The 132,085-nt window shown below is 32.0% G+C and overlaps 9 protein-coding genes and 2 long non-coding RNA genes across 18 annotated transcripts; 3 read left to right on the plus strand and 8 right to left on the minus strand.

Annotated features, from left to right (window-relative positions):
* Positions 1-48,446: 48,446 nt before the first annotated feature.
* Positions 48,447-51,693, minus strand: LOC132804300 (uncharacterized). Of its 2 annotated transcripts, XR_009639433.1 has the most exons (5): positions 51,333-51,693; positions 50,829-50,867; positions 50,669-50,745; positions 48,765-48,854; positions 48,447-48,667 (listed from the first exon to the last, which is right to left on the minus strand). It is a non-coding gene; the product is annotated as an uncharacterized LOC132804300 (long non-coding RNA). The 2 variants fall into 2 exon arrangements; XR_009639432.1 differs by having other exon boundaries at positions 48,765-50,745.
* An 8,806-nt stretch (positions 51,694-60,499) lies between these two features.
* On the plus strand, positions 60,500-64,796 carry LOC107431223 (protein SCARECROW 2). The gene is made up of 2 exons (XM_016042110.4): positions 60,500-63,384; positions 64,040-64,796. The coding sequence occupies exons 1-2, from the start codon at positions 61,298-61,300 to the stop codon at positions 64,524-64,526; spliced, it is 2,574 nt and encodes an 857-aa protein (XP_015897596.3). The 5' UTR covers positions 60,500-61,297; the 3' UTR covers positions 64,527-64,796.
* An 873-nt stretch (positions 64,797-65,669) lies between these two features.
* On the minus strand, positions 65,670-72,737 carry LOC107431220 (probable galacturonosyltransferase 7). The gene is made up of 11 exons (XM_016042107.4): positions 72,438-72,737; positions 72,088-72,316; positions 71,905-71,936; positions 71,752-71,808; positions 71,478-71,540; positions 69,325-69,406; positions 69,187-69,236; positions 68,822-69,090; positions 67,488-67,845; positions 66,859-67,392; positions 65,670-66,569 (listed from the first exon to the last, which is right to left on the minus strand). Exons 2-11 carry the CDS (start codon positions 72,251-72,253, stop codon positions 66,291-66,293), a joined length of 1,890 nt encoding a protein of 629 aa, XP_015897593.3. The 5' UTR covers positions 72,254-72,316; positions 72,438-72,737; the 3' UTR covers positions 65,670-66,290.
* Positions 72,738-74,836: 2,099 nt separating this feature from the next.
* On the minus strand, positions 74,837-81,994 carry LOC107431222 (leucine-rich repeat receptor protein kinase HPCA1). Of its 4 annotated transcripts, XM_016042109.4 has the most exons (21): positions 81,899-81,917; positions 81,593-81,768; positions 81,134-81,459; positions 79,949-80,072; positions 79,759-79,830; positions 79,530-79,604; positions 79,377-79,448; positions 79,102-79,263; positions 78,903-78,977; positions 78,755-78,826; positions 78,555-78,626; positions 78,384-78,452; positions 78,224-78,298; positions 78,021-78,092; positions 77,800-77,934; positions 77,231-77,703; positions 76,989-77,138; positions 76,704-76,843; positions 76,397-76,616; positions 75,738-75,973; positions 74,837-75,562 (listed from the first exon to the last, which is right to left on the minus strand). In XM_016042109.4, exons 3-21 carry the CDS (start codon positions 81,216-81,218, stop codon positions 75,038-75,040), a joined length of 2,904 nt encoding a protein of 967 aa, XP_015897595.1. In that variant the 5' UTR covers positions 81,219-81,459; positions 81,593-81,768; positions 81,899-81,917; the 3' UTR covers positions 74,837-75,037. The 4 variants fall into 4 exon arrangements, with proteins under 4 accessions (XP_015897595.1, XP_060674374.1, XP_048319930.2 ...); XM_060818391.1 differs by lacking the exon at positions 81,134-81,459 and having other exon boundaries at positions 78,555-78,614; positions 81,593-81,668; positions 81,899-81,994; XM_048463973.2 differs by lacking the exon at positions 81,134-81,459 and having other exon boundaries at positions 81,593-81,668; positions 81,899-81,994.
* A 2,755-nt stretch (positions 81,995-84,749) lies between these two features.
* LOC107431224 (UTP--glucose-1-phosphate uridylyltransferase) lies at positions 84,750-93,293 on the minus strand. Of its 4 annotated transcripts, none has more exons than XM_048463978.2 (20): positions 92,472-93,290; positions 92,280-92,380; positions 92,097-92,187; positions 91,895-91,955; positions 91,708-91,785; positions 91,579-91,626; positions 91,328-91,380; positions 90,616-90,685; positions 90,403-90,460; positions 90,235-90,281; positions 90,080-90,145; positions 89,407-89,439; positions 88,382-88,419; positions 88,228-88,300; positions 88,101-88,154; positions 87,934-88,017; positions 87,730-87,828; positions 87,537-87,641; positions 85,616-85,687; positions 84,750-85,490 (listed from the first exon to the last, which is right to left on the minus strand). In XM_048463978.2, the coding sequence occupies exons 1-20, from the start codon at positions 93,122-93,124 to the stop codon at positions 85,461-85,463; spliced, it is 1,914 nt and encodes a 637-aa protein (XP_048319935.1). In that variant the 5' UTR covers positions 93,125-93,290; the 3' UTR covers positions 84,750-85,460. The 4 variants fall into 4 exon arrangements, with proteins under 4 accessions (XP_048319935.1, XP_048319936.1, XP_015897597.1 ...); XM_048463979.2 differs by having other exon boundaries at positions 88,258-88,300; positions 92,280-92,383; XM_016042111.4 differs by having other exon boundaries at positions 92,280-92,383; positions 92,472-93,289.
* Positions 93,294-93,480: 187 nt separating this feature from the next.
* On the plus strand, positions 93,481-96,314 carry LOC107431212 (bifunctional protein FolD 1, mitochondrial). The gene is made up of 5 exons (XM_016042096.4): positions 93,481-93,869; positions 93,987-94,303; positions 94,820-95,056; positions 95,156-95,323; positions 95,532-96,314. Exons 1-5 carry the CDS (start codon positions 93,659-93,661, stop codon positions 95,700-95,702), a joined length of 1,104 nt encoding a protein of 367 aa, XP_015897582.2. The 5' UTR covers positions 93,481-93,658; the 3' UTR covers positions 95,703-96,314.
* An 842-nt stretch (positions 96,315-97,156) lies between these two features.
* On the minus strand, positions 97,157-105,359 carry LOC107431221 (uncharacterized). Its single transcript, XM_016042108.3, has 15 exons — positions 104,948-105,359; positions 104,432-104,559; positions 104,144-104,276; positions 103,203-103,359; positions 103,042-103,120; positions 102,620-102,660; positions 102,357-102,473; positions 102,105-102,185; positions 101,284-101,346; positions 101,157-101,208; positions 99,075-99,149; positions 98,053-98,100; positions 97,849-97,884; positions 97,679-97,753; positions 97,157-97,496 (listed from the first exon to the last, which is right to left on the minus strand). Exons 1-15 carry the CDS (start codon positions 105,105-105,107, stop codon positions 97,422-97,424), a joined length of 1,320 nt encoding a protein of 439 aa, XP_015897594.1. The 5' UTR covers positions 105,108-105,359; the 3' UTR covers positions 97,157-97,421.
* An 853-nt stretch (positions 105,360-106,212) lies between these two features.
* On the minus strand, positions 106,213-107,011 carry LOC125419035 (uncharacterized). Its single transcript, XR_007237991.2, has 3 exons — positions 106,705-107,011; positions 106,513-106,570; positions 106,213-106,382 (listed from the first exon to the last, which is right to left on the minus strand). It is a non-coding gene; the product is annotated as an uncharacterized LOC125419035 (long non-coding RNA).
* Positions 107,012-111,345: 4,334 nt separating this feature from the next.
* LOC107431427 (ethanolamine-phosphate cytidylyltransferase) lies at positions 111,346-117,384 on the plus strand. Its single transcript, XM_016042332.4, has 9 exons — positions 111,346-111,925; positions 112,058-112,293; positions 113,147-113,328; positions 114,598-114,669; positions 115,068-115,135; positions 115,566-115,686; positions 116,376-116,441; positions 116,541-116,663; positions 117,031-117,384. Exons 1-9 carry the CDS (start codon positions 111,597-111,599, stop codon positions 117,100-117,102), a joined length of 1,269 nt encoding a protein of 422 aa, XP_015897818.1. The 5' UTR covers positions 111,346-111,596; the 3' UTR covers positions 117,103-117,384.
* A 1,804-nt stretch (positions 117,385-119,188) lies between these two features.
* Positions 119,189-120,934, minus strand: LOC107431214 (protein LURP-one-related 5). Its single transcript, XM_016042098.4, has 3 exons — positions 120,670-120,934; positions 119,902-120,220; positions 119,189-119,747 (listed from the first exon to the last, which is right to left on the minus strand). Exons 1-3 carry the CDS (start codon positions 120,807-120,809, stop codon positions 119,241-119,243), a joined length of 966 nt encoding a protein of 321 aa, XP_015897584.4. The 5' UTR covers positions 120,810-120,934; the 3' UTR covers positions 119,189-119,240.
* Positions 120,935-126,649: 5,715 nt separating this feature from the next.
* Positions 126,650-127,465, minus strand: LOC107431411 (uncharacterized). Its single transcript, XM_016042310.4, has 2 exons — positions 127,225-127,465; positions 126,650-127,151 (listed from the first exon to the last, which is right to left on the minus strand). The coding sequence occupies exons 1-2, from the start codon at positions 127,328-127,330 to the stop codon at positions 126,853-126,855; spliced, it is 405 nt and encodes a 134-aa protein (XP_015897796.3). The 5' UTR covers positions 127,331-127,465; the 3' UTR covers positions 126,650-126,852.
* Positions 127,466-132,085: the final 4,620 nt, after the last annotated feature.

Raw genomic sequence — 132,085 nt, forward strand, 5'->3', positions numbered from 1 at the left:
TGTCTGAAACTCTTTACCTTTGCTGTCACCAAACTAGGAAATTAATGTTTGACCCAACCATATGTGACCCAACTTGCAAGAGTGTGGAACCCTCAAGGCCCATCTTTGCTGGAGTGTTTATCAATAAAATATAAAAATTAAAAAAAAAAGAAATAAAAGAAAAAGAGTTTTCTTTAAGAACAAGTTGAGCAAGCCATTTTCATCCGGTGTAGTGCATATTTACTCATTATGCTATTTTTTTTTAAGGTAAATTATGGTCGAAGCTAGTGGTTCGATAGGAAATATCAATCCACCTTCAATTGGAAGCAATCCACATGACAAGGATCAAGCACAATCAACACCTGTTAAAAACAGTTCGACTCCAATTAATACTCCTCAAGAAATATCTAGTCAAGAAAAGTAAACTCCAATAGAGGTATGTGATGAGGATAATAGTCAAGTAATTGGAAAAAGAAAATTGATTTTGGTTGTGGGAATCATTTTAAAAAGGTAAAGATAGATGGGGTGGAAAAGGCCTATGTAATTATTGTAGTAAGAAACTAGGAGTAGAGAGTAAAAATGCAACAAAACATTTACTTGATCATTTTAAAAGGTGTCCTCTTCGAACACAAAAGGATATTAGGCAATCAATATTGAATCCTACTAAAGATGTCAGTGGGAAAGTTAATGTTGGCACATACACTTTTGACCAAGAGAGTTCTAGAAAGGAACTTGCAAACATGATAGTTTTGCATGAGTATCCTCTTTCAATAGTTGAGCATTATGGATTTAGGAGGTTTATGAATACGGGTCAACCATTATTTAAAGTGGTTTCTCGTAACACAATTAGGAGTGATATCTTTAAACTATATAATTACGAAAAATCCAAAACAATGGATTTGTTAGAGAAGAATTATGGTAGAGTTGCAATTACTGCGGATATGTGGACATCCAACCAAAATAGAGGCTTCATGGCTATTACGGCACATTTCATTTATGATAATTGGACACTTCAAAGTCGAATTATTAGGTATTTTAAAAGTTTATATATTTATTAGATTATTTTATATATATAGAAGTCAAATTAGTTTAGTTTATTATAACTATCTATTATTATTTTTTGTAGGTTTGTATATGTGCCTTGTCCATATACTTCCAAGGTTCTTTGTGATGTTTTCATGGATTTCATATTGGATTGGAATATAGATGGTAGGCTTTCCACTTTGACCTTAGACAATTGTAGCACAAATGATGCTTTGGTCAATCTTATTTTGGATAAGCTTCCTAATTCTTCGCTTTTGTTAAATGGTCATTTTTTTCATATGCGGTGTGGTGCACATATATTGAATTTAATTGTTAAAGATGGTTTGGAAATAATTTGTGGAAGTATTGAAAAAATTCATGAAAGTGTTTATTTTTGGACAGCAACACAAAAAAGAGAGAAAAATTTCTTAGAACATGTTCGTCAATTGAAAATTTCTTGTGATAGAAAGTTGGTACTTGATTGTAAAAGATGGAATTCTACATATTTGATGCTTGCCACTACTTTGAAATATATGACTGTTTTTCCTCATTTGAAACAATGAGAGTCACCATATAAATGTTTGCCTAGTGATCAAGATTGGGATTTAGCCAAGGAGATTTGTGAAAGGCTAGAATTGTTTTATGAATGATTGAAATATTTTCAAAAATAAAGTATCCTACAACTAATCTTTTTTTTCCACATATTTGTGAGATTAGGATGTCAATTTGTGATTGGCTAACATCTTCTTATAAGGAAATTAGATTGATGGCCTCGGGTATGATATCTAAATTTGAAAAATATTGGAGTGAAACACATGGAATAATGGTTGTAGAAACTCTTTTAGATCAAAGGTATAAAATGAAAGTGATAGAATATTATTTTCCTTTGATCTATGGGGATGAAAGTGTGCATAAGATATCTATTGTACGTCAAATTTGCTGTGATTTGGTGAAAGAATATCAATTAAAGAGCAATTTGAGTGCAAATGTTCCAAATGTTTCATCTTCCCAACCCAATGTGCTTCCATCTAGAAAAAAAAGATCGTTTGGGAAAAATTGATTTATTTGTTTCAAGTACCACTAATATTGATCATGTTAAATCTGAAATTGACCATTACTGGGAGGAGTTGGTTTTGCCTAGATCTCATAACTTTGATATACTTGCATGGTAGAAAATAAATGCAATGAAGTATCCTACTTTGCATAATATTGAGAGAGATATTTTAGCTATTCTAGTATCTACTATTGCATCTGAGTCTGCACTCAGTATCGATGGAAGATTTGTGAGTCCGCATCAAAGTAGACTTCATCTTAAACCTTTAGAAGCTTTGATGTGTGCACAATATTGGTTATGGGCTGAAATTAATGTTATGAAAAATTAAATTTTACATTTTTTCATCTTAAATAGTTTTTGTATTTATTGTTAACTAATTTGTCTAATTTTTGTTAGCTTCATCTTCTTCATCATATGGTGGAGCTTGTTCTTCTACTATGAGTGATATAGAAATTGATGAGGAGGTAAATTGAATTTATTTATTACAAAAAATGTGAACATTTAATTGTTAAAAAAATTACGGACATTATTAATACTTTTGTTTATTTTTGTAGCAATCAACTCTTACGTAACATTCTTCCATGGAGACTTTAGGAAATAAAAAGTAAAATTTTATTTTGTGTGTGTATTTTTATAAACTTTATGTTTATATATTGCATTGTATTTTTTTAAGAATGTATTTTATTATAATTTTAAATTTAGACTTTGATGTATTTTATTGTATATTTATTTTGGACCTTGAGGCATTTTAGTCACTTTATTTATATTTTATTTACAAGAAAATTCTTTTATATAAATATTTCAAAAAATATATATCAATTATAAAACAACGAGGAAAAACCGCCCTGTCCTGTTCCCGATAGGGGAATCCCCATCCCCACCCCACGTCTAAAGAAACGGAAAAAACTGCAAGATGGGATGGAAAGTTCCCCTCGAGGACAAGGATGGAATTTTAAAAACAGGCCCCACCCCACCCCGTTGGCATTCCTAAGCCCATACAGAGATCATTTCAAAAGATAAGCATGATTTGGAAGAGTTGGAGAGATAAAACTGGGTGGTTGTTCCATGTAGACCATTTTCTTGAGTTGGCCATGTAAGAAGGCATTTTAAATGTCCAATTATCTAATTGACCATTTACAAGTGACAGCAATTGAAATAATGAGTCTTACTGTGGTATGGTTGATCATAGGACTATAGGTTTCTTCAAAGTCTTGGCCCTCGATTTGAGTAAACCCTCTGGCCACCAATCATGCCTTAAAATGTTCTATGGAACCATCTTCCTTAAACTTCATTTTCTACACTCATTTGGACCCAATTACATTATTTTGGTGTGGCCGTGGGACAAGTATCCAGGTGTCATTCTTATGTAAGGGAGTAATCTCCTCCTGCATAGCTGCAAGCCATTGTGGATGTTTGAGAGCTATTTTAAGAGAGCATGGTTCAATGGTTGTAATGAGTAAAGCCATTTGAAAGGCTAGAGTAGGATTGTCCTAACGTTTTCATCTTGCTATCATATGGTGAGTGTTGTCCGCTGGTTCCGTATCTGCTGGTACAGCAGCTGGGATCTGTAAGTCAACAAAAAGATTATTATGAATACCTTCAGGATTGTTAATGGTGACTTGATGTGCTACTGCATTGTCATTACTTGAGATGGTTTCTGAACCCCCAACAGCTGGTTGGTGATGCTCGATGGTGGAACTGTGAAACTCTACTATGGAATCATTGGTAGAAACGGTTGAAACCATGTCCTAATGCGCAATTGGTTCTGCACAAACTCGGTCACCAAATTGTAAACATTCTGGTGTTATGTGGAGTTGTGTTTCCTAATTTTCAACTGGTTATGATACCTGATTTCCAGCTGATTCTTCACAGACACATTCATCAGATTGTAAATAATTGGATGGTTGTTCAGATTGTGTAGGATCCCGAGTGTCTTGATGCGACAACTTATTTTCCAACTCTCGAAAATTAACTAATTCAATCTATAGATGCTGGTTTCTATCAGAAAATTTACAGTGTAAATGTGTTTCATCAAACACTACATATCTAGAAATATAAATTCTGTTTGTAGAAGAATGTAAGCACCTAAACCCTTTATGTTGAAAGTTATAACCAACAAATACACATGGTAATGTTTTTTGTGAAAATTTATTCTTAGCATAGTCTTGCAGATAGGGATAACACCTACAACCAAATACTCGCAAATATACATAGTTAGGATGCTTTTTAAATAATTGATAGTATGGTGTGTCATGTCTTAAAGTAATTGTAGGCAACCAATTTAGAAGATATATGACAGTTATAAAAGCTTCAACCCAAAGTTTTAAAGGAACATGAGCATGGAACATCATAGTGAGTCACATTTCAATAATGCTCCTATGTTTTCTTTCTGCAACTCCATTCTGTTCTTTTGTACTTGGGCAAGACATTTAATGCAAGATTCCGCTTTTATGTAAATGTTGTTGAAAACTAGCTGATTTAAACTCACCACCTCCATCGCTTTGGAAAATTTTTATTTTATGATCAAACTGATTTTCGATAAGTTTTTGGAACTTAAGAAAGCGCTCAAAGAAATCTGATTTCTTCTTTAATAGATATAGCCATGTATACTTGGAAAAATCATCAACAAGCACAGCATAGAACCGAATCTTTTGAGAAGAAATTGTTAGGGCAGTTCTCCATAAATCACAGTGGACTTTTTTGTAAATGAAACTCAGATATTTTATTCAATAAACTAAAAGAAAGTTTGCAATTCTTTCCTAGTTGACAACTCTTACAAATTCTAAAGCTTTTTGCCCAACTAGAAACATTAGTATTATTCTTTGACTGTAAACTTTTTAAAAAATGGTAATTTGGATGTCCCATTCTTTAATGCCAAGTCTCTGAGGATACCTTTATTGTATTCTAAGCTTGAATTTCTTCTCCATCAAGGACATAAAGCTTCCCTTTTTTATGGCCCATTGCTAGGACTTTGTTGCTGCAATCTTTTAGGAAAAAACCATCAGAAGAAAATTCAAAGATACAGTCATTATCTTTGGTTAGTTGGCTGATAGAAAAAAGATTTTTCTTTAATTTACGGACCACCAAAACATTTTTAAGATTTAAATTACCGTTGCTAGTTTTGATAGTTGAGTTACCAATATGTGTTATTAGGAGTCCACTTCCATCTCCTATAAATATATTATCAATACCTTTATATGGGAGTAAGTTGTGAACCTTCCCAGCATCATTGGTCATGTGAGTTGTGGCACTGAGTTTGCATAGATTTTTCATCATTCTTGGTGAGTTTTAGAGCTGCCAGTGCTTCTGGTATGTCCTTTTCAGTGTAGAGATGATCAAATCTGTGTCAGCAATCGAGAGCAATGTGATTTGGTTTATCACATATTTGATAGAAAACCTTACCTTCAAGTTTCTGGTGCATGTCATGGCTGTTGGATGTTTGCTAGTCTGGTTTTCTTCTATCTGCAACTCCAACATACCTTTCTACTGGTGTACATCCTTTTCCCTTTGAATTGAATCTGTCACCATAATTTCAATGTCCTTTCCCTCTACCACGCTGACCAAAGAAAGCATGATTTTGGTCTAACTCTTGTTTTCTAGCTTCATTTTCATTTTCAATCATTTGTTCATGACTTTGTAACACCATAACCAATTGATTGAAAGAGGGATAAGGTGGTTTTGTTAGCATAGCTATCTTGAAGTCCTCATAGCTTGGTCCAAGACCTCTAGCAAAGGAGAATACTTTGTCCACATCCGAAACAAGAGCATTAATAGCACTAAGGTTATCACAAACTTGTTTAAACTTACATTGGTATTCATCAATTAAGGAAGAACCCTTTTTCATGGAAGCAAGCCGATCCTTGAGAAGATGCTCTTGTTCCTTTGTTGTAGGAAGCAACTGATCTTCTATTGATTTCCACAGGGAGTGGGCATTATCTATTCCCACATTCAAGCTCAAAATGTCATTTGACATTGCACTAAGCAACCAGGTTGTCAATAGCCCATCGTTGTTAATCCAGTTGCTGTGATTTGGATTAAACACCAATATTTCTTTTTCATCCAACAAGAACTTACACAGTGGTTCAGAACTAGTAAGATGATGTGAAATACCAAGATTCTGAACTAAAAGGAGGATCTGTGACCGCCAAAGAAGAAAATTTGAGTTGTTTAGTTTCACTAAAACTAAACTTGTACACTGATGAAAGGCTTGAATTGTGAGAATAGGTTCAGTTTGGACATATGTTGTTGAGGAAATTTCGGAATGTGGTGTCGTTTTATACACTGATGTGCAGCATACTTATACAAAACAAAGAACACCAAAAAGGAAAAGTTAATGAAGGTATTTTACAAAATTTCCTTATACAAATAAGATTTCCTTGTTCAGCAAGTCAACCAACGGCTCTTTGCAATTATATCATATTCTTGTCTTTGTTCGAAAGATTTCTTTCCTTGGTTGTGGATATGAATCCTTGGATGTTTCTTCCCTTATCTGTTGGCCGTTGATGATGTGATTGACAACTCATCTACATCCTTATGAATTCCAAGTTTAGGGGGAAATTTGATAAAATTTTGATAAGGATAATTTTGAAGTCTAAATTCATATACTTGATCATAAAACCATTTTGAAAACTTTATTGTAAACTTTAGAGTTCAAACTCTTGAAAGAAATAAATAAATATAACTAAAAAAAAAAGTGTGGGGGAATTCCAATTTGAGGGGGAAATTTGATAAAAATTCTGAAAAGTTAATTTCAAAAATGTTTATTCCTATATTTGTTCGACAAAACCATTTTAAATACATTGTTGTAAACTTTGAAATTCAATGGCTTTAACGAATTTAATAAAATTAACTTTGAAAAAGAGTCGGTGGAAATTTCTAGTTTAGGAGGAAATTGTATAAAAATTTATTAAAGTTAATTTCAGAAGTATAAATTGATATATTTGTTCAAAAAGCAATGTTGAATAGTTTATTGTAAAATTTAAAAAAATTCTCGAAAGAAATTAATAAATATAATTAAAGAAAATTAGTAGGGGAAATTCCGAGTTTAAGGGGAAATTTGGTAAAAAAATTAATAAAAGTTAATTTTAAATGTCTAATAATTCATATATTTGTTCACGAAAACCATTTTGAATACATGATTGTAAATTTTGAAATTCAAAGCCTCTAAAGAATTGAATAAAATTAATTTTGAAAAAAGAGTCGGTGGAATTTTCTAGTTTCGGGAGCAATTTGATAAAAATTTATTAAAGCAAATTTCAAAAGTATAAATTGATATATTTGTTGAAGAATACATTGTTGAATACTTCATTGTAAACTTTATTGTTAAAAATCTCTAAAGAAGTGAATAAATATAATTAAAGAAAAATAGTAGGGGGAAATTTTATAAAAATTTGATAAGGTTAATTTCATATGTCTAAATTCATATATCTGTTCAAGAAAACCATTTTGAATACATTGTCGTAAACTTTGAAATTCAAAGCCTCTAAGGAATTGAATAAAATTAGTTTTGAAAAAGAGTCGGTGGAAGTTTCTAGTTTATGAGGAAATTTGATAAAAATTTATTAAAGTTAGTTTCAGAAGTCTAAACTGATATATTTGTTCCGGAATACTTTATTGTAAACTTTATAGGTAAAATTCTTGAAAGAAGTGAATAAATATAATTAAAGAAAAATAGTAGGGGAAATTCAAGTTCAGGGGGAAATTTAAAAAAATGTTAATTTTAAAGGTAACATTTTTAAAATCTGAAAATCTATTTTAAGATTAAAATCTATGTGTTTATATATATATATATATATATATGCATGGTGTTTATTGAATCTTCCACATATTATTAGATTAATCATCTCTCTCGATGCTAATTTTCAGTTTTCTTTCGTTGATGATTGTAGACAAGGTGTTTGTTGTATTTTCTACCTGTAATTTTCCTAAGACCATGCTGAACAAATTTTTTTTTTTCTTTTTTGGCTTTTTACCCCTCTTTTCTGTCATGTATATCTCACATACTTTCCTTCTTTTGGTTGGCAGGAATTTCATGCTCTTTCAAACCAACGAAATAAAAAATAATCCCAAATGATCTCTCACAAGGAAGCATCCAAGGTCCCATTCTCATCACTTGATTTTTTATGATATTAAGCGATTGAAACTTACATTCTTTGCACCATTACTTTTCTTTAATGAATGTCCAAAAACATGACTACCACTTTACTATATTATTGAAATTTAAATAAGTACTGCTTTAGATTGTATATGTATTTAGTATGAAATGAATATACTAAACTTTAGGTACTCTAATTCATGCCTTGTAAATAACAACATACATGTATTATATACATACATGCATAATGTAAACATCTAAAGAACAATGTATCTACCTATTGACACATGATATAGGCAAAGTTGGTGAATTTTGGTAATTTCTAGAAGGGTATATAGAGCATAAATTAAAATTAGATAACAAAAATCAGTGAAGTAAATTCAAGAGATGTTATTTGCCTCTTAACCTTTTGACAATCAAATGCATTTTCAATAGATATAACAGTTTCTTAACTCCAGGAGTACGCTTAATCATTAACTCTCATATTTTTTATTGTGCAGTGCATCATTTGCTTTGGTTATGAATCTTAGTATATTGAAAAGCTTCTTCAAGGGCTTGAATTACTTGTACAACAAGGGATTCATGGTGTGGTTTGTGTTAATTCACTACGCGAATCGCGCTGATTAGTGACGTAATTAAACGTGTTAAATGAAATAAACAGAGATACAGTTCACCACATCGCCTAACGTTGTGTCGCTAAAAACATTATACCAACGGCGACACAGTGCAAAACAAAGTCGCTAAATGTAAAGAGACTTGCGATGCTAAACATAGAGGAATCCGCAACTCTAAATCTCTACGTCACTACTTTTTAGCATTTTCAGCGACACGTCTAAACTTCGTCGCTGTTTTATGTAAAGTCATACATCACTAATATGGAAGAAACAGCGACGCTACATTTATGCCACTTGTTACACTTCGTCGCTGTTTTATGTAAACATGTGCATCGCTAATTTGTGAATTTCTAGCGACTTGTGTAGTTATACGTCACCATTTACTTACAACTACATGTCGCTAATTTCATATATGTTTAACCTTTAGCGACTCTTTTTTTTGCGTCGCTATATATTTAAATAAAAGCGTCACTAAAAACAGGAACGTAAGTCTAGAGCGTCGCTAAAGGTCGAACATGGCGATCATGTTGTTATTATGTGTCGCTACAAGTCTTTTTAGCATCAATTTTCTTCTTGTACGTCGCCGTTTCTTTTTTTTTAATTTGCTTGTTGTAATTTTGTTAACATTTAGTAAATAATGATAATTATAAAAAAAATTAAAATTAGCTTTATTCAAAATAATTAGAATACAAAAATTTAAAGTAAACATTCTCATAACAAAATAATTATCAAATAAATTAAATAGTATCTCATGAAAAATTTTTACAATTTGGTAAACTATTGTATATGCAAAAGCAAAAGCAATATTAATTAAACTTCCATGAATGCATAGTCATTGAGATGGAAGTTGGCATCCTCTTGTTGACGATATTATACCCTCATATTACATATGAAAAAATTAAAAAAAATTATAAACACTTATGCAAAATAAATAAATTAATATTAATTATTAAAAATTAATTTAGTAAATGAAAATTTAAGAACTATTACCATTGGTATTAAGATTTGGTGAGGCATATTACGAACATAGTTACCCTCACATTCATCCTCATTATTATTTTCATCGATACTTGGCAATTGCATGACAAATGGATTGTGAGCCATCATAGTATCGTCAAGAATATCTTCTTCAACCAACTCTTCTTCAACAAAAGTATGATGTTGTGGTGGAGTTGAAACAACAGACCATCTCGAAGATCTTCAACATAAAATACTTGTTGAACTTAACAAAATAATGTCAAGCAATATCATAAACAAAATATCTACAAAAGCAAGATTAAGAAAACCCAACAAACCTAACCTGCGGTTAAAATGAAGAAAAAAAAAAATCCAACCCACCACATGTCACCACCAACCACAAAGAAAAAAGAAACTCACCTAAATGATGGAGATGAAGAAACAAGAAACCCAGCTAACCATGAGGGCGAAATAGAGAAACCCAGCTTCCCGAAAGCAACGTAGGCAAATGAAAAATAAAACCCGAAATATCCCACTTTTCAAGTCTCTCTTAGATTGCTTCCAAATATAACATCTATTTGGTAGTGTACTTAATGTAGTTTTATAAAAGAAAAGGGATTCAAAGGCGCACATAAAAATTTTAAAATGCGCCAAAAATTTTTAGAACAGGCAAGTAAAATTTTAAAATCCTTTTTAAGATTCTTTTTTTTCTTTTTAAAATTAAGAGAACCGGTGACGCATTTACATCTTAAAGCGTCACTTGCTCCATCAACGTCATTATTATTATTTTTTTTTAATTAGTTTTCATTCTTCATCTAAAAATAAATACTGAAAATATTTCTTATATATATGAAACAAAATTACCAAAGTGGTAGTTTAATTATTTTGTTTGCCAAGTACAGTTTATTTACTTTAAAATCCTGTTCTAAGTTTTATTTTTTGTTCCTTAATTTGATGGAACAGTCGATGCATAAAAAGCAAAAAAGAGTCGCCAGATACTTTTTATTTTTTTCCTTTTTTAATAGTTATTAATTTGCTTTTGAAGTATAGTTTATTTCCTTTTCAAAGTTGCAATTATAAAAATATATTTTTTTTAAATTAAGAGAATAGGAGATGCATTTACAATTAAAAACGACGTCTTTCTCTCAATTTCATTTTTTTCTTTGGTTATTTTTTTATTTTTCATCTACAAATAAACAATGAAAATAGTTAAAGAATAAAAATATAAAAAAAATAGTTAAAGAATAAAAGTCAAAAAAAAAAAGAGAGAAACAGGCGATGCATTCGTAAAACATTGCGTCGCCTGTTCTCTTTTTCAAGTAACAAAAATACTATTTAAAATACTTGGAAATTTAATAAGAAAATAATTGATATATTTAATTAATATTTTATTATATTTGATTCATATTTTTATTAAGTCTCTATTAAAATTTTCAAAATAATTCAATTTATCAAAATATTTTTATTTCCTATCTATTAAATATATATAAACTATTTATTATATTATTAATTTTCAAATAATAAAATTATTATATGAGTTAATATTTCATTTATTTGAAATATTATATTCTTATGCCAATATTTATTTGAATTTTATTATCTATCAATTATTTTTTATGAATTTATCTATCAAATAATATTAATTTGACAAAACTAAAAAGTAACTTTCAAGTTGGAAAAAAAAAACGTCGCTAAAGTTTGGAATAGACGACGTTTTTCTGAGGTTATAATTTCCAGATTTGTAGCTAAATGTAGGAATAAGCGACACATTTTTAAAAAAGAGTCGCTAAATGCAATAAAAAACGACGCATCGTTAAAAAAAAAAGTCTTTTCTCAGTTTTTAAACATAAAAAAGTTTTTTAAATAATTTTTTATTACCTCTTTAACATAAAAAAGCTTTTTAAATAATTTTTCAAGTCTTTAATGACACAATTATTGAGAAGAAATCTCTTAAAAGTAATTTTTATTTATAAAATTATTTTTATAAGCATAAACAATTGATATATTATTAGTTTACACATTATGTCATAGAAGTATAACAAGTAACTTGTCATAGAAGAACAAATAAATTAAAGGAATTGCTTAATAATTTTTCCTCATATTTCTATCTAGTAAAATTTTCAAAATAATTAAATTTATCACATTTTTATTTCCTATCAATTAAATATACATTAACTATTTATTAAATTATTATTATTAAAAAAATAAAATTATTATATGAGGAAAGAGGGGATGCAATCAAGGGGAATTGCGTTGCCTGTTCCAATTTTTGTTTGTAATTTGTTCCCCTTTTGTTTTAAAAAAAATTTAAAAACTTATAAATTTAAACAGAAAATAAACTGTACTTGAGAAACAAAATAATTAGAGAGCAATAATAAAAATAATTATAAAAGGCAGCAGACAAAGCAATCAGGGGGAATTGCGTCTCCCGTTCCAATTTTTTTTTTAATTTGTTCCCCTTTTTTTTAAAGACAAAAATACAATTTAAACACATACAAATTAAAATAGAAAATAAATTGCACTTGAGAAACAAAATAATTAGAGAACATCAATAAAAATAATCATATCAGGCAACAGGTGACGCAATCAAGGGGAATTGTGTCGCCTGCTCCAATTTTTTTTTTTAATTTGTTCCCCTTTTTTTCAAAAAAACTATAATTTAAAAACTAGAAAATTTAAACAGAAAATAAACCGTGCTTGAAAAACAAAATAATTAGAGAGCAACAATAAAAATAATTATAAAAGGCAACAGACGACGCAATCAGGGGGAATTGCATCGCCTGTTCCATTTTTTTTTTTTAATTTGTTCCCCTTTTTTTAAAGACAAAAATACAATTTAAAGACTTACAAATTTAAATGCAAAATAAATTGTACTTGACAAACAAAATAATTAAAGAACAACAATAAAAATAATCATATCAAGCAACAGGCGAAGCAATCAAGAGGAATTACGTCGCCTATTCCAATTTTTTTTTTAATTTGTTTCCCTTTTTTTAAAAGAACATAAAAATTAAAAACCTGTAAATTTAAACAGAAAATAAACTGTACTTAAAAAAAAATAATTAGAGAGCAACAATAAAAATAATTATAAATGGCAACAGACGACGCAGTAAGGAGGTCGTGTGTTCTCTTTTCTTTTTTTAATTTGTTCCCCTTTTTTCTAAACACAAAAATACAATTAAAAGACTTGCCAAATTACACAGAAAATAAACTATGCTTGAGAAGCAAAATAATTAGAGAAAAAAAACAAAACTAATCATATTACGCAATAGGCGACGCAATCAAGGGCAATTGCGGCGCCTGTTCCAATTTTTTTTTTTTTTGGGTAATTTTTTTCCTTTTCTTTCAAGAAAATAACATTTAAAAACTTGCAAATTTAAACAGAATCTAAACTATATTGAGAAACAAAATATTTAGAGAGTAACAATAAAAATAATTGTAAAAGCCAACAGATGATGCAATCAGGGGGAATTGCATCCCCTGTTCCATTTTTTTTTCCAATCTATTCCTTTTTTTTTTAAATACAAAAATACAATTTAAAGACTTACAAATTTAAACAAAAAATAAAGTGCACTTGAAAAACAAAATAATTAGAGAACAATAAAAATAATCATATCAAGCAACAGGCGACGCAATCAAGGGGAATTGGGTAGCCTGTTCCAATTTTATTTTTTTTCAATTTGTTCCCTTTTTTTTTAAATAAAATAAAATTTAAAAACTTGTAAATTTAAATAGATAATAAACTGTACTTGAGAAACAAAATAATTAGAAAGCAACAATAAAATTAATTATAGAGGGCAATAGACGACATAATCAGAAGGAATTGCATCGCCTGTTCCATCTTTTTTTTAATTCGTTCACCTTTTTTTTAAAAACAAAAATACAATTTAAAGACTTACAAATTTAAACAGAAAATAAACAGCATCTGAGAAACAAAATAATCTGAGAACAACGATAAAAATAATCATATCAGTAATAGACGACGCAATCAGAGGGAATTGCATCGCTTGTTCCAATTTTTTTTTCAATTTGTTCCCCTTTTTTTAAACAAAATAAAATTTAAAACTGTTAAATTTAAACAGAAAATAAACTATACTTGAGAAACAAAATAATTAGAGAGCAACAATAAAAATAATTGTCAAAGACAACAGATGATGCAATCAGGGGGAATTGCGTCCCCTGTTCCATTTTTTTTTCCAATCTATTCCTCTTTTTTTTAAAGACAAAAATATAATTTAAAGACTTACAAATTTAAACAAAAAATAAAGTGCACTTGAGAAACAAAATAATTAGAGAACAATAAAAATAATCATATCAAGCAACAAGCGACGCAATCAAGGGAAATTGGGTCGCCTCTTCCAATTTTATTTTTTTTCAATTTGTTCCCTTTTTTTTAAAAGAAAATAAAATTAAAAAACTTATAAATTTAAACAGACAATAAACTATACTTGAGAAACAAAATAATTAGAGAGCAACAAGAAAAAAAATGATAAAAGGCAACAGACGATGTAAGCAGGGGGAATTGCATCCCCTGTTCAAATTTTTTTCTTTTTAATTTGTTCCCCCTTTTTTTTAAAGAAAATAAAATTTGAAACTTCTAAATTTAAACAAAAAAAAACTGTACTTGGAAAACAAAAAAATTAGGAAGCAATAATAAAATAATTATAAAAGGCATTAGACGACCTAATCAGGGGGAATTTCATCGCCTGTTCCATTCTTTTTTAATTTATTCCCCTTCTTTTCAAAGAAAAGAAAATTTCAAAACTTGTAAATTTCAACAGAAAATAAACTGTACTTGAGAAACAAACTAATTATAGAGCAACACTAAAAATAATTATAAAAGGCAACACACAACGCAATCAGGGGGAATTGCGTCGCCTAGTCCATTTTTTTAAAGGCAAAAATACAATTTAAAGACTTACAAATTTAAACAGAAAATAAACAGCACTTGAGAAACAAAATGACAAAACGACAATAAAAATAATTATATCAAGCAACAAGCGACGCAATCAGGGGGAATTGCATCGGCTGTTCCAATTTTTTTTTTTTTTCAATTTGTTTCCCTTTTTTCTAAGGAAAATAAAATTTAAAAACCTTTAAATTTACACAAAAACTAAACTGTACTTTAGAAACAACATAATTATAGAGCAACAATAAAAATAATTATAAAAGGCAACAGGCGATGCAATTAAGGGGAATTGCGTCACCTGTTCCAATTTATTTTTTTTTATTTTTTCTCTTTTTATTTTAAGAAAATAAAATTCAAAAACTTTTCAATTTAAATAGAAACTAAGCTATTCTTGAAAAACAAAACAATAATTATAAAAGGCAATAGACGACGCAATTAGGGGAAATTGCATCCCCTGTTCCAATTTTTTTTTCTTTCAATTTTTTCCCCTTTTTTTGAAGAAAATAAAATTTAAAAACAGTTAAATTTACATAGAAGATAAACTAGACCATGAGAAACAAAATAATTAGAGAGCAACAATAAAAAAATGATAAAAGGCAATAGACAACGTAATCATGGGGCATTGCGTTGCCTGTTCCACTTTTTTTCTAATTCGTTCCCCATTTTTTTAAAGACAAAAGCAAAGTTTTAAAACTTATAAATTTAAATAGATAATAAATTGCACTTGAGAAATAAAATAATAAGAGAACAACAACAAAAATAATAATCATATCAGGCAACAGGCAACGTAATCAGGGGGGATTGCGTCCGCTGTTCTAAATTTTTTTTTCAATTTGTTTCCCTTTTTTTAAAAAAAAACATAAAATTTAAACACCATTAAATTTAAACAGAAAATAAACTGTACTTCAGAAATAAAATAATTAGAGAGCAACAATAAAAAAAAAAATGATACAAGGCAACAAACGATTCAATCAGGGGAAATTGCGTTGCCTGTTCCATTTTTTTTTTTAATTTGTTCCCCTTTTTTTTAAGACAAAAATACAATTTCAAGACTTATAAATTTAAACAGAAAATAAACTGCACATGAAAACAAAATAATTCGAGAACAACAACGAAAATAATCATATCAGGCAACAGCCAACGCAATTAGGGGGAATTTGCGTTGGCTGTTCCAATTTTTTTTTTAAATTTGTTCCCCTAATAGAGAACAACAATGAAAATAATCATATCAGGCAACATCCAACGCAATCAGGGGGAATTACATCGGCTGTTCCAATTTTCTTTTTTTAATTTGTTCCCCTTTTTCTTAAAGAAAATAAAATCTAAAAATTTATAAACTTAAACAAAAAATAAATTGTACTTGAGAAAAAAAAAATAATTGGGGAGCAACATAAAAATAATTATCAAAGGCAACAAGCGACGCAATCAGGAGGAATTCCATCGGCTGTTCCAATTTTTGTTTTTTAATTTGTTCCCCTTATTTTAAAGAAAATAAAATTCAAAAACTTTTAATTTAAAACATAAAATAAACTATGGTTGAGAAACAAAATAATTAGAGAGCAACAATAAAAATAGTAATAAAAGGCAACAGACGATGCAATCAGGGGGAATTGCGTCCTCTGTTCTAAGTTTTTTTTCAATTTGTGCCCCTTTTTTTTTTAAATAAAACTACAATTTAAGTACTTACAAATTTAAACAAAAAATAAACTACACTTAAGAAACAAATTAATTAGAAAACAACAATAAAAATAATCATATCAGGCAACATGTGATGCAATCAAGGGGAATTGCGTCCCCTGTTCCAATTTTTTTCTTTTTAATTTGTTCCCCCTTTTTTTTAAAGAAAATAAAATTTGAAACTTCTAAATTTAAACAAAAAAAACTGTACTTGGAAAACAAAAAAAATTAGGAAGCAATAATAAAATAATTATAAAAGGCATTAGACGACCTAATCAGGGGGAATTTCATCGCCTGTTCCATTCTTTTTTAATTTATTCCCCTTCTTTTCAAAGAAGAGAAAATTTGAAACACTAAAAAAAAAACTAATTATAGAGCAACACTAAAAATAATTATAAAAGGCAACACACAACGCAATCAGGGGGAATTGCGTCGCCTAGTCCATTTTGTTTTAATTTGTTCCCCATTTTTTTAGAGGCAAAAATACAATTTAAAGATTTACAAATTTAAACAGAAAATAAATAGCACTTGAGAAACAAAATGACAAAACGACAACAAAAATAATTATATCAAGCAACAAGCGACGCAATCAGGGGAAATTGCATCCCTGTTCCATTTTTTTTTTCTTTCAATTTGTTTCCCTTTTTTTGAAGAAAATAAAATTTAAAAACCGTTAAATTTAAACAAAAGATAAACTGTACCTTGAGAAACAAACTAATTAGAGAACAACAACAAAAATAATCATATCAGGCAACAAGCTACACAATCAAGTGGAATTGTGTCACCTGTTCCAATTTTTATTTTTTTTAATTTGTTCCCACCTTTTTTTTAAAGAAAATAAAGTTTAAAAACTTGTAAATTTGAGCATAAAATAAACTACACTTGAGAAACAATTTAATTAGAAAGCAACAATAAAAATAATTACAAAGGGCAATAGACGTGGTAATGAAGGGGAATTGCATCGCATGTTCCATTTTTTTTAAATTTGTTCCCCTTTTATTTAAAGACAAAAATACAATTTCAAGACTTACAAATTTAAACAGAAAATAAATAGAACTTGAGAAACAAACTAATTAAAGAACAACAAGAAAAATAACCATATCAGGCAACAAGCGACGGAATCAAGTCGAATGGCAAATAACCTATAAATTGTGTCACCTGTTCCAATTTTTATTTTTTTTAAAAGAAAATAAAATTTAAAAACCTATAAATTTAAATGGCAAATAAACCGTACTTGTTAAACAAAATAATTAAAGAGAAACAATAAAAATAGTTATAAAAGGAAACAGACAACGTAATCAAACAGAATTGGAACGCTTGTTCCCATTTTTTTTAATTCTTTCACCTTTTTTTTAATGACAAAAATACAATTTAAAGAGAAAAGAAACACCACTTGAGGAACAAAATTATTTGAGAACAAAGATAAAAATAATCATATCAGGCAACAAGCAACTCAATCAAGGGGAAATGCTTCACCTGTTCCAATTTTTTTTGTAATTTTTTCCCTTTTTTTTGAAGACAAAAATACAATTTAAACACTTACAAATTTAAACAGAAAATAAACATAACTTGAGAAATACACTAATTAGAGAACAACAACAAAAATAATCACATCAGGCAACAAGAGATGCAATCAAGTGGAATTGTGCCACCTGTTCCAATTTTTTTTTTTAATTTGTTCCCCATTTTTTGAACAAAAATATAATTTAAAAACTTGTAAATTTAAATAGAAAATAAACCAAACTTGTTAAACAAAACAATTAAAGAGCAACAATAAAATAATTATAAAAGGCAACAGACGACGTAATCAGTGGGAATTCGATCGCCTGTTCCATTTTTTTTTTTTAATTCGTTCACCTTTTTTTTAAAGACAAAAATACAATTTAAAGACTTACAAATTTAAACAGAAAATAAACAGTACTTGAGAAGCAAAATAATTTGAGAACAACGTTAAAAATAATCATATCAGGCAACAGGCAAAACAATCAGGGGGGATTGCGTCGCCTGTTCCAATATTTTTTTTTTATTTCTTCCCCTCGTTTTTTAAAGACAAAAATACATTTTAAAGACTTACAAATTTAAACAGAAAATGAATAGAACTTGAAAAACAAACTAATTAGAGAACAACAACAAAAATAATCATATTAGGCAACAAGCAACACAATCAAGTGGAATTGTGTCACCTGTTCCATTTGTTTTTTTTTTAATTTGTTCCCCTTTTTTTTAACGAAAATATAATTTAAAAACTTATAAATTTAAACAGAAAATAAACCGTACTTGTTAAACAAAATAATTAAAGAGCAACAATAAAAATAACTATAAAAGGCAACAGACGACGTAATGAACGGTAATTGGATTGCCTGTTCCACTTTTTTTTTATTTGTTCACCTTTTTTTTAAAGACAAAATTACAATTTAAAGACTTACAAAATTAAACAGAATATAAACAGCACTTGAGAAACAAAAGAATTGGAGAACAACGATAAAAATAGTCAGATCAAGCAACAGGGGATGCAATCATGGGGAATTGCATCGCCTGTGCCAACTTTTTTTTTAATTTGTTCCCCTTTTTATTTTTCAAGAAAATAAATTTTAAAACATGTAAATTTAAGCAGAAAATAAACTGTACTTGAGAAACAATTTAATTAGAAAGCAACAATAAAAATAATTACAAAGGGCAACAGACGAGGTAATCATGGGGAATTCCATTGCCTGTCCCCTTTTTTTCTAAATTTGTTCCCCCTTTTTTTAAGGACAAAAATACAAATTCAAGACTTAAAAATTTAAACAGAAAATACACAGAACTTAAGAAACAAACTAATTGGAGAAAAACAACAAAAATAATCATATCAGGCAACAAGCAACACAATCAAGTGGAATTGTGTCGCCTGTTCCAATTTTCTTTTTTAATTTGTTCCCCTTTTTTTTTAACGACAATATAATTTAAAAACTTGTAAATTTAAACAACAAATAAATCGTACTTGTTAAAAAAAATAATTAAAGAGCAACAATTAAAATACTTATAAAAGGCAACAGATAACGTAATCAGGGGGAATTCGATCGCCTGTTCCCTTTTTTTTTTTAATCCATTCACCTTTTTTCTAAAGACAAAAATATAATTTAAAGACTTAAAAGATTAAACAGAAAATAAAGAGTACTTGAGAAATAAAATAATTCGAAAACAACGATAAAAATAATCATATGAGGTAACAGGCAACGCAATCACTGGGAATTGCGTCGCCTGTTCCGAATTTTTTTTTAATTTGTACCCCTTTTCTTTTTAAGAGAAGAAAATTTAAAATCGGTAAATTTAAGCAGAAAATAACCCATACTTGAGAAAGAAAATAATTTGAGAGCAACAATAAAAAAAAAATGATAAAAGGCAACAGAAGACGCAATCAGGGGGAATTGCATCGGCCATTCCAATTTTGTTTTTTAATTTGTTCCCCTTTTTTTAAAAGAAAATAAAATTCAAAAACTTTTAATTTTAAACATAAAATAAACTATGGTTGAGAAACAAAATAATTAGAGAGCAACAATAAAAATAGCAATAAAACGCAACAGACAATGCAATCCGGGGGGAATTGCGTCCCCTGTTCCAATTTTTTTTCAATTTGTTCCCCTTTTTCTTTAAAATAAAACAACAATTTAAATACTTAAAAATTTAAACAAAAAATAAACTACACTTGAGAAACAAATTAATTAGAGAACAACAATAAAAATAATCATATCAGGCAACAGGTGATGCAATCAAAGGCAATTATGCCGCCTGCTCCAATTTTTTTTTTTAATTTGTTCCCACTTTTTTTTAAAGAAAATAAAGTTTAAAAACTTGTAAATTTAAGCAGAAAATAAACTGCACTTGAGAAACAATTTAATTAGAAAGCAACAATAAAAATAATTACAAAGGGCAACAGATGCGGTAATCAAGGGGAATTGCATCGCATGTTCCATTTTTTTTTTTTAATTTGTTCCCTTTTTATTTAAAGACAAAAATACAATTTCAAGACTTACAAATTTAAACAGAAAATACATAGAACTTGAGAAACAAACTAATTACAGAACAACAAGAAAAATAATCATATCAGGCAACAAGCGACGGAATCAAGTCGAATTGTGTCACCTGTTCCAATTTTTTATCTTAATTTGTTCCCTTTTTTTAAAGAAAATAAAATTTAAAAACCTATAAATTTAAATGGCAACAAGAGCGAAATAAAAATAATTATAAAAGTAAACAGATGACGTAATCAAGCGGAATTGGATCGCTTGTTCCTGTTTTTTTTAATTCTTTCACCATTTTTTTAATGACAAAAATAAAATTTAAAGACTTACAAATTTGAAGAGAAAAGAAAAACCACTTGAGGAACAAAATTATTTGAGAACAAAGATAAAAAAAAAATAATCATATCAGGCAACAGGCAACTCAATCAAGGGGAAATGCGTCGCCTGTTCCAATTTTTTTTGTAATTTTGCCCCTTTTTTTTAAAGACAAAAGTACAATTTAAAGACTTACAAATTTAAACAGAAAATAAAAATAACTTGAGAAATAAACTAATTAGAGAACAACAACAAAAATAATCATATCAAGCAACAAGCGATGCAATCGAGTGGAATTATGCCGCCTGTTCCAATTTTTTTTTTTTAATTTGTTCCCCATTTTTTTAACGAAAATATAATTTAAAAACTTGTAAATTTAAATAGAAAATAAACCATACTTGTTAAACAAAATAATTAAAGAGCAACAATAAAAATAATTATAAAAGGCAACAAACGAAGTAATCAGGGGGAATTCGATCGCCTGTTCCATTTTTTTTTTTTTAATTTGTTCACCTTTTCTTTAAAGACAAAAATACAATTTAAAGGCTTACAAAGTTAAATAGAAAATAAACAGCACTTGAGAAGCAAAATAATTTGAGAACAACGTTAAAAATAATCATGTCAGGCAACAGGCAACCCAATCAGGGGGGATTGCATCGCCTGTTCCAATTTTTTTTTTTTAATTTGTTCCCCTCATTTTTTAAAGACAAAAATACAATTTAAAGACTTACAAATTTAAACCGAAAATGAACAGAACTTGAGAAACAAACTAATTAGAGAACAACGACAAAAATAATCATATCAGACAATAGGCGAAGCAATCAAGTGCAATTGGGTCGCTTTTTCCAATTCTTTTCTTTTATTTTGTTCCCCCTTTTTTTGAAGAAAATATAATTTACAAACTTGTGAATTTAAACAAAAAATAAACTGAACTTGAAAAAAAAAATAATTAGAGAGCAACAGTAAAAATAATTTTAAAAGGCAACGGACACGTGATCAGCGGGAATTGCGTCGCTTGTGCCATTTTTTTCTTAAATTGTTCCCCTTTTTTTTAAAGACAAAAATACAATTTAAAGACTTAGAAATTTGAACAGAAAATAAACAGAACTTGAGAAACACACTAATTAGAGAACAACAACAAAAATAATCATATCAGGCAACAGGCAACAATAAAAATAATCATACCAGGCTACAAGTGATGCAACCAAAGGCAATTGTGTCGCCTATTCCAATTTATTTTTTTTTAATTTGTTCCCCTTTTTTTTTAAAGAAAATATAATTTAAAAACTTGTAAATTTAAGCAGAAAAAAAAAACTTTACTTGAGAAACAATTTAATTAGAAATAAAAATAATTATAAAAGGAAACAAACGAGGTAATCAGGGGGAATTGTATCGCCTGTTCCATTTTATTTTTTTAATTTGTTGCCCCTTTTTTTTAAAGATAAAACTGTAATTTAGAGACTTACAAATTTAAACAGAAAATAAACTGCACTTGGGAAACAAAACAATTAAAAAATAATAATAACAATAATCATATCAGGCAAGAGGTGATGCAATCATAGGGAATTATGTCACCCGTACCATTTTTTTTTTAAATTTATTTCCCCTTTTTTTAAAGAAAATAAAATTTAAAAACTTGTAAATTTAAGCAGAAAATAAACTGTACTTGAGAAACAATATAATTTGAAAGCAACAAAAAAAAATAATTATAAAAGGCAACAGACGAAGGTAATCAGGTGGAATTGCATCGCCGATTCCATTTTTTTTTAATTTGTTCCCCTGTTTTTTTTAAAGACAAAAATACAAGACATACAAATTTGAATAGAAAATAAAAAGAACTTGAAAAACAAAATAATTAGAGAACAACAACAAAAATAATCATATCAGGCAACAGGCCACGCAATCAAGTGGAATTGTGTCGCATGTTCCAATTTTATTTTTTTTAAATTTGTTCCCCTTTTTTTTAAGAAAAATATAATGTAAAAACTTGTTAATTTAAAGAAAAAATAAACCGTACTTGAAAAACAAAATGATTTGAGAGCAACAATAAAATTATTTATAAAAGGCAACAGACGATGCAATCAGGGGGAATTGCATTGCCTGTTCCATTTTTTTTCTTAATTTGTTCCCCTTTTTTTTAAAGATAAAAACAAAATTTAAAGGCTTACAAATTTAAACAGAAAATAAACTATGCTTGAGAAATAAAATAATTAAAGAATAACAATAAAAACAATCATATCAGGCAACAGACGATGCAATAAAGGGGAATTGTGTCCCCTGTTCCAATTTTTTTTTTTAATTTGTTCTCCTTTTTTTTTTAAAAGAAAGTAAAATTTCACAACCTATAAATTTAAATAGAAAATAAATTGTAATTGAGAAACAAAATAATTAGAGAGCAACAGTAAAAGTAATTATAAAAGGCAACAGAAGACGCAATCAGGGGGATTTGCATCCATTGTTCCAATTATTCTTTAATTTGTTCCCCTTTTTTTTAGGGATAAAAATAAATTTTAAAGATTTACAAATTTAAACAGAAAATAAACTGCACTTGAGAAGCAACATAATTAGAGAACAGCAATAAAAATAACCGTATTAGGCAATAGGTGATGCAATCAAGGGGAATTGTGTCACCTGTTCCAATTTTTTTTTTTTAATTTGTTCCTTTTTTGTTTAAAGAAAATAAAACTTAAAAACTTGTCTATTTAAGCAATAAATAAACTGTACTTTAGAAACAATATAATTAGAATGCAACAATAAAAATAATGATAAAAGGCAATAGACGAGGTAATCAGGTGGAATTGCATTGCCTGTTCCTTTTTTTTTTTTTATTTGTTACCCTCTTTTTTAAAGATGAAAATACAATTTAAAAGATTACAAATTTAAACAGAAAATTAACTACACTTGAGAAACAAAATAATTAGGGAACAACAATAAAAGTAATCATATCAGGCAACAGGTGAAGTGGGCAATTGTGTCGGCTGCTCAAATTTATTTTTTTTTTAATTTGTTCCCCTTTTTTTAAAGAAAATAAAATTTAAAAACTTGTAAATTTAAACAGAAAATAAACTGCATTAGAAAACAAAATAATTAGAGAACAACAACAAAAATAATTATAAAAGGCAACAGACGACGCAATATGGGGAAATTGCATCGCCTGTTCCATTTTTTTTTAAATTTCTTCCCCTTTTTTTAAAGAAAATAAAATCTAAAAACTTGTAAATTTAAAGAAAAGATAAACTGTACTTAAGAAATAAAATAATTAGAGAGCAACAATAAAAATAACTATAAAAGGGAACAAACGACTCAATCTAGGGAAATTGCATCGCTTGTTCCATTTTTTTTATAATTTTGTTCCCTTTTTTTCTTAAAGAAAATAAAATTTGAAAACTTGTAAATTTAAACAGAAAATAAACTACACTTCAGAAACAAAATAATTAGAGGACAAAAATAAAAATAATTACAAAAGGAAACAGGCAAAGCAATCTAAGGAAATTGCGTCGCCTGTTCCATTTTTTTTTATTTGTTCCCCTTTTTTTAAAAGACAAAAATACAATTTTAAGACTTACAAATTTACACGAAAAATAAATTGTACTTGGGAAACAAAATAATCAATGAACGACAATAAAAATAATCATATCAGGCAACAGGCGACGCAATTAGGGGGAATTACGTCGGCTGTTCCAATTTTTTTTTTTTCAGTTGTTTCCCTTTTTTAAAAGAAAATAATATTTAAAAACTTCTCAATTTAAACAAAAAATTAATTGTACTTAAGAAATAAAATAATTAGAGAGCAAGAATAAAAATAATTGTAAAAGGCAACAGACGACTCAATAAGAGGAAATTTCTCGCCTCTTCCATTTTTTTTTATTTTGTTCCCCATTTTTTAAAGAAATTAAAATTTAAAAACTTGTCAATTTAAACAGAAAATAAACTGCACTTAGGAAATAAAATAATTAGAGAACAACAATAAAAATAATTATAAAAGGCAACAGACGATGCAATCAAGGGGAATTGCGCCGCGTGTTCCTTTTTTTTTTTTTTTAGTTGTTCCACTTTTTATTAGAGAAAATAAAATGTAAAAATCGTTAAATTTAAACAGAAAATAAACTACACTTGAGAAACAAAACAATTAGAGAACAACGATAAAAATATTCACAGCACGCAAAAGGTGACAAAATCAGGGGGAATTGCGTTGCCTGTTGTAATTATTTTATTTAATTTGTTCCCCTTTTTTTTAAAGAAAATAAAATTTAAAAACTTGTAAACTTAAATAGAAAATCAACTACACTTAGAGAACAACGATAAAAATATTCACATCAGGCAACAGGCGATGAAATCTGGGGGAATTGCGTAGCCTGTTCCAATTTTTTGTTTTTTAATTTGTTCCCCTTTTTTTTGAAGAAAATAAAATTTAAAAACTTGTAAACTTCAATAGAAAATAAACTGCACTTGAGAAACCAAACAATTAGAAAACAACGATAAAAATATTCACATCAGGCAACAGGCGACGCAATCAGGGGGAATTGCGTAGCCTGTACCAATTTTTTGTTTTTTAATTTGTTCCCCTTTTTTTTGAAGACAATAAAATTTAAAAACTTGCAAATTCAAACACAACATAAACTGGACCTGAGAAACAAAATAATTAGAGAGCAATAATAGAAATAATTATAAAAGGCAACAGGCGACACTATCAAGGGAAATTCCATCATCTGTTCAATCTTTTTTTTTTAATTTGGTTCCCTTTTTTTTCAAGACAAAAATACAATTTAAGGACTTACAAATTTAAACAGAAAATAAACTGCACTTGTAAAACAAAATAATTAGAGAACAACAATAAAAATAATTATATCAGGCAACATGCAGCGAATCAAGGGGAATTGCGTCGCCTGTTCCAATTTTTATTTTTTTTAATTTGTTCCCCATTTTTTTTAAAGAAAATAAGATTTAAACATATGTAAATTTAAATGGAAAATAAACTATACTTTAGAAATAGAATAATTAGAAAGCAGCAGTAAAAATAATTATAAAAGGTAATGGACGATGCAATCTGGGGGAATTGCACCGTCTATTCCATTTTTTTTTTACTTTGTTCCCCCTTTTTTTTAAAGATAAAAATACAATTTCAAGACTTAAAAATTTAAACAGAAAATAAATTGCACTTGAAAAAAAATTAATTGCAGAACAAAAATAAAAATAATCATATCAGGCAATAAACGATGCAATCAAAAAGAGTTGCGTTGCCTGTTCCAATTATTTTTTTTAATTTCTTCCCCTTTTATTTAAAGAAAATAAAATTTAAAAACTTGTAAATTTAAGCAGATAATAATATGGACTTGAGAAACAAAATAAGTTGAGAGCAACAATAGAAATAATTGTGAAAGGCAACAGATGAAGCAATCAGGGGACATTGTATCGTCTTTTCCATTTTTTTTTTTTATATTTGTTCCCCTTTTTTTTTCAAGACAAAAATACAATTTAAAGACTAACGAAGTTAAGCAGAAAATAAACTGCATTTACGAAACAAAATAATTAGAGAACAACGATAAAAATAATCATATCAGGCAACAGGCGACGCAATCAGAGGGAATTGCATCGCCTGTTTCAATTTTTTTTTTTTTAATTTGTTCTCCTCTTTTTAAAAAAAATAAAACTTAAAAACTTGTAAATTTCAATAGAAAATAAACTGTACTTGAGAAACAAAATAATTAGAGAGCAACAATAAAAATAATTATAAAAGGCAACAGACAATGCAATCAAAGGGCATTGCGTTGCCTATTCCATTTTTTTTTTTTTAATTTGTTCACCTTTTTATTAAAGACAAAAGTACAGTTTAAAAACTTACAAATTTAAACAGAAAATAAACTGCACATGAAAAACAAAATAATTAGAGACCCGCAGTAAATATAATCATATCAGGAAACAACCTAAGCGATCAGGGGGAATTGCGTCGTCTGTTCCAAATTTGTTTCTAATTTGTTCCCCCTTTTTTCCAAGAAAATAAATTTAAAAATTGTAAATTTAAGCAGAAAAGAAACTACACTTGAGAAACAAAATAATTAGAAAAGAACAACAAAAATAATTGTAAAACGCAACAGACGACGCAATCAGAAGGAATTGCTTCGCCTGTTTAATTTTTTTTTAATTTGTTCCCCTATTTTTTAATGAAAAAAATACAATTTAAAGAATTACAAATTTAAACAGAAAATAAACTGCACTTGAGAAACAAAATAATTAGAGAACAACAATAAAAATAACCATATCAGGCAACAGGCCACGCAATCAGGGGCAATTGCATCGCATGTTCCAATTTTTTTTTTCAATTTGTTTCCCTGTTTTTTTGGAGAAAATAAAATTTAAAAACTTGTAAATTTTAGCAGAAAATAAACTGTACTTAAAAAACAAAATAATTAGAGGGCAACAAAAAAAATAATTATAAAAGGCAGAAGACGGCACAATAAGGGGGAATTGCCTCGTCTGTTCCTTTTTTTTTAATCTATTTGCCTTTTTTTTAATGACAAAAATTAAATTTAAAGACATACAAATTTAAACAAAAAATAAACTGTACTTGCCAAACAAAAAAATTAGAGAGAAAAAATAAAAATAATTATAAAAGGCAACAGACGACGCAATCAGGGGGAATTGCGTCACCTGTTCCATTTTTTTTTAATCTATTCTCCATTTTTTTAAAGACAAAAATACAATTTAAAGACATACCAATTCAAACATAAAATAAGCCGCATTTGAAAAACAAAATAATTAGACAACAACAATAAAAATAAACATATCAGGCAACAAGCAAAGCAATCAGGGGCGATTGCATCACCTGTTCCCTTTTTTTTTTATTCCCCCTTTTTTTTTAAGAAAAGAAAATTTAAAAACTTGTAAATTTAAACAGAAAATAAACAGTACTTGAGAAACAAAATAATTAGAGAACAACAATAAAAGTAATCATATCAGGCCGCAGGCAACGCAATCATGAGGAATTGCGTCGCATGTTCCATTTTTTTTTTTGTTTGTTCCCCTTTTCTTTTAAGAGAAAAATACAATTTAAAGACATATAAATTTAAAAAGAAAATAAACTGTACTTGAAAAACAAAATAGTTAGACAACAACAGTAAAAATAATCATACGAGGCAACAGGCTCTATAATTATAAGGGATTTCGTCACCTATTCCATTTTTTTTTTATTTGTTCCCCATTTTTTTAAAGAAATAAAATTTAAAAACTTGTTAATTTAAACATAAAATAAACTGTACTTGAGAAACAAAATAATTAGAAAGCAACAATAAAAACAATAATAAAAGGCAACAGAAGACGCAATCATGCGGAATTGCGTCGCCTGTTCCATTTTTTTAATTTATTCCCCTTTTATTTAGAGACAAAAGTACAACTTAAAGACTTACAAATTTAAACAGAAAATAAACTACACTTGAGAAACAAAATAATTAGAGAACAACTATAAAAATAATCATATCAGGTAACAAGCAATGCAATCTGGAGGAATTGCGTCGCTTGTTCCAATTTTTTTTTTTTTCATTTGTTTCCCATTTTTTCAAAGCGAATAACATTTAAAAACTTGTAACTTTAAACATAAAATAAATTGCACTTGAGAAACAAAATAATTAGAAAGCAACTATAAAAATATTTATGAAAGGCAATAGGCGACGCAATCAAACAGAATTGCGTCGCCTGTTCCATTTTTTTTTTAACTTGTTCCCCTTCTTTTTAAAATCAAAAATCCAATTTAAAGACTCACAAATTTAAACAAAAAATAAACTACATTTGAGAAACAAAATAGTTAGAGAACAACAACACAAATAATCATATCAGGCAACAGGCGACGCAATCAGGGGGAATTGCATCGCCTATTGCATTTTTTTTCTTTTTTGATTTGATCCCCATTTTTTTCAGGAAAATAAAATTTAAAAACTTAAAAATTTAAACAAAAAATAAACTGTACTTGAAAAACAAAATAATTAGAAAGCAACAATAAAAATAATTATGAAAGGTAACAGATGAAACAATCAGGAAGAATTGCATCGCCTGTTCCAATTTTTTTTTAATCTATTCCCCTTTTTTTTAAAGACAAAATTACAATTTAAGGACATACAAATTTAAACAGAAAGTAAACCGCACATGAGAAACAAAATAATTAGGGAACAACAATAAAAGTAATCATATTAGGCAACAGGCAACGCAATCAAGGGGGATTGCGTCGCATGTTCCTTTTTTTTTCCCTTTTTTTTTAAGACAAAAATGCAATTTAAAGATATACAAATTTAAACAGAAAATAAATTGTACTTGAGAAACAAAATAGTTAGACAGCAACAATAAAAATAACCATATCAAGCAACAGGCGACGCAATCAAGGGGACTGCCATCGCCTATTCCAATTTTTTTCTTTTTAATTTGTTCCCCCTTTTTTTGAAAAAAAATAAAATTTAAAAAGAAAATAAACTACACATGAGAAAAAAAAAATAATTAGAGGACAACAGTAAAAATAATCATATCAGGCAACAGGCGACGCAATCAAAGGGAATTGCGTCGCCTGTTCCATTTTTTTTTAATTTGTTCCCCTTTTTTTTAGAGACAAAAATATAACCTAAAGACTTACAAATTTAGACAGAAAATAAACTGCACTTGAGAAACAAAATAATTAGAGAACAACTATAAACACAAATCATATTAGGCGACAAGCGATGCAATCAGGGGGAATTACGTCCCTGTTCCAATTTTTTTTTTCATTTGTTCCCCTTTTTTTTAAAGAAAATAAAATTTAAAAACTTGTAAATTTAAATAGAAAATAAACTGTACTTGAGAAACAAAATAACTAGAGAGAAAAATAAAAATAATTATAAAAGGCAACAGACAACACAATCAGGGGGAATGACTTCGCCTGTTCCATTTTTTTATTTAATTTGTTCTCCTTTTTTTTAAAGACAAAAATACAATTTAAAGACTTAGAAATTTAAAGAGAAAATAAACTGCACTTGAAAAACAAAACAATTAGAGAGCAGCAATAAAAATTATCATATCAGGCAACACGGGAAGCAATCAGGGGGAATTGCATTGCCTGTTCCAATTTTTTTCTTAATTTGTTCCCCTTTTTAAAGAAAATAAAATTTAAAAGCTGATAAATTTAAACAAAAAATAAATTGCACTTGAGAAATAAAATAATTAGAGAACAACAATAAAAATAATCATATCAAGCAACAGGCGACGCAATCAAGAGGACTTTCGTCGCCTATTCAATTTTTATTTTTTTTTATTTGTTTCCCATTTTTTTAAAGAAAATAAAATTTAAAACTTGTTAATTTAAACATAAATAAATTGTGCTCGTGAGACAAAATAATTAGAAAGCAATAATAAAAACAATTATAAAAGGCAACAGAAGATGCAATCAGGCGGAATTGCATCGCCTGTGCCATTTTTTTTAGTTTGTTCCCCATTTATTTAGAGACAAAAGTACAACTTAAAGACCTACAAATTTAAACAGAAAATAAACTGCACTTGAGAAACAAAATAATTTATGAACAACTATAAAAAGAATCATATCAGGCAACAAGCGACGCAATCTGGGGGAATTGCGTCGCTTGTTCCAATTTTTAATTTTTTCATTTGTTCCCCCTTTTTTTGAAAAAAAATAAAATTTAAAAACTTGTAAATTTAAAAAGAAAATAAACTACACATGAGAAAAAAAAATAATTAGAGGATAACAGTAAAAATAATCATACCAGCCAACAGGCGACGCAATCAGAGGGAATTGCGTCACCTGTTCCATTTTTTTTTAATTTGTTCCCCTTTTTTTTAGAGACAAAAATATAACTTAAAGACTTACAAATTTAGACAGAAAATAAACTACACTTGAGAAAAAAAATAATTAGAGAACAACTATAAAAAAAAAAATCATATTAGGCGACAAGCGATGCAATCAGGGGGAATTACGTCCCTGTTCCATTTTTTTATTTAATTTGTTCTCCTTTTTTTTTAAAGACAAAAATACAATTTAAAGACTTAGAAATTTAAACAGAAAATAAGCTGCACTTGAAAAACAAAACAATTAGAGAGCAGCAACAAAAATTATCATATCAGGCAACACGGGAAGCAATCAGGGGGAATTGCATCGCATGTTCCAATTTTTTTCTTAATTTGTTCCCCTTTTTAAAGAAAATAAAATTTAAAAGTTGGTAAATTTAAACAAAAAATAAACTGCACTTGAGAAACAAAATAATTAGAGAACAACCATAAAAATAATCATATCAAGCAACAGGCGACGCAATCAAGAGGACTTTCGTCGCCTATTCCATTTTTTTTTATTTTTTTTATTTGTTCGCCATTTTTTTAAAGAAAATAAAATTTAAAACTTGTTAATTTAAACATAAAATAAATTGTGCTCGAGAGACAAAATAATTAGAAAGCAATAATACAAACAATTATAAAAGGCTACAGAAGATACAATCAGGCGGAATTGCATCGCCCGTTCCATTTTTTTTAGTTTGGTCCCCTTTTATTTAGAGACAAAAGTACAACTTAAAGACCTACAAATTTAAACAGAAAATAAACTACACTTGAGAAACAAAATAATTTAAGAACAACTATAAAAAGAATCATATCAGGTAACAAGCGACGCAATCTGGGGGAATTGAGTCGCTTGTTTCAATTTTTTTTTTTCATTTGTTCCCCTTTTTTTTAAAGAAAATAACATTTAAAAATTCATAAATTTAAGCATAAAATAAATTGTACCTAAGAAATAAAATAATTAGAAAGCAACAATAAAAATATTTATAAAAGGTAACAGATGACGCAATCAAAGGGAATTGCGTCGACTGTTCCATTTTTTTTTAATTTTTTGTCCTTTTTTTTAAAGACAAAAATACAATTTAAATACTTACAAATTTAAATAGAAAATAAGTCATACTTGAGACACAAAGTAATTAGAGAACAACAATAAAATAATCATATCAGGCATCAGGCGAGGCAATCAGGGGATATTGCATCGCATGTTCTAATTTTTCTTTTTTTCAATTTGTTCCCCTTTTTTTTTAACAAAATAAAATTTAAAAACTTTTAAATTTAAATAGAAAATCAACTGTACTTTAGCAATAAAATAATTAGAGTGCAAGTATAAAAATAATTATAAAAGACAACAGATGACCCAATCTGGAAGAATTGCAACGCCTATTGCATTTTTTTTATTTTTTTTTATTTGTTCCCCATTTTTTTAAGGAAAATAAAATTTAAAAACTTAAAAATTTAAACAGACAATAAAGGGCACTTCAGAAACAAAATAATTAGATAACAACATTAAAAATAATCATATATGCAACGGACGATGCAATCCGAGGGAATTGGGTCGCCTGTTCCAATTTTTTTTTCTGAATTTGTTACCCTTTTTTTTTAAGAAAAGAAAATTTAAACACTTGTAAATTTATACTGAAAATAAACTGTACATGAAAAACAGAATAATTAGAGAGCAACAATAAAAATAATGATAAAAGGCACCAAACGAGGCAATCAGGGGGAATTATGTCGCCTGTTCCACTTTTTTTTAATCTATTCCCATTTTTTTTTAAGACAAAAATGCAATTTAAAGACATACAAATTTAAACAGAAAATAAACCGCGCTTGAGAAACAAAATAATTAGGCAACAACAATAAAAATAATCATATCAGGCAACAGGAGAAGCAATTTCCCCTGATTGCATCGCTTGTTCCAATTTTTTTTAAGAAAATAAAATTTAAAAACTTGTAAATTTCAACAAAAAATAAACTGCACTTGAGAAACAAAATAATTAGAGAGCAACAATAAAAATAATTATAAAAGGCAGTAGACGACGCAATCAGGGGGAATTGCGTCCCCTGTTCCATTTTTTTTTTAATCTGTTCTCCTTTTTTCTAAAGAAAAAAATACAATTTAAACATAAAATAATGCGCACTTGAGAAACAAAATAGTTAGACAACAACAATAAAAATAAACATATCAGACAAAAGGCGACGCAATCAAGGGTAATTGCATCGCCTGTTCCATTTATTTCTTAATTTGTTCCCCTTTTTTTTTAAAGACAAAAATACAATTTAAAGACATATAAATTTAAACAGAAAATAAGCCGCACTTGAAAAACAAAATAATTAGAAAAAAAAATAAAAATAATCATATCAAGCAACAGGTGACGCAAGCCGAGGGAAATGCGTTGCCTATTGCAATTTTTTTTTATTAATTTGTTACCCTTTTTTTGAAAGAAAATAAAATTTAAAAACTTGTAAATTTAAAGTAAAATAAATTGTACTTAAGAAACAAAATAATTAGAAAGCAACAATAAAAATAATTATAAAAGGTAGCAGACGATGCAATCAAGGGGAATTGCGTCGCCTGTACCTTCTTCTTTTTTTTACTCTATTCCCCTTTTTTTTTAAGGACAAAAATACAATTTAAAGACATACAAATTTAAACAGAGAATAAACTGCACTTGAGAAACAAAATAATTAGATAATAACAATAAAAACAAACATATCGGGCAACAGACGACGCAATCAGGGGCAATTGCATCATCTATTCCAATTTTTTTTTTTATTTGTTCCCCTTTTTTTGAAGAAAATAAAATTTAAAAACTTGTAAATTTAAACAAAAAATAAACTGTACTTGAGAAATAAAATAATTAGAAAGCAAGAATAAAAATAATTATAAAAGGCAACAGACGACGCAATCAGGGGGAATTGCATCGCCTATTCTTTCTTTTTTCTAATTTGTTCCCCTTTTTTTTAAAGAAAAAAATACAATTTAAAGACATCAAAATTTAAACAAAAATAAGATGTGCTTGAGAGACATAATAATTAGACAACAACAATAAAAACAAACATACCAGGCAACAGACGACTCAATCAGGGGCAATTGCGTCGCCTATTCCATTTTTTTTTTTATTTGTTCCCCTTTTTTTGTTGAAGAAAATAAAATTTCAAAACCTGTAAATTTAAACAAAAAATAAACTGTACTTGAAAAATAAAATAATTAGAGAACAACAACAAAAGTAATTATAAAAGGCAGCAAATGACACAATCAGAGGGAATTGCGTCGCCTATTCCAATTTTTTTTTTTTTAATCTATTCCCCTTTTTTTTAAGGAAAAAAATACAATTTAAAGACATATAAAATTAAACAGAAAATAAACCGCACTTGAGAAACAAAATAATTAGACAACAACAATAAAAATAATCATATCAGGCATCAGGCGACGCAATCACAGGCAATTTGCGTCGCCTATTCTAATTTTTTATTTTAAATTTGTTCCCCTTTTTTTTAAAGAAAATAAAATATAAAAACTTATAAATTTAAACATAAAATAAACTGTACTTGAGAAATAAAATAATTAGAAAGCAAGAATAAAAATAATTATAAAAGGCAACAGACGACGCAATCAGGGGGAATTGCATCGCCTATTCTTTTTTTTTTTAATTTGTTCCCCTTTTTTTTAAAGACAAAAATACAATTTAAAGATATCAAAATTTAAACAAAAAATAAGCCGTGCTTGAGAAATATAATAATTAGACAACAACAATAAAAACAAACATACTAGGCAATTGATGACGCAATCAGGGGCAATTGTGTCGCCTATTCCAATTTTTTTTTTATTTGTTCCCCTTTTTTTGTTGAAGAAAATAAAATTTCAAAACTTGTAAATTTAAACCGAAAAAAAACTGTACCTGAAAAACAAAATAATTAGAGAACAACAACAAAAAGTAATTATATAAGGCAGCAGATGACACAATCAGAGGGAATTGCGTCGCCTATTCCACTTTTTTTTTTTAATCTATTCCCCTTTTTTTAAAGAAAAAAAATACAATTTAAAGACATATAAAATTAAATAGACAACAGGCGAAGTAATTAGAGGCAACAGGCAACAGGCGACGCAATCAGGGGGAATTGTGTTGAAATGTGGTGATCTTGCCACAATGTGCAAGGTAGTTCGGTTACACTTGCACTCTTTGTTTTGCAACATCAAAGACCAAACATTATTTATGCTTATGCATTTTATTTTATCTTGTAATGTTTAAGAACAATATCCTTTTTGTAATGCCCTAAGCTCATTATCTAGCTTAAGGCCTTTTTTGTCTAGTTGCTGGAATTATATTTCCAGCAACATAAGTCCACTTCCTTGGATGCCGTTTGAAGTAGGTTTGGGATTTGGACTTGAATTTTGGATATGATAAACTAGATATGCAGAGGAAGCAGCAGCAAAAATAATGGCCCAATTTGGAGCTGGAAAGGCTGAGTTAAGCCCAAAACAATCTGACCCTTGTGCAGTTTTGTTGCCCAGAAAACTGGGCAAAACTACCTCGGGTTTGATTACTTTTGAATGGGTAAATGGACTTTGTTTTATATGGTTTTTGGCTAGAACATAGTTTTAATATTCAAAAAGGCTTCCCTCCAATTTTCAAGTCAAATGGAACTGTTTTTCAAATTCAAATGCCTTAGACAAGCTGAACTGCCCATTAAAGAAGGTTTCTTGCATGCCCAGCACATTGATTAGAGTTAGTTGAGGTAGTTTGGCTTGATTGGTTACTTTTAATGCTTTTGTATTTATTGCTCAATATGGCAGCATGCCTTATTGTCTTTTTGATGTATTTAAAAGTATGAAAATTGTAATGAAAAACGTTGAGAAAGAAAATATTCAAAAAAATAGATTTTGAAAAACAACATTTTTGGCTCTCTCTCTCTCAACTACTACATTTTGGTTTCTTCTTCTTCCCAAAAGCTAACAACCTTCTCAAGAACCCTAAACCTCCATTAAAACCAGAAACAAAACCTTAACAAACCCAAAAAAAAAAAAACAAAATCAAGAACCAAGAACCAACAACAATCATTCTTGACTAACACCTTGAATGATTGTGCTCTGGGGTACAACAACATAAACCTACACCAAATTCCATCATGATATCAAACTCCTCCAAACCGTGTACTAACACCCCTCCTCTTGAATTGGTTCTCAAGCTTAATTGCTACATGCAACATCTCCTCCAATTCCAAGTATTGTTGTAATTCAAGTTGGTTGGCAATGTCTCGGTTTAACCCTCCAAGAAATCTTGCCATGGTTGCCTCCCTATCCTCATTCATATTCAGCCTCATCATTAACATCTCCATCTCTTTGTAATAATCCTCCACGGACTTACTTCCTTGAGACAAAGATTGAAGCCTTTGATGCAGCAACCTATGGTAATGGGATGGCACAAACCGCTTCCTCATGGCTCCTTTCATTTGAAGCCATGTTGTAATTAAGTCATCACCAACTCTCCTTCGGGTGCTTTGCTCATTTGTCCACCATTGGAGTGCATAATGGCCAAACTCCATTACTGCCAACTTCACCTTCTTACCTTCCGAATAGTTGTGGCAGTCAAAGATCATCTCCATTTTTTCTTCCCACTCCAAATAAGCTTCGGGATCACTTTTACCCATAAAAGATGGGATATTAACCTTGATATTTACCAAATCATCATCTGTATCTTCCCTCCTATATCTCCCATGGCCAGCTCTATCTTGGACAGCAAAGGTTTCGTCCATACCTTCCTCAAAGTTGCCGTCGAATGGCTCCTCATCAAATTCCTCTCTCGGCCTCTCGCGACCTCCTCGTCCTCGGCCTCGTCCTCCATGGAATTCTTGCCTATTTCTTGTATTCGGCCTTCCTTGTGAGGCTTCTAGTCTTCCCACTCTTTGATTCACATGCTCAACTTGAGCACTAACCCGCTGTATTGATTCCAAGACAGCTCTCATATCCACTTGGTCTCCACTCCCGGTAGCTCGGCCATCGCCATGGAATGCTACGGACTCTTCCTCATTGATCCTCAAGGGTGGATCCCCTCTTCTTATTCTAGAATCTGACATGTTAGTAAAATACTGCAAAAATAAAATAAATCCTCACAATATTCACTCCCTCACGTGTTTCACTCAAACAAGGTCTCGACACTCGTGTTTGTACACTAGTTTCGGCTTTTACCCTCTTTTAAGCTCTCACACTCTTGCCTTTTTCCACTCAATGAATTATCTCAAAGTTCTAATTAAAACACCCACAAAACAGCAATTAGATCACTAGTATGTTTTAATTAAACTTATCAATAAAGCAGTAGCAAAGAGTAGGCAATACCGAAAGAATCCAACAAATCCTAATTTTTCGGCTTTCTAGACAAGAAAACACAAAATAATGGGAAAACGTTGGAATTTTTGAAAACTGCACCAGATGGTAGTAGATTATGAGTTCAAGAATAAAATTCCAGAAAAAGAAATTCAAATACGAACAAGAATCAAAGAGAATAAAATTATAGAAAAGTGTTGGTTGTTGTTCTTGTAATTCAAGTTTTGTATCAATTCCTTTATCTAATTTTAATCCAAATAATTTAAGCACCCAATATCCAAATATCCAGCAGCAAAAATAATTCTCCAGCAACTCAAATATTGAATAAATAATAAAAAAAACCAGCAGCTCCAACAAGATTCCAGCAAACAAATCAAACTCCAACAAACCGAAGTATTTTTCTCTTTTTTTTTTATTTATTTTTTTATTCGGCTTTACCTCTTCTTCCTTTTTTTTTTTTTTTCACTCACAGAACATAAACAACTTCAGTAGCAAGAATAATTACCAAAATTGCAATTCCAACTCCAAAACAAACACCAAACCCGTGACCTCCAAATAATCACAAATGTGCAGTTTTTTTTTTTTTTTTTTTAAATGTTGCTACAAACTCTTTTTTTTTTTTTTTTTGATTATATGAATGCAAATTCTAGGACTAAAACAGCAAAGGAAAATCAACAAAAACCAAAATTATCAAGAACAATGATAAAAGACAACCAACAAATTAGGAAACAAAAATACGATAAAACTAGGAAACCTAATTCAACTAGGAATGAATTTTTTTTTTTTTTATAAGATGCAGAACGTGTATGGGATGGATGCAACCTTAACCTAATGCTAAAATTGCAGAATAACACAAAAACAAATAAAGCAAATAAAGATAGATCAAACCTGAACAAAACTTAGCTCTGATACCAAATGATACGAACCTAGGACGACCTGCTCCTAAACCCGTATTATATTAGCCCGGATCTTTAATTAAGTTCAAGTTCTAATGGAATGGACCTCAACCCCTAACCAACTTGTGGTTAGAAACCTTGGTATAATGAAAACGCCACAATAGGGGATGGAAAACCTATTGATAAGTCAAGCTAAAACAACCAATTCTCTAATGGTGTTTTAGGTGTTCTCAAAGAACAAAGAGATAATTAATCTCACAAGTATTTTCTTAATCAAATCAAAGTTTTATTCATATTGAAAAATAAGCCTTTAAATAGGCTTTGAAAGAAACAAAGTAAACCCTAAAAACCCTAGGTAAAACAGGCCACACAATAAAGAGTTCTATGGTGGCTGAAATTCTCACTCCTTTCCTAATCTAATTTGGATTAATTAATTCCTTTATTTTGAATTAGGAATTAATTAATTTACAATGAAAATAATAAAATAATAACTTTCCTAAACTTATTTTTCCAGAAAATAAATAAATAAAAACTAAAAAGTAATGGTAATTTCCTAAAACAAAAAGTAGAATCAAATTAGGAAACTATAATACTAGCTTTTTTGACTAAGTTGACTTTGACCAAATTGAGCTCCAAATCAGCTTCTAGATGCTTTGTAGGATACCAAATAAACTGAATATGAAGGCCCACACGTTGCCCATGCTTGGAAAAATAAGAAAAGGCTAATACAGTAAAATACAGTAAAGCCAGCAAGCAATACAGCAAATTCGGCCAAATTGTTGAAGCTGTCCGTACAAGCCCTTTTTGATTGCATTTGAGGCTGATTTAACTTGATTCCATGACCTCTTAGGCATATGTATTGAACCCATAAAGCATTGGAACCATTTCAGGCTTCTCGGACTCCAAAAATGTACCAAAACCGTCACCCGGGTCCGTATCGGCTTCCACCACTTGGATGCTTCGAATAGGCTTTGTATCTTCAAGTATGGACAAGCTCTGTTGAGATTGATTACCCTCTGTATAAATACTCCCAGGTTGCCCTTAAATCTCTTAATTTGAGCTCTTGTGATTGGCCTAGTCTTCATCCGTGTCAAGTCAGCACCCCAGGGGGTTATCGGTGGAGCGGGCTCGGGCGGAATCACATCACCTTGTGAGCTTTCAACCTAGACCATTTTATTTGTGAGAGGATCCCCCACCTAAATCCTTCCAACTGAAACCAAAACCTCCCAAAAAACTAGTTGAAACTCACTAAAACACCACCACCCGAGAGCTTGTTCTTGTGTCCATTTTTTAAAACTTTTCAAAAACCATTTTTTCAAATGGCCTCACAATCCTTTGCAACCCCAACACCACCTAAGTTTGAAGGCCAAAACTATTCCATTTGGAGTATAAAAATGAAAGCCTACCTTCAAGCCTTTGGTTTATGGGAAGTCATAGAAGAAGGTTATGTAGTGGAAGAGTTGAGAGCTAATGCAACCCAAGCACAAAGAAATGCACATGAGGCCGAAGTTGCCAAGGGGTTCAAGGCCCTCACTGCCTTGCACTCCTCCATGAGTGATTCCATTTTTACAAGGATAATGTCATGCACAAATGCTAAAGAGGTTTGGATAAAGCTTCAAGAGGAGTTCCATGGAAATACTAGAACTCGGCAAATGCAAGTTTTAAACCTAAGAAGAGAGTTTGAGACCTTGAAGATGAAGGAGAATGAGCTTGTCAAGAATTTCACGGAAAGGATGCTCAAAGTGGTAAATCAAATTCGGGTCCTTGGTAAGCAATTGACCGATCAAAGGGTAGTAAAGAAAGTATTGGTAAGCTTACCCGAAAGGTTTGAAGCTAAGATTTCCTCCCTTGAAGAATCTAGAAATCTTAGTGAAATAACCTTGAGTGAGCTCATCAATGCTCTTCAAACAACCGAACAAAGGAGAGCCATTAGAAAGGAGGAAACTATAGAGAGTGCATTCTATGGTGGCCACGGCAACAAAAAGAAGAATAAAGGAAGGAAGAGCAACAACACCAACCAAACCGATTTTACAACCAACAACAACACAAACAACAACAAAAGTGGATGGAATCAACAACAACAACAACAAAGCCATCAAAACCGAGGAGGGCATCCACCTTGCCTTCATTGCAAGAAGCTTGGACATCCACCATCCAAGTGTTTTTGGAAGCCGGATGCATCTTGTGAAAGATGTGGAGGAAAAGACCACATTGCCAAAGTATGCAAGCAAAGGAGACAACAAGCCAATGTGGTTAATGAAGAAGCCGAGAACCTATTTGTGGCCACATGCCTTAAGGCCACAAGTAGTGGTCTCGGTTGGCTTGTGGATAGTGGTTGCTCACACCACATGAGTTTTCAAAAGGATGGCTTTATGGAGCTTGAACGAAACTACAAAACTAAAGTGAAGATTGGTGATGGCCAGTTCATGAAAGTAGAAGGCAAAGGAGATGTATGCTTGAACACCAAGGAAGGTACCAAAATTATAAAAGATGTGCTATATGTTCCTAGTTTGTGTGAAAACTTGCTTAGTGTAGCACAATTGGTAGAAAGAGGCTTTGCTTTAAATTTTGCAAAAGATGGATGTATCATATATGATGCTTGTGGTAATGAGCTGTTTAAGGTACCATTGAAGGACAAAAGCTATAGATTAGACCTAGTTAAGAATGAACAAGCCTTAAAAACCAAAGTGGAGTCCATTTCTCAACTTTGGCATAAAAGGCTTGGGCATTCTAGCTATGGTGCCATGAAAAACACCAATGCCATTGTGAAGGACATGCCAAAGATTGAGGAGATGAAAAGCCTATGTGATGTATGCCAACTAGGGAAATCCACACGGCTTCCATTCCCTAAATCCGGTTCATGGAGAGCTAAGGAGAAGCTTGAGCTAGTCCATTCGAATGTGTGTGGACCGATGAGTTTGTCATCAATTCGAGGACGTAAGTACTTCCTAACCTTCATTGATGACTACTCAAGGATGTGTTGGGTATATTTTCTAACAACCAAGTCACAAGTGCTTGAGAAGTTCATGGAATTCAAGAAGATGGTGGAAACCCAAAGCAATGCAAAGCTTGGCTATGGAGGATTTTTGCAAAGAAAATGGAATGGTGCATCAATTCACAACACCATATACACCATAACAAAATGGTGTTTGTGAGAGGAAAAATAGGACCTTGATGGAGATGGCAAGGTGCATGATACATGAGAAGAACATGCCAAAGAAGTTTTGGACCGAAGCCATATACACAACTAGCTACATCCAAAACCGAGCATACACCAAAGCCAATGAGTCCAAGACACCCTATGAGATATTGTATGGAGAAAAACCATCTTTGGACAACATAAAAATCTTTGGAAGTGTTTATTTTCTCCATGTTCATCCACACATGAGAGACAAGTTTGACAAAAAGGCAAATGTAGGCATCTTGGTCGGCTTTAGTGAGGTTACCAAAGGTTTTAGGGTTTTCAACTTGGAAACCAAGAAACTTGTGGTAACAAGGGATGTGAGGATTGATGAAGTTGCTGTTTAGGATTGGACAAAGGAGGAGCTTCTTGTCCATGAAGATAATGCTCGGTTGGATGATGAAGAAGAAGAAACCAATGACAATGACAATGAAGAAAATGAAGATGATGAGGAGGATGCACTTGAGACCATTGGAGCCAAATTGGAGATTGAAGATGGTGTTAAAGGAGAAAGGCCATCGTCCGAAATATATGAAAGGTGCAATGTTGCCTTGAGTGATCCTACCAATGCTCAAGAAGCTATGCAAAAGAAAGAGTGGATGGAGGCCATGCAAACCAAAATGGATATGATAGAAAAGAATGAAACTTGGTCTTTGGTTTCTAAACCTAAAAACAAGAAACCAATTGGTGTAAAGTGGATCTTTAGGACCAAGTTCAACCTGGATGGAACAATATGCAAGCACAAGGCAAGGCTTGTGGCAAAAGACTATGCACAACAAGCGGGTGTAGATTATGGAGAGACATTTGCACCAGTTGCAAGAATGGAGACCATAAGGCTCATCCTATCCATCTCGGCCTTAATGTCATGGAAGGTGTACCACCTTGATGTAAAGTCGGCTTTCTTGAATGGTGTGCTTCAAGAGGAGGTTTATGTCAAGCAACCCGAGGGCTTCATTGTTCAAGGACATGAGGACAAAGTCTCCCATCTACATAAGGCATTTTACGAGTTAAAGCAAGCACCTAGGGCTTGGTATGGCAAGATTGATGGTTACTTGACCTACCAAGGCTTTAAGAGGAGTCCAAATGAGCCAACACTATACATAAGGAATGAAGAAGGCATGATTGTTATCTCACTCTATGTGGATGATTTGTTGGTCACAGGTGAAAATGAAAAGAATGTAGAAGTTTTAAAAAATGAACTTGAAAAGGAGTTTGACATGTCAAGCCTTGGTGAAATGAATTACTTCCTTGGAGTGGAAGTGATGCAATGCTCTAGGGGTATTTTCATATCTTAGGAGAAATACTTCAAAGATCTTTTGAAAAAGTTCAACCTTGATGAATGCAAGGCAATGTCAACACCAATGAGCCAAGGAGACAAATACAAAAAGGGGGATGGCACACCAAAGGTAAACCCGACCCTATATAGAAGCATGATAGGAAGTTTGCTCTATGTATGTTCATCAAGACCGGATATTATGCATGCTACATGTCTTTTGTCTAGATATATGCAAGCACCATCCCAAAACCATTTTGTAGGTGCTAAAAGAATTCTTAGATACTTAAAAGGAACACAAGACTTTGGAGTTTGGTATGATAGGCAAGATGTGATGAGATTAATGGCCTACTCGGATAGTGATTGGGCTGGATGCTTGGATGATATGAAGAGCACTTCGGGGTATCTTTTCTCACTTGGTAGTGGACCATTCTCATGGAATGCAAAGAAGCAAGCAACAACCGCTCAAAGCACTGCCAAAGCCGAGTACATTGCTTGCTCTTCATGTGCAAATCAATGCATTTGGCTTAGGAAATTATTGGAGGACCTTGGTTATCCTCAAGAGGGTTCAACCATCATCAAATGTGACAACACTTCAGCCATATCAATAGCCAAGAACCCCGTTCAACATGGAAGGACAAAACACATACCGGTGAAGTATCACTTTTTGAGGGAGTTTGAAGAAAATGGAGAAGTAAGCTTGGAATATATCAAGACCGAAGATAACTTTGCAGATTTCTTCACCAAGCCACTTCCAAAAGCAAGATTTGAGACCTTGAGGAAGCTTCTAAATATTTCAAGCAAGAACACCAAGGAGGAGTGTTGAAATGTGGTGATCTTGCCACAATGTGCAAGGTAGTTCGGTTACACTTGCACTCTTTGTTTTGCAACATCAAAGACCAAACATTATTTATGTTTATACATTTTATTTTATTTTGTAATGTTTAAGAACAATATCCTTTTTGTAATGCCCTAAGCTCATTATCTAGCTTAAGGCCTTTTTTGTCTAGTTGCTGAAATTGTATCTCCAGCAACATAAGTCCACTTCCTTGGATGCCGTTTGAAGTAGGTTTGGGATTTGGACTTGAATTTTGGATATGATAAACTAGATATGTAGATGAAGCAGTAACAAAAATAATGGCCCAATTTGGATCTGGGAAGGTTGAGTTAAGCCCAAAACAATCTGACCCTTATGCAGTTTTGTTGCCCAGAAAACTGGGCAAAACTGCCTCGGGTTTGATTACTTTTGAATGGGTAAATGGACTTTTTTTTATCTGGGTTTAGGCTAGAACATAGTTTAATATTGAAAAAGGCTTCCCTTCAATTTTCAAGTCAAATGGAGCTGGTTTTCAAATTCAAATGCCTTAGACAAGCTGAACTGCCTATTAAAGAAGGTTTCTTGCATGCCCAGCACATTGATTAGAGTTAGTTGAGGTAGTTTGGCTTGATTGGTTACTTTTAATGCTTTTGTATTTATTGCTCAATATGGCAGCATGCCTTATTGTCTTTTTGATGTATTTAAAAGTATGAAAATTGTAATGAAAAACGTTGAGAAAGAAAATATTCAAAAAAATAGATTTTGAAAAACAACATTTTTGGCTCTCTCTCTCTCAACTACTACATTTTGGTTTCTTCTTCTTCCCAAAAGCTAACAACCTTCTCAAGAACCCTAAACCTCCATTAAAACCAGAAACAAAACCTTAACAAACCCAAAAAGAAAAAAAAACAAAATCAAGAACCAAGAACCAACAACAATCATTCTTAACTAACACCTTGAATGATTGTGCTCTAGGGTACAACAACATAAACCTACACCAAATTCCATCAAATTACATTGCTGTTCCATTTTTTTTTTTATTTGTTTCCCTTTTTTTAAGGACGAAAATACAATTTAAAGATATACAAATTTAAACAGAAAATAAGCCGCACTTGAGAAATAAAATAATTGGACAACAATAATAAAAATAAATATATCAGGCAACCAGCGACGCAATCAGGGGCAATTGCATCGCCTGTTCCAATTTTTTTTTTATTTGTTCCCCTTTTTTTTGAAGAAAATAACATTTAAAAACTTGTAAATTCAAACAAAAAATAAATTGTACTTGAAAAACAAAATAATTAGAGAGCAACAATAAAAATAATTAGAAAATGCAGCAGATGACGCAATCAGAGGGAATTGCGTCGCCTGTTCCAATTTTTTTTTTTTTTAATCTATTCCCCTTTTTTTTAAAGACAAAAATACAACTCAAAGACGTATAAATTTAAACAGAAAATAAACCATACTTGAAAAACTAAATAATTAGACAACAACAATAAAAATAATCATATCAGGCAACAAGCGAGGCAATCAGAGGCAATTGCGTGGCTTGTTCCAATTTTTTTTAAAAATTTGTTCCAATTTGTTTTTAAAATTTGTTCCCCTTTTTTTTAAAGAAAATAAAAATTAAAAACTTGTAAATTTAAACATAAAATAAATTGTACTTGAGAAGTAAAATAATTAGAAAGCAAGAATAAAAATAATTATAAAAGGCAATAGACAATGCAATCCGGAGGAATTGCGTCGCCTGTTCCATTTTTTTTTTTAATTTGTTCCCCTTTTTTTCAAAGACAAAAATACAATTTAAAGACTTAAAAATTTAAACAAAAAGTAAACTGCATTTGAGAAACAAAATAATTAGACAACAACAATAAAAATAATCATATCAGGCAACAGGCGATGCAATCAGGGGCAATTACGTCGCCTGTTCCAATTTTATTTTTTTTTAATTTACTCCCTTTTTTTAAAGAAAATAAAATTTAAGAACTTTTAAATTTAAACAGAAAATAAACTGTACTTGAGAAATAAAATAATTATAGAGAAACAATAAAAATAATTATAAAAGGCAACAGACGATGCAATGAGGGGAAATTGTGTCACCTGTTCCATTTTTTTTTTAATTTGTTCCCTTTTTTTTGTAGACAAAAATACAATTTAAAGACTTACAAAATTAAACAGAAAATAAATTGTACTTAGGAAACAAAATAATTAGACAACAACAATAAAATCATGTCAAACGACAGGCGACGCAATCATGGGCAATTGCGTCGCCTGTTTAGAATTTTTTTTTTTTTAATTTACTCCCCTTTTTTTTAAAGAAAATAAAATTTAAAAACTTTTAAATTTAAACAGAAAATAAACTGTACTTGAAAAATAAAATAATTATAGAGCACCAGTAAATAAAATTATAAAAGGCAACAACCGATGCAATCAGGGGGAATTATGTCGCCTGTTCCATTTTTTTTTTTTAGTTTGTTCCCCTTTTTTTTTATAGATAAAAATACAATTTAAAGACATACAAATTTAAGCAAAAAATAAACCACACTTCAGAAACAAAATAATTCGACAACAACAATAAAAATAATTATATCAGGCAACAGGCGACGCAATCAGAGGCAATTGTGCCGCTTATTCCCTTTTTTTTTTAATTTGTTCCCTTTTTTTTGAAGAAAATAAAATTTAAAAACTTGTAAATTTAAACAGAAAATAAACTGTACTTGAGAAACAAAACAATTAGAGAGTAATAGTAAAAATAATTATTAAAGGCAATAGACGACGCAATCTGGGGGAGTTGCATCTCCTGTTCCATTTTTTTTTTAATTTGTTCACCTTTTTTTAAAGAAAAAAATAAAATTTAAATACTTACAAATTTAAACAGAAAATAAACTGCACTTGTGAAACAAAATAATTAAAGAACAACAATAAAATAAATCATATCAGGCAACAGGCGATGTAATCAGGGGAATTGCGTCTCCTGTTCAAATTTTTTTTTTAAAGAAAATAAAATTTAAAAACTTGCAAATTTAAGTAGAAAATAAATTGTACTTGAGAAACAAAATAATTAGAGAACAACAATAAAAATAATCCTAAAAGGCAATAAGTGACGCAATCAATGGCAATTGCATCGCCTGTTCCAATTTTATTTTTTTTTAATTTGGTTCTGTTTTTTAAAAAAACCAAAATATAATTTAAAGACTTATCAATTTACGCAGAAAATAAACTATACTTGAGAAACAAAAAAATTAGAGAGCAACAATAAAAATAATTATAAAAGGCAATAGGCAACGCAATCAGGGGGAATTGCGTCGCCTGTTCCAATTTTTTTTAGTTTGTTCTCCTTTTTTTTAAAGACAAAAATACAATTTAAAGACTTACAAATTTAAACAGAAAATAAATTGTACCTGAAAAACAAAATAATTAGAGAACATCAATAAAAATAATCATAAAAATAACAGGCGACGCAATCATAGAGAATTGCTTCGCTTTTTCCCTTTTTTTTTTAATTTGTTCCTTTTTTTTTTTGAAAAAATAAAAATACAATTTAAAGACTTGCAAATTATTTAAGAAAAAATAATATTCCTTCACGTATTAAGAAATATTTTCAGTATTTATTTGTAGATAAATTAAATATGTAAAATAATTAAAGGACAAAAGGAAAAGAAATAACAGGCGACACTGTTTTGATTAAATGCGTCATCGTTATTAAAAATGTTTATGAGTATTGGCAATGTAAAGTACGAATATAGAAACTCTTTTTCAATGAATGAGTCACTTGAAATGTCTGGTGACTTTTTATGCTATTGATGTGTCGCCTATTCCTTCAAAATATAGGGAAAAAAGTAATTTATTAGGATTGCAACTTGTAATATCAATTAAACTATCATTGAAATACAATCAAATAACTAATAAAAAAAACAATGAATAAAACAACCAAAGCCGAAGCTGTTGAGTCATATATTCAGCGACGCCGAAAATCAGTGTCGCTTATTTTTGTTTTTATTTGCCTTCAGCCAGATCTCAATTTTCTTGTATTTAGCAACACCATGGAAAGTGCATTGTTTATTGTCTTATTAAACGACGTTTTTTTGCGTATTTTTTTATTACATTGAAATCTTGGTATCGCTATGTTCGCATAGTGATTAATGTAAATTATTTGTATATAAGAGCATCGTTTGTACAAGTTGTTGTTAGGGAGAAGAGACTGCTCGAGATCGAATTGGCCCAAGGCATTTCTTCCTATGTGTGTGTATGAGCGGTGTGTTGCTTTCTTTCTCTCATTTCTTTTCCTCTCAACATTCCCTCTTCAATGTTTCTCTTAATTTCCCATTTCCACGTTTCCTATCTATTTTCTGCATTTCTTTTTTGTCTCTAATTTCTTTTTATTTTGCGTTGTTTTCTCTATTTAATTTATATTTCTTCCTTGTCTTTTAATTTCTCTCTTTGTTTTATTTTTTTACTTTCTATTTGTTCCATCTCTTTAATTTCTCTCCTTAGTTTCTCACTTTACTCCCCCCCCCCCCTTCACTTTTTCTTTCTCCCTGATTTATGCTCTATTTTCTCATTGTATGTTTTTATCTGTTGATTTTCTCTTTTTACTTTCTCTTCAGATTTTCTCTCTATTTTCTTTCAAATTTCTCTTCACCCTCTGGTTTCTTTCTTATTATTGCCTATGGGTATGCCTAATTTTATAAAATTCCATTAATGTCCTTGATAGCTTAAAAATAAACACATTTATATAAATAAAACAATGCAATTGGAATTGATAATTACTCATTAATTAAAATGAAAATAAAAAACAAAGGAACAAAATTTAAAAAATAAAAAAAAAAACGTGAAAAAAAATAAAATAAAAAAAAAGCAGATGACTTTCTTCATTCATAAAGCACAGATGCACTACTAAAAAATCATTTTCAGCGACCACCCTTTTGGTTGTTAAACATTGATTTTTTGGTTCCTAAAGTAAATTAGCAACCAAAAAACAATGGTCACTAGGTGGTCGCATAAACGTTGTAACGGATTGTTTTTAGTATCTAAAAATTTTGGTCATTAAAACTCTGAATTTTGACGACCAACTTTTGAATTTTTAGAGACCAAATTTTAGTCCCTAAAACTCAGAAAAAAATCACCAATTTCATCAAAATTTGATATCCTAAAGTCATATTAGTGACCAACATCATAATTATTAGCGACTATTAATATGGTCACTGACAAGTAAGATTTTGGAACCAAATGCTTTCGTCGCTAAAACCTATTGACAGTGACCAAGATCTTGATCACTTATGGTCTTTACATATTTTGAAATATTTTTAATCACCAAATATTGGTCACTGTGCTACATACTCAGCAACCAGTCTATTGTCACTGAACACTCCTATATTTAGCAACCAATATGTAGACTTTTAGCAACTAAAAGTTGATCACTAAAAGCCAATTAATTTAGTTGTTTATATTTTTTAAAATAAATTTATTAATTACTATTGGTGCAAAAGTACATAATATATAAAAGCAAATTAAAAAAAAATTTATAATAGCCAAATTGTAAATATTATTTATAAAATAACAATGTCATTACATACATATAATAGTCATGGCAAAATTAAAAAAATGATTCAAATGTGTACAATATAAGAAAATAAAAATATATAAACAAGTGCAACTAAAAATAACAACGGTGCCGGTGAGCAACGGTGTAAGTGGGAGACGAATGTTGCATTGAACTTGTTGCATCAAACATGGTCTTGCTCTTTAGAAACTTGACTGAAAAAATGGAATACCTAATATCAAATAAAAACCAACCTACTATAACAATTTGCTAAAATAACTTCAAGATAAAATTCTAGGTGCAACTTTTAACCTGTATGGAATTTTAAACCACCAAATGCCAAAAATGAATAGTCACTACCAACTTAACATAACGTATGCCTTAGGAACAATGAAAACCAATCTGCAACAGGAAGGAACAGAGGAAAAGTTGTCATCTCTCCTATCCCTTCACAGCATCTTCCTATATTGCTCAAGTTAGAGACATAGTTTACAATATTTTGGCAATGTAAGGAGTGGCTTTGGGAAGGCTATGCAGCTTTCCTCTTTTGGCTGATAATAGAGATGATTATGGCAAGAAAAGCAAGGATTAATATGCAGAGAAACAAACACTATGACAGCAAGAAAAAACTGCATTACAGATAATTTCCTGATTATGCTTCGTTAACAATTTCTACTTATACAATCGTGTCATTCATGAGAAACTACACTTCATTGGGTTTGGTTTTTTAAGCTCTTTAATAAAAGAGTTCAAACTCATTTAGAAGGTTCATTTAAGCCTCAAAAGCCAAAACCAATGTATCAAAATTTGAGACAAACAGGGCATTGAAATGCAAAGATAAATTGTCCGTTTCATGGATGACATTTTGTTCCATATTCTGGTAGTGGTGAAGTTTTTAAATTGATAAAGCTGGATTTATATTTTTTTTTTAAATGTTTTTTTTCAGATAATTTCTTATAAGATTTAGTTTCAAATTACCCCTAAATTGTTTAATATGCAGCATGCAGATATGGTGATCATGGGCGTGAATGCTAATGCCCACTACATATATAAAATTTCAATGCTAATGTTTTAAACCAAGTGACGAATGCTAAGGTGTCATAATGTAATATACCACCTAAAAATATCTAAAACAAATAGATGGTAAAAAAAAGTATATATCTAAAAGTTGGAGTTTAGATCAAATGTATAACCAATTACATAATGACTTATATGTGGATGAAAATAAAAAAAAAAACTGTCAAATAAATCATGTAGAGAATCATAATCCTTTCACCTACAAAACTGAGATTGAATACAAAAAAAGTAAAAAAAAACAGCTTGACCATATGTATCTGTTTGTATGCTGAAACAAAAATATAATACCATTTCAATCATTGCAACACTTAAACAACATAATGCAGAATCCAGATTATATATTTTCTAATTAAAATAAACAAGTGGAAGAGGAGAATTATCAGATGTTAACATCACTTTAACAAAATTTCATTTTCTTGCCTCACAAAACTGTAACAAATAAACATCTGTAAACATTATTTGCAAAAATTCAGATAGAGCCAATGACATATCACATTCAAGTGTTCCATTACGCGGTTCATCATGTTTAATTCATCTGAGGAAATAGCAACTGACGCTATCCAAATTTCCTAGTTTAAGCTTGATTCCAACCTCTCCAAGCCCTTATTCCATCCAAAGCTCTTTTCAAACTCACTGTCATTAAATCCTTACAGTCATCCAAAGCTCTTTTTGGCATATTATGATATGCCTAGGAACTAATTATTTAAAAAATAATAATAATAATAATAATATCTAAACAATAGATGTAGCAGAAGAAAAAGGGAGGAAGAATAAACAAAGGGTGGGTAAAGGCAAGGTAGAAGGGGAAGACAAGAGCAAGTGGAGAGATAAGAAGCAGAAGTAGAAGAGTAAAAGGGAAAGAACAAGAGCAGAGGGGGTCCAACTAAAGATGGTTCAACTCTTAACTTTCTCGACAAAAACAAGTTTCATCACTAAACCATTTGAACAATTTGTGATATAAAATCATTATAAATACAAAAACATATTCAGCAGTGTTTGAAGCAGCTGTGGTGCTCTAGGGGGGCCTACACGATAATACATATCTCCGATATAATATTAGCTAATCCAAAGACCAGATACAAATTGGAAAAAAGAAAAAGAAAAACACAATTGAAAAGGTGGTTTTCAAGTAAACTCACGGTGCTTCAACACATGTGTCAGGTGCAGCAGTATAATTTGAATTGGGCGGAGTTGTAGGTGTATTTGTAGGAGCAGGCTGTCAAATATAGGTACAATATAGTTAACACACATATAACATAAGAAGTAGAAGATGATGCAATGGATATGTAAGAACGGTACCTGTGCGGATGAGGCCCCTACTGAGCCTACTGTTTTACTCTGTAAAAATTGCAAAGAGGAAGTAATAAAATTTTCAAGCAAAAGTTAAGAATAATGATTTTAGGAAAGGGCTTATGAAATGCAGTCCACAGAAAAAAGTGAGGATTTCTCAAAAAACTTGTAAAAATATGGTTAATGTTTACAGTTAAGTTGTTCTCCAGGAGATTTAATTACACAATTGCACAAACAAATCATTTCATCATGGGGGAAAAAAATGCAATTGTCGGTAAATTTTATCAAGAAATATTACTCCAAAGTATTCTGTAAAGAATGCAGCAACATCAGAAACATATGCAGAATGCTCAAAGCAACATCAGAAACATACGCAGAATTCTCAAAGCAGCATCTGAAACAGACACAAGCAACTCAAAAAATGGTTTCTATTAAGCTAGCCAACACAAGTATTTCGTCCAACACATAAGCAACACATCAACGATAGGTAGACGAAAAAAATAGAAAATTTACCTTCCAAACTCGATGCTGTAGATCTAGTTTAAGCCTCTGAAATTAAGACTTCTTCCTTGTGAATCAAAGCCCTAATTTTGTAGATTAAAGCCCTAATTTTGCAGATAAAGAAATCACATAAAAACAAATCAAAGCCCTAATTTTGTAGGTAAAGAAATCACATGAAAAACGAAGAAGAAGAAGAAGAAGAAGAAGATGCTAGAAGATCGAAGAAAACAAAGAAGAAAAATGCTAAAGAAGAAGAAGAAGCTGGAAGATCGAAGAAAAAGAAGAAGAAAAACGCAGAAGAAGAAGAAGAATAAGAAGCTGGAAGATCGAGGGAAAAGAAGAAGAAAAACGCAGAAGATGAAAAATCAAAGAAGAAAAACGCAAAAGAAGAAGAAGAACGCGGAAAACGAAGATGGAAGATCGAAGGCCAAATATTTTCATTAATTAATGGGCCAAAAATCATAGGCGGCAATCTTCCCGCCAAAGGTCAAAATAAAATTTTGGTTTAAAAAAAAATCAAAATAAATCTAAAAATAAAAGTTTTATTATGTATAAAGTGAAAACATTTATAGTTAATATTACAAATATCAAATTTTTTTTTTTTTATCTATGATATCTATAGTTACATATAGATACTATGGATTTTATTTCTAAATAAATTTTAAGAGTTAAAACTACTACAGAAGTAGATTGGATGAAAAATATAATTAGTCAACTGAAAATTAATCATTTTTATAAAACAAAAGGTAAAATTAATCAATACATGTAAAATTGCCAATGTATCAAGTTATGTTGGCTTTATAAGTTAGTTACTCACTAAAGAGAGATTATTGTAAATATAAAATTATCCATATATGTCAACAAAATAATTAAGTATTATTTGATAATATTAAGAGCATCTTAAATTACTCAATATATTTCTAGATTATTTTTAATATATCAAACTAATCAAGCTGATGTGCCAAGAAAAAATAGATACTGCTAAGTTGATCCCTACTTTTGGAGGATTTGTTAATCATTATAAAGTCAATATTTTTCAAAAAACAAAAAACTTAATAAAATATATATAATTACTTAATAGCCATTAATATCATTATACATATTGCTGTTGAAAAATAATTTTAAAATTAACTTTATATTTATGCTATCTAGCTTTAGAAGATGTCAATTTTTATGCCACATTAGTAGCATTTCACATTTCCCATTGAAGATGCTTTAAATATAAATATATATATATATATATATATATCTTAAAAAAAAAAAGAAAAAAAGGGAACACTACATATATATATATATATACGGAAATTCTATGGTGAGGACAGTCCGCATGAGGACCGCAGTATTAGTGACGGTTTTTCATAGTATTAATGACGATTTCTTAGAAAATTGTCACCAATACTATGAAAAACCGTCACCAATACTGTGGTCCACACCATAGACAGACTGTATATATATATATAAATATACGTTTATAATTTTATCAGTATTGCTACATATATCAAAATGTTAACCAAATATATTTAGCGAATGACACGTTTTAATATAATAATATTGTTGACATATTCATATAACCTAAATATAAGTAGTGATCCTTAAATATATAAGTTAATTTAAAAAGTAAACTAATTAAATATTGTCATATGCCAAATCATGTGGTAAACACTTTATAGTCAAGTTAGGTATTTTTTTAAAATTCTTAGATTTTATATTCAAAAAAGAAAACTCATAGATCCTTTCAAAATTTAATTTTTAAAAATAATAAATAGACTAATATAAATTTAGTAACATATTAAAATAAAATTATTTTTTTTTTTAAAAAATACTGTAAAAATTCAATGAACTATATGTTTTTAAATATCAATAAACAATGGTTATGGATAAATGAAGTTTTGATATAAGTCTACTTTTATAAAAATATTTTAACTGCTATAAATACATATTGTAAAAAAAATATATTATAAAACACATATATACACATATATATATTTTTTGTTTTTTCCCATAGACCATTAATTGTATAAAATGAGAATTTGAAGTCAAACATTATTATTAATTCTATAAAATGAGAATTTGAAGTCAGACATTATTTTGAAAGAGTCAATTTTGTTCCAGAATAAATACTCTATCATACAACAAGCTTATATAGTGAATTTGTCTGCTTTGATACAAAATTGACCATTTCAAAATGATATTTGATATTAGATTCTCACCACATGAAGTGAAATTGATCCTATTCATAGCAAAATCAAATATATATATATATATATATATATATATATATATATATATATATATATATATATATTAATTTATGTACATTTTAATAATAATCATAATAAAATAATAAGTATGTTAAATCGTTTTTTACTTATAAAATTTTAGTTTTTACTTTTTAACTAGTTGAACCATTCTAATTATTTATTTCAATTTTTTTGTTATAAAAAAAGATATATTATCAATAAATAAGAATTTTTTGTACATATAATTTTTTATTATATGATTATTTTTCTATGTTGTAACCTTGATAAGATTTCTCTTAAGATTGTAATTTGAAGTTAAAGTTAAATTCTTCCCTTCCTTTAGTTTATATAATACTATTATATAATTCCAACAAAAAAAAAAAATCAATAGCTGACCCACATGGATTCAATTTTTGTTTAATCTATTTATTATTTTACTCGTAAAAGATTAATTGTGCTCCTCAATTTCTCTCTCTCCCATTGGCTTGTTCAATTTTCTTTTTTTCTCCTAGTTTTAAATACTTTTCATTTATCTACTTTATTTCATCCACAACTTTTCTCCGATTACAATCATTTAAAAGAACCAAAACTATTTATTTATAAATATTTACTATTATAATACCTTATTTGATTATGATTTATATTTAATTACAATTATAATTTTAAATACAATTAGTTAAAAACTAAAAGTTACCGAATATTATAATATCTGCTTATATATATATTTTTTTCTAATTTATCTACATTTTAAATTTTTTACCTATTTATTATTTTAGTAGTTGGAAGGTTCAACCATCAATATTTGGTCACCGATTTGTCAATGACCAAATTTAAATAGTCATTAAAGGTTTTTACCTGTATGTTTTCTTTTTCAATTTTTCTATTATTTAAAATATTAAAAACCATCCGATTGGTTACTGATATGTAGTCAAATATTGATATTGTTTTAGACTATCATTGACCAAATCATTGGTCATTGATGACAGCTATCAGCGACCAAATATTTTAGTCAATGAAAGATCTTCTCTGCGAAAAACAAAAAAAAAAAAAAAAGCGGGAACAAATTCCTGCCCTCACCTTTAGTGACCAAATATTTATTGGTCATAAAATATGATCATCAGTAACCAATTATTTGGTCGCTAAAAGTGGTTAACCAACATTTTCTCTACATCAGCTACCAAATATTTAGAAACCAAAATTTGGTTGCTCATGGACTCTTTTAGTGACTGAAAAATTTTGGACACTAAAAAATTAGTCGCTAATTCCCTTTTTTTTGTAGTGATGAATTTTAAACATACAAAAATTAATACTAAAACTTAATAGGGAAACACAACACTACGAAGAAAAATATACCCTAAAAAAAGATAATTTTTAAAATATACTTACGTTTTTTTCTAGAAGTCGAGAAAAAACTATTTATATTTTTTTAAGAAAAAATACAAAATAAAGAAACAGACTTAAAATACAAATCGAGGATTAAAAAAAAAAATAGTATTACATTAATTAAAATTATTCATGTAAGTACAATTAAAAGGAAGAACAAAAGAAAAATTAAAGAGAGCATACATGGAGAGTATAGAAGGGTGAAGTGAAAAATGCTAATAGAGGGGGGAGGTTTTGATTTTTTGTGTATAATGCAATATTTTGACGAATGGTGAATTTATATACTTCTTATTTTATAAAGCAATTCGTGAAGCTTTTTTATTATGAAGTTATTATCATCAGTTCATCACCATCCTATCTAGTTCTTTGAATACGAAGTTATCAATTTCCTTCAAACGATACACTTCGGTTGTTTATGAGCACTGATAATAATGTAATTATCAATTTTTAGTTATTTAACACAAAGGTTTCATCTAATGAGATCGTGTCCCACCTTATTATATTACACTACTTTTGATGTAATTGGAATTGTCTCTAACATTGACACTTCAGAGCATGTTTTACAAATCCTAATTTCACGTTCTAAACTTTTTGTAAAAGTAAGCCATAAAATGTTGCAATAGTTCTTATAGGTCAATATCATTATTAATCTATCCCTTGAAATTTTATTTTATTACCGTATATATCAATATTTGGAAAGTGTTTCTAATGAAAATCAAATTATCATACTTTTAAATTCATTGCCAGGAGGAAATGAACACTTTGTGGACACTTTGAAGTATGGTAGGCAGACTTCAGAACTGAAGAAAGTGTTAGCTGCCATGATAGCCAAGGATATTGAAAAAAGGACAAGTGACAAGTCCCAAAATGAAGGTGAGGGCTGAGTGTGAGAGGCAGATGTAGAACTAAATTTGGTTACGAGAAAAGGGATGGTCAAAGTAAAGGTAGATCTAAATCTAGAAGAAAGATTCGATGTTATCACCGTAAGAAGGAAGGACACACTCCAAGGGAATGTAATAATAAAGTTGCGAAGAAAAATAAAAAAGAATCAGATAATGTTGATGCATGAGTTATTTTCTGAATGTTGATAGCTTTCAAGCATAAACTTGAAATTGAGAAGTTGAAGAGTTTGATGAAATCTGAATTTGAAATGAAGGATCCTGGTGAGGCCAAGAAATTTTTAAGGACCAATATACAAAGAAACAGAAAGAGATCGGAAATCTTTATTTCACAAGAAAAGAATATTGAAAAGGTCCTTGAGAAGTTCAGAATGAGTGGTGCTAAAGATAGGAAATCTTTATTTCCCAAGAAAAGAATATTGAAAAGGTCCTTGAGAAGTTCAGAATGAGTGGTGTTAGATCAATTCTTACACCTTTAGCACCTTATTTCAAATGTCAGTAGCTCAATGTCCTAAGGACCAACAAGGGATGGAAGATATGGCAAATGTTCTATATGCAAGTGCAGTAGGCTGTATAGTGTATATGAAGGTTTGTACAAGCCTGGATATAGCTCATGTAGTGAGTGTAGCAAGTACATACATGAGTAAGTCTGGAAAAATTCATTGGAAAGCACGCTGAAATGGATTCTCAGGTACTTGAAGGGTACTAAGAATGTTTGATTTTTGTATACAGAAGTAAACACAACTCTGAAAATATATTGGGTTACGTGGATGTTGATTATGGTGGTGATGGAGACAAGAAAAATTCTCTAACAGGTTATAACTTCATGGACTGGAAAAATGCTATTATTTGGAAGCTAAGCTGCAGTCAGTCTTTGCACTCTCTGAATAGAGGCAGGGCATATTGCAGCAAAAGAAGCTATCGTGGAAGCATTATGGTCGAAGGAACTGTCAATGAACTTGATAATGGTCAACATCGTGTCATTGTGAATTGTGATAATTAGAGTTCAGTCATTTTGGCTAATAATGAAGCTTACTTAGAAAACTTAAAGCATACTGGGATGAGGATTCATTTCATCAGAGGTATAAATTGAGTAAGGTGAAGCTGATTTGGAAAAGATTGTTGGTGTAGAAAATCCAGCTGACATGTTGACCAAGTCCATTTTAACAGGAAAGCTTAGGCTCTGCATGAGCCTAACTAAAGTGTTGAAAAACTGATGAATTGGCAGCATGGCAAGGAAGTAAGATGAGGTGAAGAATTGTGATGATGTGACACTTCTTTCATTGTATTCAGTACTGAAGTCTTTTCATTAGTATTGCTGACTTCGAGACAAATTTGGTGCTTAAATGTAATAACTGAAGTGGCATGTGGCTAGCGTATAGGTTTATATCTATATATATATATATATATATGCACTATGCAGGGAGGTGTGTGCGTGAGAGCTGGGATTAGCTATGCATTCTTTTTTGTGAGAGTTGTCTTAAAAGAATGATCCTCCATTTAGCTTTTGCAATGAAATGCCATTGATAAGTTGTTTTAAGCTTGAATCTATATTTCCTCTTAAAGATTAATAAATCTGAACTTTCTTACTGCCTGGTGGATGCAAGCTTTTACCTTGACAATTGAATCACGTTAAAAAGTTGTATTTTATTCTTCTTCTTGCTCTTTCATCTTATTTTTCTTCTGTGAATCTTTTTTTTTTTTTTTTTTTTTACTGGTTAAATTATTTGAATGGTTATTTTAGTTGTTAAATTTTTCACAGAAATTTGTTTAGGAATTGAGGTGCTTTCGAAAAATTATCTTATTATTTTCAGAATCAGCTTTTGAATTTTAAAAGCCAAAAATATATGATGAGATTAATGAAATGTTAATCTTACAAGTTACATCCAAATAGAAAAAGAGCTACGGGGAGAGAGAGAGAGAGAGAGAGAGAGAGAGAGAGAGAGAGAGAGAGAGAGAGAATTTTTTTTATAAACAAAGGGCAAATAGATGTGCAAATTGATGGTTTATTTGCATGGAGTATAATGGGCAGCATACGTGCGGCAACATCAATCAATCAGAAAAAGAGAAATTGTCGAAATTTTGAAATAAAGAGATAGGAAGAGAAGAGATAGTGGATGGATTTGAGGACAGAGACTGAAATCTTGGAAGTTGGAATGGATGGCAAATGGAAAATGGCATGCATGATTTGGTTATTATATGTATAAGAAGTGTTTTAGAGGAGGAGGAATTTGGCCCATGCTGTTAGCCGTTTCCCAATTTCTCTATGTGTAAAGTTTATATGGATATCGTTGTTTTGTTGCATAAAGCTCGAATGTTTGGTACAATCTCCTGCGTCTTTTTCCTATCAAATACAAATTATCGCTTCTCCATCAATATTTTTTAACTTTAACTTCAAGTGCGTGGGTTTCTCTTTCACGTGACCTGCCCTGCCTCCGTTTTCAAACTCTAACATGACACTCATCCAACAATCTTGTCCATAGTTACAAATTGGAAAATTGATGTACATATTACTATTGAATATCGATCTTAAATAATTAATTATATATTTCATAAATATATATATATATATATATATATATATTATTTTATTATATTTTCATAAAAATTAACCCCTATGGTTTATATATATATATATAAAAGATATCTTTATAACAAATTAAAATATTAATATAACAATAAATAATAGGTACCAATCATTTTACGACAACTCTTAACATTTTATCCTTTATTTTTGTTCCGGGTTTAGTTTTTCGGCAACTGTAATGGTTTCTTTTATCTTTTCATGTTAAAAAGCAGATAATTTTAAATATGATGAAGTAAAATTTTATCTTTTTTTTTTAACTTAAATAAAATATAACACGGATATCTATTTAATATATATTTACAGATTTATCTCTTCCTCAAGCAGAATACAATAAAAAGAAAAAAAATAAATAAATAAACAATCTAAAGAAAAATAAAATAAAGAAAGGGGAGTAGTAAAAATCAATAATTTAATTTAATGTGAAAGAAGTATTGTGGTTGAGACGTTGGCATCTGATGTTAATGAGGTTCTCAATTGTCTCTCTCTCACGTGTTGGAGTTAGTGAGTTTGTCAGAACCGATGGAGAGAAAAAGTTCGATGATCTGAAACAAAAAGACGTCCAACTTTTTACACGCCATATTTAACCACTGTACATGTATCTGCATCATCTTCATATTGTTTTTGTATCGTATCTTGGAAGATTAAAAATAAAGAACGAAAGTTTAAAATTGAAAAAGAAAGGAAGAAAGAAACGAGGAGGCTGGGCTAGGCAGAGGCAGAGAGGCAGAGGGCTACTTTATATTTATGTCCTCGTGGAATGTGCTTCTTTTGGTTCGCTGCCAGTTCTCTGTCTTGTGTCCATCCCCACACACAGATATAGAACAATATATATGAGACAACACCGGGTGTGGATGTGGGGGAGGATAGGAGTCAAACAAGGCCAAATACTTAATACCATAAACGTAAAAAGACAAAGAGAAAAATAAAAACTTATTAATATTACCTATATTATTAAATAATCACATCACGCAGAAAAAAGTAGAATGCAGTTGAAAGCAAAATGTCAAACACTAGGTTTCATTTTTCGGGAACTGAAATTTGACAGCTCTCTTTCTCCTCCTCGGTCCCAACGCTGGCTAGCTAGCTGCGGCTTCCTCTTGTTTTTCATTTTTCATTTTTTTTCATTTTTCATTTTTTTTTTTCCCATTTTCAATTTTCCATTTTCCATTTTCCTAACCCCACCCCCAGCAACAACGTGCTCTATATATGTCTATGTTATCGTCTTATTCTTAAATTATTAATCGAACATGACAAATATTTCAACCAAAGTCGACAGTACGTTTTAGATTCGTAACTAATTAATGGGACGACGAGTGATCGATTTGCTATACTTTTTAACGCCACCATCTATATATTTCTTTGCCCTTAACGGTACATTTAATAATAACAAACCCTATATTGAAAAATAATGTAATATGTAGTTGGCAGAATATTAATTTACCTTTACCATGTCAATCTTATGTAAAATGCAACGGAATCGCTCGTCCTTTTTCTTCTTCCGAAGAAAAAGCACTGTTGTTATTGTATTAATTACCAGTTTTTCTGTTTTCTAATATAATTCTTTAATCATCAAATCAATATCTGTAATATGACTTAATTTTAAATGCTTAGTCTAAAAAAAAAGAAAGAAAAAAAATTTTTTTAAAAACCATAAATTTGGATTTGATGAGATATTGTGCTAAAATCCTCATTTCCAATTTATTTAAAAAAAAGTTCTGCAAATTATATGTTTATCCCTGTTAAATTTGAAATAGGTTAGATTGACAATATTAAAAGTGTTTGGACGCAAAAAGTTCAGATTTTTTTTTTTTTTGACAAATAAATAAATAAATAAAAGTAGAGATAATGCTAGAACAATAAATCTTATTTGTAGTTTTTGGTAATATAAAGCTTGTATAGGAATCAGATGGATGCATGAAGAGATGATAATTGTTCTATATATATATATATATATATAATTATTCGTAAAAAAAAAAAAACATTTTTCTGTTTGGAGAATACTAATAATAATAATAATAATGATAATAAAAAGAGGGTCATTAAATTATCAATCCACATTATTAAATTTAATTAGATGTTAAAAGGGGAGAGGGGGGTTTATTTCCCTGGTGGGAGGCGGAGTTTGCATAGTAATGACCGTTAACAAGTGGGAAAGAGAGTGAAAACGTCAAACACGCAACGACGAGATGGAGAGAGCCACAGACCAACACGCCCCATCACTCCCAATCCGCCCGCTGTTCCCCTTCCTCTTCCCCAGCCCCTTGCTTTATTAATAATTATAGGGTAATATTTGATGAGCTTCAATCCTAGCTAATCAGCAACACCCTCTCTCTATCTCTCTCATTCCCACTTTTTGAGCTCGAAAAGTAGCACTCTGTAGTAGCAGCTTCTCGATCGGATGTGAAAAAGGCCAGATGCATCCAAATTAAAAAAGGCATTAGCAATAGCTTAGGCCTAGTTATATTATATTTACTATATTGTAATACAATATTCATCTAAAGACATGGGGCATGGGAGGTCGTGTTTTTTAATTGAAACTCTCGAGCGAGCAAGAGACTTATAGGAATCCTCAAGCCACTGTCCCCATTCTCATACCGTTTTCTGCTTGGAACCCCTCCCTTCCAGTCCCAGCCCCATTCCCTGCTCATCCATCACATAAACCTTCAACTTGATTCGTTTTATTCTTCTTCCAAATGCAAATGCAAATGCAAAATGCTATCCACCCTACTAATTAACTAGCGAGCCAGAGCAGTCAGCAAAGCAGAGCAGTGATTTTTTTTTTTTTTTAATTTTTATTTTGAATTACAACTACTCCATCCATATATATCGGCCCAGCTGGTAGCTTCTGGGTAAATTTGGAAATTGAAGATGGTGAGGAAGAGGATGGCCTCGGAGATGGAAGTCCAGGTCCCCACTGCAGCCACAGCCACAGCCACAGCGTCGCCAATTACTGATTATGTGAGGTTTTCGCGGCGCACTGGCACTGTTGCCACTCCCAACACCAATAGCAGTAGCAGCACCACCATGTCAATGATGGGTTTCTGTTTTCCAACAGCAACAGCAGCAGCCGCCACTAACATAAACATAAACATGTCAATGCCTAATAATTCTAATTATACAAACAACAACAACAACCCGACCACCACCAGGGTGCCGACGCAGCTAATTTCCAACTACTCCACTATGCCAATGCTACCATCTTCCGCCAATTTGACCGTGCTGACGTCAGGTGCGGGGTCTGGGGTTTTATCTTCTTCTCCTTGTCCTGCTGCCAACTCCACTAGTCCAAGTCCTCCTCCTCATATCATCGACCCCTCCCACCCACTTCATTATCACCTCCATCAAGTTCATCAGGGATCTCAACCTCAGCCTCAGGCCCCTGCCGTTTGTGGGTTCTCGGGTCTTCCTTTGTTCCCACCTGAAACCACCACCAACAGCAGCGATCTTCCTATTGCAATTTCTGCTTCTTCAGGTGGTTGCGGCACTAGGGTTTCGCCCATGGAGGACACTTGTTCCTCTTCTTCGTCTTCAGCCACCGCTTGGATCGACGGCATCATTAAGGACCTCATTCACAGCTCTACCGACGTCTCTATTCCCCAGCTCATCCACAACGTGAGGGAGATTATTTATCCTTGTAATCCTAACCTCGCCGCCCTCCTCGAGTACAGGCTCCGTTCCATATCGGAAACGACGTTCACCTCCCCCTCCTCCGACATCAGGAAAAGAAAGGAAGCTCCTGCTCCTCCTCTCTCAGTGCAGCAGCAGCAGTATCAGCATCAGCATCTACAGCAACAGGTACAACAAGGGCCTAACGGGCTCAATAAGGTTATTAATCTAGATTCCACGGTAAACAACTTCGCTATTTTCCCTCCGCCGCCGGATTCTTGTTGTGCTGCCTCCGCTTCCCATGCCGCCACGCATGCCATCATGAACAACAACAACAACAACAGCAACAATAATAATAATAATAATCAAGACTTATACTTGCACTGGGGACTAACAGTTCCAGTGCTGCCCCCACCTCCATCATCCTTAACTCCTAGCAACGAACAACACCATCATCATCATCATCACCATCAGTCTTTAGATCTGGTACAGCAGCAGCAGCAGCCCCAAGATCCGCAACAAGAAAACTCTTCCCCACCTGAAGAGGCAGAAGCAGAAGCAGAAGCAACAGCTACTGCAACTGTAGCACCACCGCCTTCTCCAGCAAATGCAAATGCAGCAATATTGAGAGAAAGCAGGAAGGAAGAGATGCGTCAGCAAAAGAGAGACGAACAAGGCTTACATCTGCTGACCCTTCTTCTGCAGTGCGCGGAAGCAGTCTCCGCCGATAATTTTGAGGAAGCCAACAAGATGCTTCTGGAGATTGCGGAACTGTCCACCCCATTCGGGACATCCGCCCAACGAGTGGCTGCATATTTCTCCGAGGCAATGTCCGCCAGGCTCGTCAGCTCCTGCCTGGGGATTTACGCGGCTCTCTCACCTTCCTCCGTTCCCATTACCCACATCCAGAAGATGGCTTCCGCCTTCCAGGTGTTCAACGGAATCAGCCCCTTCGTCAAGTTCTCCCACTTCACTGCCAACCAGGCCATCCAGGAGGCCTTCGAGAGGGAGGAGAGAGTCCATATCATCGATCTGGATATCATGCAAGGCCTCCAATGGCCCGGTCTCTTTCACATCCTCGCTTCCAGGCCAGGGGGCCCTCCGTTCGTCCGCCTCACCGGCCTCGGCACCTCCGTCGACGCCCTTGAGGCCACTGGCAAGCGTCTCTCCGATTTCGCCGACAAGTTGGGCCTCCCCTTCGAGTTCCTCCCCGTCGCCGACAAGGTTGGCAATTTGGATCCCGACAGGCTCAACGTCAGCAAGAGGGAGGCTGTTGCCGTCCATTGGCTGCAGCATTCTCTTTACGATGTCACTGGCTCCGATACCAATACGCTGTGGCTTTTGCAGAGGTACTAATTCATTTTTATTAAACTTCTTTCTCGCTCTCGCTGTCTCTCTCTCTCTCTCTCTCTCTATATATATATATATATATATATATATGCACTATTTATACCAATGCTTAGTTATAAACTTTTAAAAGCTGCCTATTGCCTCCGAATAATTAATCAAACTCGGTCGCCCACCCCACCTCATCTCTTGATAATTATATGACCTTCACTTCAGTTGATAAAACTCCTCTTATTTTCATGCAATTAATTACTAGCTAGCGCAGGAGCGAGGGATTGAATTATATATATATATATATATATTATATAAGTTTCGCTATAACATATATAAAGAGCATATATGCATGCCAGTTATGATCAGTTCTTATGTTATTTTATATATTAATATATATACGAATTCATGAAGCAAAATGCTATAATTCTCTTTCTTTTTGTTCATCAGCAAATGACAAAACATGTTAACATAGATATATATATATATATATATATAGACGGAGGACAATAGGAGTTGTACGACTATCGAATTATGTATAGATCATTTTTTTTTAATAAATAAACTAAAAATATACACTGAAACTGGAAGTGTTAGAAAAGTAGTATTTAGTTTATAATATTGGAAGTTATTAAGTTATGAGTTATATGGATGATGGAGGATCAGATTGGCACCCAAGGTGGTGACGGTAGTGGAGCAGGACTTGAGCCACGCGGGGTCATTCTTGGGAAGGTTCGTGGAGGCCATACACTACTACTCAGCACTGTTCGACTCTCTTGGGGCGAGCTACGGAGAGGAGAGCGAGGAGAGGCATGTGGTGGAGCAGCAGCTTCTGTCGAGGGAGATACGGAATGTGCTGGCAGTAGGAGGTCCTTCGAGAAGTGGAGATGTCAAGTTCCACAACTGGAGGGAAAAGTTCCAGCAGTGCGGCTTCAGGGGCATCTCTTTAGCTGGTAATGCCGCCACTCAGGCCACGCTGCTTCTCGGGATGTTCCCTTCCGAGGGTTACACCTTGGTGGAGGACAGTGGCACCCTCAAGCTTGGTTGGAAAGATCTTTGCTTGCTCACTGCTTCTGCTTGGAGACCACCACCATCACCCTTTCATACTACTACTGCAATCACTACTCCCACTCCTACTGCTACTCTTTATTAACTCTCTCTCTCTCTCTCTCTCTCTCATCATTTACTCCCCTTATATCGTTTTTCCTTTATAATTTTATTTATTCATTTTGTGGCCGGGAACAAACACTATGCATCTCCTCATTCAAGCTTATTTCGGCTTTTTCAGCCTCGTGCAAAACTACGACACTTCCTCTGTATTTTTATTTTCAGTATATCAAACTAAATTAAGGGATTTATATGTGTTAAATTTAAACACATGTTTCTGAGACTTGGCATATAATATACATCAACTACAAGATAACTATTGTCTATTAATTTGCTATATATAATCATAATACTAGTCTATCCAACATTTTGAAAATATAAAAATGAATAATATTATGGAAATTAAAATGATTCGTGGAATTAATATATGTAAATTTTTACTAAAATAGTTCTTCTATTATATTAATCAATTGATGTGAGATTAAAAACTTATAAAAACAATTAATCTAAATTTTCATAATATATATTTTATAGAAAAAGAAAAAACAGATATGGGAATTCTATTTGTAAGGATAGTATAGTTATTTTGAATTACGCTTTTCCATATATAACAGTAACTTGGTACAGGCTCTGCTAAACAGTAAAAAGCTCTACTGCATGTAGCAGAAGATGATCTGAAACTATAAAAAAGAGATTCCAGGACAGCATAGATCCAGACATGGCCCTCATGGGCCTTTTGGTCGCTTGGCGTTGGGACACTGACGGACTTGTCCTTTCTAGTGAGTCTGTGATGTCTAAACGTGAACATACTTTGTTTTCTGCTACGATACAATGCATTTCCCCAAGTGTCTGATCCATCAATTATATTGGAGTTTCAACCGAAATAGTCACAAGTTCATAACTTTAATCCAAATATCGTATTTTAATATCTATCACTAGTTACTCTTAACCCAACGCTTGAATCTTGAAATGAATTAAAGAATACGCAAAAGAAAAACAATATAACATGCTGAAGTTCCAAATCTGTATGTATTTCTTCATTTTCATTTCATAATACTGCCTTCCTTTTCTCCACAAGCGTTCTTTCTTTTTTTTCTTTTTTTTTTTCTTTTTCTCCTTTTTTTTTTTGTGTGTGTCTATAGATTCCGAACTCCGAACATAAAACACCAGTGCCATGAAAACCCAGGAATCCGATAAGCCACAGCCTAATCCAATGCCAATTCAATTGACTCATTAAGAAAAACTACAATTAAATTGATACAAATGTGAAGTATAAAATCAAATAAAAATACAACCCAAAAAGACAATAGCTTCTTTGAAGGGCATACAGGACCATTAGCTTTCTCAGCAGTCATTATATCATGAATGGCAATTGAATCTCTTCAAGTAAAAACAAAAACAAAAAAACTCTCACCTTCCTGTGCACAGAATTATTTTGCATGCTTCTTCTGCAACCAAACTAAGAGGCCAAAAAGCTCCTCATACCACTTTCAGGATTTTGTTTCATCAATTCGCATTTAATCCTCTAATACTCATGACTGGAACTTTAGCAGCCATCAGGGAACTCAATCCCTTGAGCTCTTCCAGAAAGTGGATAAATTTTTTGTAGTCCTTATATTTACCAAAAAATTAGAATTTACTGTGTCAAATTCGGCATGGTTATCAATTCCCCAAAACTCACTCAATATCCTTTGGAAGCTCTGACGAGCAATTCTCATCAACTTGAAAGTGAATATCCACATTAACACTAACCGAGCTCCCCATTCTTCCAAGAATAGCTAGCAGGTTTCTAAGCAGGGGCATCAGCTTATCATGAATTTATGTTACAGTCACTTAAGAACTGATCTTCTCGTCCCATAAACTTCTTCCAGTAATTCCTGTATTTCGCAATTCCCAACTCAAGCCAAGGTTTCATATTTCCATTATAGTGCAAAACTGCAGCATTTGTAATTGCTTGTAAATCAAGCCCATAGTCATGACCTAGACCACACAGACTCCAAGCCTCATCAAGTGAGAAAATCAAATCCTGAAAGGTAAGCAAGCTTGCACGCAATACAACAGCTTCACTTACATCCTCTTGCATGCTCAGCTATTCATGTTTATCAAGGAAAATAGGTCAGAAAATTCAAAGAGCATCATATACATATGGTAGATTTAGCAATCACGGTTAAATGGAAAATTAAGGATCTATTTTAAATGAAACTATTCTTGTGCCAACATAGGCATTGAAAAATTTCGTAAATCCTTGTCTGTTTTAAAAGAAAGGGTAGAACAATCCTTGTCTGTTTTAAAAGTTAATTCAAAAGAATTGTCAAACTGCTTACTTTAAAGCATAGCTGCACTAATTAGATATTTAAGGATTCTTCAATATTACTCACCTCATTTACCAGCCTTTGGTAAGTTTTAGTCAGATCAAGCTCTCTCCACCTGTCCAGATCGAGTACATTCAATCCAGACATCCAAGCACAAGAATTAACATTGAAACTACTCTCACCCAGATATCTTTTCAGCAGACTCAACTTCACCGAACACTGTTGCACAGCACCATTAACTTTCCCTTCCATGTTAAGGCTCCAAAGTTCTGACAAATCCTGCTGGACAACAACATCATCATCCAGAACCACAACTTTCTTCAACTTCTGAAAAATTTTAGGCAGAAGGTAGTGTGTATGAGAAAAAATAGATAAATATTCTGTTCTAATGTGGGTTGTAGGTGGACCATCATTGCTATGGAAGGAAACACGAAATTCTACAGGCAATGATAGATATAAGTCGTGGTTCTCTAGATTTAGATCTTCGATGTTTAACACTTGAACTGTTGCTTCTTTGTAAGTATTTCTGAAGAACCATAGTTTCATCGCAAAGTAATTCTGTCCATTAGTTAGCACATGGAAAACCAGATTTGCACTTTCCTGAAACATTGTCATAATGAAAATCAGTGACAAAGGGATTAAAAGTACAGAAGCAAAATTAAAAGCCCAAAACACATTGAAAAATGTGAACGTACTCTGGCATGCATTACAGTAGAGTTAATAACCACTGATGATGCAAGCACATTATTGGAGAATATGACATAGTGGTACAATGTCGGATCCATGTATTTCTCAGTGAGAGAGATCTCCACATCAGGGACAGGAGATTTAAAATATTCCACTGTCAGTCTCATAGACAGGCAATGGAGACTCTTTGGCATGGTCTGGACAGCAAGTTGGTATAAGAAGGCACTTTGTTTCATGTGGAAGTTAGCTTCATCCTCAGTCATATCAAAAATTTGTCTCAGCTTCTTGTCAACATTATTACAATCCACAGAGAATGATTTAGCTCGGGCTATTGCAGCTTCAATCCTCTGTAGTTTCTTCCCAGTCCTGATTAAACAATTAACCATGCTTAGCTACTTGAGCAGAATTATATGAGGTTTATTATAGCATATAACGTAGTGCAGCAATAAATGACTACCATAGTGAAAGTTTTCATACTCTCTGTCAACAGTCATAATTAGTACCGACACTGACTGCAGAAGTGTATTGCTATGCTTAGAATAGATTAGTTGCCATGCTCATTCATCCAACTCACCTAGATAAGGATTCAAGTAATTTTTTCTAAATTAAATATTGTTTGCCATGTGTTACTAATGTAAATTAGATGAATAAGTACCCCAAAAAAAAAGAGAGTGGGGTGTATAAGAGAGTTATTAAAATTTGTGACCGAGCACAGAAAAAAAAACAATTTGACTTAGAGTAATGAAGTTAATTAGAGTGAGGTAAGGCCAAAATACTAGCACAATAAGCAGAAATAGAAAGGCTCTGGTGATGACTAAAATTGTGGAAAATTTTATTAACATAAACTCTTTCATAAGCCAACCTATTTTAATCAAATATAAGCTAGTTGAATTCATTTGAGACTATAATACAACTCCACAAGGGGATGCAAGAAGGAAAAGTAACTATCTTTTAAAGGTGTTGCAGCAGCATTACAAAAGCTTCAGATCTCAAATGCCAGTAATAGAGGCAGGAAAGAAAAGAAAAGCAAAGAAATTTAAAAATAAATAAATAAATAAACAGAATTGCCTATCCCGCTTACAGTCACGTGACCAACAAAAACTCTTTGGTGTTATAAATCTTAAATGAATGTAATAAAAAACCAAGTAAAACATTAAAGAAAGACAGCAGCATGATGTACCTAATAATAATCATGCATAGAAGTACAATTCACCACTCACCAGCTACATTACATAAATCTGATAATGAACTCACCCAACAAATGTAAAAGTCAATTTTTAGTATGCTGGATGCCACAGCAAATTAGTAATAGGAAAATCATATCAAAGTTTACATGACTTACCGTGGTGGCAGATCAGCATCTGTGGTACTTTCACTAAAAATACGCTCCAATTCCTGAATATTTTGCTTCAACTCTCGAGACAACTTTTCCTGTGCTGGAAGTTTTGCAATACTAGGATAATATGCTCTTGCTACAAATAGTTGGTCCTTCAGCTTTTTTACCATAGAATCCTTAATATCTTCTCTATGTACATGACGCCAGAGGCAGTAGCTCCCATATTTCAGCTCACATTCTTTTCCAGCTTCATCAACAGTGCTAAGTATAGTATTCTGTCACAAAACTTCAGATTAGTCAAAGAATCCACATGAACACCAACAAACAGTTAGCGTTACAAATTTTTCAGCCAAAGCCTGATTTATGCATACAATTGTAACAGAGGACGACTGTTGAACTTCCTGATGTGGCACCGAAAATCCTGTATTTAAAGAAGAAAATTCAAGCTGGTATCTTTTATGTTTAAGAGGAATTCTAAGAAGCTCAGAAAAATTGAGTATAAACCAAACCTCTCTTTGATTCATTATTGTGCACAGAATCCACACTGATTGTCCCATTTTTAGGTTCACGAGAAGAATTCTTAAACACATCCTGGCACATAGATTTAAGACAATGTAAACAGAAGGTCAATTGTGGTTTCAAATGGCTGTACTAAATTTTAAATCATTAATCTTATATGCCAGCCCTCATTGAAAAGATAATCCCTATGATTAAAATGACGATTCATCTCTTGTCACTGCCAGATGATCATCAAAGTTAGGGAATGTGCATTTTATTACCAAATAAATAGGAAAAAATGAACAAATGCTGTGATTACACCCATGGACTGTTGGTGCCAATCAACAAAACAAAGTGCCACAAGAATCATTCGTATCCTACACATCTAGTTTGTACATATAATGAAAAGTAAACATTTGCACCATGCTACAATGCCTCTTAATTATTTCCATTTCTTTTCTTTTTTTTTTTTCCTCAATTAATAAAGGACAAGAATAATGAAACAACCACACACACACACACACACACACACAAGGAAAAAAAGTAAAAAATAAAAACAAACAAAAAAGCAAACAAAACAATTAAAAAAAAAAAAAAGGACAATACACTATTTTTATAGTCCAGAGCATTAAAATGAAGCACAAAATATAAATACGAACTGAATCTTCTTTTCATTATAAAAATCTTAAAACACATTATCATCTTCTTACCTTTCTTGTAACAAGAAACACAAGTAACACAAGAATAATCGACAGCAAACGAGACAAAATGACAAAAGCTGGGAATATTTGGAACCTACAAGTTCCACAAACATCATATTCAACAAAATTATCACAAGACTCTAAGTTTGCGATACAATGAGGAAAATAGAACTGATACTGTTTCCCAAACACATTTGTCTCACTGCAAGCAATGACATAACTTAGAAGATAGACCAAAGACACAAGTTGATGGCAGGACAAAAGACCTAATCAGAAATACCATCAAAACAAGGAGACCAAAGAGAATAAAGCAACAACTGTTTAATTGGAAGATGTTAGATGCTAATGTCCAAGATGGTGGAGCAGGGGAGAACTAGAAATTTTCCTCTCTTTTGAATGGGTAAATAAATTTTTTTCATATTTGTTGACTGTAGCATCCATTGATCCCCTCATTGAACAACAGGAAAACTACACAAAAGAATATACTAGCACCATTCACACAAAACTACCAAAATTTGTGAGTCCTTCTTAAGATGAAACATTCGGTGGAGCAACTTGGAATCAAATCCATTTTTATTTTGAAGTTCCATGTGCCATGGACAATCTTTCAACAATGGCCGTATCATCTTAATTTGAGTTTAAGAAGCAAAGTTTATCAAATTACTAGACAAGTAGTAATTTTTTTTCGTTTCACTAGGTTAACTGGTTTTATCGTTGTATAAATACCAGCCATTAAATAAAAAGTATGATTAAAAAAATGCTTTTAAAGAAATTAAGATAAGTCAGGGCTCAAATTGGAAGAAAAATTATTAGAAAGTGGGTAGCAGACGAGAAAAAAAGAGCAACCAAATTATCAACATACAGGAAATGCTACGCCACCCAATTCATCATCATCTAAGCAGCATGTTTTTCTGGTAAACTAATATTTGGAACTGTCAAAAATCTACAGACTTCATATGAGACCTGTCCCTAACTGTTATGGATTGCAAATTATATCTGTATGGCTACCAACATTTATCATCTTGGTCCATATTGACCAAAGATCTTCATGTCTAAACAATTTTCCCCAATCCAGCCAATATTTTTTCAAACATCTTGGAATGGATATGTATTTCCAAATAAAAGATGCTACTTAAAAAAATACAGTTTGGCACCTAATGAAGGAGGCAATGCAGAAGCATCAAAAAGTTTAGTTTTCACATTGTATCATCACCGACTACAAGATGCCAATACTTTTGATTGGGCTCCATGATGGCATCAACCAACTTTTGTGTTCGTAATTATTTTGAACTCGGTTCTCAATGTGTAGCTATATAGCAGATATGGGAATGGACAAATTAATCAATATTAACGTTAACTAGATAAAGCATCAAGCAAATAAATAGGAACGTGCACTAGAATGTTTTGACAGGAAAAAAAGAAGTTAAAAAAGTAGTTAGGCATCAGAGCGTTATGCAATGAACCTTTGAAAGAGTCGGCCCCAATCTTCTTATAAGGGCATTAACATGGCCTGATTGATCCCCCCCCTGCATATTTATAATAGAAAAAAGCATCAGTTTTTTGTTTTTTTTAGCGCTAGTGTTTCTGAAGGACAGAAAAAAAAAAAAAAAAAAAAAAAAAAAGGGCAAAGGGATTTCTTTCGCTTTGTGGGACGAATTAAGAAGTTGCAAAATTCATAAACTTAATGAGATCTAGCAGTGAAATTCGCAAACAAATTGCAGTGCATTGCATTAATACCTCAGAGTTATTGGAAGAATCATTGATGCCGAGTTTATCATATCCTCGAAACGCATTCTGGAACACATAAAAAAACAGAAGGTAAAAAGAGGGAAGAAGATGAAGGTAGGAAAGCAGAAAAGTAAAATATAGTTGAGAGAAATCATGGCTTACCGAGGAGGAAGCTTGTTGTTCGGAAGCATATCCTGCAGAACAAGAGAAGGGAAGCGGAGAGAGAGAGAGAGAGAGAGATCTGATGTGAGTGATGGAAGAGAAGAGAGAGAAGTAGAGAAAATTGAATGTGTGGGATCTGAGAAGGTAATAGAAGAAGACAGAGACAGATCTGAATGAGAGTACCAGGAGAGTGAAAGCCGTTGTGAAGACCTCCGAGCAAGAAGACGAGTGGAACCAACATTGAAAGTATGACCAGCCCCAGGACTCCAATTACCAGCCCTCTCCATCTCTTCTTCGATGAATAACCACCACCACCACCACCTCCACCACCACCACCACCGCTCTTCATCAATGCCAAATTTCTCCTTTCTCTCTCCCTCTCTTTGAATTAATTGAATTAATAATTTTTTTCCTTTAAACAAAAAAAAAAAAAAAAAAAAAAAAAAAAAAAACCTTATTATTTAGTTGTCATTGTAATTGGATTAACGACAACCAACCCATAAACGATGGTGAAATGAAAATAGATTTTGTACTTCTTTGTGAATTAGGAATTAGTAGCAGTCGAATCTAAAGTGGGAATGAACGAATCACAATCAGCCTATTATGAATCTTCTATCCGACCAACTGCAATTGCGTTCCATCACACGGCACGAGCAGTTGTAATTCTTACGCACAAACTCAATAACCACACCAACAACATCAAGATGAAAAAAAGAAACAGAGATTGAACGCGGTACGTTACCATTACCACCGGTTTCACAGCTCTTTGGCTGAGATCCACTACATCTACCTCACATGTGTACTTACACGCCTTCTATTCCCTATATCATTACACAATTCACAATTTCCCTTTTTTTGTTCTTTATCTAAAATAACCAAAAATAATTATTTCTTATTTGTAAAAGGCTTTTTAGTTCATTTTCTTTTACGGGACTTTTTCCTTTTTTTTTTTTTTTTTAAACGAATATTTTTCTATGTCATTTTACCCTTTCTTTTTTCCTTTTTTTTTTTTTCTTACTTACATTTCATTTTATTTGTGCCAAATAATCTTTATTTATATGCAATGCTTTTTTTATTACTATATTATTCTATACTTTTGATTTTTTTCCACGGAAAATGATAATTACTTTATTGAATAGGAGGATAAAGTATTCAATATATACTTTATTCTTTATTCTGTGGGAAATATATTGCTTAAAAAAATTAGTGATAAATCCAAATACATGTAAAAAAAAGGTTCGGAATTTTATAATTTTCTCTTTTTGAATTATATATATATATATATATATATATATTTTTTTTTTCTCTTTTTCAGTTAATATATGGATGCTTATTAATATTGTACGGCAAGGGACGCAATAATATGTTATATATATTAATAATGAACGGTAAACTAAGCATTCCCGTGGACAACAAATTTGTTATTAGCGATAAATAAAAAGAATTTTAAAATTAATGAAACTTAATAAAGTTTAACAATATATATACCTTTCGTTTGGCAAATTTAGCCATATTGTATTTCATGGGTGTATATATATTATACATACAAATTTTGCTATAAAACCATGTATCCCCTGCTATGACATGGGCATCTAAAATTAAGCAACTTGTCGAAAAAAATCTCCAACAACATATATTAGACAGATATATTTAAAGGTTTAAATGAGTTTAAATCATGTTCACTTATGATTATTTTTTGGTAAAAGCTTCCATTGATATGACCACTTATGGTAGCTCCTAACTTCGAACTTAAAACGTTATTGAAAAACTCATTTAGCTTTTCTAATATTTCATCAAACTTATATAGTTAATTAAAAAAATATTTTTAAATCTCTTCTCATAGAATAACGATAATCTATAGTTTTGTTCACCTAATAAATGTATATGATAATTTCAAAAAAAAAAAAAAAGGAGGATACATATGATATTTTAATTTATAAATGCATATGATAATTTATTTCAAAAAAAAAAAAAAAAAAGAACATATGCTAATTAATGAGCAAACTTTTATATATAAATTTTTTTTTAAAAGATACATATGATAATTTATTTCAAAAAAAAAAAAGAACATATGCTAATTAATGAGCAAGCTTTTATATATAATTTTTTGTTTATTGTCTTCTAAATTATCTTACAATTTTATAATGAACGGGACAACCCAAACTGTAAGATGACAATTGAATTTAAAACTAATACTTAGGTCATATTTGGTTGGATTAATGGTTATTCTTAAAGAACAAAAATTAATAATTTATAGAAACAAAAAAGATGGAATAGGATAATTATTCCTATTCTTTAGTTTGGCAACGATAATGGAAAAAGGTGCAAAAAAATATGACGGAAAAAAGGTCAAAACAATTTGAAAGCGAGAAAAAATAAAAATTAAATAACATGTTAGGGAATACAGAGATTTCTAAAAAGAATAATAATTTATTATTTTAATAAATTAGGATTCTATAGGAATACAATTTCAAAATTTTAACCAAATTAAAGAATATTAAAAATTTTAAAAATATATATTATATTCAATATTTAATCCATAAATTAAACATATGGACGCGACAATCTTAGATACTCATATTGGTCATTATAAATTGGTTATAGTTTTATTGTTTATATATACTATTTTTTTTCTTTTCTTTTTTTTTTTTTTCTTTTTTTGGCTTATATGTCCGATTCTGGTTTCTCTTTGTTTCATTAATTCATATAATTGTTATTGTTTCGATTGATTAGCTATTCGTTGCAGAACTATTAATTAATTGGTAGAAAATTATAATATGCAGTCACAATATATCTATAAAACATATATAAGGTCTAAATATAAAAGGTAAAGTATGTATATAGAGGATATATGCATGTTAGCTGGGGTATGCGAACTTTCTATCTGGGTTCTGGTAACATTAATTTCTTATATATAATGACAACAAACAGATAGAAAAGTGCATGCATGCATGCATATATCTATATATATGCACTTAGAAGGTAACAATAATATTTTTTTTTTCTGTTTGAAGAAAAGAAAAATGGTAATTAGAAAGGAATAAAAAAAAAAAAAAAAAGGAAAAAGAAAAAGAAAAAGAAAAAGGAAAAAAGAAATAAACATGGGGAAATAAAATTCCTACTAGAATTGCTACTACTTGGGTTCAACTTTTGCCGAAAGGGTGTATCCACCGCTGTAATCGAAGGCATTATTAGTACTGTCATTGACATCCTTTTTTGGTAAAGCATCATTATTATATGGATGTCTAAGAGCCCCTTTTGAAGATCCAAAGTCTGTTGCAGAAGATGAGGCTGATGTTGAGTTTGTATTCATTCCATCGTTCTGTAAAATGATTTCAATTGCTTTTACAACGTCGCTCATAGTTGGTCGATCAGCAGCTGATTCTTCAACACACTGCATGGCCAACTCCAAGAACCTTCCAAACCCAATAAGATGAAGTGCTGTGGTGTTTCTAATGGCTGGATCCATTAGTTCTCTCATTCCATAGTGCTCTTCATCATTCTTATCCATTGCCATTCGAACCTCCCGGACAATATACTTTCCTTTCTCAATCGGTTGCTTTGCCGTTATCAGTTCCAGCATAACTACTCCAAAGCTGTACACATCGCTTTTCTCAGTCAGCTGTTGAGTCATATAGTACTCAGGATCCAAATAACCCTGCATATGTATAATAATAAATATACATTACTTTCTTCTCCAATATTCCATCGATCTTTGCATGAGAAAAACAAGGGGAAGGGAAAAAAGTTTTTATACATATATATATATATATATATATAGCATCCTAATTAGTTAAGACAGATATGCTGCACTAGCAGCTAGTTCTACTTACCAATGTACCCTTAACCTGAGTTGAAACGTGGCCTTTCGAACTGTCAGAGACAAGCTTAGACAAGCCAAAATCTGCAACCTTTGCTGCTAAATTCTCATCTAATAGAATATTGGTCGACTTGACATCCCTGTGAATTATAGGTGGATTTGCAAGCTCATGTAAATAAGCCAGTCCTCTTGCTGAGCCAAGAGCAATACGAAGTCTCCTCTTCCAATCAAGATGAATCCCAGATTTCCCTATTTACAGCACAAATAATTTCTCACTGATTGTAAAAATAAGAGGTCTATATATATATATATACATATATAAATATATGCTACTAGACATATCAGTATGACATAGTCAGCTCTAGGATGTGATGTATTGAAAATATGTATGCTTGATGTATATATATGTATATGCATAGTTGCTGAAGCTTTTGGGATAAAATAATTGGTAACTTAATTACATGATGTACAAGATGAATATTTGAACTGCATACAATTGAAACTGAAAATAATAATAATAAGCAAGAGAGATATATAATACTTAAAACTATTAAGTTTCAAAAAAGTGCTTCTAACCAGCTAATTAAGCACTAGTTGCCCCTAAAAAAGTTGTAAACAAGTGTTGCCAGAAATCTGCCACTTGACTAGATGGAATAAACAGAAATTAATTACCTGACAGGCTTTCCCTAAGCGTTCCATTAGGCATAAATTCATAAACCAGCATCTGTTCTCCTTGCTCAAAACAAAATCCCACAAGGCCGACAAGATTTTTGTGATGAACACGGGAAAGCAACTCAATTTCAGTCTTGAACTCTAGCCCACCCTGCATTGATCCTTGCTGAGCTCTTTTGATTGCGATTACTTGTCCATCAGAGAGGATACCCCTGTAAACCTAGAGAATGCGAAGTAATCACAAAGGAGAAACTTGCAGCAACTTGCCAGACATATATAAAAGTAGACAACAGGCTTGAAATTTTACCTTGCCATAGCCACCAGATCCAATTTCATTACTTTCAGAGAAATTATTGGTGCACTTTCTGAGTTCATCATATGAGAACCATCTTGCTCCCTTTAGTTGTGGTGCACCTCCACTATCTTTTCCACTTTGTGCCCAGGAAGCTGGAAAACATAGAAGCTTATATATCAAGCTATCTCAGCTAGTTCCTAATAATTTAATCATGCACCTCCTTGACATGGGGATGTTGAAACATTAAAGTAAATCTTTAGCAATAAAAATGATTATAAGAATTACATATATTATTACCAAACGGTTTGCTCATTCCAATGGCCTTTTCTGCACGTTTCTTTTGCCGAATGGCATATACAACTACTACCACAAGGCCCAAAACCAGAAAGGTACAGCCAATTGCAATCCCAGCAACTACACCAGAGCTTATTGAAACCCCTTTATGTTCTGTTAAAACAATTTTTCGTCGCTGTTTCTTGTCAGTTCAATCATTTAAAGCTCATTGATTCTACTTATAACTAAGATTTTGATTTAATTACCTTGGAAAACATAAGGAGATGCAATGAAATAATATGGTCCAAACTCTTCTGGTGGCTTGTAAGTTTGATTACTCAATTCAAACCCAATCCTCAGAATCTCTGACCTATTAAAATACTTTCCTGTAGACGGAAAGAGAGCTAGATGCACCTGAAGATAGTCATCTTCATTGAACAAGGGGTCTTGAAGAGACACTGAACCAGGAGTAAGGTCTAGTTTCGTCCACAGGCTCATTTCCAGGGAATGGAAAATATTAACATTGGTCAGTTCCCTGAACGAGGGTGCTCTAAAATACAAAGTCCCTTCATAAGGATACGCGCAATCACAACTCTGAGGGCTGAGCTTCTGTTCCGCGGGGCATGATTTACTTCCACAATTAGCCAAGCTGGTAGAATATGGCTTTTTAGATTGTTGCTGAAGTTGGCAGAAATTAGTATTTGAGATACCGGTGGTGCACACAGGATTTCCTACAAGTCTAGAAATGAAACTGATGAATAAGAATGTGATCAGAAGAAATAACAAACTCATTTTCTTTTTTTTCTTTTTTCTTTTTTTTCTCATGAACTCTCACATTAATGTATTTTTGTATTCTGAACCAACTGTTACTGAGGAAATCTGGTTGTTTTGCAAATCAACAAGCTGCAGCTGTGGCCCAACGCTGGTACCCATGCTCAATGTTTCGTTGAAAGCATTATTTCTCAGTTTCCTGTCAAGCATTAAAGGTACATAGATTGATGTTTCCTTAATTTGCATTGAACTTAATGCAGACTTCAGTGCTAATATCAAACTTACACTTGCTCTATCTGTGGAAAGCTGAAAAGCTTTTCTGGTACAGGCCCTTGTAGTGATCCAAACTCCATAACCCTGGGTGCCAAAGTGGTGCAAAGAACTTGAGTATATGGTTATAAAATTGTTGGAAAAGTTTCAGCAATTCCCTTTTAGGACTCAGATAGAAATTACAGGTGAAATAATTATGTAACCTCCAAATGACTTACAAAGTGGTGAGTGATGGTAAGGTTGAGAACCAAAGCGGAGCTTCAGATGGTGTAAATGAGTTATTACTCAGGTCCCTGAAGACATAGTCCGGATTAATGAGTACAAGAAAAGTATGTTACACATGAAACTGCAAATAGAAACTGCATGGAATCTACTTACACATAATCAAGGTTAACCATTCCACGCAAGTCCGGTATAGGGCCCGACAATTTATTGTAGGCCAAGTTTCTGAGACAGCAGAAAAGTATGCAAAAATTAGTAAGGAACAAGACTTTCTAATAGAAAGAAATAGGAAATAGAAGTGTGCATGCTTGGTAAATTAATACCCACAATTCATTGATATTTGTAAGGTTGTTGAGATTTGATGGGACTCTTCCTTCCAGAGAATTTCTATCAAGTCGACTGTTTCCAATCAGAACAGTTTAACTCCCATGAATTCCAAGAAGTACATCATTCTTTGAAAAAAAGTGTAATCTCAAAAGACAAATTACAAGAAAACCAAAGATGAAATGAAGGTATTTTTTACTCACAGAACTTCAAGTGTCCGAACAAGTCCTATTGTTGATGGAATAGTCCCAGTAAATTGATTTCCATCAAATAATCTGCCAGTGAAGAATGATAATTCAGTTATATGAACAAACAAATAGAAACTATACTGACGGAGGTGTATCAACTTACATATGTATTAATACCATCTCAGGGCTAAAAAGTTCAGGTGGAATGGGACCTGAAAGCTTGTTCTTGTTGAAATGGCTGCAATTTCACAAAGTTTAAATAATATTGTGAAACATTAATTGGTCTTATTCCCTACTAAAATGGGAAGTTTCAAACACATCTTTCACTTTATAGATGGGATAGGAAACTGTAAAATACTCACAAATGTTTGGCCTTGAGAAGTTGGTTCAATCCAGAGCTGTTAGGGCTTGAAATAGGGAGAGGTCCAGTAAGCTGATTGTCTGCCAGGTCCAGCCAGTAGAGATTGGAGAGATTTCCCAAAGAAGGGGGTATTCTACCGGTGAAGTTATTTGAGTTCAAAGCTCTGAGGACAGAGAGTGTAAATAAATTCAGAAAGAGAGAAGGAAAAAAAAAAGAAATCTCATTCTTTGAACTAATGCTGTAAATTAGCCTTATTTTTATCAAGGAAATTCTTACAAGAAGGACAGTTCCTTAAGATTTCCCAGCTGCTCTGGAATACTACCACTGAAGCTACAGCCGGCTAGGATTCTAGATGGAAAATGAACACTCAGCACATATTCAAGAGTAATAGATAGAAACTGTCCAAATTACTTGATTATTAGTTCTTACAAAATATTCAACTTTTGCAGATCCCCTAAACGTGGAGAGAGAGAACCTGTAAGATCTTGGTTAAATGACAAGTCCCTGCAGTAACTTCAAAACTTTAATGAACAGAACAGGTAATGCTATCTAAGATCAAACTGTATCAAACACTGCAACCAAAATCTTTTTCTCTAATTTGTAATTTGCCGCAATAAATAAGTGGTAATTTCACTCAAAAAATAAGAATTCAACTCACAAGGATCTCAATTCAGTAAGCCCCCCAATGTCACCCTCTAGTTTCCCTTTTAGACTCATGGTGGACAATCCCCTGCAAGTAAATGTGTATATACGATCATGATGAGATCCCAGTCAAATTTTAATTAGAAACCAATAACCATCAAAGATTTATATAATGTCAATCACATAAATTAATAATGCATGCTCACAATGCAGTCACTCTAGAATTGTTGCACGTGACTCCCTCCCAGTGTGTTCCACAGGGATCGTCTGATTTTTTCCAGCTTGGTGGTACATTTTCCCAATTTTCTTTCAAAGATCGGAGCACTGCAGCTGCACCAAGACATTTTGGACCAAAAAAATTGTTTTTTTTTTTAAAAAAAAAAAAAAAAAAAAGAACACTTTTAATTAGGTTGAAATAAAGCTTGTAAAGAGACATATGTTGGATTCATCATATATCTCATATGCTAGTCCTCAGAATGTTCTAATGTTCTTCACGAGTAAAGCGGGTAAAAAAAATATAAGTAATGATTTCACGCCTGACCTGTGACAAGAGGATGAATGTTTAACTTCCTAAATTCCTGAATAAGAAAGAGAGTCGTTTGATAGAGAGAAGTTTTTTAATAAGGTCTATTTGTAATGCTGTAAACCAAAGTAGCTAGTCATTTTCCTTTACTATGATGTTGTCACTCCTTTCCCTTACATTATAAAACCTCACAAATTAATTAGTCTCTTCAATAACTTTTGCAACCACAAACAAAGTTAATTGTCTTCGGAAAATACATTTTTCTTGGCCGGCACAACATAATCCAATAAAATATCTATAATAAAGAGAATTCAAGAAATCTCGACCTTTCTAAAACAAATTTAAAAAAAAAAAAAAAAAAAAAAAGGCCAAAATCTCGACAATAACGGAAGAAGGAAGTTGAGTAGCGGAAACATAAATTTGTATAGTCGAGAATTTTGGAATGAATTTTGCAATTATATCACAGATTCAGAAGGAGGTTTGAGAATGGAACTGGAGTCGCGAAAGGACATTCAAGTACAATAAATTGAAGCTGAGCAGCTAAGCAGAACAGTAAGTGACGAATTGAATTACATCCATCATCATTAGTTAACAAGCAGAAATGTGAAGAATATAAATGTAAGTCATCGATGACATAAACAATGTATTAATCTAGAAGTAGTAATTTTGTTAATGGAACTAAACTAGTAGCAGCTTGGCAGTCAGCAAAAGCAGTAGCCCCTAGCCTTATAACAAATTATATATTTGTCTAATCAAAGTTATACAATTAATCTAACCTCGATCTCTGATCATGTTGTATATCAAAGGAGAAATATTGAATGAAGATCAAATGAACTATATATATATATATATATATATATAGAATTACCGTCGTTGAAGTCAGTGAAAGAGGAGATGACACGAAATCCTGCTAAGAAGAAAGCCAGAAAGAAGAGCGGCCGGACAGAAGCCATAGCCGCCGCAGTTTCCCAGTTGAGCTAATATATGAAGAAGAGGTTATAGTTTTTACTTTCTGGTGGAACTAGTATTAATTAAGGAATGCATGCATGGGGTTGGGCATGGAAATGGAAATGAGCTTGGGTACCATGGCTGAGGAAGAACATGCTATGTTAATGAATATCTGAGTTCTGAATTTCAGAGGGTCAAAGGCCAGGGTTTGAGAACTGAGACCGAGTCCAGATTCGCCCACTCTTTCTTTCAAACATAAGAATGGTAATAACAATAATAATAATATTAAAAAAACAAAAAACAAAAAAAAAAAAGGGCAAAGGGTATAAAGCCAAAGGACAAAAAAAAAAAAACAAAAAAAAAAGGGGCTTGGTAAGACCTTTTCGTGTAGATTTAAATGATTTTTGCTTGTCTTGGAAGCCAATTAAGCATTCCCACTTCCACCACCGAAGCCACTACCAACAGAAAGCCATCATAGTCAGAGTTTGGTTGTAATTTCCTCTTCAAGACTAATAATACCATACTGCCTGTGCTTTCTTCTTTCATGTTCTCCCACTGCCATGTCTCCATCATTATTATTAATTGTAAATTAAAAATAGTTTTATTTTTTTAAAAAAATAATATATAAATATATAAATATATATATATATATATATATATATATATATATATAAAGACGTTTTACCGTTTCCTCCGCCCGCCTGCCCTCGGAAAATACATGATGACGAATTATAATTAGGAGGTATGACCCAAAAGTACCCTCCATATTCTTTGGCTTTGGCTTGGCATTATATATCATAATATTTAATTTTGGATGCTACAATGCCAATGCCATGCCATTTCTCTTCCATATGTTTTATAAGTAGTAAATATTTTCAATGGGTACAGTTGGATGTTAGGTGGAAAACGGTCCCACGCACTCACATGATCATTGATTGATGGATGATGATCACCATCCATATTTTACATACATACATACATACATACATATGTGATATTGATTTGGTATTACTATTAATCAATGCTTTACGTTGACCAAGGAAGTGTTAAAATTGTAAACAGTTAGATACCTAATAGAGCATCTAACGAACCACAGTTGCTGTCCATACATGGCCACTTGTAAGTATAAATATATATATCTATATATAGATTTATGGGTATATCATGATAACGTGATGATTTTAATATTAATTTTTTATTAATATTTAAATCATATTAAAAATTAAAATTTTAGATTTTAAAATAATAAAATATAAGTTTAATTATATATTAAAATTATATTTATAAAAATTTTTTTTATCAAAATATAATAATTAATAAATATAATTTTCAATCTCAACTCTAATATAATTTAAAATTTTTAAAAAATATTATAATGTTATTATGATATTAAAAATATAATTTAAATTTGACCGTGTGCGTGTATGTGTATATATATATATATAAATTTGCTAAAAAAACATGTAGGATTCTAATAATAAAAAGTACACTTTACACCGCAATATATTGTGAAATAAAATATTAGACAACATGTTATATGAAATGAGATATTTTATCTATTATGGGATTTGACATATTTTTTAACAAAATTATATCTACTAAATGGAGTTAGTTTAGAACCTTAATTAATTTTTAGCAAAATTATTTTAATTTGAAATTTGATATTATTCAATACTAATTATATAACGAAACTAAAAATACCAAAGTGCAAAATATAAACATAGTTTTAATAATCTGCACTTGAATATTTTCTAATTTGAATTTGAATTTAATATTGTAAAACAACAATTAAACTTTATAATTAGAAATTAAACAAAATCCTAATTGCAATAAATTTAAAAATCAAAAATTTAAATAGTTGAATCAAAATATTAAAAGTTTAAAATTTTACCGAAAGTTAAAAGTTCACAGCATAAAAAGCATAATTAACTCGAAATAATTGTCAATGGAATTCCAAGGGTTGAGGGAGAGGACGCTAACGTGTTAACATTATGTATGCGGCAGCTCATCCCATCACTACTTTTTGCTCGTTGATGTTTACATAAATAAATAAAAATAATTGAGATAGCCAAAGCCCAGGAAGAAAATGATCCGCCCCCCTTTCTCAGTTTACTGGTGCACTCCATTTTCTACGCTTTGTCTGATACGCATTAAGCCTTTGGGTAGACATTAGCCGTTTGCCCTGTTTCTTATTTCTCCCCTATCCAATCAAACCAAAACAAAAACAGAACAAATCTAAAGCCATATAATTCATTCTTTTTAACGTTCCTTCTTTTTTTTTTTTTTTTTTCTCCACTAAGAAATATTATATATCATTCAATGATCTACATTGCTTGTGTGGATTTGCTAGCTATTTTGAAAATTTCAGCAAAAATTTATATTATCTTTTCCAAACGAGTAAATTTTTTTTTTTTCTGGTATAATCCAATGATTTTTAAATAATATTGAATGCACGTTTTGTTGAAGACGTCGTTATATTGTTCAGCATTTTTTTTTTTTTAAATGTTTTACCAATGACTTGATCCTTTCTGACACAGTTTATATATAATAAAGTAAGTAAATAATCTCTGGACGTCTCGGAATATTTGAAGAGAATCATCCTTTGAACCAGGAACGGAGCCAGAAAACAAAACTAATTTAGGGGGGGCATCTTGTAAATAGATTCAAAATATAGGTTTCAACCATATATAATTAGGCTTTAAAAAATAATATTTACTAGCGTACATTATTATTATTAATAATTTAAGTGTTAGTAACATAAAAGAATTATTGATTGAACTTTACAATAATTTTTTTCAATATCTTTTAAAAAAATATTTAGATGTGTATTTTTGTTTTTAGACATCATCCAAGTTTTATTTTTTTTGATTATAAAAATACAAATAATAAAATTATTTATTAGCAACATCAAAGCAGCTCTAAAACAGTATATTCAAATTAGAAAAGTACATTAATTAATCAGTAATAGAAAAAAAAAAGCCATTAAATAAATAAACTAGAAAAAAAGTACAAGTGAGATACCAAAATTTTAAACTATAATATTAGAATATTAAATTCTTGCATAAAATAGTAATGTATATGGATAAGATAATACCTTTTTTAGATAAAATAATAACTTAATTAGGGGGACCATATACCTATTTATAAATAATTTTCTTACTTTTTTTGACAAATACCATATGCAATTGAAAAAATAAAAAATAAAAAAGCTTGAGGGTGGCGCCGCTCCTCTGAACAATTTATAGCGTGGTGAAGACTGAATGAATAACGCATTAATAATTACAAACTGCCAACAACGGGGACAAAGGGTGTTCCCACGTCTCTCTCAATCCGCAAGCAGCTGCCACAGCCTCGACAACCATAAAACTATATATAGATGCGTCTATCATATATTTTGCTTCTTTTTTTTTTTTTTGGGCCTATTAATAAATGGTATAACTACTCCTTATGCACGGATATTGATGTCAAAATATGTTTTCTCTATTTTCAAACTAATCACAATGTAATGCTCCCTTAATTGTGAAAAATAAAAATAAAAACGAGAAAAATAAAAATAAAATGTTGTTACTTTGCAAGTGAAGCTTCATGAAAGCTCATGAAATTGCTGCTTGTAATGAACTAGTTACCTGGAAACTATAATATTTAAACTCACAAGGCTAATCAAGCATACAGGCACATTGATCTTACAGATCTTCCAAACAGCTACCAGTTGAACTCTTTCGAATTGAGTTCAGGCTCCGATTGCTGAACCATCACCAAATCAACCACATCCAAGGGTTTAACAGTAATAGAGCCCCGGAAAATGATCCTACCACCACCATTTTACGTAAAAGGATTAAATAATGGAACTACCGTTACCGTTTAAATCAAATGTCTAAAAACAAAGCTTATTTGGTATTCCTGCCGTTGATGATGTACCATTTATTAGCTGGCTCATGTAATGGATCAAATTTCTAAAACGAAGATTAATTATTTTGTATTCCCGCCTGTTAGTCCTATAAATAAAGCTTTATACGGCTCATAGATCTCCTGCTACCTTCAACAAAATCCTACACTATATTTCTCCCGTTACGCTATCCTCATACAACAAATAACGCACTTGAATGGGAGCACCGACTCCGTAAATACCTCGCACGCACCAGCACAGACACTGCAGTTAGCATTTTACCATGACACTGAATGCAGGGCTCTAAAATATATATTTGCCAGCTACTTTTTTACTCTTCACCTTGTTTATTCCATTCACTTTACAAAATGTCTGCAGGATTGCAGACCTCCTGGAAAACAAAGCAAAACAATTATAAATTTGGAGTGTAAACTCCCATAGATTACAAGTTTCAGCCTCCCCCAAGAGAAAGAAAGAATAACTCTGTAGAAATAATTTTTATTTTTAAAAATCTACCTTATTCTCTAGCACTATGCCATCCGGGATTTCCAACCTCATACCAGGTTTTGCAGTGATTGTTACTTTCCCCTTCAAAAATAAACCCACATTAGAAAGGTAAAAAATGTTTTGAGGAAGCAATTTAATGAATTAATGTAAAGAAAGAACTATTGGAGTTAATTATTTAAAAATATGATATATTACATTGCACATCTTCGAGGTTTCTCTTAATTACAACCAGATACTTTCATGCAGTTATAAAATAAAAATATAAACACAAGAATATCTTGTTGTAATAAAAAAAAACTTCAAAGGATGTGTAGTATAATATATCCTTTAAAAATATTACTGTCAATTATAAAATATATTATCTATTCTCGAAAAAAAAAAAAAAATTAGAGGATAGTGGCACCATTGGACCCGAATATATATATATATATGTATGTATATATTTTGAAATTTTGCAACCCAAACTTCCAGGACTATATAACCGAAACCTTTGATCTTTTTCACAAATTCCGTCCAATCCATTAACAAATTGAACACGTGCTCAGCACATGATTTTAAAGTAAGGGAATTTTATGTCTTTTTTTCCCCAACTCTGTTGATTTACGAAATTAGGGCTCCTATTTCAAAGTTGACAAACAGGATGACAGTTTCATCTCCCATGAGATCCAACCAAGGCAGCCACATTATCACATAACCCCATAAGAACAAGATGCATACGATATTGACGATCATACAAAAAGCTCAAAATCTCTTTCTGGGTTTTGCAATTCTTCATTTACAATCTCATCTATAACCGCAAAAACAAAGGTGTCAACATGAAAGATTGTCCATTTTATTTGCTAAAACCAAAATCTCAATTTCAACCTCCCAAATTCTGTTCTTCACCAACACCATCAATAGCGAGGCATAGCAAAGGTCTGCCTGAAATGAGTCAGAAATTGAAGCCTGGACTACATCATGGACATCGAGACTGATATGAAAGCCGCTTGCAATTTTCTCACTTTGCCCGTGTCTAGCAATGGGTATTCTTTCAATTCCCCAAATAAGGACTAGGCAGTGGCTTGTGGTGGATTTCATGAAGGTGGATTGGAGAGGGTATTTCAATAGCATGTTTTGGAATCTGAATTATTGGGATGAAGCAAGTACGCTCGAGGAGAGTTTGAAATCCCAGTAAGACATTGCGCTCACCTATAGGTTTCCTCACGACCAAGTCCTTTCACTAATTGGCAGGACTTAACTCGACCTCACTGTCCCAGCTCTTCAATTCATGCGCAAGTTCCTAACACTATTTCACGAATCCGACATACCTGCTATGCTAATTTGCCTTGTTTCAAATTAATTGAGACTGCACTGGTGTTGGATTTCTCAAGAACATAGTATACAGCAAACTCATGAGAATGATACTGTTTATAGGATGCAAATGATGACAAAAACTAGGACATTACTTTTCCAATCGTTGTATGTATGAAATGGGATCTGCTTTTGCTGGATAATTTCGAGAAAACACCGTTCCCAAATACTCAGATCATTTTCTACTTGTTGAGGCCTCCAATTGAGGAAATTGCTTGCGTCTTACACATTGACAAGACAAATTTACTGTATTGGCATTGCAATTGCAATCCAAGTTGAGCCCTAATTTCCTAAATCAAATGAGCAAGGAAAAAAGATATAAAATACCATCCCTTTAAGCTCATGTGCTGAGCTCATTTGCAATCTGTCAATGGATTGGATGAATTTGTGAAAAAGACCAACGGTGCAAGGTTTAGTCAAGTTTGGAGAGCAAAATGCCAGAAAAAACAGTTTGGGGTGCAAAGTGCAAAGCCCGATTTAGTTCGGGGTGCATTGGCTCCAATATCCCAAAAATAAAATTTCAATTTAAATAGATACTTTTAGAGTTGATCCAAGATAAAGAGTGTACATATATGCATACCTTCAGAGTTACACCAGTTCCAAACCACACATCACCTGACACCTTCAAGCTATCCAGCTCCATGATGTTTGGAGGGGACTTAAAGCGAGTTTGAAAGTCTCTAACCTGATAAAGCAGACATTTTAACCTCCCAAAAGAGACAAAAAGTAAAAGGAACTTTATAGTGAAAGCAACAAAATAGAACAAATCTCACCTTCTCAAAGTCAGGTCCTAATTCAACCAAAGGACTTCTGGTATTAGCTTTGGGATTATTCTGAACTAGAAAACCCTCATTATCAGTGTAAAGAGTTGACTGCAGAAAGAAACAAACATGATTTTAACAAAAAGACTTCAATTAAAGATTGTAAATGTTTTATTTTGGTTTTAGAAGTAAAAGGTTATAAAGTACTCCTTTAACCTGGAAAAGAAGTAACTCGGATGTGGAATTAATTGGAAGAAATCGGGACTGGGGAACTTTCAAACCAATAGCATGATCAAAGAACTGGGCCAACAAAAAGTGATAACCACATAAAAATCCAGTACCAATTAATTATTGAGACAAAAGGATTCAATAAACAGAAATACTTTTACTGCTGAACCAGCTGCTGTTTTGGCATAAGTATCATCACCATCTCTTCCCTGTAACCAACAGTAAGCAATCAACTTCTCACTTATCAATGTAATATCCAACAAATTATATGGCACATTGTACCGTTGAAACAGAGATGTTAATCTTCAATACATTAGCATCCACAAGCTTCTTAATGGCTCTCAAATTCATCCACCTGAAGAACATGGCATAAGTACAAAGTTAAGCAAACTTGGAAGTATGAAAAGGGAAAATCCATAAGAGTTTCTTTGCTTACAAGCTTCCAGTGTTGACGAGTTTGAACTTTTCCATTGACTTAAATCAACCAACACAGAACAAGAAGACATATTATTAATCAGATAAAAGAATTCAAAAATAATAAAACAAATGCCAGTGAATTGTTAGACTCTAAGTGGTACAATAAGTGCACCAATATAATCCAAGACAAGGAGACAGCCATAACTGCAAAATACTATTCAATTTCAAAATAATCGAGTTTGTACTGCAATGCAAAATCAAATAAAAACCATTCTTACGTTTACAAGTTACAGTTGCTTGGCTCCATGGTTGAATCAATTTGTAAACTGAGTCATTCATTATGGAGTTACAAGCACTCTCATGTTTAGGGCAATTTTAGAATTTCACAAATTACCAAAATAGAAAATGTATATTTTATTAGTTCATTTATCTAGGGGAGTTGAGAGTCATTAGGTATTAGGAGTCTATTCTTGGATTTTATGCTTGTCATTATTGTATAATTAAAAAATTTCTCCACTTAGAGAGCCCAGTCTTTTTCTTTTTCCCCTGAAGTCCTAGTCCATCAATATGAACTGTAAGTAGCTGCTACTATCTGAATCAATAACTTACAAAGACTTCATAAAGGAATTATTGAGTATGTTTCAGAGCAAAGCACATCCCTTTGTGTTTTCTTGGTTCCCTTTTCATGAATTACTCTTCACTATCACAATAAATCCCAAATACCCTAGTTTTATTGTTTCTTTGCAAGCACAAATTCAGGTCATTTTTTTAATCAATAGAACCCAAAATATGCTCTAAACCTCTATGCTCAAATAGCCACAGCAATCATAATATTGCTTACATAATTACACTCCAGTCCCCAGAAGTTCTAGCAAGAATTAATTTTTAGTTTCCAAAACTTTTTGTCATCCGAAGGTAATATTTTATCTTCAAATCATTTGCAATCCCTAAAACTTCCCTTATAAGAATACGCAGCAGGTTTCTAACTTTTCCTACAAAAGATAGAGAAAAAGGATCTTAGGAAGATGCTCAGACAAAACTTACATCTTTGACAGAGTTTTGCACGATTTCCTTGAGCTGCATTACATTATGATGAGGAAAATATTAGTCAAATCCAAGTCAATTATATACTACAGAAAATAAAAATTATCCAGACTTAATGGCACTGCTCAATAACTCCATTTAGACTTGATGTAAGATTACTAAGGTCTCCCAGATTTTAGATCAAGCCATATTTATTTACTAAGAAAAGTTTCATTTACAAAAAATTAAATATCTGTAGATTCTGACAATAATTGGATCTTCTACATTTAAAAATTTACTTTCCAAATATACATAACGATAATGAATATGATCAATTTAAGCTGAGTTAGTAGTTCCAATCAATGATCTGAGCACCCAAAAAAAACATGTACAGGTCATTGCTTCCTTAATTTTTTATTTATTTATTTATTTATTTTATCAATTTTCTTTTCTAAAAAGATTTCCATTTCAAGCATTTGTTGTCTAAATAAACTATCTACATAAATCCTTAGTGGTCAATTTTGTCAAACTCTAACAAAAGATGTAATAACTAATCATAGAGATTGATTTGACATATAATATGATAGTTCAGGTAACATTGCTTAAGAAAACATTGTCCAGATTTTTGTAATGCTCCCAAATTACAATGAAAGTGTATATGGTAAAATGGAAAAAGATATAAAGTAGTAACTACCTCAAACTTTTGTTGGCATGAATTGTCTTTTTTAATACTTGAATTATAAGAGGAGGCTGATGTCACCTGAAAACAACAATCCATTGTTTAAAAAGGACGGGGAAAAAGAAAGAAGAAAAAGCTACAGTACTTGAACAGCCATTATCTTTGTTTACCTCCATACAGTATTCAATCTTGTTTTGGATCAAATGATTTAATATTTCTAAAATATCCATTCAAGGAATACAACAGTCCAAATAATTCAAACTCAACAAAGGACCAAGCATTGACAGATAACAATATCAAAAGAACCATTGTAATAAAAAAAATAGGCCTAAGGATACTTGGATCTACAATAGCAGCCACATTATCTGAGCTAACCACAAGGATATACTCCTTACCCTGAGAAATAAAAAGAAGAAATTTAGTCAAGTAGACCCTAGGATTCCTCTTCTAACAGTTACTCTTATATTTATATATTGTCTTTAATAAAAAGAAAAGGACCACGCATAAACAAAAGAGGATATGCAATGTCCAGAAATGGAAAAATGCAGAACCTGGGCTAAGAGAAAATCAAGAGCTCCACTGTTCATTAAGGAAAGTACTGCACCATGGTCAGAAGTATACCTTTGCATTTGCACAAAACAGCAAAATGATCAATAAGGATTCACTTATCGCCAAATTGTAATTATGCTAAATAAAGCCAAATGAGAAGAAACATGGTAAGTTACATGCATTAAAATTTAAAACAAATACTTTATTGTTAAAAAAAAAATAATAGAATGGGATAGAAAAGCAGTAAGATGGTTATCATCTAGAATATGGACCAACAATCATGAAAATTTTATCGTTCCCTCAATTCAATGTGTAGTGATACATCCAATGAAGTCCCAGAGCCAGAGCAGCTTCTTATGGACTGAATAATGGTTGAGTAATATTTCAAGGTTTAGCAATGTTTATATTAGGTCAATTGACTGGCCCACACGACAGACACTAGTTCCTCTCTTCTCTTAAATCCCTCCCACCATTGCCTAGGTCTAAATCCACAAAATGAAAACAACTTACATTTTATCAAGAGGACTATGACATTAGTGACCAGCCCATTGGACAAAAATTTGCAATTCAAAGCTAGAAGATTACTAGGAAAAAAGAAAAAGAAAAAAAAAAAAAAGGAGAAGATTTAGCATGCTCTATAATGAACTTCATAAAGCTTTTGAATTTAGCATATATATTGAACAGTCTTATGATGTTGAGAGAAAGAAGACATACAATTCATCCTTCCCACTCTGTCCACCATCCGAATTGAGCTCCTTATGTTGATTCTACAGAAATGAGGAAAGACAATTACAAGCATGTCAGAAACTAATTTGGAAATGGGCTATCACCTTCACACATCCTAGGTTCGAGCTTCCCCGCTCATAACCATGTATATTAAAGGAGAAAAAAATCACAAACTAAGCTTCTAATTACAAACACCACAAGCAGATATACGAGAGAAGAATATATCCACTAACGTAAACCTGTTCAAATGCATGGATATCAATGCGACTGGAATACTTCTCCAAGACCTACATAACAGAACCTCCAATAAGTATTTGCTGGTGTAGTTCAAAGACTAAGAGTCAATCTGAGTGGCATATGCAAATCACCTTCTCAATATCTTCATGGGTTCTGGTAGTGTTCATAAGAAGCAAAGGTAGGTTGCAAGCATACTTGGAATTGAGAGACTGCAAGGAATTAGACAATGGAACTGTAATTTGTGAAAGACAAGTCCAGCGAGGGAAATAAAAAAATAAAAAAAGGAAAACATAGGCACCAAAAGAACCAAAAACTAACTTCAATTTGTTTAACAAATAAGTCCAGAAACGTCAACCCCTTTTGAAATTCTATCATGCACCTGCATAAAGAAAAATAGACAAACAAATTCTAAGAAAAATACACCGAATACAACATCAAAGAGGAGAATTTCAAATGACAGATAAGTCAGCAATGGACCAATCGAATCAACTTAGTAACATGGTAATGTAAAAATCTTTACTTGGGGCCATCGAATCCCATATCCGTGCCTAAAGTTGCATTAAACTTCACCACAACGAGCTTATCCAAGAGCTCTTTAGTTTCTGCTACATCTGCGTTTTGCCAAACATGTAAACCGAAGTAATGCGCTGAAGCAAATGGCAGACCATAAAAGAACAAGAACAACAAATGAAGGCATTATTACTGGGAGTGAAAGGAGGCAGGTTTTCATAAGGAAGAACAAACAGCGTTCCATCGTCCTTGTAGTGAGTTTGGCTGGCCTTTTTCCGTCCTTCCTCTTTCTCACTTCTAACAGCACAAGATTTTGACTCTTGTTAAAGGATTGACAATTTCAAAGAAGCAAATGGAGTGCCAAACCAACAACAGCATCACATACCGAGCATCATCTGCATCTTCTTTGGCAACAAGAGCAGTGGCAGAGGAAGCGGTTCGTTTCTGGTGAAGAAGGAAGGTCTTAGTGATGAGATTGCAAAACAAGTAGACGAACTGGACAGAGTCATTAGCAGGAACAGGATAAGTGATCCTCTTGTAGTACTCCAATGGCATTGCAGAGTCCACAAGGGAGACAATAGGAATCTGCAGACGGTCAGCCTCCAAGATGACAGAGGATTTCCTCTCGGTGTCGAAGACGACAAGGCAGTCAGGGGGTTGAGTTGGACCGAAGCAGACCTTCTTGTTGCGGGAGCGAAACTTCTTGGGGCTGCAACTGTTGGTGAGGAAACCGCCAGTGCGCCAAAGGGTGTTCATGGAGGGGGTGTAGCAGCCAATCTTCTTGGCCATCTGCTCCAGGATTTCATCAAAGAGGCTATTGGTGTTGACGAACATGAAGCGAGCCCTCTGTTGGGCGAGGGCGGAGATGAATTGGGCAGCATTGCGTAGACAAATAAGGGTCTTGTCGGAGTCAATTACAGCCATGGAATTGCGGCTGCCATAGGTGAAGACCTTGAAGTGGTGAGCAACCACTCGTCGACCCAGGTGGGCATTAGTGCTCAGGAGCTTTTGTATCACTATGGAATGGAGAGGTGACATATATTATATTATATTATATTATGATCTCACCGATCTTCTTCTCTTTTCTTCTCAATCACGCCGTCGCCTGAGATAAAAAATCAAATCTTGCGGTGAGAAGAAAGAGCGGCGAGCGATCCACACAGAGACAGAGACAGGGACAGACAGATTGGGAACTAGGAAGGCACTGAGGAAGTGGGTTTAAGGTTTTCTTTCACGTTTGGTCCTAGTTTTCGGGCCTGGGTCATTAATTAGCCCATAAGATATTTTGGTTTGGGCTTTTAACATGATGCCTCTCATGGGCTTGTAGTTGTTGACGAATAAATAAAAATAAATAAATTTTAATATATATATATATATATATATATGATTTTTATTAGGTTTCAGTTGATGGAAAGCTCTTCTCCAGTTTTCATGGCGTTGGCATGTAGTGAAGTTTTGAGTTTGAAGAGCGGCTGAGCCTGAGCGGGCGTTATCTTTTATTTAAGGCTTATCTTTAATTTTAATTTTGTAAAGAGATGATGATGATTATTACATAGGAGGAGGACTTTGAAAATGAAGATGATGGCTATGGCATTGCGAAGAATAACACTATCGCCATGGCAAACGGCACTAACAGCATTAACAATCCCATCAACAACAACAACAACAACAACCACCAGACCACATTCCACCTTAATGTCTCCTCCTGTTGTCTCTTTAGACCTCCCTGACGTTTGGCCTCCCAACTCTTCCCATTTCCATTTTCCACCACCTATAAATTACTGTAAGTATACATAAGGTTCGAAAACTTTATCGCCAATTTATCGTTCAACTCTTGTTATTCTCTCTTTCTGTTTGTTTTCTGAAATGGTTTTTGTTTCATATTTGGTGTTAATCACAGCCAATGGGCATAGAGCAGCTGTGATTGACGGGAAGTTAATTGCAGAGGAAATTAGGTCTAGAATCGGCAGTGAGGTGAGGAGGATGAAGGAGTCCATTGGAAAGGTTCCTGGGTTGTCTGTGGTTGTGGTGGGTCAGAGAAGGGACTCGGAGATTTATGTCCGGAACAAGATAAAAGCTTGTGAACAAGTTGGGATTATGTCAACCATTACTCAACTGCCTGATGATTGCACTGAAGAGCATGTTATTGATGCTGTGTCAAGTTTCAATGTGGATCCATCTATTCATGGTATCCTTGTGCAGCTTCCTCTGCCTCAAGTAATTTTCTTAAATCTAAATCCATGACAAACTTGTTCTTTTGGTTTTTTTCAAACCTTCTTACTCCCTCCCTAATTCCCTGAATCCTCGACTTGGACTTGAAATGTTTTATCTAGAGTTTTTAATTTTTCATAGATTTGCAGTAGACAATCATATTGTTCCGTTTTCACTGGAATTTATGCTGAAAGTTTTTTATTTTTTATTTTTTATTTTTATTTTTAGTTTTCCTTATTTTAATCAAGTGTTCCCGGGACTTGGTATTGGAGGCTGGATGAATTTAATCTCTTGTGCTGTCCCTTGGGGGACGCAGTCACATAGAGTTTCTGATTAGGCAAACTTGTTTAAATTACGATTAGATGGGTGAAATAGATTTGTTACACTTGATATAGCTACCTAGTGGTCGATAGTGCTCCTCTTAGACCACTTTTATAGCAATTAAATAGTTGGGGTTTTGATGCATGGCATGTCAGACCTTGCTGGTGTTGTATGATGACTTACAACAAATGTCTGGGACAGCATTTGGATGAGGGAAAAATTTTGGATGCGGTGAGCCTAGAAAAGGACGTAGATGGTTTCCATCCCCTTAATATGGGGAACCTTGCTATGAGAGGGAGGGAACCATTGTTCATTCCCTGCACGCCAAAGGGTTGCATTGAGTTGTTGATCAGGTCTGGCGTGGAAATCATGGGGAAGAAAGCGGTGGTGATTGGAAGAAGTAACATTGTTGGATTGCCAACATCACTATTATTGCAGGTAATGACACATCATTTTTTTTATATATGAAACTAATTTCATTCACTGATAATGTTCTTAGATTAAGTAGAATTGGTATTTGTACAAATTGTTCTGCAGAGGCACCATGCCACAGTCAGTGTTATTCATGCTTTCACGAAAAACCCAGAGCATCTTACCCGTGAAGCTGACATTGTGATCACAGCTGCAGGGGTGCCAAATCTGGTCCGTGGAAATTGGTTAAAGCCTGGTGCAGTTGTTATTGATGTTGGGACTAATCCAGTTGAGGTAATTTATGGATTTCTCCACCAGATTTTAAAGTATGTTGTGTTTGGATACATGCACTTATTCATGCGCGTACCAGATAAATCATTGACCATCAAGGCAACCACACCCATTGTCATTTTCCTTGGATTTAGCAATATATTCAAAGGCGTGACATCGACTACCTAATATTCATACTACTGTATTTTAAATAAAAAGTTTGGATTGGCAGGACCCAAGCTGTGAGCATGGTTACCATATTGTAGGAGATGTTTACTATGAAGAAGCAGTGAGGGTGGTGTCGGCCATTACTCCTGTCCCTGGAGGAGTTGGACCAATGACAGTTGCTATGCTCCTCTTGAACACCCTGGACTCGGCCAAGAGAGCATATGAATTTTCTTGAACCTGATGAGTGATTTGGTTTGAATATTTGCCATTGCAGCTCAGTGAACCCGATGCAATTATGTTTCATTTTATTGCAACTAAACTAAGTCAGTGGTTAGTCTATTTATTGTCCCTAACTAATTGGCGTTCCTCCCAAAGCCCCGGAGCTTGTAAAGTAATCTGGTAGAGAGTAGACTCTTCCCGTTCCCCACCCTAAAGGATTTTTGGGTTTGAGTAGCTCTGCTCGCTGTGAGTTTAACCAGTTTTGGTTGGTTTAAATGTCTGCTCAGGAAATAATGTTTTTATTTATTTATTTATTTGTCTCTTCAAATTCCATCTCGTATTTATTTGTTTGGTCTTCAAAATTTAGTTTTCACCAAAATCTGTATGTGCCTCTCTTGTGGATAAATGTACTTGAATTCTACCGTTGTTGTGGTTTAAGCCACCTTCCTTCCCCACTTAGTTTTAATCCAACCATATGTGTTAGGTATTAGTGCATTTGAATGTATATAAATAATGACTTATGCCCAAAAGCATTTATCTCTGTTAGTAGCTGGAGATCGTTTAAATGCCATATGAGTAATGCTGTTGTATAACGCGTATTCATTAATGAATGATATTCTTGCTTCCACCTCATGGTAACCTTGATATTGTGTAATTTTGTTAATTGTTAACGGAATTACAAACCAAACCTCTTTTATTTTTATTTATTTATTTCTCATTACTAATATTATTTTTTCGATCTTGGCGGTGGGGATTCAATTGATGATCCTTTACTGGAAAAAATAGCGGCTCAGACATTAAGCTATGGCTGAAGAAGAAAAATAAAAAAAAGTGCAAGAATATGGTCAGGAATTTCATGTCCAAATTACACTATTATCAACCAACTCGTGAGAGCGACACGACCAATCATTTTATAAGCTGAACAGAGGGAAGAACGAAGAAATGCAACTATGCAAGTCATTACCAACTGGAACAGTACTTTATGACAAAGAACCAAGGAGTTGATTTTTTGTTCTATGGTGTTAAACCCCTTTGTTTTGTTTTGCTGCTGTTTTGTGTGTAGTTTCGTGACCGTTTTATGTTAAAAATAAAATAAAAAATAAAAAATAAAAAAAAAGGCCCCTTGCAATTTCCAATTGCATCCTGTAAAGAGTTTGAAGTACGCTTGTGGAGGACACCTCAAGTTCTTTACAGAGACCATATCAAATAACATGATAAGAAGGTATACGTCTGAAATTCATGCTTACACTCTTTAGTTTTATAGGTTTTATAAAGATTATTCCTCAAAGTTTAAAAGGTGAGAGCACGAACCTTAGTTCTGTATTCATTTATAAGTACGCTCTGTTGTATACCGGTGGTCTATGCTACCGACGAGTTTCCAAGTGGCCACTTTGCAATCTCCTATTACAATGAGGACCAAAGAAAAGAAACATGGAAAATAAAAGGACAAAAACTCAAATTAAATCGAAATAAGCAGAAATAAATGAAATACATTTACGGTTGTGTGAGGAATGATTATATTAGTTTCTTGTAATATACAAGTTTTTATACAGGGCATAACGTTCTTAGGACCAAACAAATAGAAAATGCCAATGAAGTAAAGAAGAAGTCAAGAAACCCAATAAAGATAACCAACATTAGAAAGTGCAAAAAGAATAAGAATGACAACATGATACAATTTGAATCCAACATAAACCAATCTGCCAGGATGATTCTACTTAAAAAATTGATCTTTTCATCCTTCCGTTGGAGTTGCAGATGTAACTGGCTCCACAACTGGAGGTATACAATCCACCTTATATCGTATCACCTTCCAAGGGAGAAAAAATGTTAGGAGATTCTAAGATGCCAAGGGTTGGAAGCACAAAGAAATACAAAAGCAAAACCTCAAACTGTTGTCATTACTTCTATGGTTCTACCTGAAGATTCCAGTTACAGTGTGAAGAGAAAGAAGAAAGAAAATGTTGGTTGCCACCACACTCATACACATACCTTTTTAAAGAAAGTCGAATATGAATTGTCCCATATCAATTTATAGCTTCCAGCCATGATTGTGCAGAAGTTGCCCTAGAAGAATATCCATGAAATTTATAAGAGGTTATCCTCCATCGAAGATTTTTGAAACCAAACCAATACATACACTAAAAACATAATAAACTCACTTGATCAGACTCGTAACGCTTATAAGGTAATATTAGCTGTGGGACAACCACCAAAGAAATTACAAATCACAAGAAAATAATTAATAGTAAGGAAAAGAAAAAGAAAATAACCATGAAAAAGATGGGGGAGAGAGTGGACAAAAGGTTCAAAAGAGATCGAAGCATTGCAGAAATCAATAGACAAGCCACAATAATTCAACTTACAGTTTTTACCCCAGAAGGATCAGCATACTCCACACTAAATCCAATATCCTGACAACAACAACAACAACTAAATTCCACGTGGATTGCATTTTGTAATAAATTGCAAATAAGCACTAATTCATCTACCGGAAGAGAGTAAATAACTGAGAAAGAAAGGTGTTTCTGTTTTATTGCGTTTGTTAACTATTACTAGAAATGATATTTACTACTGAAGGTGACAAAAACCCATAACAATAGTTTTACTTGCGACCAAAGCCCATAGTATCATGGTCAATGTTGGTAGCACCTATTGTAACTTTGTTTTGGACAACATAGTTTGTGCGTATTCACAGTGCATGACCAATGGTAATGGTCTTTGCTTACGGATTAAAATTATTCATTGTATTTTTTTTTTTTTTTAAATTACAAATATTGGTACAGGCTGCAGAATATGGGTACCAGACCGATAATGCATCTTCACTATTATTTAATTTTCTAAGATATTTTTACATGAATATTGGTTGGCAGAGACTGATACAGAGTAGTTTTAGTTTATTCTTTTTGTTCAGATATTGGTAGGTTTGTTAGTTTATTTGGGATTTGTCTTAATGCCCTTGTATCTCCTCTGTGATTTTTTTTTTTTTAATTTATTTATTTTTTTATATAGCTTGTTTTTATTTGCTGATAACAGGCTAAGTGGAACAGAAAGCATTTCTTAAGCCCAGGTAACATAATTCCAACCTAATTGTGGGCCTAAGAAGTAAGGAAAAAAAGAAGCCTATCACCAATTAGTAGAGAACCCTATCACCAACGACAATGAGTAGGGCTGGCTTGGGAACCTCAATGTGATTCACTTGTTTTAAGTTTCAGCTTTGTATAACCAAATAGGTCAAATCAGGTTGATATGGTGCCCCGAATCAAAACTACCCACCCATGAAACCCTAGATAATCAGAGAGTGATTGATAAAAGAAATTACTTAAATAAAAGAGAATGGCATTTTCAAGTGAAAACCTTAATGATTGAAAAGGTTTTGAAACAATACCAGGTTCACCTTGCCTTGCACGAGTGAGAAATCCCAAGCAATATAAGAATTTATCATGTCCACTGACAACGATACCTACAAAGTAGAAAAAGAACAAAATGATATGAATATGGAGTAATGAAATTCCCATATTAATCATTAATACCAAAGAAGTTGAATAAGTAAATGCAGGATTAATTCTATGCCATAAACCAACCACTCAATGGGCGTTGTTTTACATCCTTTTAAATTATTCTCTACTTGCATAGAAAAACAAATGCATGAACTCTCTGAAAGGGCTCAATCTCAAATTGTAATTTCTATTCAACTCTTACCGAGTTTTCATAATGGCACAATATAAACCTTTAATTATACTTTCCTCGACAATAATCAGTTGCTTCAAATAATTTCTCAGCCTGAGTGTCCAGCTATATTCAAATTGACTCCTGGATTATAATGAACTTTGCTTCCATTCATGACCATATAAAATGTGAAAGTATCAAATCAAAAGAGATAAGTGGCAGCCACCTTTAAAATTCTACCAAGGGGCCTAGAAGAATGGACTAGGCCCAAAAATTGATTTGGCATACTTTGGTAATGTTGCGCCTCTCCAGAATGCAATATGATTCACAATTGACTGTACTTCTAATAAAGCAACCTCTAATACTTAGAATTAGAAGTCAAAATATATCCAAGAAAAGTCCAAGTTCCAAACTTGTGTGATGCCGAATAAGAATGGGAGTTTTATTGAACACTATGCCTCGTTATATTTTCAGTAAATTAGGACTTCACATTGATTTAAAGTTTAAAGGACGTTACATTGATTTAAACTATTAAACAAATTTGATTCTTTTAGACTTAGATTTAGATTTAGATTTAAACTTCTTAATAGTTTAGATTTCTTTATTATCATTAGGATGTGGGCCAAACTATGCAAATCAAACTAACATAGCAGTACAAGATAGGTTTAACAATTCCCTCAGCTGTAGGCAGTCCACTAATAGACGATTTTTCTGATAAAAATTAAGCTTACATGTGCCACACCATCAATAAACATAAACGGGGGTTTGTAAGATAATAAAGAATAGATAACTATGCCCTGATATTATATTAAATTACTATTAACCCCAAAAGCTTGAGATGTTAGGAAATGAGATAGCTTTAACAATGGTAGTAGTTTCCAACAATTATAAACAGAAGTCTTGTAACCCTCGACAAAGAGACTTTTACTACTATTAAATATTGAATTATCAGCATATTGTTCCTTTCATTTTCTCCCCCTTTCTCTCTCTTTCCTTCTTGGACCTGCATTAGTATAATGCTTTCTAGATATCAGTTGAAAGCTCAATAATCTTTGATGCTCTCTATAAGTCAGTTTAAGACTTTAAGCTGCACTACTAAGACTCAAAAGGTTCTAGAATCCCATATATAAATTACAAGCCGATTTTCCAAGACATGGATGACTTTTAAAGAAATTTTCAGCATCCAATACTCTTCTTTGGGTTTGTGTGCTGCAAATAGCACGAGGTATGATGTCCTCAAGCAGTTATATACGAATGTGATGCTTCTAGCAACGTCCCTGTCATTATTGTTCTAGTATATTTCTTGTAAGAACCCTTGAACATTTCTGCAACCTAGAAATAATGGATTATATTTCTAAAAGTTACTTAACACGTCATATTCTACTCTTCAAGAAGTCAGTGACACATGTTCAAATGAATTAAAAGAAGTTTCATATATGTTTCCAAAGTCAAAATATTTCCTACCAATTCTTGATAACTATTACAAATTCTGTAAGGGTAGAGAAGTCCTTGTAAAGATATGCACTTAAAAAAAATCCCCTCATGCATTATGAGAATTCAACCATATTAACCTCTACTCTGTTTTCCATATGCAATTTGGAATCAAATTTTAAATCGACCAGTCTCAGAAAAACACTTGTTTTAATACATGCCCCTCATCAAAACTTTTACTTTAGTATAGATGTTTTCTTATTTATGAACTCATATTTATTGCTGAGAAGAACAACTTGGATAGCCAATAAGATATGCTTCAACCATGAAAAATAAATCTCACAGATCACAAATAGGTGGGAAAGCAAACCTCAAACGTTTTTCCGGCTGGAACAGTTATTTCTTTGAAGTCATCATTTTTCCTGTAGAGAAGAGACTAAGAAGAATTCAAATTGAAAATACAAAACTCACATCAAATCAAGACCTTGGAAACTTACCTTGCCTCTATAGCACCAGCAACCTCTGCTGAGATAAAGAAGGGGGAATTCGCAAAGACCTCACTGATACAAACACATACAGTAATTACTGATAGAAATAAAAAGATAACAGCAAGGCAGTACAACAGTCCAAAGTAAGATTTGTTCTAGTAAAAAACACATGTGAAAATTTACTTCGATAAAGGTTGTTTACATCAATGGAGAAATGGAAATTTTTTATTTAAATATAAGATTAAAAGAGTGGTATAAATGAACCATCACAAAGGGAGGGGAAGTATAAAGCGAAAAGAGAAGGGGTAGAATAAGCTTTTCAGTATCTGTTTCCTTATGTTACTGCAGTTTCTTCCTATTTTTTATGCAATTAAACGTTCTTTAAACCTAACCTCAATGACATAACTTAGATAATAGTCATTCTGTCTGAGAGTTTACCATAGAGCAAATTTTTGAGGCTCTAGATATACAGACTAGACATAAGATCAAGTAATGCCAATGTCTCTGTTCATTCTATACATCAAAAATAAATAAATAAATAATGAATTTTAACATCTGAAACAAGGAGATTTTATACTAGTATATGTATGTATTAATATCACCATGTTCATTGCAACAGTTCATAGATTCAAGCCATCCCACATCAGACCAAAAAACTTAATACTGAGGAGACATTAAAAGGACTATTTTCCAGATAAGATGCATGGGTGGACTCGATTTACAATTTTCATACAATAGTAGTAGAATATAAAATATGATGAAGAGTGTAATCACCAATTGCAGCACAACAAGTACATTACACATGAAAACACAAGAAACAGGAATAGTACCTAATGAACCTTAAGAATCTTTCAAACTCAATTGTGTAAACATTAACACCTTGCTCCAAGACAGCTACCTGTTGCTTGTTTCTGCTCAGTTTATAAAACCGTAAACAGAGAAGTAACAATGCAGAAAAGAGCAATAAAAAAAGCAAAGTGTCACCGCCTCACTGAATGAGGGCAATTCAACATAGTTTCATATAGAAAAACCACTTGATTTAGAAATTGACAGCACAACAAACAGAAGCAAAGATGTCTCACAATTTGCCAACCTCAAACCGCCCCCAAGCCAAAAAGAGCAAGAGTCGAATAAAAAGCACCATTGACGTAAGGCTGTATAAAGGTGGTCCGTAGCGTTGTCGTTGTTCTTCCATCGGCCTATGAATAAAAAGATTTTCAGTGTATAATGTCATTCAATAAAATTTAATTGAACAGCTTCTACAAAGTCAAACCTTCTACATAGCAAGGGCAAGAAAATATAATTCAGTTGTGGAAGATAATTATTACTAGTTTTCTGCACATACCCATCGTCATCATTTATTTGGCGAATAAAATCTAATAAAACCTGCATCACCAAGAAAATCCAAACATTTAATGAGGCTTACTAAATCTATACCATGCAAGGGAATCTAAGTACATACATATCATAAAAACATATACTAGTTTGTTGGATTTATGTAAGACCTCTATCACTCAGAGACCCTAAACTTAAAAACCACCATTATACGATTATTAAAAAAATAAAAATTTACACAATAAATGCAGCAAGTAGCAGATAATTAAGATTGTGCTCATGAAGCAAAAACCAAACCATCAAAAATAAACAAATAAATAAACCACTATTTCAGTACAGGCCAAAAGAAGTGCAAGGACTAGAAGGCCAACCCAAAAAAATAAAAGTGTCTGTTAGAAAATAAAAATAAAGAAGATTCCAACAGGACCATACCTGGGGAACCCCCACCAAATACTTCACAAGGGTTTTGTAGACACCTGTAGCTGAACCAAGCTGAGCTAACTGTCTCCTCCTGGAAGGGAAATAATCAATCACAATGTAAAGTCATTAATAGCCTGAAAGCATCTGCAAAAATGTAAATCATGAAGTCTCACCTCTCCATTTGTTGTTTCCAAAGGAGAGCATATCGATCATGTATGCTTCCTCCTGAGTTAACCAAAGCCTCTACCTCCGCCAGCTTGTTCCTCTCCGAACGATCTCTTTGTTGTCTGATGAGTGTTCCCCGAAAATCTTGAGGCATGTACGTCATAACTGAAAATATAACAATTTTAGAAAACTCACCTCAGCACATAATAGTATTATAAACAGAATGCACATAAACAAGCAAGTACATGCATTTGCAATATAAAAATACCAGAAAAAATGGCAAACTGTAACAAGCACAGATGGTTTCTTCCTAGCTCATTGCTGGAATTATAATATCATAAGAAAGAACGCAATCCTCAATGTAACTAGTGGACTACAGTCTACTCCATTGACTGTTGGCCCCTTCTTGGTATAGTACTATGGACAGCAATATTTACTGATGAGCAGATTTCAAGTTGTAGGTCTCTCAAATGTATACATTCACAGCCGTTAGACAGGAGAAAAGAGAAAATAAAATTTGGAATTCAATTTGGTTTATAATCTATTTCAATGACATGTATAACCCCAACATATCGGTCTAAGTTTGACCTAGGTACAATAGAAAGTAACATTCACTGATAAAAGTTTCTATTTTTTGTAGGTCTCTTTAGCGTAGACACTTACAGCTGTTGGGTGGGAGAAAAGAGAAGAAATTTGGAATTCGATTTGGTGTATAATCTATTTGAATGACATGTATAACCCTAATATATTGGTCTAAGTTTGACCTAGGTACAAAATATGTGAACTATCCTTAAATTAAATTCTCCCAGTCTGGAGCACAAACAATGCCCATTAAGGAATAGATAATGATAGGTCTCTTACTCTCTCTCCCCCCCTATAACTGTTGAAGAAGCATGTTCATACAAATTGATATAACCGTTGATTGTTGAGGTGCACATGTATAAGCAACCTGTATTGAACACGCGCTCGGAATTCTTAGCTTGGAATGACTCCAAAATCTTCAAAATGTTTTGAAATTTATGTTTGAGTTGTCCAAAAACTTTAGCAAGTTCAGCATCATCCGGTGTTGATTGCTGCTGGAGCTGCAATCATCAAACAATTGTAAAGATCAAATTTTGCAACAACAATACCGGAACAGAAACACAATTAAAATCACAAAACAACGGCAAGCAATGTATGTTGAGAATTTCAAAAGCAAGCAAGAATGAAACATATATGCCATGTCAATTTATCTTACAGCTGATGGCCAATGAGATCTTTCAAGTAAAAATAGAATCTCTTCAATATGTTCTCGATTCTTCCACAAGTTCTCATCGATTTTATGGGGAGGTTCACTGTCTGCTTCTTGGATCAATATGCTATCACCTAATTAAAATCAGAATGTTTATGACAAAACAGAGCGACTCAATGGAATCACAATTAACTCAGACAAATATCAAACTGGTACATGATCCAAGGCCTCATTTCTGTTGAAAAAAGAATCAGATTAAAAATAAAATAAAATAAACTTGATCAACGACAATGCCACAAGTTTTGTATTCTGAAAGCAGAAACAAGAAGGGGGATAAATAAGAAATCTCATCAGTAAATTTCGGTTCCATAACAGAAGAAATCGTTTGAAGGAAGATCTATATAATTCCTAAGGTCCCCGTGAATATCGAAGCCAACAAATAAGCGAACATTAACTTAAAAATTCGAAATTTATTTATTTATTTATAAATAAATAAAAAGTAAATAAAAAAAAAAATGAAACCTTGAGAGGGTGGAAGATAAGTGAGCAAATCGTTAGCGATAGAGCGAATCTGAGAGGAAAGGCGAGAGACGTCGTCAGAGAGAGGGGCAAAAGGGTACTTGTCGTAGAAAGAAGCCAGGAAAGTCCTAGTTATAGGCACCAGCCCCTCCGTTGACGCCATTGATGTTTGCTTCTTCTTTTTTTCTTTTTTTTTTCCTTATTTCTATGTGTTTTGTTTTGTTTAATTGACCAGAAAAATATTCAGTCCTTCTTCGTTGATTGGGTGGGGAAATAGGGAATTGAGTATGGATCTCAGAGTCAGGGCACCAAGCAAGCGACAATTAATTTGTGTCTAATGATTAATGAAATGCTTTAATTTTTCTTTTATATATATATATATATATATTTTTTTTTTTTGTATTTTTATTTGGAGGCCGGAGCCAGGAGAAGTGGAGAACCCAGGAGGAAAGAAGGAAAGAGCAAAAAGCACAAATCGCACGCCCCCTTGGACTCTCCCGAGCAACTCAAATCAGTCCTGGGTTCGGTTCGAATCCTTAGGCCCACGGCCTACCCACAGAACCCTTCCCGTCTTGAAATTAGGGGTGGGTTCGGTTCGATTCGGTTCGATTTTATAAATTTTTTTAAACCAAATCGATCGGTTCGGTTTGGGTTGGATACAAAACCGAATCGAATTGATTGTTACATTCAACCCAAACCGAACCGAACGGAATGAATATTTTTCGGTTTAAATTGGGTTCACATTTTGGGCCGGATTGGGCTTTATGATGGGCTTGGGCCCAAATTTTATTATTTTTGGTTTAGGCCAGTTTGGGCCTTATGATGAGCTTCACTTTCAGCCCAAATTTTTTTATTTTTTGTTTGGACCGGTTTGGACCTCATGATGGATTTCGGCCCAAATTTTTTTATTTTTACTATTTTGAGATATGAATTTTGATACATTGAGCCAAAATTGTTTAAAATCTTTTTTAGACCTTTTTAATTATCAATCTTTAATTATATTATTATTCATGCATTATATTTTAAATTAAATATCTTTTTCAAACTATTATCTAACTTAAATAATTTTAACATACATTCACTTAAGTAAAAATACTAAATAAACTAACTATTAAGCATCAAACATGTGAAATAATACAACATAAAACTATACAACTACAATATAAGTTTATAGCTATCACCTAATTATACAAATACATCATACAACAACAAATAAATTCTCCAACAAGTTTACAACCAATATTAGTTATAAAATAGAATATAACCATATTTGATATCTTAAACTTCAAAATTAACTTAGAATTTAATAAACTAACAATACATAAAAATAAAAATTATTTTAAATAGTCTTCTTCCACACACTTCATTCCACGAGCAACCACCATCAACCACAATCCCATTATCACAATATGCCATGCAAAGCCATATTCCATTCATCCTTCAACAAGTATTAAAATTACACATTAAATATTAAATGTAACTAGCAATCAATAAACTTAAGTGCAATTTAGTATATTACTAAAATATTATCTAATTTAAAAAATAATTGGAATTAACAACAAACTTACCAAGCAATCATAGATCAATTAGATGGAGGTAGATTTTGTTTTGTAACACAAGATGCTCCTAAACAAATTAAAATATAATATTAAATTAATCAATAAATACTAAAAAGACGTTGTAAATATTACTAAAAACATTTAAAAAGCTCTAAAAAACATGATAAAAATAAAATTACAAATAATTAAAAAAAATCGTACCTGATTCAATAGAATCATAATATGCAACATCCTCAATTGGTACTTCAACTCTATAATCATATCTCATAAGATTTGATTTCAACCAATTTTGTGAACAAATCAAAGCCTCCATCATCTTTGGACCCAATGAACTTCGAAATGCATCAAGAATACGTCCTCCGGTACTAAATGCAGATTCAGATGCTACTGTAGAAACTGGAATGGCATATACATCTCTTGCAATTTGAGATAAAATTCGATATTTTGTGCAATTATTTTTCCACCAAGCCAAAATATCAAATTTCTCACTCTCCACGTCCTCACATGGATCAAACAAAAATCTATTAACCTCATTCTTTATTTCCAATACATTTTTCTCCATTTTTCTTTTTTTAAATTGTGATTCTTTCAAACGCCGACGATCATCTATACTTCCATCATCCATTGAATCCACAATCATCCCACTTTGTTGTGCTTGTATTGATTGATTATCATTAGGATTAGACACTTTAGAACTCTCATCCATAGAATCAACTTCTTTATAAAAGTCATAAAGATTATATAAAGTATCTTTCACATCCCTAGTCAAATATTCAACCATACCACTTTCATAAGCATCCTCAAAAAGATATGATACATATTCTAGCTTATATCGTGGATCAAGCACAACGGCAATAAGTAACAACTTGTTGACATTTCCAAGTGAACCCCAATATTTCTCGAACTTTGTCAACATTTTCTTTGCCATATCGGCCATCAAATGGTTTTGACTATTACTCCATTCAACAAGTGCATTATACATCAAACTCAATTCATGAAAACATATATTAGAAGTAACAGTCAAAGAGGCACTAAATTTTAAGGTAACCTCATAAAAAGTAGCAAGAAATTTCACAAAAACCCTTGCACTATCCCAGTCTTTACTTTGAGGTGGCCCAGCTCTCTTCCTTCCAACTTCATCCTCCTCAAAATATCCAAGAAAAAAACCATCATCATCTACCATCCTATCAAAAGCTTTTTGATACTTCAAAGCCGAATTCAACATCAAATAGGTAGAATTCCACCTAGTAGACATATCCAAAACCACGGTTTCTCTAAATTCCATCTTCTCCTTTTCTACACATTCTTTAAATTTGGATAACCTTGAAGGCGATGATCGAACATATCTAATAGCATTACGAATTCCAACAATACTATCATGAATTTCCCTTAATCCAAATGTCACAATCAAATTTACAATATGTGCAGCACAATGAACATGCAAAAACTTATCATCCAAAACATTTCCTTTCCAATAATCTAATCTTTTGTTCACAAAATTAATAGCCACATCATTTGAAGAAGCATTATCAACCGTTATTGTGAAAACCCTTTCAATACCCTATTCAATTAAACAATTTTCTATAACCTTACCAATTGTCTCACCCTTGTGATTTTGGACAATACAAAAATTTATAATTCTCTTATGCAACTTCCAATCATCATCAATGAAATGAGCGGTAAGAGTCATATAATTGTTATTTTGAATGGAAGTCCATGTATCCATCGTAAGACAAACCCTTTGCTTCCTCAATGAAAACACACTTTTCAAAATTTTTTTCTCATCTAAGTACAATTGAAACACATCTCTAGAAATTGTTCTACGAGATGGAGGTTAATACTTAGGGTTCAAAGTATTACAAAACTTTCTAAACCCTTCCCCTTCAACATGGCTAAATGGCAACTCGTCTATGATGATCATTTGAACACATGCAAGCCTACATGCCTCTTTACTAAATGTTGTACTTGTAGACACCAAATTACTACTACTACTATCGAAAGAAAGAACTTGTTGGCTTTTCTCCACTGTCCTATTAGGATATTTCTTGCATTGGTTCATCAAATGATTCCGTAACGTACTAGTTACACACCTCTTAGTATCACATGCATAATCTACCCCACAATATTTACATTTGCATCTAGGATTACTTGAATCACTATCTGGAATTTTTTCAAAATGTTCCCAAACCCAAGATGGAGCCCTAGAAGGTTTTCTCTTTTGTATCTTATAAGATTTATCCGATTTTGAAGGTTGAGACTCAGCTTTCTCTGATTCATTTAGATATTCTTCCAATTCATTAATATCATACAAATCATTGTGGTCCTCATCCATCTATAACCTATTAAAAACAAAAAAATCTATTGAAAAACATATAAAAAGAAACAAGAAAACAAAAAGTATAATAATATTTCATGCACATCCATGTGAAAAGAATTAGTTTTACTTAATTTACTACATTAAGGTGCTTGCTGTTTTTTTTTTTTTTTTTTTTTTGGTTATCGGTTTACTCACAAAAGGAAAAAAAAAAGAAAAAAAAAATATGTTGACACATTAGAATCAAATCCTTCAATCGAAAAAAACAGAAAAAATGAAAAATAAATTTAGGATCAGTTTTAAAAGATTTAGGAGTAAAGTCCATATCAAATAGAAGAAAAATGTGAAGGGTTTTTAGATGCATATCCGATGACACATTTAATGGTTTGATGTTTTGATTTTGTGGATGCAATCAATATGAGATTCAAACATTGTTCATAATAACTTCATAGAAATCAAATAACACAAATTTCACTTCACAATCTCCAAACTTCACAGCAAACAATTTCACAACCTAAGCTTCACTACACTTTCCAAAACTAATTTTCACCTTCCCACTTCTAATGAACTTCAAATTTCACAAATTGATGCAAAAATAATGAGAAAAAAGTTTAATAACTTACCTCCAAATTTCTCAACCACCAAAATCAAACGGAACTTGGAATCCTATCCTTCTTGAAGTTGTATCTAAATTTCTCAACCACCAAAATCAATGAAGTTGTTCCTCTCTACAAAAACATGTGCAAACCATTTTATATCTGAATTTCCCTTACATATTTACTTTAAAAGAAAGAAATATAAAACTTTTTATGTTTTTTCTTTCCCTACTAAATAGAAAACAGCATATATATACATATAATCTAAACAAATGTTTAATGATTTGTTGAACTGTATGGACGTCCACGGATTGATTGTGTAGGCAGGTGTCATATAATCATTTTGCCCAAAATTGAAATTGAAATGATACATAAGACTCATTAATCGAACAGTGCTCATACAGGTTAACAGAAAATCAGCTAGAAAGTATGCCAATTTAATTGATTTGCGAGACATTAATACAAAATTTATGCACTAGATGCTATGGTTTATATTAGGCCAACATATAATTGCACTCGAAATGCATTGCAATAGGAAAACTTTCGGAAACATAGTTGAGGAAACAACAACTGCATGATGCCCATAAGTTGAGGAAACAAAGTTCTACATGGAAGTCCAATATCTTAAGGTTAAAGAAACATAATATGCTTAATCTAAGAAATCAAATCACCCCAGACTAGACTAAGGCACAAGAAAAACAAATATTTGGTAATTGTATGACTGGGAAATAATTAGGGGCAGAAAAATCCTAATATATATATATATATATATATATATAAACTATTTCTTTTCATCATCCAAAATTCTAAGCAACCAAACAGTCACAACTGCACATTTTCATTTCCAGAATCTCGCACTTTTATTACAAAACACACAAAGATTGAAAAACAAAATAACTGAATGCCTACTTTACAAACTAAAAAAAAAAAATTTGAGTTTGCAATACAAATGCTTCACAAAAAGAAATAAAATTAGGGGTTTTTAGAGAGAGAGAGAGAGAAAGAAACTCACAGTGATGTTAAGAAACTACCATTGAAGCTCGAATGGTACCCTTCTCTTCAAATACCACTGGCTAGATCTGCGAGAAAGAGAGAGAAACAAATGAGAAAAAAATCCTAACAGAGAAGCTGTTCGATTAGTTGTTGATGCCCGACGGTGCCACAAAGAGAGAGAGAGAAGCAATAATACAATCTGAGATGAGAAATGGCTAACCTTAGAAAAGTTCCTGGAGAGGTGGAAAGAGACGAGAGACGAAGGCAAGGCAGACTGGCAGAGAGCAAGAGATTTCCTTTTTAATTTTCAAGCATCCAATTCCTGGAGAGGTGGAAAGAGAGGAGAGACGAAGGCAGATTGGCAAAGAGCAAGAGATTTCGACTGGCAGAGAGCAAGAGATTTCGACTGGCAGAGAGCAAGAGATTTTCTTTTTTAATTTTCAAGCAAATTCCTGGAGAGTTGGAAATGAAAGAGACGAGAGACTTTGGTATGGGTCGGTTCGGTTTGGGTTGGGTAAATTTTCTACTCATCCATAACCCAAACCGAAAACCACGGGTTCAATCCATCTGTAACCGAACCGACCCGATTAACACTTAAAAACCAACCCAAACCGATCCAAATAGTTCGGTTCGGACGGGTTGGTCGGTCCTAGTCGGGTTTTGCCCAGTCTTACTTCCCACTACTTTTCCAGCAACCAAAAAAAAAAAAAAACCATTCCTATTTCTATTAATGCTATTTCATGTATATTTATTTAATCCATTAAAATTAAAATTATTGAAATATGTCTTTGTTATCAAAAAAATATGTTTAATAATAATAAATTCACCGAAAAATAGTTGTAAGATCTATCCAACGGAAATGACACTCCTCCGCTTACTCCACGCGTCACTCTATGAGCTTTCCACAAAACCGCGCAGTACACAACCTGCGCTTTAATTCAATTGCAAGAATATATGCTGCTCTCCGCTGCTGCGTAATTCCCTTTTTTTTTTTTTTTTTTTTTATTATTATTATTATAACTAAAGAAAAAGAAAACCCTAGATTCTGAAAGAGGATTTTACAGGAAAAAAGAATTTGATAAAAGAAAAAAATAAAAAATTAACAATGAATGGGATGCAACTGCAAGATTAGGTATTTTGGACGCACATTCAGAATCGGCGGTCGAGGAGGACGGTAAAGAGGGACGGCGATGGGTTCCGATTCGGGGTATTCTGAGACCAACCAGTACTGGACGAAATTTGTGGCCAAGTGCTTGATAGGAGGCGTCGTGGTCGCCTTGAGCGCCTCGGTTTTGGCTTCCTACAATGGCGCCCAGGTCCCGCTGGGAATTCAGTGGAGGAAGAAGAAGAAGAAACCCGTGCGCGTTTACATGGATGGTTGCTTCGATATGATGCACTACGGCCATTGCAACGCTCTCCGTCAGGCTCGTGCCCTGGGTGATCAGTTGGTTGTGGGCGTTGTCAGCGACGCCGAGATTATCGTCAATAAGGGGCCCCCTGTAACTCCTCTCAATGAAAGGTCCATCCTTTATGCGTTTTGTTTTAGATTCTGTGGGCAAATGGTTCGAATATGAACTCTGTGTGCGTGTTGTTGTTGTTGTTGTTGTTGTTTTTTTTCTTTTTTACTTTTTTTTTCTTTTTTTATTTTTAGAATGATTATGGTTAATGCTGTGAAATGGGTCGATGAGGTTATTCCGGATGCCCCTTATGCCATAACCGAAGAGTTCATGAGGAAGCTATTTGATGAGTACGATATAGACTATATCATTCATGGGGATGATCCTTGCGTTCTTCCTGATGGGACTGATGCATATGCGCTCGCCAAGAAGGCTGGTCGCTTCAAGCATATCAAGCGGACTGAAGGAGTCTCTAGCACCGACATTGTTGGTCAGGATTCTGCCCGCATCATTTCTTTATCTTTATATTTTTCAGCCACAAATCATCACCCCTCCCCTCCCTTTCATGCCTCATGCTTGATGTAGTTTCTGTGGTGATCATGTCATGGTTACTCGCATCTTTTTTTTTTTTTTTTTTTTTTTTTTGGGTCAAGCTTTTTTGGTTTTTCCTGATACCTTCTGATTTCAATGATTACAATTTATAGGACATTTTTTTTTCCCAGTTTTAGATTCCTTCTATTGGATAGTCATGATCTAAGCGCCGTCTTATAGATTTTTGCTGTACCTGTATCTTTTCAAAACGTTTTAAAAGTTATGTTTTTCGGGTATATTCTTAATGATACTTTCTGGTGGTGGTAGTACTGGAGGTTATAGACTTATGATCATTGCTTTGGCAACTGTTACCATTGGTATTCTTTTGGTGTTGGAGCCGGTAACGTTTGGTGGGAACAACAACTAGAAGTGGTGGCGGCAGGGTGGTGTTCAGGGTTTGGTTGCATCAGCAAATGTTGCTATGGTTGTGTTGTTGGGTGGTATGGCATTTGGATGTTGTGTGATGCACATCCTTGTTTTGACTTTCTTGTGTAGAGCATCACACAATCCTATTCATGTTTGAATGTGTCATTCTCCAATTAATTTTTTATGTGGCATTTCATTTTTTACTCATAGTTGCTTTTCTTATGCAAGCCAGAAGTGGCTTTTCTTAGCTATATTGTTTTTTTTTTTTGCCCTTACTATCCTCCTTATTGACATCCTAGATTTCTAACTTTTGCTTTTTAACTGCTTGGAATGGTTGAAACTTATTGGTCCCAGATTGTTTTTTTTTTTTTAATTATTTTATACAGGTCGTATGCTTCTCTGTGTAAGAGAAAGAACTATTAATGAGACTCAAACCCATGCTTCCTTGCAAAGACAATTTAGCCATGGTCACGGCCAGAAATTCGAAGAGGGTGGATCTGGAAGTGGAACTCGCATATCACATTTTCTGCCAACTTCTCGCAGAATTGTTCAGTTCTCCAATGGGAAGGTATGCATTCTGGATATTTGTTTTACTGCTCTGGAAGCAAATAATTCTTGAATCAATGATCCACTTTTCAATCTTTTAGTTCCCTTAGAAAACCAGAAAGTTCATTTTCCATTGGTTTCTGCCCTCGATTGGATGTACAAAAGCAATAACAGCCTTAGACTGCCCTCAATTGACTCTTTTTTTTCCTTTTTTTTTCTTTCTTCTTTTTTTTTTTTTTGCTTCATTTAGTAAACTTTTATCGGAAAAAATTTCGATGTCCTGTTTTATCTGAAATGGCTGAATTGAAGAACTTGATTTGGGACTTGATATCTGGGTTCCACTAGATTAAGCTTGCTCAGTTTCCTTGTACTTGTTTCCATTGAACTTCGTGCTCAAAGTTGTTTACTGATACCCCTGAAAACTATCTTGCAAACATTCCTTTTTCTTTTTTTTTTTTTTTCTGGTGGTACTGTTATCTAGGTAATTGACAAGAAGAAGTGCAAGGAAATAACATGGCAACCTCTTGAGTTGTTGGTCTGAATCCAACTTGTACAAAGTGATATAATATTTCTTATATCATAACTAATTGTTTTATTGATATGATAGATTGAAATTGAAATCTAAGTTCCCGTGTGGGAGTGACTTTGAAATCTATAACCATTTTTAAAAGGATAAAGGCTTTTCTTATAGAGTTTGGTTAATAATACAAAAGTGCTTTTTATTTTTCTTGTTTTAGAAAGCACCTATTTGGTGATTTCATGAGAAGCACTACTAGAAGCTTCCTTAGGACAAGTGCTTCCTAGAAAATCATTCCCCAGTGCACCCTAAATATGCTTGAATGACGTGGAATATAATTCTAAGCGCCACTTGGTTTTTTTCTTGAAATGAGTAACAGGTTACTTACTGATAAGAGGTCATTGGAATTATGACAGCTGAAGGCTATATAAAAAATTCTTGTATGGTAGTTGACTAGTTGGCATTAAAATTTTCTTTTTGTGAATAACATATAGAAACATCCAGAGTGGGCGGTTTGATCATAGAATGCAATATTGGAACTTGGCTGTACAATTTTTAATGCATGTGATATGGAGTCAGGACTAATGTCAGAGGGTTTATCAGAGATGGAGTATGGTAGAGATGATTAGTGTCACAGTTATGGTTTGTTTGCTTGAGACTCATCCTAAAGGAAAGCACATATTCTTTCCAGCTGTGCTTTACTGTTCTGCTTTTATTTTATTCATTTTTCTTCTTTTGGTGAAACTTTTAGCTCCTGATGAAGTTTTGTCACAGGGGCCTGGACAAGATGCTCGCATAGTTTATATAGACGGTGCATTTGATCTTTTTCATGCAGGACATGTGGAGGTAATATGGATTTTTGCTCTTGCATACAGTTTTTCTCTGTTCTTGTCTTGAAGTATAGTATTCATTGTGCTTCCAATTCGTTGGGGTAGCTGAGTAAAGAACTTCTGCAATTCTTGTTATTTATCAAACTTGTTCATTTATCTTCATTACGAGAAATAAGATTAACCTTTACTTTGACTCTCTCTTACTTGCATGTGTCCCTAACTAGAATGTATCAATGCTTTTTTTCCTTTTTCTTTTTCTTTTTTTCTCTCTCTCTCTCTTTTTTTTTTTTTTTTTTTTTTTTTTGGGGTTTAAATAACATTTCATTTTATCAATGTTCCATTTCAATACATGCATTGACATTTTAGGTAGTAAAAAGGCAGTATGTTTGATCAACCTCCAGTAGTGTTGTGTAGATTTTGAGGCTTGCTCGGGAGCTTGGAGATTTTCTTCTTGTGGGGATACACACTGATCAGACTGTCAGGTTACAAATTCTTTTCTTTTGTTGTAATACCTTCTTCTGAAATTCCATTATATTATGTTGGATGTTTCTTTTTTGGTATTCTTTATTTCGTTTTCTGTTTTGTTATTTTGCTTCTCTAGGTTGGAAATTTAACGTAGGTAAGCGTCATATCTTGCAGTTTATGGCCTGATACCATATTCATGACTGGTGATTTAATATCCAGTTTTGCCGCTCTGTACTTTGATTCTGAAATGTTTGTAAGCTTATGAAACTTTAGGATACTGTAAAAAATTTCCTCTAAGGTTATTTCTATCATAAGGAATCAATTTTAGCCTCCTTTTATATATTGTTTTATTTCAGTATCATTATTATTCATGTATCTGCTTCTATTCTTTTCATAAGTAAATAAAGAAATAAATCTTTATTATTTTCTATTACCACTACGCTGCAGTGCTAGTAGGGGAGCACATCGCCCAATTATGAATCTCCATGAAAGAAGCCTTAGTGTTTTGGCTTGCCGCTATGTAGATGAAGTGATAATTGGTGCTCCATGGGAAGTGTCTAGAGACATGGTCAGTTTGCTTATCCTTTATATTATGCACCGTTTAATTTCCAATGAGAACCTCAAAGAAAAACTTCCTATTTTGTTAAGTTCCAGTTGACAGAAGTTTAAGCTGTAAGGAAGTGGATCAAGCTATATTCATTAAGTTGACATGAAATACATGTTGATAATAAATTGTTTGTAGATGAGAATTAGAATGAATTGAAAGAAGACCAAAGTCCAAAAGGACAACAGGGTTTGTAACTTTTGTTACCTTGTTAGATTACTGTCAAATGTAAAAGATCAAGCTATTACAAAGTATGGACCAAACTATGTGTATCAAGTTGACACAAAACTAAATTATAATCTGAAGATGTTTGGTTGAATAATTTGTTGTGCATGGAGGACTGCAGGAGAAACTAAAAGAGCTCAAAAAAGTGGGAAAAGAGACCTTTTGTTTGGTGGGGGGTTGATGACCTGGTGGGTGAAGGTTTGGAACCTCCTTCCAAATTCCAACCCCATTGACATCTATGATTGTTAAGCTAAAGCTAGGTCTATCATAAAACCATATAATCAAGTATTGGATTTTTATCCATCTCCCTCAATATCCAAAATATGTAATCCTGTTTAATATTTTGCTCTACACGCCTTTTTTGGTCATATATATATGTGCACACGCTTGGTTTGTATTTTATTCTGTGGGGACTTCTGTGACTGCAGATAACAACGTTTAATATTTCATTAGTTGTGCATGGGACAATAGCAGAGAGTAGCGATTTTAAGAAGGTAAATGTAAAGCAGACTGCTAGTGGTGTTGATGTTTTATAGGATTATTGCCTACGTTGGAGATGCCAAAGATGCTTCTTAATAACTTTAATCTTGCAGGAAGATGGAAATCCGTATGCTGTTCCGATCAGTATGGGTATCTTTAAAGTTCTGGATAGTCCTTTAGACATTACAACGACAACGATAATTAGGAGGATTGTGTCCAATCATGAAGCTTACCAGGTTTCTTCATATCTGAATAACCTAATTATTTGTAGTTATGATCGAATATAGTCCTGCTATATCCACGAAATAAAATATTTTGTGATGGTTTTAAGAGTTGGGCTTGCAAGGAATACAAAAAAGCAATGAAAAAGTAACAAATAATGATTATAGGTGTTGTATATACAACAGACAAGTGCTTATGGCTTGAGTATGAAACTGAAGTTTTAGGACGTTATTGTGATTTTCATATGTTCTTCTAGGATATGTATTTATATACCTGTTTAGCATCCATGATCATTCTTTTATCAAAAATAAAAAATAAAAAATAAGAATGAAAAATTCTAAGATCATTCTGGCTTTTGTATTTGCTCTTTCTTTTCTGCAGAAACGAAATGAAAAGAAGTCAGAAAGCGAGAAAAGATATTACGCGGATAAGACTTATGTTTCCGGTGATTGATCTGAATCAGGAACTCAAAGGCAGGGCAGGGCCTCCCAACTTTATCTGTGGTCTTTACGCGATAAAGAAAAAATGGAGCACTTTTAATTAAATAGTATTTTTATATAAATTATTTCAGGTAATTTTTATTATTAATATATATATATATATATATATTTTTTTTTTCCCACTGCATTGAATATAGTGAGGATATTCGACTTGAAGGTCTTTTTTGGCTTGTATGCTTTCTTAAAAGGATGTCGACCATATCTATATTTATTTATAAACGGAGATTGATAATCATTATTTTTTTATTGAAAATTTATATTTTTTAAATAAAATAATGTAGTATCTGGAACACTGGACATTTGAAATTGAAAGTACATTGTAAAATTTAATATTACACTGACACTATATTTGGGTTGAGGGAATACGAGGAATGTTTAATTTAAGGGAATACGAGGGAAAGGAAAGGATTTAATTTCTTTATTTGAATTGTTAAAATAAGAGGAAGGAAAAAGATAAGAAAGGAAAGAAAAGGAACATGAAAAAGTAGATTATGTTTATTTAAACTATCTATTTTTTTCCATTTAAATTTAACTAGAAATAGAAGAAAAGGAAAGCAAAAGAGTTTAATGAAATTTTTAAATATTTTAATATTATATTTATTAATTGAAAGCTAATTGATTAAGATATTTTATATTTAGAATTTTTTGTAAACATAAAAATTATATTAATTATTTTTTATTTTTCTTTTTTTTATATAAGTAATATTAAGTATTTTTTATTTATTTCTTTTTAGTACTCATACAAACAAGTAATTTTATAAATATTTTTGATTTCTTTATTTTTCTTATTAAAGTTTTCATTTCTTTTCCTTATCACCTTCCAACCCAAATATAGTATAATTGTTTGTCTAGATAATAATTACAACACGGGTGGTATATGAATGCTTCAAATTCTAACTACAACAACTCTTTATATGTGTGTATATATATATATATATATATATATATAAGGTATAGACTAGGATGATCTGACAGTTGTAATATTATTTTTTTAATTAATTTTTAGATTACTTTAATAAATGAGGAATAATTATATAACCAATATTATGGACTGTAGATCCCATAACCAATTCAAAAATTGAGATTTAAAAGAATATATATGTATGTTATGAAAATTATGCATATTCATTTAATATTAAATACATTTGTAAATTGATTTTAAAAGTAATTTAAGATTGATAAAGAAGATTCTAATATGAAAATTTTCATATTATGTTGACTTGTCATTTGAATGGTTATGATTTAAAAATGTATGAATAATTATCACGGTAAAGAGTTCATTGTGGTTAAGTAAGGTGTTAGAATGTTAGTAAATTCATATTTAGTTCATTAATTGATTTTTAAATGTGAGCATTTAATTAGAATGATTAAGAGGCTACTAAAGAACTTGTGCCAACAAAAATAATAATAATAATAAAAAGGTTGTTAAAAGAACATGATTTATATATATAATATACATTTGTCAATTTTAATATGGTAAAAGACTTACGAGAAGAACTATAAGCGATAATTGTCAAGAAAATCATACAGATCTAATAGTTATATAACTAAAATATTGTCTCTCATAATCCCTCGTATTATGTATATATAAAATATCCATATATATGAATGCATATGTTTACTATATCATAAACTAAAACGTTATTAATTATTAAGTAAAAATTATCAACTTTTTACAATTATGTTATTTTAGACTAATATTGGCTTGAAGCTGTAGTTAAACGCATACTCTAGTCCTTTACTAAAACGTTATTAATTATTAAGTAAAAATTATCAACTTTTTACAATTATGTTATTTTAGACTAATATTGGCTTGAAGCTGTAGTTAAACGCATACTCTAGTCCTTTTCCGTGCTTTAATTTATAAAGAGTATGGAGGGTGAATGTGAAGAATCAAAATATATAGGAGATAAACAAAGAGCCACATATATAATTAAAAAGTTAGAATTCTTACGAGCACAATAATAGATTTAGTTTGTTTGGTTAAATAGATGTATAGAAAATTGGACCAGAATTATTTAAGTGAAGGATAATGAAAATGGAAAATGAATTTGCTATTTCTAAACAGAATTGTGAGAGACAGAGAAATAATCAAGAACACAAAACTGGAGCATAAGGCTTGCCACAGATTCGATCCAAAATAATAACAAAGGCCATAATTAGGTCAATGTGAAATCCAGGTTGTACTGCTAAGCTAAACACATCATCCCCAAGCAAGATTGTACTGTTTACTTTCTTCCTTGCAATTTTTGCCACCAGTTGTCCCGTCCTCCCACATGTGATGATGCAATTCCTCCTCCTAAAACACCCACCAATCCTGAAATCTGGTATTGATGATGATGATGGCGATGACGATGATGTTTCATCACCTTTTTCTTTTGTTATTAATGGAGATCCTCCATGCAGGAACACCTCTGCCTCTTCATCATTGTTGCCACTGTGAAAAAACACTGATCCACTGCTTCTCCTTCTCCTTCTCATTGAGAATACTTTGCCACTCATCATGATGCTACTAGTACTTTTGCGTCGACTACTCGTTCCAAATCCATCTTCTGTTTCTCCTCTGTATGCATTCCATTGGTATTGCATGCTCAGTACCTGATAATCATCATGAACATCATCATATGTACACCATATATAGACTGTTAATATATATATATATATATGAATATATATATATATATATATAGTGATCATCCGATATTTAATTAATTAAAAATTAATTAGTATAAGCCTATAGGAGGGTACCTACCTGAGGTCTAAGAGTAAGTAAGGCCCTGCCAGCTCCGTCCATGAGGACAAGGCCGCCTCCTCTTTTCCTTGAATAGTTGTCTACTCGGTAAGCCAATCTTCCATGGTCGTCAAAAACAGTGAATCCATCAGTCCCCTGAAAGCTCATGCTCGACCTCTTCCACACTGTCAGCACAGACACATGAGACTCTGCCGCCGGAGCCGCACCATGGTCATGATCGTGATCTTCCACCTCCTCCTTATTATGAACTTGTACTCCTGGTCTAATTTCCTTCAACAACACGTCTTCTTGGCATTTGTTATCAGAAGAAGGGTGTACCCTGGACATGGTAATTATATGCATATTAATTGATCAAGAAATTATTATAACCTGACTATAAACTGAGATCAAAGAGGAAAGTGTTTAATTGTCTGAAAGAGACAGAGAGAGATGAGGAATTAGGATCGATCGAAATCAGAAAGAAGAGAAGAACTGGGATTAATTGTAACTAATTTGTAAACAGGAAACGTGATAAAAAAAACTATAAGCTTATGAGATCACTCGATGATTATGTATAGCTTAGTGGCTAACACGACTTTTTACGTAGGACCCCAGCTTTTTTATAATACAAATGAAATTAATTAATGAGGTAGGATGGTAAATGAATATTATTGAAAAAAAATAAAAACTTTTTTTTTTCTTTTGTAAAATAAATAATAAAAAAAAAAGAGTTATATATGGATATATAGAATGAAGAAATGTCGAGGAATTTGGCAGAACGATGATTACTCCTTTTTCAATGTCGTGAATCCGATAGAAAACATCATCAATACGCTGTTTCCATGAGATTCGGCAATGGATCCAAAGTTAGGCAGGCACAATCCAATGTTGAGTACCCCTAGAGGTACGTCGTGGGCCGAACTGCCCATTGTGCTTTACAATTCATGATGACCATTGGCTATATCTATCTGTCTATCTATATGTCTATTTACATATATATTATAAAAGGATGTGCATTTTCAAAGGAAGACCGACCCTACCTATATAATGTTTCATATGTTTATTTTTAAACTAGCTAGCTAGCTAACTCATTTCAAAACCAATGGCTTTTTGAGTCAATCTGTGATTTCGTTCAAAGTTCATGCATGTGAAGAATTTGTCTTGATGCTGAAATTCTAGTCCTTTTTTCCCATTTTTATATATCAACTTGGGAGATACTCTATCAATCTTAATTTCATGAGAATATACATATCACTGTTATATATATGCAAAGCTAAGCAGATAGAGATGTGGGTTGGGAGCAATGTGATGTGTTGTCTTCTAGCTGGCCGTCTTCATCCTCGAATTAGTCAATTTCATTTCGTCACATAAGAATATTACATCGGTTAATTTGCTTCCAATTCGCCTTGCCAAATTTATCTGATTAATAAAAATAATAAGGTCAGCATTTGGTTTCCACAATTGACAAATGTTCAAATAAAATGAACAACGAGAGATGTTTGGGAAATCACCTAAAAATATATATATACGTATATATATTATATATAACATATATATGTGGAGAGAGATAAGAAAATGAGACATATAGAAAGCAAAAAATAAAATAAAATATAATTTAGAATGTACACGTTTGGTTGCTGAAATGGAATAATATGACGAAATTGACCACAAAATGGATATATATTGATAAGTGGTTTCAATGAGTGGATAAACTTTAGATGGATGAATGAATAAATTGCTGATATATTATAGAAAGGAAAAAATAAAACGAACAGGTATATCGAAATAACTAGAAAAAGTATAGCGAGCAATATACATGGAAATTAAAAATAAGAATGCAATTAACATCGGAGTTGGAGATTACATTGTTATATGTGCTCTTTATGTTTGGTACGCCTATTCTTGTGGGATATTAGATAGAAATAAATATCTCATTTGAATGTCAAGTGGTCCATTTTAAGATTATTACATTGTGTTATATGCGCTCTTTATGTTTGTTACGCCTATGGATTAATAATATTCCAGGGGCTAAATTGACCCAGCAGGAACAAAACTTTACCTAAAATGTTTGCATTAATTAACAACTTAAACGATGTTGCATGCCTATTTTAGCTAGTGCCATATTATTATTATATTTAGGATAAAATATAGTTAATTAAGCAAGTTGTGGATTAGTGGCTGTAGCTAGTTTTGAGTCACGAAAGCACTTACTAATCACTTGTTGAATATGGGAGACGTTAATATTCTCTCTCTCTCTCTCTCTCTCTCTCTCTCTCTCTCCATTTTATATATGTGAAAACAACACCACAATGTCCAGTGTTTTTTGTCTGGACAAACTATATATTGATTAAGCAAAGGAATATACAACACATATAAATAGAAACCGACATCCGTTAAAAGGCATTTTAATCTAGAGTACAAAATGACAAAAAAGTTCAATAAAAAGGCGAGTAGTTGATAAGCGTCCATTTATATAGTCTTTTTTCCACACAGTAAAGGATTTGATGGGATGGGTACGTTGTTTTCCATGAAACCGCCTAAATTAGCTCTCTCTCTCTCTCTCTCTCTCTCTCTCTCACTCTCTCACTCTATATAATATACACACACACACACACACACAGAGACAAATATACACACACATTCAGACTCATACTCATCTAAGAACGAAACAGCAATATGATATTTTAATATTAAATTATTATTATTATTTTTTAAATTATGTTAAAAATTACGATTTAAAATTTAAAATTGATAAAATATAAATTTAATTATATAGTAAAATTATATTTTTAAAAAAATAAATATATTTGATATTCAAATTATAAAAAAATTATATATATAATATAATATATATGATTTTACTACCGTGAATATGTATGCTTACATTAAAATATTATCATACATCAAGTAACATATTACTTGATATACAATTTCTAAAAATTATTTTTTTACATCTCACAATACATTAACTAATATTGAAAAATACTGCACGCATTCTATCAAATAAGCATACAAGTTTATCATAATAGAATTATATATACATATTTATCCGAAAACCATGCAGCTTACCATAGAAAATTCTAGATAAAATTTTATCCATAATATAATAGAACAGTAAAAAGTAGAAAAAAAAATTGCACCTAAGTTTTTCTAGACAAAAATTTGTTTAGAATTTCTGAATATAAAGAATTGATTATATGTATAACACTGAGCCCTTTAGCCCTTTATCAATGTATCCTATTCCTTTGATTACATTAATAGGGTTCTTTGCTAACATAAGCGAATAATTATATATATGTAGCTAATTAAAATTACTTTTTCTTGTAATAGCTAATTAAATTAATTAAGACGGCTCAGATTGATCATTTTGATCTCCAAAAGCATGCAGTGTTGCAAAAAGTTTTCAAGGCAGTTTGCAAGAAATTAAGAACTTAGAATTAACATGTTAGTAGAAGATCATATACATATAACAAGAATTCACATATGCTGCAAGAAAAAAAAAAAATCACATGATCTCAATGGAGGAAGAAAACAAGTATATAATATTATAATATATGTAGTTGAATATGACATGATCATCAATATTTTCTGTTTTATATGGCTTTTCACCAACTCTCTCTTAATTTGGAGTCAAAGCTAGCTGTACATGTATAGATAAGAAATGTAGATGAATGAGTGGGAATCATGAGTTTTCCAGCAATTTAAAAAATAATAAATAAATAAACAAACAAAAAGGTGGGAATCATGAGAAGCTAGCTAGCTAATATATAGCTAGTGCTACTGCTAGAGACCTTTTGCTTTGGAGGACGGGATTGCATTGGATGTCGTACTACTATCCTGCCTAATTTTCTCATCTTCTCGCATCTGAGACTGTATTTTGGAGTCAAAGCGAGCTTTGTATACATATATATATATATATATATATATATATATAGAGAGAGAGAGAGAGAGAGAATGGATATGAGTGGGAATGACTTGGCTATTGCTTGTTAGTAGGAGAGTTAGCAGTGGCATAGCAGTGTCTACATACATATATATATATATATTATTGGTAATTATATATATATATATTTGGGGGAAATATTTTCTACAGTCCAACCGGTTGGAATGAAACAACTTTTTTTAAGATTGGACAATTAATACTAGTTCATAAATTATATAATATGAATTATAAGCATATAATATTGAACCATAAACGAAGTAAAATTTCAAATTTTGTAATGTTATTCATTATATGATCTAATGCTATATAGATTGTATTACATAATTTATGATTCAATATTATCCGTTTTACATACATTTACTATATAAGAAGACCCTATAACTAGGATGTAATTTACATGATAGGATTGATCATGTCATGCTCATACACACACTAAACTTAATTACTTGTATCCACGCCTTTCCTTTTACTTAAATTTTATAATAATCTGTAATTAAAGGCACTTCAATATTATTTAACAAAATTAAGTCAATTATCTGTTCACACCGTCCTTGGCTCCATCTTTAAGGCTAATTAATTTGATGTTGCAACGGATCTGACTACCCATACACTCAACCAAATGAAGATAATATTTATGAGAAAATATTTTTGGTGGATTAATATTTATAAGAAATTGAGTTAGTGCGCCAAACCCAACCTAATTTGCTCCAGTTTTTTAATCTTATTCCTAACCAAGTACGATGCAATATCCTAAATGCTTATCCTCTCACATATACATACATATATACAAGATTATTATTCTTTTTTGGGCAATGAAGTCCAACAGTCCATGCATAGCAACACATATATTCTTCTATGGATATATGTTTTTGCCGTTTAGTATATGCCAAGCTCCTTTGTCCGAGATAAGATTACTATATATAAAATATTGTAAAGATGCAAACTATGTGTGTGTGTGTGTATATATATATATATATATACATATGGTAGTATTCATGGAATGCACTTCTGGGGTGGACGGGAGAAGGAACGTATGGTACTAGCTGCATGCATAGCATACATATAATACAGGCCCAAATTTGGATAATGGATATTTGAGTACCTGCGAAGGTGGATCATACTAGGAAGGTAGATGTTGGGCCAATTGGACCTGTTTTTTATCATACTATTGAAGTCTGACTTTGACTCTGCCTCTGCCTCAAATTCTCATTTATCTCAACAAGTTTTTGAAATCAAGTCAGGCCGCCATCTATTTAGAAAAAATAATACTTATAAGAATCAAATAGCATGAGGGAGAATGTTAACATGGTTTGATATATATAATAAATCTACTTTGTAATAGGTAACTTTTGAAATTTATAATAATTTAACACCTTTTTCCTAATATACATATAAGTCATATTTAAACCTATAAATATAAACTAATTAATTCTCTGCACAAATATTAAGGATTTATCCAACCCCTAAATTAGCAGCTGCAACTCCCTCCACTCTTTACTTGTATCATTGCATTTTTATACACTCTTGAGGCTCAAATACCTTTCCCTTATATCCCAAATTGTTTTTCCTCAATCTTGACCTTACTTTGTTTATATATATGTATATATATGGAGTAATCCAACCGATAGTCAACATATGTTTATATATATGATGACATCAAATTGATATGATGCTATATTCTTCTATCAATCATTAAAGTTATTTTAATAATTAAAATTTAAAAATATATTTATGGTTCACTATATTTCTATTTTTCTCAAATAAAAATTGAATACGTTATTTGATTCATATTAAATTATTACTTAATTTTTAAATTTCAATCTTATGTTCCAATAAATAATAAAAAAGATTCGATACTCTATATATATAGATTCTTTAATTAGTCAACATTATTCTCTTATTTATCAAAATTCTATTATCCAAAATTTCTATGCATAAAATTAGTTATCAAGGGCAACTACTATCCAGATGTGATTAGGTGTGTGTAAAATTTTTTAACACACATGTCAACATGTAAATAGATATTTCGCAAAAAGAAAAAAAGAAAAAAAAAAAAAAAGACATTTCCGGATAAATCTGGGACAAAATGTCCTAGACAAGAAAATTAATATGCTATTAGAAAAAGAAAACAATTTAAATAATGTGGTTTTTTATATTGTATCCATGTCCATTCAAAGATGATATTACTTCAAAATATTTTAAAAACATCATACCAAATTGATAATATATATTATATCTATATAATCCAGAGTTTTTTTTTTTTTTTTAAAGGCATAATTTTCATTCAACTGAAGTGAAATACAAAGCAACAAGTGCAGATTCTATTACCCCAAAAAAAAACAAAAAAAAGTGCAGATTCAAAATAACTAGTCATTGATTTTACATTTAAAAAAATGAAGAATAACTTGATGGATTGTAAGAAAGTAATAAGCATTAAATCAACTCAATTGATCATTCATGATTGATAATTTGATATAGATGAATCACTAGCAACACCACACAAGTATATATGATAGTGATCAGGATACGTAGTCCTGTTGGTTATTTTTGGTCCCAACGGCCGATACACCACAAGACAAGTATATGATAGTGATCAGGATAGGTAGTACTGTTGGTTATTTTGGTCCAAATGCCCGATACATTTTGGTCACACATTATGCATATATATATATATATATATATATACACACACACATACAAATATAATAAATAGTATATGCATTAGAGAAGTGCCAGTTGTTTCAAGTGGTCCGTACAATTTTATATAACAAGCTAGCTCTTGATGATCATCGGCTTTAAAAATAAAAAAAAAAAAAAAAAAAAAAAAAAAAAAAAAAAAAAACTTGATAATTTGTACGATTCTCTCTGACATGCCAATATGGTTGTCATTTGTGGTTTACCAACACTTGCCAGAAGTACCAAGATAGATTAGGAGAATCAAGGAGCTAAAAGGGTTTTCCTTTTTGATTTTTATTATTACTTTTTCATATTATTCTTCTCTGGTTTAGCAGAAGAAAAACTGCAAGGGGTCAAGCAGTGGCACAAGAGGTGCAATTGCAAGACTTGGGAACAAAAGCACAAACTCCAAAGGGCTTGTTTGGGAGTTGGCAGTCTATGCCAAAGCAGCAAGGCATGGTGGCACAGTTGGAAGCCGAGCAACACTTGCAAAGCATGCACAGCTGAAAAGGTGACAGCCTCCTTCTTTCATTATAGGCTGTTGCCGTTGCTTCTTCAATCGTCCTGTACGCGCTTGGACCAATAGGCTTCCAGCTCTGGCTTAGACATTCCTCATTATGATCAGTTAAATTCAATAGGATCTCTCCTAGGCCTGCATGTAGAAGACAATTACCATTTAAAGAAGCTATATTTCACAGAGAATTAAAAGAACCGATTTGACTTACCTGGAGTCATCGTAACTTGGGACATCAACAAAACTAAAACAAATAGTTTTATGGAGTGGTTATTGATTGTGAAGTCATCCATTTCACAAAGCCAATAAGCAAACATGAAAGCAGACTTATGCTAGCTAACAGAAAGAAGAGAGAGAGGATGGTCAAACGAGTGAATAAAGTTTTCTGTGGTGGAGAAAAGTCTAGAAGAGATTTGTGAATAAGTGGGTCAATGAAGGATTGTTTATGGCCTCTCAAATTTTTCTTATATAATATACTTGAGTATGTACGAGGCAAATTGGCTTTGGAATCTCGGTCTGGGGGGCCAAGTTTGGTAACCCAACAAGATCCGACCCGTTATATAAAAAGGTCCATCCATAAACAAAAACAACCAACCCTTTTTTCCAGCATTATCATTCAAGGACTGCTTTAATTAGATAAAGGCATTTGATTTAAATGTCACTCCTTACTCCCAACTTTATAGTCCACACACATAAATCTGGCTATTAATTTACTCTGGTTAACTGAATTCCAACTCCTTCCAAAAAAATAAAATAAAATAAAAAGTCAACCCAAAAGTCCTTAATATTCAAAAACCAGAAGCTCTAAACTTCTTCTTTAAACCTTCAAAAATCAACCAGAAACAACCTTTTCAATCATCTCTATCTCTCTAACTGCAGATTTTAGCTAAATGGCCTAAGGAGTTCTCTTCAACATTGTTGCTTCAATCACTGCAAACTTGGCTTCTCCAGATTTCAAAGAGTTGGTCAAGTTCTGGGGTGTGAAAAAGGAGTTTAAGAAGCTTGCCAAGACAATGTCTGCGCTGGAAGTTGTGATCCATGAGGCAGAGGCAAAGCAGGCCAATAAAAATGAAGTTTAAGTATTGGTTTCAGAGGCTTGAAGATGCAGTTTACGATATTGATAACTCGTTGGATGAGTTTCACACCGAGGCTTTGTGGCATAGAATGATGATTAATATGACTACTGGGAAACGAATGAAAGAAGAGGTACTTATTTTCTTCTCAACCTTGAATTAGTTTAGCTTTTCGATTTAAGATGCATACTAAGATTAAAGAGATTAGGGAGACGCTTGACTATATTAAAGCCGATACAACATTTGGTTCCTTAGTAATGCTAAGCCTTAAGAGTTAACAATTGAGTACACTACTGCTATTCAACTTCTGTTATTCGTTTATACAAGAAGAAGAAGTTATTGGGAGGGATATGATGACAAAACCAGAGTAATTCAACTTCTGTTGGGTTCTGATCATGAAAATCCTGATCAACAACACAATGTTTTAAAGGTGGATTAGGAACTTATTTTGAATGTGGGTCTGTGCACATGATATGTTTTATGTGAAAACAGTGTTGGAGAAAATTATTTTGTCCATTGATGTATTCTAAACCACAAGGCCTTGACATGTAGCAATTGCAAAGTTTTCTTAGGTCAAAGTTGGATGGAAAAAAGATATTTTCTCGTACTTGATCTAGATGACGTATGGACTATGGTTTAAGTTGAAATTTTATTGTACTTCAATAAAATTTTAATATTATTCTAATTACTATTTAATTTGATGAATTAATTTATGAGACTTTAATAAATTAAATATGTGAATATTTACTAGGTAGTTTGAATAATATTTTAAATTAAGTAGAAACAATAGTTTGATTTAATAAAAATATTAAATTAATTTAAATCAGTTAAATAGTATTTGGAATTAAAAAAATAATAACTATTTTTATGTAATATAGGACAATGCTTTTAACCCCTAAAGTGTTGTCCAATTGAATAAGGGTGTGTTTATTTTTTTCTCTTAATTTTTTTTAAGAGATAACTGTATCTTAAATAAAAAAAAATTTAAGTATTTAAATATTTTTATTTGTTTTTTTAGACATAAGAACTATTAACCTATCAAATATAATTTATATGGAAAAACCTTATTATCCACCATTAATAAAATATTTTGAATACTTATAAATATTATATTTGGATTTCAAATTTATTTAAATTTTAGAATTTTTGGCCTTCAAATCCCTTCCCAATAAAACTTGACCTCCGGTATATCAATTAAAAAAAAATTACAAAATTAAAAAGAAAAGAAAAAGACAAATAATAATAAGGAAAGAAAAAAATAAAAAGAAAAGTGTCAAAATTCCCGGTTCCTCATTTTCTTGTCTCCCAAACACCACCTTATCTGTTTACAGAGAAAACTTAGATCCATTTGATAAATCTTCTTCAACTATGGCTTCGTGGAGAAGATCAAGAACAATGGTCTGCACCAACAGCAAAAGTGGCTTCCGCGAAGGAGATCGAGAACCTTCTGTGAAAGAGGAGATCGAGAACCTCTGCGAACAATGGTCTACACCCATCGCGGCAATGCCTTTGTGGTGGAGATTCCCTGTCGCCGGTTCCGTTCATATCAGAGCTCACCGGAGTCGTCCTGTTTAGATTGGAGCATTTAGGATGAACAACAATGACTGATCCTTTCAAATTGAGATGGATATAGATGAGAGATTGTCATGGAAGAGAGGGAGAGTTGTTAGGGATTTCGGATTTTGATGAGGGTAGTCTTGGAAAAAAAATTTACGAACACATTGAAATGTTTTCTTGTTAAGATAAAAGTGAAGAATTTTAGTCTTTTAGAATGAGATAAAATTGTTTAATTTTAAATGATAATATTAAAAAAAAAAAAAAGGTCATAATAAGATATAAAAGATAAAAACAATGATGCCATAAGCGTAAACGTAATATATTTTTATTTGAATAATCATAGATGATGCTCAATTTTACTAAGAAAGCATCACCCAGAAGAAAGCAGAAAAAAAGGATTCTAAAATTGTCAGTCAATTGATTGCCTTTGGAGGTCCAATTGCTTGCGGGCCCCGAAATAAATTAAAATTAAAATAAAAAATTAAAATATATGAATAATTAAAATTATATGAAATACCAAATAAACAATCAAAATAGATTATGTTAAAAAAAAAAAAAATTAATACACAACGTCTAGCCATCCTCTATGAAAATAATAATAACGGCTGGCTGTCGTGTTTCCATTATAAATTCTAATAAAAAATAATATATATATATATATATATATATATCAAAATTATATAATTACTATTTGTTTTAAAATTTATAAAAGTAGAGAATAAATTATTTTAAATGGTTTACAATTATTTGAAACATAATAAATTTTAAATTTTAAATAAAAATTTAATTAAAATATACGAATTATTAAAATCATATAAAATACCAAACAAATAATAATATAATTATGCGAACCAAAAAAGAATTATGTAAAAATAATAATAATAATACATGTATTGTACTTTTAGCTGTCGTGTCTAAATGCTCGTATATTATGCCGAAGCCTCCACGTCACCTAGCTGTTCCGTATATTGGAGCACAATCAACCACAGCTGGAATTTAACGTGGCAGGTACCTGTTGGGTAATATCTAGATTTAATATATACATATATATATATATATATATAATTTTTTTGGTTTCTTTTCTTTATACGCTAGTTTGCAGTTAAGTTTATGCAGATGAAAAATTATATAATAATAATAATAATAATAATAAAGTCTTACTATTGATTTTTCTGCAGTCTTCATAATACGCAGCTCAAACCAGAAAACCAAGTGTGCCCATTTCTCCTTCCAATACGACATCCTCGGCGCCATCTTTTCCTTTCTCTACCTCGTGCAATATGATCTGTCGTCTGGAAATCCTGGTATTTCTTTACATTCCCTGATTCTACTTTTTGAAAATAGATTCATGAATTAAAATTGTGTGTCTATTCTTGTTTTCTTGAAGCAATGCGATTACAATAAGTCTAAAGTTAGCTGCAAATTTTATGCTACAAGCAACAGCAAATGGTTCTCGTATGTGTTTCCAATAAAACAGTTTGAATGATTTGCATGAATCGTTGAAGTCATATCTGGACTTTGGAGGAGCTTTCAGTGGAACTTCATTAGTTAGCTTTGCAGAAGGGTGTTATTGATATTGATCAATGGAGAGGCCATTCTGCTGGGTAATGTCCTTGTCTTAATTTTTACAATTTCCTTTTCTTTTTTTCTTTTTTTTTTTTTAATTTTAATTATGAAGTACACAATAATGTTAAAGGTGAAATCTTTATCAGATTGCTTGTTTTTTCTTCGAAGATTTTTTTTGCATATCATATTTTAGTTTAGGCTTCATATTAAAGTTTTATACTTCGTATTCTCTTTTTACATTCCATGATTTTAAGCGGATTTAGAGTTACATATCTAGGATAGTCAATTTGTGGTGACGATATTATTTTTCATGTTTCTGTTGGGTGGATCAGTGCCAAATTATGATGAGCTTGCTTCATGCTAATGTGCTCAATACCCTTCTTTTTTTTTTTTTTTTTTGGTTCTCTTTTAACAAATTTTCCAATCCAGAGAGAGCTCCTGTAGTACTTGATTTTGATTTTGACGTGAGCAAGCTAACTTGAACAAATCAATGTGTCTCATTTTTATTTTTTATTTTTTTGGTAATTGTTTCATATGTGGCTCATGTTCATCAACCTAATAGCCTTAATTTCTTCGGATTTAGCTAAGCTTCGTTTTCTGGTTGATTGGCCCGTTGATTATCTTATTATAGTGTTTATTTTAGGAGTTCCATGTATCTCATTTTTATTTTTTACTTTTGGTAATGGTTTCTTATGTGCCTCATGTTCATCAACTTAATAGCTTTAATAATTAATATGCTTTAAAAATGGACCAGTTTCACAAACCTTCAATCTTCAATGATATTTGTAGGAAATATCAAAGCTCAAGAGATAAGAGTTAAAGTGTGAAAATAGCGACATCTGTCAGAGCTTTGAATTGAAAAGCATTTTTAATTCA

Source organism: Ziziphus jujuba, chromosome 6 (genome assembly GCF_031755915.1).
Source record: "Ziziphus jujuba cultivar Dongzao chromosome 6, ASM3175591v1".
In the NCBI taxonomy this organism is placed as follows: domain Eukaryota; kingdom Viridiplantae; phylum Streptophyta; class Magnoliopsida; order Rosales; family Rhamnaceae; genus Ziziphus; species Ziziphus jujuba.

Excerpts from the sequence above, each read along its gene's own strand:
- LOC107431223 (XM_016042110.4), top strand. The coding sequence starts at position 61,298 with ATGGTGAGGAAGAGGATGGCCTCGGAGATGGAAGTCCAGGTCCCCACT. Across the intron at positions 63,385-64,039 it reads ACGCTGTGGCTTTTGCAGAG|ATTGGCACCCAAGGTGGTGA; the intron begins GTACTAATTCAT and ends ATGGAGGATCAG.
- LOC107431220 (XM_016042107.4), bottom strand. The coding sequence starts at position 72,253 with ATGAAGAGCGGTGGTGGTGGTGGTGGAGGTGGTGGTGGTGGTGGTTAT. Across the intron at positions 71,541-71,751 it reads ATTCTTCCAATAACTCTGAG|GGGGGGGATCAATCAGGCCA; the intron begins GTATTAATGCAA and ends ATAAATATGCAG. Across the intron at positions 69,237-69,324 it reads CAATAATGAATCAAAGAGAG|GATTTTCGGTGCCACATCAG; the intron begins GTTTGGTTTATA and ends CTTTAAATACAG.
- LOC107431222 (XM_048463973.2), bottom strand. The coding sequence starts at position 81,979 with ATGGAGGGTACTTTTGGGTCATACCTCCTAATTATAATTCGTCATCAT. Across the intron at positions 77,935-78,020 it reads TTTCCACAGATAGAGCAAGT|GAAACTGAGAAATAATGCTT; the intron begins GTAAGTTTGATA and ends AATGCTTGACAG. Across the intron at positions 76,617-76,703 it reads GATCTGGTGGCTATGGCAAG|GTTTACAGGGGTATCCTCTC; the intron begins GTAAAATTTCAA and ends CGCATTCTCTAG.
- LOC107431224 (XM_016042111.4), bottom strand. The coding sequence starts at position 93,124 with ATGTCACCTCTCCATTCCATAGTGATACAAAAGCTCCTGAGCACTAAT. Across the intron at positions 89,440-90,079 it reads CATGCCAACAAAAGTTTGAG|CTCAAGGAAATCGTGCAAAA; the intron begins GTAGTTACTACT and ends AATGTAATGCAG. Across the intron at positions 88,155-88,227 it reads TTAACATCTCTGTTTCAACG|GGAAGAGATGGTGATGATAC; the intron begins GTACAATGTGCC and ends TGTTGGTTACAG.
- LOC107431212 (XM_016042096.4), top strand. The coding sequence starts at position 93,659 with ATGAAGATGATGGCTATGGCATTGCGAAGAATAACACTATCGCCATGG. Across the intron at positions 94,304-94,819 it reads TGCAGCTTCCTCTGCCTCAA|CATTTGGATGAGGGAAAAAT; the intron begins GTAATTTTCTTA and ends TGTCTGGGACAG. Across the intron at positions 95,057-95,155 it reads CAACATCACTATTATTGCAG|AGGCACCATGCCACAGTCAG; the intron begins GTAATGACACAT and ends ATTGTTCTGCAG.
- LOC107431221 (XM_016042108.3), bottom strand. The coding sequence starts at position 105,107 with ATGGCGTCAACGGAGGGGCTGGTGCCTATAACTAGGACTTTCCTGGCT. Across the intron at positions 101,347-102,104 it reads AGATTCTTAAGGTTCATTAG|TGAGGTCTTTGCGAATTCCC; the intron begins GTACTATTCCTG and ends TGTTTGTATCAG. Across the intron at positions 97,885-98,052 it reads ATCCTTCTGGGGTAAAAACT|CTAATATTACCTTATAAGCG; the intron begins GTAAGTTGAATT and ends GTTGTCCCACAG.
- LOC107431427 (XM_016042332.4), top strand. The coding sequence starts at position 111,597 with ATGGGTTCCGATTCGGGGTATTCTGAGACCAACCAGTACTGGACGAAA. Across the intron at positions 114,670-115,067 it reads TTCATGCAGGACATGTGGAG|ATTTTGAGGCTTGCTCGGGA; the intron begins GTAATATGGATT and ends AGTGTTGTGTAG. Across the intron at positions 115,136-115,565 it reads CACACTGATCAGACTGTCAG|TGCTAGTAGGGGAGCACATC; the intron begins GTTACAAATTCT and ends ACTACGCTGCAG.
- LOC107431214 (XM_016042098.4), bottom strand. The coding sequence starts at position 120,809 with ATGGGCAGTTCGGCCCACGACGTACCTCTAGGGGTACTCAACATTGGA. Across the intron at positions 120,221-120,669 it reads TTCACGACATTGAAAAAGGA|GGTACACCCTTCTTCTGATA; the intron begins GTAATCATCGTT and ends TACCATGTCCAG. Across the intron at positions 119,748-119,901 it reads TACTTACTCTTAGACCTCAG|GTACTGAGCATGCAATACCA; the intron begins GTAGGTACCCTC and ends GATGATTATCAG.
- LOC107431411 (XM_016042310.4), bottom strand. The coding sequence starts at position 127,330 with ATGTTTGCTTATTGGCTTTGTGAAATGGATGACTTCACAATCAATAAC. Across the intron at positions 127,152-127,224 it reads CCAAGTTACGATGACTCCAG|GCCTAGGAGAGATCCTATTG; the intron begins GTAAGTCAAATC and ends TTCTACATGCAG.